This window comes from Orcinus orca, chromosome 1 (assembly GCF_937001465.1).
Source record: "Orcinus orca chromosome 1, mOrcOrc1.1, whole genome shotgun sequence".
In the NCBI taxonomy this organism is placed as follows: domain Eukaryota; kingdom Metazoa; phylum Chordata; class Mammalia; order Artiodactyla; family Delphinidae; genus Orcinus; species Orcinus orca.
The window spans coordinates 97,972,458-98,115,664 of NC_064559.1; the positions used below are offsets into that span (position 1 = coordinate 97,972,458).

The following is a 143,207-nucleotide window of genomic DNA, read 5'->3' on the forward strand; positions in this document are numbered from 1 at the left end:
GTAAGCCACGTGGCAGAGCAGTCCTCCTGGGTCCCCTTACCCTCCTGCTCTCCACCCAAGTGCCCCTTCCCAATAAAGTCTCCTGCTTTGTCAGCACGTGTGTCTCCTCCGATAATTCATTACAAGAGCCCACTCTAGGGACCTGGAAGGGATCCCCCTTCCCGCAACATTACTACTTGTCTTCAGGCTGGGGGTGACTTAAGGGAAGGGCTTGAGACCCTGTCACAGGAAGAGGCCTAATACATGAGACAGGCTCCTGCGGCCTATCTAGTGCCTAGATATGAGAGTGGGTTCCCCCTAAAACCAAGTCCCCATCGAGCTTATGACTAACCTCTCCATCTAAAACTTTATTCCGTTTCTTGTCCCACCCCTGTTCCCCTCAGGATTGGGGAATATCAAAGAAAAGTGGGAATTGAAACTGAGCAAGACCCTGCAGGACGCTCCTGGGTGCAGAAGCATTTCTGTGTCCCTCATTTCTTATGTGTGGAAAAAAGCTTTAGTCTCCTAGGTCTTCCCTGAGTTCCAAAGAGCAGACTCAAGCAGTTACCAATTAGGGAAGTGAGAGGATGCAGAAACAAAGGAAAAGCAGTTAAGAAACAATAGTTCAGTGATAGACAGAGTCCTAGTTCCTCCTCGAGGGGCACACCTAACAATTTGACACACATCTTTGAGTTGTTCTGTGGGAACGAAGATGCCCACCCAGGTGGAGGATGGTGACTACATGCTGACCACAAGTCCATAGACCCCAGACTGGTTGGAACCGGAAGGCTGATGATTAAGATTCCCAAAACACGACTCTGTTATCTCACCACCAACCAAAAAGAAAAAAAAGTCACGTTCCCTGCAACAGTCATCCGAAAATGCTGCCTTTCAAAACCTTACACCTTGGCCAGTCAGTAAGATGAATCCGAGAAACGTCTCCCATCTTCTTGGTCAGTGTCCTCTTAATCCATAAACCTTTCTCTGCCCCAAACTCCAATGTTTCAGTTTGTTTGGGCTCACTGTATGTAGGGCACATGAACTTGGGTTTGACAACAAGTATCGTGTGGTGCCCTGTACAGCTCACAGACTTGTCCCAAAGTACCTGCTGGCCTTGGGCTGGGCTCTGTGGATGCAGAGAGGAATACAATTCACCCCAAGCAGATACAAAGCACAGGAAACACCCCATCTAACACTACTTGGCCTAACAGAATTCACTTGGCCTCCATGTTTGCACTAACTTGCTTCTTCTCCTCTCTCTCTCTCTCTCTCTCTCTCTCTTTAACTCTGTTTGCTTCTGGAGTCCAACTATCATGCCATATTTTACCTATGCCAGTTCAACTTACCTGGCTGTAGCCTTGAGATTCACCTTGCACGGAGGCCTCTTACTCCCATCCAGGTTGGACGCCCCTTGAGCTACCTACAGGCTCTGGTCCAGGACACACTCCACGAACAGCAGCCCCCACTGTGTCCTGCCCCCGCCCCTCTGTAGTAGCTCTGGGTTGTGCCCTACAACATTCTTGGAAATGGGTTGCATTATCTCTAAAGTATTTTTTTTCAGCTCTCTTACATCCCCAGCTCTGACTGTGTTCTGTGTCCCTTGTGTACAAAAAGGCTACTGTGGACCATCTTTAGTTTGCTGGGTTGTTAACTGGATGAGGGAAACAATAAACCCTTGTATTTCTTTAGTGATTTATAGCTTTCTAAAACATTATCTGAAAACAATTTTTTTCCCCCGGTTATCCTCAAACACTCCTGTGAAAAGAGTAAAGTAAAATCTTTGCAAATTCTACTAAACTCTGAGAATTTAGAATTTCTCAGCAGGATGGCCTCTGTGTGTGTGTACCGCTGCACTATCTGAAAACAATTTTTTTTCCCCAGTTATCCTCAAACACCCCTGTGAAAAGAGTAAAGTAAAATCTTTGCAAATTCTACTAAACTCTGAGAATTTAGAATTTCTCAGCAGGATGGCCTCTGTGTGTGTGTACCGCTGCACCATCTGTTTTTTCATTCTGTTTCACTTCAAGTTCAAAGGGTAGGTGACCTGGTAACTTTGCTTTTTACCCAAAGCACTGCATTTTAAATAAGTGAACTCAGTCCCGTTCATCCCCACACTCCCAAATCCTTCGGGATTTGGATCCCCGATTCATTCTCCCCCCCATTTCCTATCCCCGTAATCAGATTTGGCACAGAGCATTTGGATGTTGTGTTCCCAAAGCAGAGCCTCTGGCTGTTTATCCCTGAACTGCCATAATTGGCCTCAGGCTTCTGCAACAGACACAAACTGGTGAATAAAATATGTTTGCCCCACAGCCTGGAGGTGACACAAATATATCGTCTCTGCCATCTCAATCCAAAAATCTATCTTTTCCTCCAACTTAGATCATTTCACCCCGAATCAGGCAAGCTTTTAAGTAAGTAGAGTTGCTCGTGCATTAAACAACACAAAACATGGTACTTTTTAAAACATTTATATTTATATATATAAAAAAATTAAATATATATAATATATAGTGTGCTTGAGACTAAAAATATAGTACATAATATTTAAAAAAAAAGGAAAATGAAAAAAGGCAGAATAGGAAAAAGTGTGAGGGACACACAGATACACATTGCTAAAAATCTACGATGGTTTGTCCTAACAAAAATAATATTTTTTTTTCCTCTTCTCTTAATTATCATCATGGATCCATTTATTATCAGGGTTTGGGTGGAGAAAATTGTACTGGAGCCAGAAGCGGTGGTTGTAATCCCAAGAACAGTGGGGTAGAAAAGGGGACCACATGGAGCCCTGGGCCTCATTCTGGCGTAATTGGAGGCAGCAGCTGGATCTCCTGGGTCACTATTGCTAGCAAGATTGCGTCGAGAATTTGATTGTATTGGCAACTTGGCTGCTCTCTCCCCAGAATTAGGGGTACTCCCAGGGGGAAGCATCTGATGATCCCCAGAAGTGAACAGAAGAACCCATGGCCCACCAACACTTGCAAAGGCCAGTGGTTGGGGACAGCAAAAAGCCAGGATCAGGGGACAGGAGATTGGTAGGAATGAGTGATAGCTCTATGCAAACAGAGTTATTATTATCATTCTTGTTATTATTTTTAAGGGCAGGCTTGTACCAGAACCACCCAGTATGGCCTGTGACTTCTGCGCAGCAATTATTCCTCCAGGGACAGGGCCTGGAGCTCCCTCACAGTGATGCAAGAAAATGGGATTCTGCCCCGCCCCCCCCCCATCTCCCAGATTGAGGAGTCTGCCGAGCCACACATCTTTCCATCCTCTTCCAGCAGCACAGAAGTGGAAGGTCAGGACCCAGTTGATGAGTGAGGCCAGTGACTTACAGAAAGAGGCTGGCCTCCAGGAAAGGAGAGGCATCATGGGGGGATAAGGGGAGGCAGGGAGAAGGGGATGGGTTATTTAAATGCTAATTTTATAGCCTCTTCACAAAAATAAATGCCTTTCCAATTACATCCCTTGGTCTGTGCACTTCAATGTTCTATTAGCACCTCCTTAGGGGTCAGAAGCTTCACTAACGCCTTCCAGGGGATTAACTCGACATGCAGAAGGGCCCGTAGGGGCACAGAGTGGTGACCTGACTCAGGACACACAGCACTAAGTTGGCAGAGAAGCCAGGTTTCCGAGGCTGGGCTGCTTGGGCGTGCAGCAGTGGGGAGACAACCACCCTCACGGCAGAGTGAGGCAGTGACGGAGCCAGTTCAGTGCAACTGGGCTCTTGGATTTAACGTGGTTTTCTCCAAACCCGAATGGCCCAACACTGCTATGTACATGGGTCAAGTACACTGAGAGACCACCTGATTCCATTTGAAGGAGCCCAGGACTTGTGGCTCCCGACAGAACACCACCCGTTTAACGGGAGGGCACCAGGGCGAAACAGACTCCAGGGTTCCATCCTGTAAATCAGAAAAGGCTGCCCTCAAAATGATAAGGGAAGCAGCACCTGCTGAGACAAGGAGAAGGTGCAGCGCCTGGAGACGGGGTGGAAATCAAACTAACCTCTTTCATCCCGTGCGGGACATCTGTGAGAGTATAGCGCTGCTCCCATCCCTGGCTGCTTTCCTTTCTGACTTACGGTGGATTTTGCTTCATGCATACTTTCAGGCTAGACTTGGAGGGATCTGGGATTTAGGATGCAAGCCGGGCCCTCCACAAGGAGACTGTGGGTCATCCAGAATCACAAGAACCTCTTCAAGATCCAGAACTTAAGTCAAAAACTGCCGGACTCCCTCTTCACTCTACCAGCTGCCCTTCCGAACTGCTCCTGCAGAGAGGCCAGCTGTTCTCATGCCTTGCCCTCTGGCTCAAGACACCTTAGCCTGCAGGCTTCCCCTTGCTCAGTTAAGTGAGGCTGGCTGTCCCCAGGCCACAGGAGTGTTCCCGAGGACTGGGGTGGAGGGTGGCTGCTTTCATTTCTCCCTGCGGAGAAGGCTGCCTGAAACCTGGGTGCACAGTGAAGGATACTCACTGTGCCCTGACCTAGCGAGAGACACCTTTGCAAAACTGTCAGGATTCTGAGTGGGGAGCAGCACAATGGCCAAAGGATAACCCCACATCAGTTTCACTGAGGTTTAGGATATGTTTTTTGTTGCTGTTTGGGATCAAGGGGTTTCTAGTGGAAATTCATTCACAACACTTCTGACAAGGTGATGAAGCCCACAGTGAAAGCTTCTTTCAAGATAGGAGAGACTTTCAATTCTCCCGTCCCTCCACTGCTCAGTCACCGTTACCAAATCCTTGCTAGGGATGGCAGGCCCTTCCACCTCAACAAATGAATGCAGCAAGAGCAGGATAATCTGAGGTTCGTGCAACTCTCCCCGCCTCATCTTAAAGACCAGAAAATAGGGGACAATGAACCTAAAGAGGTTAGGCCAAGGTCACTCAGTAAATGGCAGCTTTAGAACTGGGTCCCACGTCTCCTGGCCCCTTGCTCTTCCCACCGAAACTAAAATGGCAAAGGCAGTCAGGATCACCAAAGTGACCACATCAAGTCCTGAGGCACCATGCTGGGGGACTCCAGCCTCAGATGGCAACCCTCCATGCTCAAGGGCACCTGCCACTCCCCAGAAAAGCAATTCTACTGGCTTAACAGGTCGGTCCCGATTCAGATTCTGGTCAGACCAGAGCGCAACTTGCAGAGGGCAGAGATGGCCTTGGTCGCTGACGTCTCCCTGGGCCTCGCGTGGTGCTTGCTTGATACCCAGGTACTGTAACGTGTTAAGGAACAGAGAACAGGGAAGTGGCTCTGTATCTGGCTTCCAAAACCCATGGTTCCTGCAGTGTCAGCTGAGTTACCGAGTGACCTCAGGGCCTCCTCCTCTCCATCAACGGAATGGACCCAGCACTAAAACCAAGAAGGAGTAAACAAGCGAATGTGGCCAAACCCCTAACAAAAGTAAATGTCTTTTGGAATATTCCTGTTTAAAAAGCCACCATCTTTAGATTTTAACTGTTTAGATTACCCATGGCTTCTGTGAAAATCATCAAAACATGCATGAATTTGCACAGGAACCTGCACCCTTAACAGACCTTGTCACTGAGCTCACAGAAAAGGAATCCGCAGGAAGGAGTCAGCTTCCAGGGGTGAGGGTGGAATAGCGCTGGGAGCCTGTGTGATGCCTCTGGAAGGGCCGGTCCTGGGGACTTGCCCCCGGTGAAGTGGAGGAGGATGCAGAGGCAGTTTGAGAGGCTGGAACTGGAACTACTTTCTTCCTGGGTATGAGCGGGTCCTTACCAGCCAAGGGATGGCGAGGAATGTCACCCCACAGAGCCATCGGCAAAGGTGGCGATGGCCCGTGACTGATGGGCATGTAACTCATTAAAGCGAACATGACTAATGAACGGCGACCACGAGAAAGGGCAAAGCGCATTCTGGGGATTGCAACAGAGGACCCGCCCGCTCAGGGCCCAGCAAGGGGAAGAGCAGAGCCTGCTTCTTGGGAAGGGGAGGCCGGGGCAGGGGAGTGAGTTCTCTTTGGAGCGCCGGTTCTCTTTGGTCAGGAGGTGGCGGCTGAGAATGTGGAATGCATGTGCAGGCGTGCGTGCACGTGTGTAGATGGAGGTGAGGGTGGGCGTGGGGGGCCACCTGGGCCGTGGCTGCCTGCAGCGCCCTTCCGCGTGACCTTACCAGGTCCGCCCTTCCTCTTACCAGGCCCCCTCACCCGTCTGTCCCCTAAACTCTGCAACACTTGGCAGTGAGTGTGCGCTCACAATACCGGCTCCCTGCGCAGCCACCCACCCAGGGCCGGTCAACCAAAGCTGGACACTCAAGGCACTGAAACTGGAAGAAGGAATCTGATTGGTCCAAGAAAAAAACAGACGCTTAACAAACCAAAACCCGTCTAAAGAGAACATCTCCCATGGCCCCGGGAAGGTGGCCTCTCTAACCAGCTGGTTGGCCCTAGGGTAGGACAGCAGAGCATGACAGCCAGGCCCCCTCCCTGTCCTATCAGGGCCCATCGGATGACAGGTCTCACCGCCTGAATGTTTAAAAATGGATTCAAAGTGCTTCGAGATTGAAAGAGTAATGGAAGGTGTTGGGAATCTGGTGAAGAACAGATGTCCCCTTTCCTTTCCACTGGGACTTGTATTTGGGCGGGGGACTCCCTACAGCTTTTTTTTGCTTTTTTTCTCCAAATGAGGTGTTTATTGTTTTTTGTTGTCTTTGAAAAAGAGCCTAGAGCACTCCCACCCTCACCTCACCACTCCCCAGGCATGCTAGAGAGTTAAAGCCAGGAAGTGGGGCAGACTGGGGAGGGGAGGGGGCTTGGGGGGGCTCACTCTAGCGTGGGTTCTGGAAACTGCTATATAGCACCCTGCTGTCTGGCTAGTGACTCAGGACATGGTTCCTGACCTTTCCTTCTTCATCACGACCCCCTGGCTTATCTGGCCGGCCCAGCACAGAAGAGAAGCAAAAGGGGGCAGCACTACGGGACATACCTGGATCCCTCTGCAGGCAGACAGACAGGTGTCCCCATGGGCGGCCAGGACGACTGGCACTTTACTGCCAGCTGAAGGAGGGCTGGATCTGAACTCGGTGCCAGGACTAAAATAAATCCAAGGTCCTTTCTGCAGTCCCAAGGTGGGAGAGATGCATCCAAGGTATGAACGCAGACGACAGATGGACTGGCCAGGCTATCCCACTTCCACCTATCTGTACCACAGCCACCCACCCCTACACTTCATGCCCCCTGGGCCAAAGCCTGTTCATCTCCACATGACCCCCTGTCTACTCACGGGAGATCAGAGGGGTGGGATAGAAAGGGAACGCTAAAAAGTGCCCCCTCTGCTCTCCGCAACCTTCACTTTCCCCGTCCCCAGGCTGGGGCCAGGCGAGAGTGCAGGTCAGAAGAGACACATCCTCCCGAAGAAGAGGGAAGGGCAGGCCCAGGAGGCTGGGGCATGCACAGAGCACCATCCTTGGGACGGGGTGTTTCCGGGAGACCTGCTCCCCGCCTGCCACGGTGGGAGAAGGAAGGCTGGTCCAGGACGGGAGCAACAACGAGCAATGCCCCTGAATATCAGGGAACAGCTGTGAGAGCCTTCTCCTCTGCCCCGCAGAGATGCCCCGGCCAGGCTCTAGCCCTACACGTGCGTCTGCATGCGCTGCTGGAATCTCTGGCCGTAGTCCGAGTGCTGGGAGGTGTAGGAGAATCGCGTGGCAGTGGCGTACTTGCCAATGGGGTCATATGCCTCATACGGGGTCCGCTCCAGGCCGGACGGAGGGCCCTGGGGGTAGCCCAGTCGGTAGGTGGGGTACCCTGCTGCCCCGGGGAAGGGATGGGAATTGAACTTCTCATAGTTCTCGTAGGACAGCTGGCTGGTGGTGTCGGTGCCAGCTGGGGCAGCAGGACCTGGGGGTGTGGGCTCAGGGCCGTAGTCAGAGGCCGGGGCCCGGCTGTAGGTGTTGAGCTGGGCATAGCCGCTGGAGTGGGAGAGGCGGGAAGAGGGGCGGCCGTCGAAGCGGGCAGGGCCGGGGGCACGGTAGTCAGCATAGAGCACTGCCCTGGAAGACGGGCGGTCTTCGTGGGCACGCACATTGTAGTAGCCATTGGTGGGATCCTGGGGGGCAATGAGAGAAGAGGATGGAGAAGGGGAGTCTCTCTTGCGGGAAGGGTGTCGTCTCGTCATGGCCCTCTGGGACTCCTTCTCTGGCTCTGCCCTGGGTTCTCAGCCAATAGCTCCCCACCTCCTGTTTCCTCAATAACCTCCTGACCGCTCCTCCCCAAACCTGCCCTCCCCTCCACCCTGCAGGCCCTCAGAGCCCCCATTCCCAGCAGCCCCCGTGCGCTGGCCCCTCCCTGCTTTCCCACCTTCATCTCATACTCCTCCCGGGTGTCGATGGTGTCACAGCGCAGGTCCTGCTTCAGGTCCACGTCATCCTTGAAGGACTGCAGAGCAGCAAGAGTGGGGCATCAGGAGATGGACACCCTGCTCTTGTCCTCCCTTGCCTACCCTATCCCCACACCCAGAGGTCACCTATTAAGGAGAAGGGTCTGGGGTCATGGGCAGCCTTGAACTCTGTGTCCTCTCCCAGCAGAGGCTCTGGGATGTGGTGGGAAGAGGCCAGAGACCTGGTTCCAGCACCAATTTTCATGCAATGCTTGGCTATGTCCCTGCCCCTTTCTGGGGCTCTTTCCTCATCTGAGCAATGAGGCAGTTGGGCCAGAAAACTTCTAGGGGTTTCCAATTCTGACACTCTGTAGGCGGAGACTGGGGTGAAGGAAGCCTGTGCAGGCCCCACCTGCCTGTCCTGTAATGGAGGGAAATTAGCCTGGGGAGCGTGGGCACGTGAATGTGGTCATGAATGTGCATGTGCACATATATGTATGTGTGTGAGCATATGGGGGAGGGAGCAGGGTCAAGGTAGGATGACTGAGGGAGGAGAGAGCGACAGTATTGGTGAGCTGGGCAGGAGCCGGTCCCAAGAGTGTGGGGAGAGCTGGGCCAGGGAGGAGGGACCCTTACGGAGTAGATGGCCTTCATGACACGGGTTGCCGTGGAGACGCTGGCAGCATCGTCCTCCCGGTCCGAATGCATGGTGAGTGGCTCCCGGTTCACTGTCTCCACCTTGATGTCCAGCTTTCTCAGGGTCACGTCTTTGCGACCTGGGACAGGAGGAGCAGCCTGGACGCTTTCTGCCAGCCTCTGCAGAGGCTGTTTCCGGACCCACCTGGCCTGGGGAGTGCCGCTGTCAACCCCCTCACCTCTCCCAGGCCCTGCCTGTTGGGGACCCCCAGGAGGGCCGCGGCCTGAGCAGGGCCCATACTCACTGCCTTTGCGGCGCCGGTAGAGGAAGAACACCAAGGCGATGAAGAAGAAGGTGAGCAGGGTGCCTGCGCCGATGGTGGCCCCGGCGATGATGCCCACAGGTAACACCTCTTCAGAGGAGGGAAGGAAAAGGGGGAGGGTGAGGATGGGGGCACACGGAGGAGCTGAGCCCAGTGCTAGCTGAAGGTGAGGACAGCCAAGCTCCGTGCGCCCCTGGATCGTGCCCAGGTTTTATGTTTCAGCTGAGCTGTGTTCAATTAACGTCAAGGTGGGATTTGAGAGGAAGTCTGCACTGTTTGGGTTTAGACCCGTGTTACAGCTTCATCAGAACTGGGATCAGCTTGACCCTGGCCTTGGTGGTCCATCTGGCCCTCTCTTGCAGCCCACCTGTCTGCGAGGCTGGTCTCTCCTTCCTGGGTTGGGCTCTTGTCTGAGATCAGCTGTCCCCACATTCTCCCATCTGCCATGTGTTCTGACCTCTTTCACTGCCTTCCCCACACACACCATTGTGACCGCTCCACCTGTACCTACCCTCCCAGGGCTCAAACGGTTCTGGTTGGTTCCCCCTGCTCCCCAGAGATGAGAAGGACCCAGGAATCCTGCCTCCAGCTTCTTCTCCCTTCCTGGCTGTCCTGGATGGATCAGATCCATGTAAGTCTCTTCTCCTCCAGAAAGCCTTCCCTGCAGAGTCCCGCCTCACTCTATTACTCTGTTCTTCTCCACCAACCCCTTGCTCTTGCTGGTGTCCTCAGCTAAGAAAGACTCGAGAGGACCCCCAGTTATTTTCCCCCATCTCCCATGTCAAATGGCTAGTTCTCATTAAAAAAAACAAAGAGGAGCGGGGGGGCTCTTTCCTCATCAGAGTTGGGAGCTTCCAAAAACGTCAAAGGTGTGATGCCTCTTTCATCACACTAGAAGTGCCTTAAGGGAGGGAATATGTGTCTCCTACCAGACTAAGGATTCGTGAAGGGGTAGGGGAACCGAAGCTTCCTGGGCACCTATTCTATGCCAGGTACTTCATGAATATCTTCTCATTTCATCCTCACACCAACCCAGGGAGGTAGGGAGTGTGACTCCCTTTCACAGATCATTTCATTTTTCTCCATCTGAAGTCATTTGCTACCACTCTGTAAGTTCTCCACTGCACTGAAAGTTCCCGGAGGGCAAGGACTGTGTTCGTTCACATCTGTCCCCGCAGTTCCTAGAGGGGGTGGCTGGCACATAGCAGATGCTCAATAAATGTTTAAAAATGCGAGTGGGTTTTCCAACTGAGCACCAAGGCCAGGCTCTGGTGGGCAGGCCCAGGAGGGAGCTGTCTCTCTGAGCCGTGCCCCCAGAGAGAAGAGGGAGCAGAGTCCCCAGGCTGCCCTGCGCCCTGGCTACACAGCCAGCACTGCTGTCACCTCGCTCTTCCAGCTGGATGATGGCTGTGCCTGGGCCGAAGCTGTTCCAGGCTGTGCAGTTGTAGTGGGTCTGAAAGTCGGCCTCCATGACGTTGTTGATGGTGAGCGTGGACAGGACCCCGCTGCCTGAGTTGGTCCTCTCCACCGTGTAGCGCTCCAGGGTCCCCACCTCCAGGAAGTTCTCCTTCCATGCCCATGCCTGGGGTGGGGAGGGCAGCACGGGATGAGGAAGAGGGAGGCAAGTGGCAGAAACACCTGACCCACCCTCCAGGCATCCTCACATCCTCACCCCATGTGCTCTTAAGCCCAGCCCCACGCTTGCCCTGAAACAAGCCCAAGTCGCACCTGCTGCCCCAAACCCTGGCATCAAACCTCCAGTCTAGGAGAAGCAGCGGCTCCCAAACATGCCTGCGACATGTGCTGGGACCATTCGAATACGCTCAGAGACACTCGTTAACATGCAGATTCCCGGGGCTTACCTCCTTCATTTGACTCTCCGGGGGAGAGGCCCAGGAATCTCTATTTTGTTGCTGCTGTCTTTGTTGGGGCAAGGGAGAGCAATTTTATTTGGAAAGCCAGCAGGCCAAGAAGATGGTCGACTGCTGTCCCAGAGACCCACCTTCTCCAAGTTAGAATTCAGGCTTCTTTCATTGGGAACCTCTATTTTTGTACCAACCCCAGCGGATCCAATGAAGCAACATGTGGGACCCCGGATGTGGTAAAACAAATCCTGGGTGGAGAGCCAGGAACCCTGGGCTCTAGGCCTGACTCTCCCCTCGAGCCCTGTGGAGCCTCCCCTTCCCTCTCTGGGTCTCAGTTTCCTAGAAAAGGAGAGGACCAGGCTAGAGGCAGACAGTGCTCCAGCTCTCCTCCAGCTGCGATAGTCTGAGCTTCTAACTAAACATAACTTAACCTTCAACCTCACCTTTAACCACTCCACAGCTGGCCCTACACAGCCCACTGGCTCTGGAGACCCATCCACAGACCCTTATAACGAGTGGGAATTGGCACCGGAGAGCTGTCTCTCCCAGGCTCTTCCGTCCCCGACCCCCTAGCCGGGGCATCCCCCCCCCCCTTTGTGTCCCCCTCCCTCAGAGTGGAACCCGAGGGAGGGAGAGCCACTGAGAACTGGCTCGTTTCCAGGCATCAGTCCTCCTAGCTCTGCAAGGAAAGCCCCCCCGGGAGCCAAGCCGCCCGCTGCCCAGGTGGCCATGGTAATGAAGTGTCTCTGGGCAGCCGTGGAGTTAGCCAAATGGTCATTAAATGTGATGAGGGGTTTGACGGTTAATGGTCACGGGAGGAATTAATGGTTCATGGTGTGGGGGAGAGGGAGGGGGGTGGAGAGCGGCATGGGGGCTGGTAGGAGGAGAAAGGCAGGAGAAGGGAGAGGAGGGGATGACAGGGTGGGACAGAACTGAGGGGGCAGGGCGGAGGGGCAGAAGGCAGAGGAGAGGGCAAGGAAGAGATCAGGAGGCTGAGGAAAGGGAGGAGACGAGGGAGAGGAAAAAGCAGGCGTGAAAGCCCAGGGGAACCAGCAGCATATCCAGGGAGGCTCCACCAGGCCTTTCACACGTGTTGTCACATCGCTTCTCATGGCAACCCTGTTTGGTAGGGATCACTGCCCCTATTTTACGGATGAGGAAACTGAGGTTCCCAATAACAAGTAACTGGCTCAGGGTCACACAACAAGTAAGAGAGGAGATGGCATTTGAACAGGAAGAGGGACAGAGGGACAGAGTCAGAGGATGAGAAGCACAGGGCGCAGGAAAGGCCTGGGGAAAGTGGGAGGAGGCTGAGACAAGCAGGGAAGCAAACGGCTGCCGGCCCGAGGCCGGGCCCAGCACTCACAATGCGGTCTGGGGGTGGCGTGCTCCCGATGAAACACTCCACCTTGCCACCATCACCCCTGACGGCGTACTGCACGGCCTCGCTGGAGATAATGGGGGGCCCTGCAAGTAAGAAGACGTGGTCAGGGCCAGCTGGGACCTCCAGTGCCTGCCTCCCCCTCACAGGCCCCCCGCCCCCCTCAGGCCACTCACCATTCACATAAAGCGGCACCTCCCGCTCGGCCACTCCGATCCGAGGCACGATGGCCCGGCAGGTGTAGGTGCCGGCATCGGCCTGGGTCACCGACTTCAGCAGCAGCTGGTTGCTGTTACTCAGGACCTGGGCAGAGAGAGCAGCCTCGGGTGGGGAGCCAGGAGGCCTGGGCCCCTAGATCCGTGCGGGCCCCCGCATTGGAGGCATTGGAAAGAAAGCAGGAAGGGCCACAAGTGAATTCCCAGAAGGGAAACAGGGTCCCGAGTCTATCTGGTCCATCCCCTAACTCTAAACAGGTTGGCATTTAGACACATCATCTCTATATAAGAGCGGGCAGAAGTGGGTGGAGGCTCAGGAGGGCAGGCGAGGCTGCCATCGATCTGTACAGAGGATGCAGCCGCTTCTGGTCATCTGTTCTAATGCTTCTCTAGTGCCAAATGAGGTAGGAAGTTTCACTCTGAAATCCCTCTTTTTGCAACTGTGGCCCAAATTGTCCAAGGCAGGTCGCTGTAGAGCGGCACAATTCAGCCTTCTTTCCTCTAGTGAGTCATCCCAGCTTCTCCACCCTCCTATGCAGCATTCTTTTACCAGGTCTCTTGCCACCGCAGCAGTTCCACTCAGGGCCCCTGCCCCCCTCCCACCCCACAGGTCATCATGTCCCTCCCACTGCCACTGCAGTGGCCAGCTGTCTGCCGAGGAGGGTGGGGTTGACTGCAAGCACCGTCCTTCTCTTCCAAATCCTGAGAACTTGGAAATAGCCCAGGTTCAACTTGAAAAATAATGCTGCACCTCCTTTGCCCCCTCTCTCCCCAGCCTGTGGCCAGGCTCCTTCCTTCCAGCATCCCGGAGAGGCAGCAAACTTCTTACCATGTTTGAGTCCTTTTTGGTCCAGGTGAGGGTGAGGGGGGGATTCCCAACCCAGACACAGGTGAGGGTCACATCAGAGCCAATGTCTGTGGTCGTGGGTTTGGGGTCCACTACAATCCGGGGAGCAACTGAGGTAGAAAGGAACAGCCCGTGAGGGTCTGAGTCTCCCTGGGGGTCATCTCCAATCTCTGTCCTCTTCCTTCTCCTGTCCGGCCTCCTCTCCACGCCCCCTCAGCTTCATGGAGCCCCCCCAACCCCACCCCAGGCCCTTTAAAGCCCCGGCCCTCTGTCCCCACCCCCGCCCCTGCAGCTACTCACAGTGGACATTGACTAAAGTGCTGACATTGGTGCTTCCCACTTTGTTGTAAACCTCACAGGACACAGGCTCCGTGAAGAAGGAATAATCAACATTCGTCTCATAGCGACTCTCGTGGGCGTCTTCGATCAGAAAGCCCCCCTTGGCCCACCTGGGGGAACAGGCAACACAGAGCGGGTTCAGGCCTTGGAGCCCCTCACTCACGTCCAGTGGTCTGTCCTCCTCAGCCCCCCACTCCTGGCCTCAAGGGCCGCCCAGTATCCTTCCCCAGAGTGTGCCCAGCCCCTGCCCCTCCCACCTGTAGCCCAGGATCTCAGGGTTGGCTGTGGCCTGGCACGTAAAGACGACGCGCTCGCCCTCCTGCACCGTCTGTGGCTCAATGGACAGGGTCACCGTAGGAGGGTCTGCAAAGCAGAGGACTGGAAGTCAGGGTCTTTTCTGTCCCTCAAATTTCTTTTTCTCTCTCTAGCACACACACTTAGACCTCACCCGCGTGGTGACCCGGGAATTTGACTTTGCAGTGTACCAGCTCCAATAAACAAGGCTTCTTCCCCTTTATTCCAGGAGCCTCTAGGGGCCGGCTAGGGTGACGACCAAGGATGATACCAGAGGGACAAATGACTCAGAAGGTGTATTGACGGATGTGACCACTAGGCGTCAGTGTGGGCTCATTAGGCTCACTGACCGGGATGGGGGTGGGGCATCTCTCCCATCGCTGCCACTCTCCCACCCTTCCCTGGGGAGTGGGAGTTTATTGAGCACTTACCAAGTAGTATACTCCATGCTAGATGCCCTTACACTATATCTCACTTAATGCTCACAACCCTGAGAAGCAGGTACAGGTCCACAACCCCTTATCTGAACCCCCTGGAACTAGATGTGTTTCAGAATTTGGGATATTTCAAGGGTTAGAAAGGTAACGGTGGGCACAGACCGTTTACTGTGTAAGACCCCCAGCACAGTCTGGGCAATATCCCACAGACACACGCATTAATACATCTGCAGTGAAATGTATAGCTATTCCAATTAAGTGGGTTAAATAAAAGACTACGAAGAGCCTCGGTTCAGGTTTTGCCACCCAAGCGCTTTTGGTTTAGAATTTCCGATAAGGGATTGTAGGCCTGCATTTTATTTTCTGCACGTATACCGAATTAGAAACTGAGGCTCAGAGAGATTATGTCATTGCCCAAAGTCACACGGTTTAAACCCGGGAACTGCCTGGCTCACAGCTGATGCCTCTTCTACCAGCCCTCAGGGTTCAAACCAGGGAATCCAAGACGACGAAGAAATGGAGCATCTGTCCCAGGGCGCCTGGGGGATTCTTCTGTGCTTCTCAAAGGGTGCTGCCCCTCACCCCACCCTTCCCGGGCTCCTTCCCAGGACGCCACTCAAGGTGCACATTCCCCCCACCCCACGATCCCTGCCTCCACCCCGGGACCCTGCTCACGGTGCACGTCGAGCTCGATGGACGTCTCCTTGCCGCTCGGGATGGCCTCGTTCACGCTGCGGCAGGTGAAGACACGCCCGATATCCAGGTCTGTGGGGTTGATGAGCAGCTGGCTGATGGTGGTCTCCCTCTTCCCATCCTTCAGCAGTTCCTGGGGTGGCGGAAACAAGGGTGGGAGACACGGGTAAGCTAAAAGCCCCCTCCTCTGCTCTCAGGGTGACCCGCTCAGAGCTGGCTTGCTGGAGGGGTATTTAACCTGAAGCTCAACCCTCCCCCAGCCCCTACCGCCTCCCCAGGTTTGGCTTGGTTTAGTTTTTAATTAATAGGCTTTATGATTTTTTTAAGAGAAGTTTTACGTTTACAGAAAAGTTGAATAGAAAATACAGAGAGTTCCTGTATACCCTCCTCTCTAGCCCCCCAGTTTCCCCTATTATTCATTAACATGATGCACTCGTGTGATACGTGTGTTACAACTGATGAACCAACAATGGTACCAATACTAATGAAAGCCCATAGTTTACATTAGAGTTCACTCTCTGTGTTGTACAGTTTTCCCCACGGTTTTGAGTCCCATTCCTGGAATCCCCCGAGTCCAGCCCAAGTCCTTCCTCTTCTGGAAAGTCTTCCTTTGCTATCCCAGCCCTCAGGACTCTCTCCCCAGCCTGAACTTGTGCCCCTTGCAGGCAGTCTGTCCTCCACACCGCTCTGGTCACATCCGGCCTTGCCTCTTAGGCACCGTGCATGTGTGTTTCAGTGCTGGGTCTCTCCTGCTAGACCGTAAACTCCTTGAGGGCAGGGAAGGGACTCACAGGCTCAAAATCTCATACCAGCTCAGTGATATCCAACCTGAGGTCCCTGGACATGATCATAGGAACACTTGGGCTGTTTTCCATATTGTACACTGCCTAAGGGAAACCATACTGTTAAGCAAAGTAGGGGCCCACAGTTTGACAGCAGTATATAGGCATCCTTGCTGGGCCCGGTGTGGTACCGGAACAGCACCAGCCCAGTGCAGTAACACCAGCCCCCTCCTGCTGCTTCAAAGCTCCATCGTGTCTTTAATGAGTATAAAAAAGGGGGGTGGATGACAAATGGCCATTAACCAATCAGTTTGTTTGGTTGCCAAAATATTCAAAACATGAAGCCCTAGAGGAAAAAAATAACGGAGTTCTTGGTAGTGAAAAAGTTAAGCACCACTGAAGCCAAATTGTCACTTGTCAAAGGGTGAATCGAAGGCCAGAGACAAGTGACTTGTCCAAGGTCATACAGAGCGTCAAGGGCAGAGCTAATCCGGGTACTTACTCCCTGGGGCCACACATTCCGAGGCACACAGGTGAGCATTCTCTCTCCACTCAATGAGAATTGTCTCCTGAAGCATCTAGCAAAGGGCTGGGTACATATGTGCTTGTCCCCAGCTGACAGGAGGAGCTCCAAACAGGAGATCTGGATTCTAATTCCAGCTCCACCGTCAACTTTGCCGTGTGATCCCGGGCAAGTAACTTGATGTCTTTCTCTGCCACAGGTTCCTCATCTATAACATGTACACGTAATCCCTGCCTCCCCAAGCTCTTAGTTGCGCCGACTGGGAACACATACCAACTAGAGGCTGGGGGAAGAAAGTCGAGGGGCTCAGTAGCGAGAGGTCACGTTCTGACGCAGGCACAAACCCCAGCTCTGCAGCATGTCAGCTTTGTGACCCTGGCAAGTCACTCAGCCTCTCTGACCATCAGTTCACTCTTTGTGAGTTGGAAATATCACCTAATTTATGAAACTCCTGTGAGGTTTAAGAGAGACTGTCCATAAAGATCTTAGCATGCACAGTGCCTGGTACACAGTAGGGGCTTAATCAATGTAGCTATTGTCAGCATTATTCTTAGTCTCTGCTAACTGTTGACTGGCCCTGGGAATTCACTTCTCTTCTCCGGACCTCAACTTTCCCAACTGTTTAATGGGAGGATTGGACCAGATGGTCTCTGAGGCCCCTGTTCACATCTGTCTCCCCGAGTCTGTGGTCAGATCCATGTGGGAAAGGAAAGGTGAACTGGGATGTGGCCCGGGAGGATCTGGGGGAACAGGCAGGGTCTCACCGTGCTGGCTACGGCGCCCTCCTGCTGCGTCCCATCCCGGAACCAGATGATGGTGGCAGCAGGCTTGGCGTTGAAGGCTCGGCACGTGAGGTTGTGGGGGGCGCCTGCCTGCAGCAGAATCACAGGACCGCCATCGATCCTGGTGTCCTCCGGGGGGACTGTGGAGAAGAGCAGAGCAGAGTCAGTCCAGGATGCAGCCAACACTGCCCGTATGACCAAAACCCCTGCCCCTGGAGGCATCTCTCCCCCTGAATGTCCACCCCTTGGCAGGGCAGGGCCATCCTTACCCCCTAACTTATAATCACTGTATCTGTTGCTCCTGTGGCCTGGGGGGCCTGACACAGAAAGGTGGCCACCTCCACGGAGTTTCTTATGTCCATTCCCTCCTGTGTGCGCCTCTGCCCTGGGGCAGCCAGATGAGGGGGTCTATCACGGCAACCTCCGAAATGGACTCCCCGCCTCCAGTCCCTGGTGGCCTTAAGCCATCCGTCATGCTGGCAGGTTATTTTCTCTAGAGAGTAGGTAAGACTGTGCCACTTCCCTGCTCAAACACCTTCCATGTCTACCAGCTGCCATGGGCGTGAGTTGCAAGCCTCTCTGCCTGCCGTTCAGGGTTCCTCAGGCCAAGTCCTGCACTTTTGCATCCCCTCGTCTCGTTTTTGGTGTTCTTTCCCTCAGGGCTTCTCTTGAACTGCTGTCCATCCTGTTCACATCCCAGCTGCTGCACAGGGCCCTCCATGCCACATCCCCCACAATCACCACCTCGGTGGTTCCCAGCCAGTCACGTGGAGCTCCAAGCACTATCTACCTTGTGTTTGCGTTACTTAACATGATTATCCATGCCCCCTCCCCAACCCAACCTGTCATCCCTGAAAAAGCAGGAACTCCATCTCACTAATGTTTATACAGTCTCCAGTGCCTAGAACATGACCAAAGCAGGCTCTGGCTAAATGCTTAAGGAACTGAATCCATCAGATGTCAGATACTAGGAAATAGGGGGGGTCTCTCCCTGTCCTATTCCCATAGGCTTCTAAATGCTCAGGTGAACCAGACTGCAAGTTCCCTGGGAGCAGGGGCTGCCTCTTATTTTCTCTTAAAGCCCCAAGATCTAGTGCAGAGGCTGGTTGATAGCACATCCTGGGGGATATTAGCTGAATTAGTGGCTAAGTGATTGATGAAATAAAGGCAGAAGGGTTTGGATTATAATTTTGATTCCCGGTCCACCTCATGTTCATTGGCCAGCAATGTGAAAGGGTTTTGTTTGCTTTTTGCTGGGAAAAAACCAGAAAGACTCAGAGGGGCCTTTCCAAGGGAACCCTTGAGAGGAGACCCTGGGAGGCCCATGAGTCCAGTTGTGGGCAGGGCGGTCCTGTAGTTTATGAAATGACAGTCTCCATGCTGGGATTTCTAAGAGAAAGGAAGCACTTGTAGCCCATCCCAGTACTCTGCTCAACTCATGCATGTAGAGTGGGAGGGTGTGAAAAGCATGGGTTGTAGAACCAGGCTGCCCCAGTTTCAAATCCTGGCATGTGTCATGTGATCTTGGGTGAAGCCCTCAAGTCACAGTTTCTTCAACAGAGACATACGGTGCTCATTCCCGGGGCCCTCATGAAGGCCAGATGAGGGCTGTACATGCACCATCGTGTGCCGGGCACGCGCGCGTGATGTGTGCAGTGTGTTCACTTTACTGCTCGGACAAGAGGCAGCAGAGCCTCCAACTCCTGACTGGTGAATGATTGCTGAATCCCGGGCTCTTCCTCTTTGCTCACCAGCTGTACCTGGCTCCAATGCCAGATGGGCGCAGATTTGCAAACAGGGTGGAAAGGAGAGAAATGGATAAAAAGCCGCCACTCGGGGTCTCCTGGTCTGCGTGGGCCCCTCCAAGGTCGCACCTTGCTGCCACACCCCAGGAGGACAGTTCTGGATGGGCAGAGGAGGGGAAGCCTTCTCCTTCCATCGGCTCTCCCTTCCCTTGTAAGGTTGACCCTCGCCCTTTGTTCAGGGAAGGCCGCCCACCTGTCACCTCTGCCACTAGCCCACCTTTCTCTTCGTATCTGGGGCAAGAAGGAAATTAAGCCTGTTGAGGTGTCTGCTTATCCATCACTACCATGCTCAGTTAGGCGTGTGTCCCTGTGTATGTTTATGAACACATTTTTAGGACTTGTGACTTAAATCTGTGTATCAATATGTACATGTGTCTGAGGCCTCAGCTTCCTTGTTTGTAAAATTCAAAAAGCACACTGACATCTGTCCCCCAGAGTCGTTACTGTGAAGGTGAAAGGAGACCAAGGATACGAAGCCGACTGTAAACTGTAACGTGATCGACGGCATCTCCACCATTCACTGGACGCCCACCCCATGTCAGCTCAAGCGCCTCACGTATATACGATTTCATTTCATCCTCACCACAAAATGTTTTTCATTAATCCTTTCATGGTAAATACCATTAACCTCCATTTACAGACGAGGTACTGAGGCTCAGGGACAGGAGAGTGAGCTGAATGTCAGGGCTGGGTGTGGACCAGGCCCGCCGAAGCCATGCCCATCACCACTGCACTGGAGCGGTTCTTGCTGTGAGTAATGAGGGAGCCATGGGTCTGCAGATAAATATTATGCCTGCGTCCGCATCTGCGAGGGAGTGGGAGGCAGCTTCTCCGAGCCCTGAGGCAGGAAGAATGAAAGGCCATTCTGTGACCTGGGCTGGGCTGGGGTGGGCCACTGAGGGGCATGGCTACAGGGGAGGCGAGGTGACGAGGCTGGCCGTGTGCAGGGAGGCTGATTCCGAGCAGTGAGCACAGCCCACTCTCGGCCCTGAGCCCCAGGCTGCCATGAACGAAGGCTGTGTGTAAGCAGGGAGGATGCACAGACGTCTTGCCTTCTCAGTGCCTCCACGTGGCCGCAGGAGGCAGGGAGTGTGAGAATTCCAGACAGACAAGGAGGGGGAGGGAGGGGAAAGGAGTAGCCGGGTTCATCTTTCATCTCTTTTACTCTTGGGGCTTCCTCCTGTTCCCCTCATCCACCTAAATCACTCAGACACGCTACGAAGGCCCACACCCTCAACACTGACCGTGCCCTGCGGACAAGCCAGTCAGCTCCTCCCTCGCTGACTCGCAAGCTTTTGTAAACAAGGTACTCCTCCATCTAGGGTTCCCATCGATATTCTCCTCTGCCAGGAAGCCTTCCCTGATTGAACCAAGACACTGGATGCCATTATGAAGTTCCTGGGAAATCTGGGGGCTTGGTTGGCCTCTACTCATCTCTCTCTATTTCTCCGCCTCTGTGCTGGGGTAGGAGAGGGAAGGGAGAGTATCAAGGGCCCCTCATTAGAATGGGAGTTCTCCAGTCTAGAAGTAGCACCTTCCAGGATCCAAGCCAAAGCAGTTAGGGAGGGAAAAAGACAGAAGGTCTCCTAAGAATCTCACGTTCCCTTGGAATGCCTGGTCCGGTGTCGGGGCTCATACACTCTCCAACGAGGCATGGAAGTGGATGTCTTGGCATCCCATGCCTATAGTCCTGGTGGTTAGCTAACTCTTGCTTCCTAACCTCCATCCTGCTTCTTGTTAATTCTTCCCATTTGTCCTCACCGGAGAGGAAAAGCGAGTCATCCACTAGCCCTGAGTCCTAGTCCTTCAGGGTCTTTGCATCCAGAGAAACTGGCTGTCAGGTCCCTCCAGTCCTCACTTCTTCTGACACCTCACATCTGCCCAGACCTTCGGAGTTTACAACTCCCTGCTCAGGGAGAAGCAAAGCGGCAGTTGCTAAGAAAAAGCTGGCAGCCCATGTTACCGATGAGAAACTTGTTGTCCAGAGGTTATGACCTCTTCTGGGTCATGGTGCCAAAATGGACCAGGTCTCCTGACTCCCATTCCAGGCCTCTTCCCACCGCACTCAGATGACTTGTCATGTTCTCACCTTTCTCCCCCAAGTAAGAACATTCCTTGTGTCCACACTCACTCATCTCAGCTCCCCCCTCCTTTCCTTCCATCCCTCCTGGGGGCGTCCCCCACTTCAATGATTTCAGGGTTGGGGAGAGAAAATAGAGGGAGCAGGACAGATCAAGTGGAGGCAGGAAAAAAGAAAGGGACAGAGTGGATGACAAAGAGGAAGAAAGAGGGTCACAGGCAGACAGAGCCAGGCCGGAGACAAGCAGAGCAGAGGCAGAGGCCCAGACAGAGCACCAGAGCTTGAGGGAGACAGAAAGACTGATGGAGCTGGAGGTACCGCCAGGGAGGGGAAGGCACGGAACAGAGGAGGCGAAGGCGTGTCAGAGCTGGCCTCCTTCCGTACTGCGTGCAGGAGAGAATCCCCTCATTATGCAAATGGCCCTGGGTGTTGCCATAGAGGGACATCTGTTCTGTATCCCGTGGGCAGCAGCCGGGGGGTGGGGGGCTCGGCTTCCGAGACAAGCCCTCCTGCAGCAGCTCCTGCAGACTCAGCCAGGACCCCTGCCCGCCCCGTCCCCGCACCCCGCTCTCAGCCCTCAAAGCCCCCTCCTGCTTCCCTGCTCCCTGAGGAGGGCTCTAGGTGAAGCAGGGAAGAAGGGGTGTGTGCTGAGCGGGGGAAAGGAGGGAGCGAAGGGAAGAGGGGCTGAGTTCAAGGAAAAGGAGCCGAGGGGGTAGTTTCTGGGGCTCCGAGGCAGCTGAGAGGGAGAGGAAGGGAGAAGCTTCCAACAAGCCCATCTGCCAGGAGAGGCCCGGTCCCCATGGTCAACATGCCCCCACTCTGGTGGGGAGAGCTTTGTATCCAGAAGGCTGAGCCCCGTCCCTGCGTGGCCTGGGCACAGGCAGGGGCAGGGAGGATGCCAGAGCTCACACAGTCCACGTGTCCAGCAGTGGGTGCCCACATGCCCATTTTTTCCTCTTCTATCTGAACTTGGCTTTGGAAGAAGTTTAAAGGATTTGGGGAGGGAAAGCTAGGGAGACAGTGGGGGCAGACATGAGGCCAGGAATAGAGAGGAGAAGCTGGGAAATAAAAGAGGAAATTGGAGAAGGGGGGACAGCCAGGATGCCAAGAGACAGAGACAGGAGGCTGGGGGCCCTGCAGGATGTCGGGGGTTATTACTGAGCACGGTGAGTTTCGCTCGCCGGGAGCGCAGGGCGGCCTCCGTGGCCTGGCACTCGTAAGAGGCGTCATCAGAGAGCTCGGCATCTGTGATCTCCAGGTTGTACTGCCCGGCGTCTGCAGAGCCCACGACCCGGTACCGTGGCCAGGCTGCAGGAACAGAAAGGGCGAGCCCAGGTGAGCCCAGCCCTAACCTGGGGATCGACCTGGACCACCCTGCCCCACAAGGGTGCCTCCTCTCCCCACGTCAGGGTCCGCATCCCATTCCAGGGCCAGCACTCCTCCCTCCACCCTCTCCTGGGACACCCCCAGGGGCCCTTGACGAGGAAGAGGTCCCCATGCAGACACTGTGACGTCACAACCTCCTACAGTGAGGATGGGAGCCACAAAGCAGGAGGAGTGATGGGGGAGAGCAGAAGGTGGAGATGAGCAGAAGCAGATGAAATCTCCGAAGCTGTTTGCAGACAAATGTCTCTCATAATAATAGGAAAGAGAGAGGAAAAAAAAAAAAAAAAAGGCAGACAGCAGGGAGAAAAGGAGAGAAAGAGGGGAGGGTGTGTGGGCGTTAAGAAATATAGGCCATCGCAGCTCAGACATGAGCTCACCAGGGCCAGAGGGAAGCCCAAGGCAGGCTAAGGTCTCACCATCACTCGCCTAGGGAGGGATGCACGAGGCAGGGTCCTGCCAGCTCCCTGAAGGAGCCCCGAAACCAAGAGTCCCGTCCCCTGCAGAAGCCACGCCTCTGGCCTCTGCAATCCAGTCTCCCTCGCCCTCTGTCCTCCAGGCTCTTGCCCACCCCCTCACACTCTGTCCTCCTCTCTCGTGGTCCCCACCATCAGCTCCCTCCCACCATCTCCCTCTGTCCAGAGGCTATCGATTCTTTTCACTCCGTATCTATTGATCTCTCTCCCTCTCCCTGTTTCTTTCTCTTTCTATCATCAATAGATCCGCCAGCCCCATCTCCTTCCTTCATACAGATGGCTCTATACAGACAAATTTCCCCTACCTGTTCTAATACACGGAACCCACAGCAAATAGTCTCAAGCCCTGGACGACAATAAGAATAAAAATACACCATCCCTCCCTACTTTCACCATTACACCGCTTTACAGTGGGCAATGTGTTTTCACAAAGCATATTCTCTCATTGGGTTCAAAACTCGCAAACGCATTTATAAGGCAGGCAGACCCACGACTATTATGCCTGTTTGACCCAGTAGTAAACTAAGGCCCAGAGAGGGGAAGTGGCTTTCCTAAGGTCACCCAGCTGGGAGGTGGCAGAGGCAGGTCTTGACTCCCCATCCACTCCGCCAGGCGGCCTTTCCAAAAGTATCTTTACTTGTTTTGGAATATAGGAGGGTTTCCCCACCCCAGCACATTATGTTTGTTTCCGCAGTGGCTCCATAGTGCTTCATAAAGGCTTGATGAATGAATAAATACAGTGCTCAGGCTGATAGTAAAATGAATTTGTGACCACTGAGAGGACACTGCCTGGGCATGGGGCAGGAGAGAGGCTGGAGCAAAGCCAGCCTGGCATGGAACATAGGACATAGAAGTTACTGTGTCCTCCCCCTGCAAGAGCAGGGGGGCTCTGGAGTCTCCCAGCACCTCCTGCCTCACCTGGCTGCCTGCAGCTCCCCTTGTGGTGTCTGTCTGTCTGAAGCTCTCTTATGTAAAGGTCTCTTGGTTTCTCTTGATCTCTCAGGCTTCCCGTTGGCCTTTCACGAGCCAGTCCACAGCCAGGAGGAAAGGCAGAGCTGTGGGTTTTGGAAAGCAGTGGAGACAGAGCTCGAGAGGAGAGGCAGGGAGACTGACTCACACAGAAATGGGAGAGGGGAGGCTAGAGCACAGAGAAGAAACGTGGTGAGGAACGAAGGGATGTTGGGTCCAGGAGTCTCTGTTGGTGGGGGAGGGATGAAAAGATGGGGTAGTCTGGACGCTTGGCTGGCTGCATGGCCCACTCACCTTTGAGGCCCTGGCCCATGCCCAGCGCCAGCCCATCCTTGGTCCATTGCACGATCCCCGAGTAGTTGAGCAGCACGCAGGGGAGCACGGCCCGCTGTCCAGCCACCACAGTCTGGTCGGCTGGCTCCTGGCTGAAGCGGGTCTGGGTCCCTGGCAAGGCCAAAGCGGTACTGGGTAAGGAGATGAGTGAGGACAGAGGGCTCCACTAAGAGGCCGAGCCTCCCAGGCTTCCACTCCCACCCTGCACCGGGCCCGAGAGAGAGAGCTGAAGGCTGGGAAGGTGGAGCCTCCAGCCCCCGTCCCACTTCGGCCTCAACCCCTTCCCTCCAAGATGCCGTGTGCTCGCCCTGGATTGCTTCCTCCCTCCGTGGCCCATGGGAATGGGTTTCAGGAACTGAAGTACTCAGCAGGCAGAGAAAGTGGTGCAGTGTTACGGAAAGGCCTTAGAGACCAGGCTAGTCCAACCCTCTCATTTTACAGACGAGGACACTGAGGCCCAGAGAGGACACTCACTTTCCCAAAGACGCCCAGTGAGTTAAGGACAGAGCAGGGATAAATCCTGAGCCTCGCTCCCCTGCCCCCAGCCCCCTGTCAATGGGTGGCACCTTCATAACACATGCTGTGGTGATGCCACGGTCCCCCACGATTCCTGAGACATGAATATACCACCGTACCCCTACTTGGACTTGTGTACGTGGCCAACGTGAGGTCGCGCATGTGTGTACAACTATGCCAGGTACAGTTCCCCCTTGAACACACCAGGGACATAAAGGCAGGTTCTACGGGACAGGCACGCCCACATGTACGCATATAAGCTTCCTGGATGACGGTGAATCCTAAACAAAGTAGCTCTGAACCCACCTCTTGCACACTTCCCCATTCCGTGTGTTCACCCCTTGCTCCCAAGCTCCGAGGGCATGAGTGCATACACACGGATACACCTGCTCGCGTCCAGCCTCCCGCCCCGTGGGAGCTGACAGGCCACGTGACTCTGTTCCGCTCTCCCTCTGGCTGCGGGAGCTACACATGGCTGCCCACTGGCAGCTCGGCCGGGAGCATTTGATTAGAGAACTGCAGAGTAATTGCCTTTAATTGTGGAGCCTAAATGGAGCAGGGAATTGGATCGCGGGTTTCTTCTCCCCCCACTGCTCCCACCCACCCACTCCAGCCAACGCTGGTCAGCCCGGTGGTGGGGCAGTCCTGGCACCATGCTGTGACCATCAGCTTCCCGCGCTGGGCCCCAGGAAATGGAGGGGCTGCGGGACAGCACAGGGACAGGTCTGGGGCTTCCCATGCACGTCCCCAATCTGTCACACACTGTAACCCAAATCAGTTTTGCCCGGAACTCTGGGGACTCCTCCCCCTTCTTTCCCTCCCCAGCTCCCAAGTCTTTGCAGAGACCACAGTCCCCAGATCCAACTCTTCCCAAACCCAGCTTTGCAAAATCTGTCTGATCCTCCATCACTCCCGTGTGTAAGCAAACAGAACTGTCCCCCCGCCATTCCAAGACCTCCCTCTAAGACACCAAAATCAGGACCCTCGTCTTCTCATCGCCTCCCTTCTTCTTTTTCCTCCTCCAGCTCCATCTCTCCCCTTCTTTCCAAACCTGCCTCACATTCCCTTCACCCAGGAAGTCCTCCTAGGTTGATCTTTACCTCCAGCTTGTCCCATCTTTCAGCCCTGCTGTCACAGTTCTATCCATGGCATTTCCTGTCTCACGCTATCAGTCTATGCCCACGCTTTTGTCTGCCATGGGGTAGAGGGCAGCTGGTGGGTGACGGTGTTTGCCCTATCTGTTTCACTAGAATGGGAAGCTCTCCTCAAGGCCAAGGGCCATGCTGGCTTTTCACTCTGAACCTCCCTGGACATTCGACAACGGGATTGGTAGTTGCACATAAAGAGGACTGAGAGAGGGGGCGCAGATAGGAGTGGACTGATGCTAGCATATGGTTTAATACAAAGGGGCAGCCTCTTTTGGTTAAGTGTGCAAATCCAGCTCTCTGGGTTTGCAGGGGGTCAAGAAGTTAGAAACAGCAGCTCCCCAACTCTGCTGACCTGACGGCCCATCCATGTCTTCTAAAGGAAAGGAAAAGGCTCACCCTTATTTCCTGGGATTAGGGTGGCAGGAGCTGAGATCCTGGGGGAGGGGTGGGTCAGGTGAGTAAGCCGGCATTACTAATTCAGGCATTGCCCTCATTATTATTCAAATTTATTCATACCATTGCGCATTTCTCTAGTGCAGCTACAGGCTGCAAACTCTCCACACTCACGTTTCTCCTTCCCACAGCCCCCGGAGCCCAAGTCAAGGGCTTGCGAGTAGAGTGGCCTGTGAGCCCTGGCTCAGAGATGGAATTTATATTCACAGCTTTTCTGCGTGGGGTCTGGACACCCTGGTGTCCTGTTGAAGTCTCCCGAGGACAGTGAGAAGCTGGTTCCATCCACTGGGAGCGAGGAGGCAGCTCATCCAGCAGCAGGATGGAGTCAGAGTCAGCGATGGGCATCTTGCCGGAGGGAGGGGTGGTGTGACCTTGGGCTGTCACTGTCCCATCCCAGCCTCCTCCGTGTGCTCGCTCGCCTGTACCTGTGACAAGTCTAGACTAAGTATTGCAAACTCCCTTTTAAGAGCAGAGGTTTAGGAAACAGACTCAGGTTTGCATAGTGCCTCTGCCACTTCCTACCAGTATGACCATGGCCGAGTTACTCTCTAAGCCTCTTTCTCCTTACTGGTAAACTGGGGGATGATGACGCTTACCTGGACTGCTGAAGAGTTAAATGGGATGAGCTGGATGACATGCCTGGTACATTCCCTTGCCTGTGCCCACGGAATGGTAGCTATGACCCTATTTATCCTGGGCAGTTAGATAATCAGAGGGACCGGTGGAAACATGAGCAATGACGTGACAAAGAAGGTATCTGTCGTCCTGCGGATTTTGAAATAGGTGCCTCTTGGCATAGGCCTGGTTGAAGCAACTTGGAGACGGGGGAATGGAAGCAATAACCCAGAAGAGAGTCCAGAGAGGAGGGGAAACAAGGGGTCTCAGGAATTTAACTTGATGGAAAGGCCGTGTAGATCCTGAGCCTGCAAAAGAGGTAAGCAATGTTGGTTGGCCCCAAAACAGCCCCTGCAGCCAAGACAGTATCCGAGAGAGAGGCCAGATGCCACGGGTTGTCCTGACCTGGATCAAGATTAAGAGGAAGCCCCAAGCCTGCCATGGCCAAGTCCCACTCTCCCTATTTTGCCCACTCCAGGCTTTTCTCCTTGTCTCCAGGTCCCTACACAGGCCTTTCCTGGACAGAACACTGCTCCCTCCCTTTCCCTTGGGATTCAAATAGTCACCTCCTCTGTGAAGTCCTCCTTGCTTGCCTGCATGCCCTCAGAGCTCTCTGTACTCACTTCCCACCTCTGCTATAGTAGGTCCACGCTGCATTGCCCACCCCTGCCCAGCCCAGGGGAAACTCCTTGCGTCTGGACTGTGTCACTCAGAGCACCAGTCCCATCACCCAGCACAGGGCCTGGCTGCCAGGCCCACAGCAGGTGTTGCGAATATGTCTGTGGATTGATGGAGTGAGAGTGAGCAAATGCTTGAGTGAACAGTCCTGCCTGCGCAACCCCATCGAGGGAAGGAGGCAAAACACCCCATTCCCCGGGTCAGGCTCACAGACCGCGGTAAAGGCAGACAGGGCAGGAGAGTGGAGGGGCGGGAGAGGGCTCTCCCTGCTGGCAGGGGAGGAACGGTGCTGGGGGCACTCCTGGGAGGCTCCCTGAAGGAGGGAGTGTGGAGCAGAGCTGGGACAGGTAGGGGGGAAACAGAACTCTGGAAGTTTCTGGTGCAGTGATGGGTATGGGTGAAGAGGGGATACGGGGATTGCTGAGAAAGAGAGCCTAGAAAGTGAGCCATGAGTGCAGGCATCTGACAGGCACAACAGGAAGGGCAGAGGTGGCGTTACCAATGCAAAGGGTACATGTCAAGAAGGCACCAGGAACCATCATCAGTGATCTCACAAGAACACACACAAATCAGAGAACACACACATGCCTCAGAGGTCCCGGTGGCCTGGGCCTTCCACCGGCCATGACGTCTGCGACACCTGTGACACGGAGCAGAGTCTGCATTGGAACTGGGGGGTAGGGGTGGTGGTGAAATGTCAGCCCCATCCCTGTGCCCACACGCCACTTCCAGGAAATAAAACCAGGGCAAACCAAAATGCAGGGGACTGGCTGGATGTGGGATGGGACGCGGGAAGAGCCTGAACACAAACAGAATGGTGACAAAAGACCAGCCTCCAAAGCAGCAGCGGCAGCACTGAATCAGCAGCCTTGCCTCCCTGGCAGCTCCAGTCTGGGGCGAGTGCAAATCCGCGTGTGTGTTTTTAAGTGAATTCCCGCCTGCTTTCATCCTGCTGCCTCCCTGTCTTCAGACACCATCACAGATGTTAGTGAGCTCTCAAGCAGCCATTGTGAAGGCAGACAGAGGAGAAGTGTGCTGTACACAGCCGCACGGAGACTCACACACTTACAGACTGATGGGGAGGCTGGCAGAGGTGCCAATGACACCGGGAAGCGGAGACAAAGACAGACCAGGCAGAGGGAGAGTGAAAGAGAGAAAGGAGACTGGAGGAGAAGCAGGAAGGGAAGAGGAGATCTCAGAAAGAGGCCAGGAAAGAAAAAGACACAGGCCCAGGGCAGAGAAACAGAGAGAAAAGCACTGGGAAAGGCCCGGTGATACAAAGACGCCCAGGCGCCACAGAGACCCAGGCCAAGGCAGGAAGGTGATGGTGAATGTGGCCACAGGGGGCCAGGACCTCATCTCCAGCTCGGTTCCGTCCTTCAGACGTGTTGCCAGAAGGCTGGGGGGTCTCAGACTCCAGATGGGTGCCATGGGGTGGGGCCTCTGGGCTCCTCCCCTATTTCCCACCAGCTTCCCCCCAGCCCTCCTTCCTTCTAGGTTAACCCTGGCCCTCACCATCCCACCCCATAACACAAAGCTCCTCTGGCCTCCACCTTGGAATGGTTCCCTCCCCTCTTCTTATTCCGCATTGTTTGGGCTTCTGGTTATAGCCCTTATCACAGCCTGCCTTGGATTAAAAGTTACTCATGTGTGTGTGTTTCTGTCTTTCCCGGTCTCCTGGGAGCCCCTGGAGAACAGAGTTGCTTGGATTTACCTTTCTTGTCCCTTCAGTCCCAGCAATGTTCCTTAATAATGCTAACTCCCAATTAGAAGATGCTGACTATGTACTGGGCACCAGTGCAGATGTCTTAGAGACACCGTTTCCATCATTAGAATCCAGGGCACAGTGGTGGTTATGGTCTCCATGTTACAGTAAAGGGAAATAAGACTCAGACAGGAAGTGGCAGAGATAGTGCTCTAGGCACTGTGCTGTGCTGTAGGAATATCCAAGAAGTATTTCCTGAATACACTGGACTCATGGCCTCCACCCCAGAGAACTTCTGGTGCCCCCAAGCTCTGCGCCCATCTGCTACTTCTGATCTCCACTCTATACTCAGACTTGCATCTTCACTGTGTTTACCTCCTGGGAGGGCGCTGCTCCCTCCTGAGATCTGGGGCCGGCCTGTACCCTATAGCCACGCAGGACTTGCCCCACACGCTGCAACCAACCATCGGAGAAGGCTTGATGTAAATATTCCTACATGAAGGGAGAGTGGTTCCAAAGGCTGGCAGGACCATCAGTGGCACCTAAAGAGGTTTTCAGTCAATCGCAAATGTCATCCTTTGAGCCGCCAACGCCCACCAGTAGAAGTGGTAGCAATAATATAGCCTCTGCTTGTGAAGCGCCGGACATTGTGCCAAGTACCTCACGAAGACTAGTTCACTTAATGTACACAACAACATGATGAGGTAGGTACCATTAGTATCCCTAATAAGGACCTAAGGTTCAGAGAGATAAGCAGCTTCCTCCCAGGCACACAGCTGGTACGTGTCGGGGCCTGTAAGCAAGGCGACGGGCCGGAACACCTGGCTCCCCTGGAATGCCATCTCGCCAGCGTGGCTACTGCTGCCTTCCACCTCTCACCACCCCCTGGGCCTCTTAGCTCAGACTCTGGCCATTGTGCAAACTGAGGCCTCTCTGTCTCCCCTCGACGCTGTCCCCTCACTAGGACACCCTCTCCTCGTCTCTCAGCATCACCCCCCTCTCCTTCCCAACGCTGATCTTCCTGGGGTGACACTGCCTTCCAGCTCTGCTTGCTCTCCAACTCCCTGCTCCATCCTCAGCACAGCACAGGAGAGGCCACCTATCCCCATCTCTGTGTGTGAACACATCTCCTGTTCCTGCTGGGCCTATCCCCGGGGTTGGGGACTAGGTTCCCACAAAGGCCTGGTGAGGACAGAGAGGTTGAATCCCATTTTTGACTGAGAACTAGGAATTGACCTCTACATCTATCGTAGAGAGGCTGGGAATGCTTACAGATTCTCAGACACAGCTGTGGAGTTCTTGTGGACACATATGTACCACAGCACATAATCACACGTTCACTGATGCGCACGTATGCGCGCGCGCGCGCGCGCACACACACACACACACACACACAGAGTCTTTTGCATCTTTGCATTCAAGTACAAGTTTCTGCACCCATGTCTTGGCACATGTACCTTGATGGTCGTGTTCCCGGAGCCTTGCCTGCTATGCCAGCTGGGAACAAGAGAGGGAGACGTCAAGACGTCAACACGTCAAGGAAGCCAGGCTGCAGGAGACAGGGGTGGTGGAGGCCGAGCCCTGTCTCCCTGGATTTATCAAATGAGAAGTAATGAACCCCCTGGGCCGGAGCAGTCCCCATGCTCTCCACTCCAGATCGCTGCTGGTTCAAAGGGAAGACTTTGATTCGCACCGACAGCTTTCAGATGGAACTAAATCTCTCCACACTCTACTGTTCCTTCTTCCACTCTCCCTCCCTCTCTCTGCCCTCACATCTTCGCTCTCCCACCCTCCCCCAAGAGCTTCTCCCCCACTACCCCAGCCATCCCCTTCCTGCTCTATGAAAAATACAACAGCCAGAGAGGGCCCCCCCGTCCATTGGATTCTCTCACGGAGAAAAGAGGATTGCAATTCTCTGGGCTGGTCCAGCAAAGGGGAAGGGAGAGGAGGAAGAGAGATTTGCACTTTTGATAGAAGAGGCAGGGGAGAAGGGAGGAAGGGAGATTGGGGCGGGGGGTGGGGGTGGGGAGGAACAAACTGGCTGGGGCGGGCAGAATGAGGACGAGGACAGGAGAGAAAGACAGAGACCCCGGCTGCCCACAGCAGAGACATAGAGGCAGAGAGAGAAGCAGGTTCAGAACCCTTAGACCAGAAGCTGCCAGAAGGGAAGTACCACGCCTGCCCAGCCGACTGGTCATGAGGGGTGTGGGTCTGCTGACTCTGCCTTATACAGAGCCCAGCCCAGAATCCAAAAGTGTCCAAATGTGATGTGACCTAGAGACTATAAGCCCCTCCTCTGAGAGGTCAGGGGTCAGGGGTCAGAGAGCTGCACCGACTTGCTCCCAGCAGATAAGCTCAGGCTTGGCTGTGAGTAGAGGTCTGTGATATGGACATCAGACGAACACCCCAGAGACAAGTTCCTCAACATTCAAGGACTATTACGGCCCCCACTCTGCTGCCCACCAGCATTTACCACACCAAAGTATCTCACAGTGTGAAGTGAAAAAGACACAGTGGGCAGCAGGGGCCTCAGAAGCGGACACCTCGGCTCCACTGGCCCACCTACCTTCACCCCCTTCCCACTTTTGGTCCTTTCTCATCCCAGGAGGCCAAAGCCATAGGCAGGAGAAGCAGTCTCTCCTCCCTCCCCACAAACTGCTTGGCCAAGCCACCCCGATGTCTATCTCCAAGGCTGGGGTATGGCAGGGACAGCTGAAGGGGAATCTTTCCAGGGACCAGATGGGCTTTTACAAGTGGCCACAATCTGGCCTGGTTTCCTCGCATTGAACAGACCAGAGAGGCTGGCTGCAGAGGCCGGCCGTGGGGCTCCGGTATTCATAGTGACGGGGCACAGGAGTTCATTGGTCTGCGCCAGTGTGTTACTCACCGAAAGAGGCAAGAACAGAACCCTGAAAGAGGCCAGGGGAACTGGCCCAGCACCACCTGGCAGCAGAGACAAGAGCACTCTGGGCTGGAAGTCAGGAGGCGTGGGCTTATCTGGTCCCGGCTCTGCCCCACCCAGCTGCGTGACTGTGGGGGGCATCACTTCACTTCTCCGGGTCTCAGCTTCCTTAAACCGTAATGAGAGGGGGCTGAAGTACTAGGCACGGAAGGACCTTTCTGGCTCTGATGTTCTCACATTCTACCGCATCTCCTGCTTTCCTGGGGCCTCAGCCAGACCTTGCTGACACTCCCAAGAACTCAGCCCCGTACCGCAGACAGTGCGAGAGCTGGTGTACCTGGGGCCATCCTGGCATTTCCTTCCAGCAGGAGTGTAGAGGGAGGGCTGCAGGTTTATGACACTAAGACAGCAGCTGAGAGAACCCACAGGATGCATCCAGCAGCAGAAAGAAAGGCCATTCTTTGATTTCCTCTGTAAGGAACTCCCCATCAGAGTTCCTTGCGTCCCCTTCCACTAGGTTCATGGTGGAACAAAAGAGGATAGAGGGCAGGCAATCCTGAGTCTGCAAAGTGACCTGCCAGCCCAGACCCACTCACAAGGACGCTGAGCTCCTGGACTAAAAGAGACAGGCAGGTGCAGCTGGAAACGCTCCCTCCACCCTGCCCCATTTGGGCCTCCAGCCCCCTCTGCGCTGCCAGCCGGAGGCACCGGGGCCAGACCTGATCTGACAACTTTATGCAAATGTGCCCTGGCAGGGGACCCTGAGAGTGTTTTATGGGAAGGACGATGGCATTGTGAGACCAAGTGGGGTTGGCTGGAGCAGGTATGACAGGCAGGAGGAGAAAGGGGGGTGGCAGGGATGGTGGACAGTTCTGCTGAAAAACTGAATTTCCATCTGGCTTCAGTGGACAAGGGAAGGGCAGTGCGGGGAGAGGAGGCAGGTGGCCGGCAAGGACTTAGTTCAGATAAGAGACAGAGGATAAGAGGAAAGACAGCAAAAGATGAAGAGAGAGAGGGAAGGAGAAGAGAGAGCAGGACAGTCACAAAGACAGAGAAGGCTGAAGGAGACGGAGCAAGGCCCCAGAGGGCTAGGGTCGGGAGGCAGGAAAGGAAGGAGACCAAATGGAGGAGGGGCCCAAATGCCTGGCTCTCCAGCAGTCCTCAAGTCCTAAAAGGCAGGACGCTGAAAGAGATGGCCCAACGTGCAAAGACAAAATGAGAATAGAGAAAAGGGTGGGGAGAGGGAGTCAGACAGAAAAAAAGAGAGCGAAGCAGACGATGAGAAAGCTGGTGGCAGGAAGAGTGACAAAGAGGCTGTCAAAGAGTGGTTTGTTTTTTTTTTTTGCAATACGCGGGCCTCTCACTGTTGTGGCCTCTCCCGTTGCAGAGCACAGGCTCTGGACGCGCAGGCTCAGTGGTCATGGCTCACGGGCCTAGCCGTTCCGCGGCATGTAGGATCTTCCCGGACCGGGGCACGAACCCGTGTCCCCTTGCATCGGCAGGCGGACCCTCAACCCCTGCGCCAGCAGGGAAGCCCACTGTAAAAGATTGCTTTAAGGGAAGGAGGGAAGGAAGGAAGGAAGGAAGGAAGGAAGGAAGGAAGGAAGGAAGTTAGGAAGGAAGGAAGGAAGGAAGGAAGGAAGGGCTGAAGTGACACTGGTATAAAAGGGACAGAGGGGGGATGGGGGTCGGGAGGAAGGAACAGCAAGAAAGAAGCTATGGAGAAGGCAGGGACGATGGATACAAATGGGGAGTGAGAGTCAGGAAAAGAAGTACTGGGACCATCTGGGAGCGGAAAGCGAGGATGAAGATAAGGACACAGGGGGAGGAGGAAAGAAATCGGAGAAGGGCAGGGGGCAGCACAGCTTTGGGGGCTGTGCAGGCGGGTGGGCGGGGAGATCTGGGGTGGATCATCTCCCTAGGGCCTCATGGGAAGGTCTTGAGCATTTAGGTCAAAGGAAAGGAGTGAAATCCTTGAGAAATGGAAGGGATTTTTGAAAGGATTAGCCAAGGCTGGGGAGGAGGAGAGGATGAGGTGGGCTGTATCTGAGGTAATTCCTAAGGCAGCTGAGGGCAAGGCCCTGGTGTCTCCCCACAAATGAAGTGGGGCCCAGGTAGCTGCTGCCCCTCGTCTCCTTCCCACAGGCGCCCCCGGGCGGCTAGTGCATCCTCGGCCCAGGCAGCAGTGTGCCCACCAGGAAGGTGACCAATGTGCCACTCCTCAGCCCCCCGCCACCCTGCCTTTCCCCAGGCAAACAAAAAGTTCATCCTGGGGTCTGACCACATTCCCCCTTCCTACAGTGCACCCCTCCCCTCTGGCTCCTCCTCAGGCAGATGGGCGCAGGCACCCTTCAAGTTCTGCTCTGAAAGCTCCCTCAGCTGGCTTTAACATTCTTAGTTACCATGCTATGAATATGGCTTCAGAGGACAATCTGAGAGTAGCGAGAACTGTACCCCTGAGAGCCCCCAGCAGGCCCAAAGCCCAGGAAGAAATGCAGGCTGGTCTCCAGACCCTGTCCATAGAGGTGTCCTGGCACTTTTAGGAACAGTCTCCAGAATAAAGAGCCTTAACTCTGAGAAATCCAGAAAGGTGCGGGCTGGGGCAGCAGAAAGGAGGGCATTCTCTCCTTTTCGCTGAAACCAAAAGAGCCGGCAGGAAATCCGGGTCTTCTGAGGCCTGACAGGAGCTCTGAGGAACACTCCTCCGTTTCAACGTTTAATCAGCTTTGTTATATGTCTGCACCACCTCAGACCCCTGTTCACCTCAAAATTAAAGGGGAAAGAAAGGAAGGAAGGAAGCGAGGGAGGGAGGGAGGGAGGGAGGAAGGAAGGAAAGAAAGAAAGAGAAAGGAAAGAAAAGAAAAGAAAAGAAAAGAAAGGAAGGAAGGAAGGAAGGAAGGAAGGAAGGAAGAAAGAAAGAAAGAAAGAAAGAGAAATAGCAGCAGATCAGATCCAGGTGTTAGATCTTAATCTCCTTCCAGAGTCAGGAACCCTTCATCACAGATGACTTTGCAGATTTCTCTAGGACTTCCAGATGGACCATCTGACTCTATGAGCCAGGTGAGCCACTAATTTGGGAAGGCATGGGGCTCTGATGAGTGCTCTCAACGTTGGCCCTGGCTCTGCACTAGTGCCTCTGAGAAAGTCTGCCTTGGCAGACATGCTCCACGACCCCAGGCCCCATCACCGAGCCCTCCTTACAAACCCCCAGAACAGACATTAATGGCTGTGACCCCTAGGGGAGCAGATTTTTTAATTCATATAAGAACTATCTAATAGCACCTGGCAGTGAGCTCCTGTCACGAAAAGTGTTCAAGATAAGGGTGGATGACCACCAGACGGCAATGTTCCAGAAGGCCCTGGGCGACACTGAAGATCCCTTTCAATTCTGGTGCTTTGTGATTCTATTCATACACCTCATATATGTTCTTCTTACTTTGGACATACACCTAACAAATAATCAATTTATAACAGTTTGATCAAGGCGGACTGAAATGGTTTGCAGAACTGACGTTTAAAGGAAGGAATTCTGAACAGAGCCATCTACAGGGAAAAGAACAGTTCAAAAAACTGTCTAGGCTGGCAGTCAAGGAAATAAATAAGACTTTGGTCCCGTGGCAATTAATCAGGAAACTTCAACGTTTCATGTGGTTTGAGACCTGGAGTTTCATCTGTGGCTATACTGTATTTTATTCTGGCTTGTAAACTCCTTGAGGCAACAGATGTGATCTTAGCTGTGTGTCTCCCAAAGTGACTAGTACAGAAGTGCTTTGCACACAACAGGTGCTCAATAAATGTTTGTCATTTGATTCTCTGAATTAATGGATAAGGCACCTGCTCCCAGAGAAAGTCAAGTGAATTCAACATTCATTCATTCATGTAACAAATAGTTTTTGAGTGTCTACTACAAACCAGGCACTGTCCTGGGCTCTGGGATGTAAAGTGAACAAGACAGACCTGGTCCTGCCACCACCCAGCTTACAGTCCAGTGGACACACTCGCATATCCGGGCAGTATGGCGTGATGAGAGTCCTGATGGAGCGATGTGGAGGAAAGGGCATTACATCAATGGATAGACTGCATTTTTTTCACATGTCTGACTTCCACCCTGGTCTTCCCTTGGGCCGAGACCCCTATCTTGTTGGACTTTGTTAGCTCTCGGTCCTTTCTACATCATACAAGTTAAACACTGGACACCTTGCTTGGCACACAGTAGGTATCCGATAAATACACATTTACTGATTAGAACTGCCTTGAGCCTTGAAGACGAGAAGGATTTCAACAGCCAGAGAGCTGGGGGACAGGGCATTGGAGACAAAGGGAACTGCATGAACCAAGCCATGGAGACATAAAAGACCAGCAAGCAGTTGGAAGTGGCTGGAATTCAGGCACATAAAGAAGTTAGAACCAAGGTCATACCTCTTTAAAAATTAAACACTTTCTCCTTCTGGGCATTCCTCAGTCTCTGCCCTCCAGAAACTTCTAGGCTGCTGACAAAGACTGGATATAGACATAGAAAGAGGTCCAGATTCAGAAAGACAAAAGTGGAAGTTGGGGCTGATCCAAGCTCCACAGAGCCACCACGTGTCCACCTGGTAAGGTTCGGGGATGGGTTTAGAAGAATCAGAAGGACTAAGGCGGCGGTTCGGTGGTGTGAGGGTGTGTGTGTCCTTGTGTGCATTCCTGTGTCTAGTGACCTTGTGCGTGTGACTGCACACCTACATACAAGTGTTGGGACGTAGCCACCAAAAGCGAGAAGGGGGCACTTTCTGCCTGTAACTAGGACATTCGAGGCTTTTCCAATTAATCTCCATTAAAAAGATTTCCCGCAAAGGCGCTTCTAGAGGCCCCAAGTTGGGGTCATCTGGATCAATCCTGCATAAAGTAAAGGCAGCTCCAACCGGTAGCTCCGTCGATCCGTCTAACTCGGTTCATTCTACACGTGCAAGGGGCACGGAATGTTAATTTGCTGCACGGGGCTGAGGGAGCCTGGCAGTGGAGGCTCTGTAATTAACAGCTGGAGGGGCGAGGTCTCAGTATGGCAGCATTCAATCGGCAGCGGCCGGCATAGGGCAGGAAGCACCCAGAGGTAGGTCTTCAGGGCTAATGAACGCTGGTTTCACAGTTTGCTCCTCATCTTTCCTGTTCCACCTGACTCAGTTTGCTTGTCAGCTGAAACACAAATGCCCCAAGAACAGGGGAAGCACAGGGACACCAAAACCATTCATCTAACCACTGTTGGAAGTTTACAGGATATTGATGGCAGACATGGTGCTGATGACCAATTGGGAGTCCAGGGCAAGGGTCCATGGAGAGACCTTCTCTTCAAGGCCATGCAAACTGATGTCTGTTCCTAGGACCCCAAAGCATGTGAAAGCCAGGGCAGCTCTGTGGTCTTATTTCCATGAATGAGGCAGGAATTTAGCAGAAAGGGGAGAGCACCCTACATGTATACATGCCAACCACCCAATCATCTCCTAGCAGGTCTACACCTACAGCCATCCAGTGTCTGCTACACACTTACACCCATCCAGTGTCTGCTACGCAGCCTTCAAATCCCTCTCCTCCAGGCAGTCTTCCCAGAGGGGTTGTAAAGAAGGTATTGATTTTCTTCTCCCGTCTCTTCCAAACCAGCCACTCTGGCCTGTGCCCACATCAGCTTCTCCCACGTGCCCTTTTCAACTTTTCTACTACAAAATTTCTACAAAAATTTCACTGACCTGGGGACACCCAACCCTGCTCACTTGTCTCTTTGTCCTGTGTTCTGTGTCAGCCTCAGGACGGCCCAGACACCAGAGGAGATGCCAGGAGCACATCACTGATAGAGGTACGGACATTCAGGTATAGGAGAAACCTTGGAGAAAGCAGCCTGCCTCTCTGTATCTCTGATTCTTCCCTTCCCTTTCTGATCTCCCTGTGTTGCCCCCCAGGGAAATGGGGAGGTGAAAAGGGGAGTCCTCTCCTTCCCCCACTTCTGTTGTCCCTGGTCTCTGCAATAACCTAATGATTTCTCATTTAGCTGCCCAGCCGTGGATGGGGAGAAGCTCCCTCTGATTGCTTGTGACACCAATCTCACAACAAATTTATCACCTCGTTTCCTGGACGAGCCAATATTCCTCCTCGATTATCTCCCTGTGAGGGGGACAGGGCGCCGTGCATTCCAACAAGCGGCTTATGCCTTCCCCGGGTATCAGAGTCAATCAAGCTCACAGCCCTGGGAAGGAAGGATGGAAGTGTGGGGTGGGAGAAGGTTCTCATGGGAGCACAGGAGGGCTCCAAGAGCAAGAAAAAGACAGGGAGGACAGTGGGGAACAGATAGAAGCCTCTGGAAACCCGGCCCTCATCAGGTTTATGTGCAGATTCTCTGAAATGGAAGCTGGTGATGGGAGCGGTGTGACCTTCGCTCAGATAATTCTGGAACTTCCTTCTCAAGCCACTCCTGAGATCCTGGCATTTCATCCAGCCACCCCCTAAATCTTGGCATGGGGCTAACGGAGAGAGGAGAGTGATGGCCCTGGAGTCCAGCTATTTCACCCTGGAATGAAACAAGGGAGGAAGAGCCACTTGCCTACCCCATGCCCCGACTCCAGCATTCCTCAGCCCCTTGCATCCCACGGAAATGACTTTTCCTAACAAAAATCACTTGCTCCTGGCTGGGCTGCCAGAAGGAGCAGGTGTCCTGTGAGGGAACGGCCCCACATGACTGATGAGGGGAGATGAAAAGAAATTTCTCCAGCCCAAGAGGCAGTGAGTTGGAGGGATGGGGCGGGAGGTTCTCTGAAGGGAATCAACAGAGAAGGAAGGGCAGAGTGAAATCAGAGCCACAGGGGACTGCTGACAGGACCCTGGAAAACGGATCAAAGGAGAAGGAGGGAGGGAGTCACGAGGAAATGTTGCTTAAGGGCAAGAGAGGAAACGAGAGGAGGCCAGAGAATCATGAGAACTCCACTGGAGACAGAGGGTCCCACATGTGTGAGCACAGAAGTGGGAGAGCCTGGGCCAGGTGGGCAGTGTACGGGGGAAGGAGGGTGGGGTGGGTGCCTATGTCAGGGAGATGGTGGAGGGGCGAGGGACAGAGACTCCCAGGACATGAGCCATGAGAGAGGACAGGAATATCAGGCCCCCCCCACCCCCCAGGAAGGCAGGATGCAGGACCCCTGCCAAGACAGGCAGAAGGAGGAACAGAAGAGGAAAGGGGGGGGGGGCTTCCCTGGTGGCGCAGTGGTTGGTGGTCCGCCTGCCGATGCAGGGGAGATGGGTTCGTGCCCCAGTCCGGGAAGATCCCACGTGCCGCGGAGCGGCTGGGCCCGTGAGCCATGGCCGCTGAGCCTGCACGTCCAGAGCCTGTGCTCCGCAACGGGAGAGGCCACAACAGTGAGAGGTCCGCGTACCGCAAAAAAAAAAGAGGAAAGGGGAAGGGGCTGATCACCAGGAGGGGTAGCAGATGGTTGCTGTCATTAAACGGATTCCAGTAAGTCCGGGATGTCTTAGACAGCAGGGACAGGCTTGGGTAAGCAGTGGGAGGGGGGAATTTAGGAGCAGAACCTTGGAGGAAGGAACTGACACAGGAGCCACACATCAATCTGTATGATCACACAGCATGTAACCCTCAGTTCTCCTTCAACACTAACGCCAAGAAGGAACCCCGAACCCAGCCACCACCCAACACTAATTCCAACCAAGACCTGTCCTAACAGCCATTCTAACCCCAAATCTCAACTAGAGCATGAGCTTTTTGAAGGCAACACATCTCCAATTCCCTGAGGGCTTGGTCAGCAGAAATGATCCACAGATGTTTATTGAATACGTGAACACAGAAACCAAACCTTAACCCTTGCCCTTAACAGTCACCCCTGTTTCCAGCCTGACCCCTACTGAGCACTGGTCAATCCCAAGTCCCAGCTCTCACTATATCCCTATCCCAATCCTAAAGGCCACCATTCTTAACTACAATTTCACTTCATTAACTCTAATCTCCGTTTTTTCTGCCTCCACACCTCTGGATAGATGGTTCAAATTCATCTGGGCAAACAAAGGTAGAGACAGACAAAAGACATCAACTCAACCTGGAGGCCAAAACAAGGTGGGAACATCGCCCCTGAATTCTCAGGCTAATTCTGGATGCTTTCGGCTCTGGCCCAGCTGCCCAGAGCTTTCTGCCCCAGGGTCCGAGAAAGTGGGACGGAGCATGCCTATAAGGTTCGGGGCAAAAGGAACCTAATGCTTGAGACCCCAAGAAGAGTGATTGATTCAGATCTGAAGAGGCAAGAGTGAGCAGAGAGAAATGCGACAGAGAATAAGTGAATGGACTCCAGCTCAGGAGCCAGAGACACAACATCTATGTTCCCGCTCACAGCTCCGACCTTGGGAATCCCTTGTCCAGACACAGGGTGCAGGAACCCTTCGTAGGGTGCCTGTGGGAAGCCCTGCAGCAGGGAGGGTGCTGTGAAGGTGCAGAGCTGCTTCGGAGACTCTGCCTATCTGCCACCTGACTCTGGAACAGGGACAGCTCTCTCTGGGCTCTCCTTCCTCCACCGGGCAAGACTCTCCCCATCTCTCAGGACCTGTCGCTGTGGTGCCTGGGAGAGGAGCTGAGTGTTCTGCTCTGTTCTCGGTGCAGCCAAATCTGATTATGGGGACAGTGTGATGGGTGAGCTGGGTTCGAACCCACAGCTCAGGGAGTGAGATGATGGAGTTAGCCTGTCCCTCTTTCCCCAGAGGATGAAGCATCGGGTCCCCAATGTCATCTGGAATGTGCACACCTCTGAGATATCTCTCTAACCAAGATCCTCGGGAGATTCCTCTCCAACCATTTCTTGATATAAAGACTTCCGAGCACTGCAGCGCCTGCACAGGCTCCTCAGGTTCTGCCGAAAGCAGGATCGGAACCCCGGTGTGAGAATCCCCAGCCCTGGGTGAGACCTAGTGCCTCTGGCCAGCTGCTGCATCTGTGGGGGCCACTTTGAGGGAGGGAGTGGAAAAGCCTGCCTCTGCCTGGCTGGGGCCTCCAGGCATTTCTCAGTGACAGCCGTGGGCCTTGGAAGCCTGGGGCAGGGCAGGGAGGGAGGAGGGAGAGCGACACTACAGAATAATAATGAAGGATTTTTAATAACTCATCAGCTATGGTGTCAGCTCGACAGCAGCGGCAGCGCAACCTGTTGGGAAAACTTTGTGAGGAATTGTCTTCCTGGTAAGTGAGAGGAGTCAGAAGGGCTGAGGGCAAGGGGAAGCGTCCTCCTCATCCCCGGCCGCTCAAAGCTTTGAGTTAGCATCCAGCCAGTGGTGCAGGATGAAGTACAAACAAGGTCACAGAGCCCCAGGCCTGGCTCTCTGGGAGATTCCACTCTGGATCAGACCCACGGGTCACAGACAGGACTGAGAACAGGAGCAATCTATGAAGTCACTGCAGACAGAGCACAGGCAAGCCACCCTCCAGGAAAACACAGCCCCCCAACTTGCTCTCTGAAGTCAATTAGCTGCAAGGCAATTACACACTTCCCGAAGGGCTCCTTCTCTTGACCTAATAATTCACCAAGGAATTGTTTGAAGTAGGGGTGTCATCAAAGACACTGTTAGAGAAAGCCCTTCCCAATGGCCTCATTTTCCTTATGAGGACACTGAGGTCCAAAGATGTTACAAAGACAGTTGATGACAGAGCAGGACTCCTAGAAACGAGAAATCCAGGTCTCCAAAAAATAAATATGATTTTATAAAAACAAGTTCCATATACTTTTCAAGGGCCAACTGCTACAGAGAGGGCAGTACCCTGGGACTCCAGTGTGTCAAGGGCAGCTATCTTTTAGGTGAGAGCCATGAGGGAACTTGGGGTAACAATCATAACCATTATATGCCTTCTCTTTTCCTCAGATCACTCTAGGAAAGCTTCCTGGAAGCAGTGGCTATGGATGTGGCCTGGGAAATGGAGAGATTTCCCAAACCCTTGGAGTGATAAGTGCAAAAGGGTTCAGTGACATGGATAGAGGGGAATATTCTAGGTCTATGAAATGCCTTGTAAAGGAATGAAAAGATAAGGCTATTTATCAAACACATATGTGAAAGGCATGGGGGCTGATGTGTGTGGGCTCAGAAACGTTCCAGTTCTTGGGAGGTCAAGGACCCTAAAAGCTTAGTGGCTCTGAGCAGGCCATCAAAGACAAAGCAGGGTCTCCCCTCCAAGTCCATAGCAGTGAGTTAGCTACTGGAGGCCTGGCAGCCTGCAGAGAGCATCCCACACCCCCCCCCGCCCCCGCATATCCCCAAAATAGAGCAGAGGGGAGGGTGGGTGTCAATCCCTCAGTTGCTTTCACTTTAGGCTGCAGTGCTGGGGGGGGTGGGGACTTACACCTCTATCCCATCCAATCCCAAGAGCCCCCATAGACAGTAACATCTCTGCATCCCCAGCCCTGGCACAAAACGGTCCCTTAACCAGCATTTGATGAATGAAAAAAGAAATGTTGGGGGCTTTCTAGGAGGCGATAAATGAAGGAGAAATGCAGGTCTGGAAGCAGGGGGTGGGGTGTGACAAGGGGAGGCACCTCCATGCCTGGCAGAAGGCCAAGACTGTCTCAGAAAGAGAAACGAAGGCACCAGGGAGTAGGCATGTGCTCCAGAGGAGAAGTACTGAAATGAAACTCGGCAGCCAGCCTCACGCCCGGGCTGCCAGCCGCCCCCCTACTCAGCCAGCCATTCTGCAAGATGTAAAGTGCTATCTACACGTGACGCATTATTAACACTTCAGAAATCATATTTCACAGTCTCCTGGCTGAAGCTGGGAAATGAATTCTTCCTCCTGCTCTCCAGCAGGGGAATGATTGTTGGAACCAAATGTGACAGCAGTGACATGTGACTGGGGGCCAAAAGAGGGCATTGAGGGTGGAGGTCCCGGGTGCTCCTCCTGTGCCTGGGGCCTTGAATCAAACACTCTGGCTCCGCCCAGGCAAGGCAGCCACGCTGACCCCTGCCTTTCCCACCTGATCAACCTTCACGAGTCCCTGGCAGAAGGCAGACAGAGACCGTGACCCAGCCCCTCAGCCTGGGACACTGCTGAGCACCTCCTCAGGTGCAGGAGGAGTTACAGAGGGTGGAGGATACTGCAGTCTGATGAGAGAGGCAAGTTCTCAGGATGGACACACAGGGGCAGATCTAGAAGGACGACGGGCCCTAAGTCACTACTGCAGGGGCTACACGGAAGAGGATGGCAATGGAGCACGTTGAGGAAGGAGAGCAATGAGGACCTGGGAAGAGTGTTCTGGGTCGGATGAGAGGCCTCCAGGCAGGTCCAGATATGGAAAAGAGAACCATGTTGACAAACAGGGAGGTGTTTTGCCCGACTGGGCTGGAAGGAAAGGAGCGGGCAGGATGGGGGCAGTGGGAGGAGTATGTCCTCGGCAGAAGGGAGGAAGCAGGCGGTGAGCTGCATCCTGTCCTCACTGGGAATCACCAGCCATGAAACAGGGAGGGAAGAGGGAGGTGAGGGAGAGTCCTGCCTGCAAAGACCAGTGTCTACTCATCAGTAAGAAATCAGAGGGCCTCACGTGGCAGACGTGGAAGAGAAGCGGCCAAAGTCACTGCCATCCCCATCCCAGGACCCAGCCTGGTCTTCCTGGAGGGTGCTGGGCTTGTGTCCGTGTGCTCCGTTAGCAGTGCAGGTTGCTTGTAATTAGGCATGGGGAACAGACGAACCGATTTTCAATTAAAACCTTATCTACAGGGTGCAAAGATATAAAGGCGGGTGGGTTTGATTCTTTTCTAAGCCAGCCTTCAATATTTGCAGTAACTGGAAGGAGATGAAAGGAAGGCACCCAGGCAGCCCTGGCGACATATAAATTCTGCTCATAATTACATGACTTTCAACACCACGCGATGCCAATAACGTATTTGCAAGGCACACAAATTAATGGCGTGTTGGCATTCCCTAGGTGGTGCTTGGATGGCCAGGGCACCGGGAGGGGCTGCCGCTCTGGCCAAGAGGTTGGAGGAGCCCAGGTTGCTGATGCAGACTCCTCCTCGGTTCTTCCTCAAAGCTGTCTACTCTTCAGGTCCCCCAGACCAGCCAGTTTCTCTCTCTTGGAACCCCCAACTCTGTTAGGGTCACAGACGTAAAGGAAAAGAAACACAACTTAAAGTTGTGTTTCTTCCAGAAGGAAGTGGACGGGGGCCTAAGGGTAGCAAGGCACACGGAGCTGCAGAGCTGTGAACAGCTGCTGGGGACGACAGCAAATGTCAGGCTCTTGGACCTCAGGAAAGGCTCCCTCCCCTCCCTGAGTGTGGTCCCTTCCCTAGCTCCCACCTTTTTCAGGTGGGCCAGCAATAGGCTAGGCAGCCCCAAGCTCCCTCCTTCTTTTTCATCTAGAGGGGAAGGCAGATGGCGCCATGGCAAGTTCTTGGGGCTTCAGTTCCATCGAGTGGCAGCTCTGCCTCCCGGAGCCCATTTCATCAGTGGTCAAACAGGGATACTGGATGGGCCGGGAAAGGGGGCAGCAAGACAGCCCAAAGAAATGAGTCTGACGATGCAACATGAAGTCCTCTGGGAAAGGAAGGTCCCCTTGTGTGCCCCCCATCGCACCCCACCCCCACCCACAGTTTAGGCAGTAAACTTGTCAGGATGAGGAACTTCATCTTCCCCATCTCTCTCTCTCTTGTTTCAATATTCCCCAGCACAGGCTGTTCTGCAGGAGTGGATACTCCATAAAATAAATATTTATTGAATTGAACAGAATGGAAGAAGATAAGACGACGAGGGACTCTCACAGCAATTTGGTGGGGGCAGGTTTTAGTAGAGGGAGTAGCAAAAAGTGCATCAGCTGGAAATCAGAAGAATTGGCTTGAACTCCAGCTCTGCCATTTACAACCAGGGAGATGGTGGTGGGGCCAGCACTCCTCTCCAGGCCCCTGATCCCTCATAGAAAGAGCACGGGCTGGACAGAAGATCTGTAAGAAGCCTTCCAACCCCCGAGATGATAGGAGGATGGGGAATGAGTTCCAAGAACCACCGTGAGAAAGTGTCATGAGGAGCTCCTGGCACGGGCTTAGGTTGGCCATTGGCACGTTGCTCAGCACTCAGCGTGTTGTTTGGGAGCGTCAAAAATGACATAATGGCAATAATCATGCTTCCATAAGCAGCCACAGGCGACTTGTTGGCGAGAAATCCTATTGCTAACTTCTGGGGAAGAGTTTCTGTCAAGTTGAAGCAGTCTGCCCCTGGTCCCACCTTCACTCACCCTCAGCTCCAACCCATTCCTGCCACTTTGATCCCCTTCTGCCTGTGATTCCAGCCAAAACTGGAAGCATCCTGAAACCTAAGCAGTGGATCCAGTTCAATTCTATTCTATTCTAATCAGCAACAAGTATTGGGGACCTACGATGTGCCGGAGTTTTACCATAGAGCTAAGAGGACTAACAAGGCATCGCCTTGCTCTTGAGGCACTTATAATAAACGGCTTTTAGTTAAATCTAAGGCCCAGGCCAATCAGCAGCTTTGGTGTTTAGGAGAGAAGTGATTCATTCCAATGGCAGGAAAAGAGGAGGGAGTGCAAAGGGTAAAATGAAGTCCCGAACCAGCAGGTATGGAAGGAAAGAGATTCTGCGCACAAAGCACACTGAGGACAATGGCAGGGAAGAGTATGGTGTGTCTGGGGAATATTCTGGCGTGGCTGGAGCTCTGGGTACTTGTGGAAGGGCAGAGCTGTGAGGATTAAAAGTGATAATCCCCTTAAATGCACTCGCAAGCTACATGTGCATGGCAGTTATAAGGGGCCACATTTTTACTGTTTATGGAACATAAGAAAGAATAGGTAGACTGCCATCAGATTGTGGCAGGTCTTGAATGTCATTTGTTCACTGATCCACTCACCATTTAATGCTCATTTATCCTATTAGGTGTCAGGCATGGTGCAGGGGGCTGGAGACAGCAAGTAGAACCCCACGTGCCTCCAGCTCTCAGGGAATTTGCAGGGGAGTCAGACTTCAACATATGAATGCAGCATGGGGTTATAGGTGCAATGATGAAAGAATGGAAGGGATATAACGGATGCACAGAGAAAGAGTCAATTTGGCCTGGGCAAGGGGGGTGGGGAGTGGCGATCAGGAAGGCTTTACAGGGGTGATATGACTTAGACTAAGATTTGAAAAGTGGGCCCTAGTGAGGGTCAAGGAATTCTTCCAGGCAGAATGCAAATGTGAGCAAGGGCTCAGAGGCAAGGATTTTTGGTGGACTGTGGTATCTGCAAGTGCTTCGTTGTTTTTTTTTTGGTCGTGACCGGGGATTGAACCCGTGCCCCCCCTGCAATGGAAGCACGGAGTCCTAACCACTGGACCGCCAGGGAGTTCCCTCTGCAACTGGTTCTGATGAGGGAGGGAGGGAGAGAGAGAGAAACAGAAATGGGGCAAGGGAGGTAGGCTGGGGCCAGATCATATAGAGTTCTACACACGGGATCGAGAGTTTGGATTTTAACACGGTGGCTGAGAGGAGTAAATGAAGAATTACAAAAAATTCTCTGCCAGTTGTTGGGGAGGGTGGACCCAGCAGGGAACTGCATCACTGCTCCCGGAGAGAAATTATAAGGATGTAAAACGAAGATAGTGGATAAACTGAAATGGAATAGATATGAAATAGGTAGAAACAGCAGGATTTAATGGTTGGGAGAATGCGGAAGCTGAGGGGAAGGGAAACCATGTTGGGTTTGGGGAACCAGAGAGTGGGTGAAGGCAATTATGGGAATCCTGGAGAAGGAGGGTGGGGAGGTGTGGATGGTCGGGCAGCCATGCAAGGTCATTCTAAGAAGAATGGACTTTATCCTCTTGATGATGGGGAGCCACTGAAGGGTGGCGTTTAGAAAAAAATGACTCTTGCACCCATCCCAGGGAAAGAGTAAGCAAGAGAGGAGAATGAGTTAGGAGGAGGGAGGGAGAAGACAGTGGGCCTCCACTGAGCGTGCCCCTCCAAAGAAGAGATAACCGGAAGTCAAGTGTAGTGACAGTTACCTTAGTGTTGGCATTACTGTGGCTATGAGTTGGTTATTGGTAGTGTCAACAGTTGTGAGGATTAAATGAGGTATACACAGAGTAAATACTTTAAAAATATTAGCGATTGTTATTATTTCATTAACATCAACTGTGTCATCTATAGGTATTTGTTGTGTGGCCATGAACCAATAATAATAGAAGCTTGTCACCTGTGACTGTAGATGACTGGAGCTGGGAGTCAAGGTTCTCATGTCTCCCCTTGCTTCAGGAAAGGCCATGGGAAGGAGCGGGAAGAGCATGAACACAGGCACAGAGGCGGGAGGACCGTGAAGGTACTGAGTGTGAGTGTGAGCAAACTTTACAGCTGCCGTGTGCTCCTTGCTCTCTGCTCGCCAGGGCCCTCCCCATGTCCACCCTCAGAATAGATAAGGACACTCTTTAGCCAACAATGAAGGCTGAGAGGAGGGAGCCTTTGTTCTGCGAAACGGTGAGCAGATGTTCATCCTCCCCAACAAGTGTTATGCTGAAGCAGGAGAAACAGAGGGTAGACATGAAGAAGGACTTCCTGCTCTCAAGTTTTCAAGAATCAAGAAAACATAAGATTTTGAAAAAGTGTAGAGAGTGCGACCAGGAAAGGATCAAATGGGCGGCAGTCATCTGACTGCATTCTTTACGATCACGGAATTTTAGAGCTGGAAGAAACCCATATGAGATGATCTAATCCAATCCTCTTATTTCACAGATGAAAAACCTGAGACCCAAAGAGGCGAAGTGAATTCTCCAAAGTCAACAGCAAAGCCAGGAGCATAACTCTGGTCTCTCTGGACTCCTAAGAATCAGGTGCCTTCTCCATCCCCCTCCCCATCCCAGCTCCCTGTCACCATAAAGATTTCTTGAGAACTGAACCCTCTGTACTGCAGTGCTGAGTAGCCTCTCAAATTTAAGTGATTCCTTGCTTTAATAAGCAATATTCTCCTATATTACTGTGAGCCTCCAAGCGCTCTATCTGATATCCCTGACCTCTCGCAGAACCCTGGGATGGAGGGAATTGGGATTGATCCTGTTCTCACCAGGAGGCTGCCGGTGCCATGAGTGTGTGCGGGGCAGTGCTGCTGCCTGAGGTGTAAAAAAACATCAGAGGTGCAGGGGTCCTTGAAACTCAGGAATTCCTGGCCAAATGTTCTAGATACTCTCTCCAACCAGGCGCACACACACAATCTTCTCCCCGCCCACCAACACCCACCTCCAGACGCTGATTTTTGGCTTTAAACCTGAAATACTGCCAAGCCCTTGGTCTTCATCCAAGGATTTCTAGGAATTGTTCACCAGCACTGGAGACCAGCTCAGTCCACAAAAGCTGTGGACTCCGACTCTGGTTGACAAGCGGGCGGTGGCTGCTGTGGTCTCGGCATCTTCAGCCCCAGCTCTTTAGGCCTTCTGCTCCCCGACCCTGCGATCTTCCCACCCTCATCTAAACCAGGCACGCATCCCAGATGTTTTCTTCTCTCTTACCTCGTACCAGGTGCCACTCAACACCCCTCCTACACAGGTCTCAATCCTCTCCCTCCCTCTCCCACGCCGACTCCCTTGGTTGAAGTCTTCGCCTTTGATCCCCTGGACTATTGCAATAACCTCCGAATGGGTTCCCCTCCCCCAGCTCGCTCCCCTTAAATCCATTCTACACACAGTTGCTAGAATGAGCTTTCCGAAAGGCAAATCTGATATCATCGCCCTGTGTAAAACCCTTCAGTGGCTCCCCAGTGACTTCAGACGAAGTTCTAAAATTAGGTTAGGTCCTGTCCGACCTGGCTATTTACCTCTGTAGCCTCATCTGCTCTCCAATGTGCTCTTTACTTTCTAGAAATCCCAGATGTCAGAGGTTTCCGAGCTGCATCCCACCTCAGCCCTCCACCTTTGCGCGCTCCCCTCCCCCGCCATTTGCCTCACTCTTCTCCAGCCTTCAAGACACAGTTCAGGCGTGGTGCCCCAGGAGCCTCCCCTAAACCCACAGCCTGGGCCAAGACCCCACCCCGAGCTCCCATGGTGCTTGTGCACCCAACGACTCTGAAGCACTGAACTATATAAGCTCCTTGAGGATAGATGCTACGTTTTTAATTCATCCTTTGCTCAACTAACAGCTGTTGAATTGAACTGAACTCAGAAAGGTAACTTTCTCCTCCATTTCCACCTCCCACACCACCTTGTCCTACAAATATTTTATTGGGACTTCCCTGGTGGCACAGTGGTTAAGAATCCGCCTGCCAATGCAGGGGACACAGGTTCGAGCCCTGGTTCGAGCCCTGGTCCCACATGCCGGGGAGCAACTAAGTCCGTGCACCACAACTAATGAGCCTGTGCACCTAGAGCCTGTGCTCCGCAATAAGAGAAGCCACCGCAATGAGAGGCCCGCGCACCGCAACGAAGAGTAGCCCCCGCTCGCGGCAGCTGGAGAAAGCCTGCGCGCAGCAACAAAGACCCAACGCAGCCAAAAATAAATTAATTATAAAAAATAAAAAATATATATATTTTATTCATTCTACCTCCTCACTTGCTAATCCAAGTGTTTCTTCTTCTCAAGTGCAACACAAAGGTCCCCTCTTCCAGGAAGCCTTTCCTGAGGAGTCCTACCTGTCTGCTTCTCTTGATATCACCGAGCTCAGTTTGGGCTGCATCACTTAGCATCGGTACCTTACCTTTCACTTCTCTTTTAAAAGTAAGCTCTACTCCTACCAAACTGGACTGCTCCTTCTTTCTCAAAGCTTTCATAAGCGCTTTACACTCTCGGTCAATGTCATACTATTTCCTATCCTTGCAATTCCCCTCCAGCTGAGGGTGGCAAGGACTTTGCCTGCCGCCTGTGGCAGCACCCAGCACCCAGATTCCCTACCACAGGTGCTTGGCTGCGATTGTTAAGGGCCTGCGTTGAACTGCCGACTTGTATGCTTAATGTTATTTTTGTATGTGGGCAAAGGTGTGTGTTCCCTTTTCCATCGTAGGTGTTTTGCTTCACCCGCCCCCCACCCCATGTCCCAATTTGGACATCTCTGAGATCCTTCCCTCTTTGGTGTTCTGTGGTGCTGCAGCTGTGAGTTCACGGAAGGCAGGAACTAGATCTATTTCTTCCCCCGTAGCTTCAGCACCACGAAGCCTCAAAAAAATCATGCTGAATGAAAGCCTTCCCGAGTCTTTGTTTCTCTCCTCCTTTTTCCTCTTAAGCGAGGCAGTAGAGCACAGCAGCTTAACATGTCGACCGAGTAACCAGCTCTGCTACTCAACCTGGGGCAGTGGGCTTTACTTCTCTACAAAAGGTTCCCCATTTGTAAAAAGGAGATGATATTAGTATTTCCTCACAGGTAGTAAGCCCGAGGTAAGTTGTTGTTATTACTATTGCCCTATCTTTCCTTCCATCCTTCTTATTTACAGTTTTTGGATATCTCAGCCTCTTTGTTTGGACTCAATAGGTCTCATCAACATCAGAGGAACCCAAGGACTGCTGGTCTAGGAAGTCGAAAGAATCCCATTTTAAGCCACTCTTGGTTTCCAGAGATCTCCTGGAAGTAAGGGAATGATAAAGTAAGATCGAGAAAAGGGGAAGGGTCAGGGCCAGAGGGGAGAAGCAGGAGAGAAAGTCCTGGGCCGAGGACAGGAAACTGTCTGGTATAATCAGAGCACATTATTTTTGTGGGAAGCAGACTGGGGAAAGCTCCAAGGAATCAGGGGAGGGGGCTCGTGTTATGAAACATTTCACAAGAGACCCAAACCCTGGCCCCAAAGTACTTCTGTGCATGGGTCAAAGCAGGTTGTAATCAGCGTGGCTGAGCACTTGGCAGCCCTGGGAAGGGTGTGCACATTGGACTCATGAACTTGGTTCTGGCCCCAGCTCCATCTTTGTGATAATTATGTGACCTGAGGCAAGGCTCACTGCTCTGAGCCTCAGTTCGCCCAACGATAAAACAGGGATGGATGACAGAACGATGTTGGCAGAGCCGTTGTGAGGGTTGAATGTGCTCTGTAAATGATGAAGCACCACCCACCTACCAGCCATCATTTTGATTAGGGCTGTATCTCTATGGCCTAGTCATCCAGAAAATGGACCTGATGACGGAGGCTCAAGTACCTTTTTAAGCCTCATTTATTTAGGCCAATAGGTTCTCAGTTATCAGAAGGTGGAAGATCCTCTGCGAACATTTATGACTCTCCCGCCCGGCCTGACCTTTCCCTGAACCCCCATTCCCCACCCTGTGCCCATCCCCAGTCAGACACAGTGGCCCTTGTCAGCACTTTCCACGTGTATTACAACTGTCTGCCCGTGTCATTCTCATCCGCTAGCCAGAAGACACCGAGTCTCCCCATGACTCTCTCCCTGGTGCCCAGGCCAGTGCCTGTCACAAAGCAGGCGTTCCACATTGATTTCTTGAATAAGTAAATAAATGGGGCACAGAATCCTTATCTAGGCTACGCCACAATCCTCTTCTTTGCAGCTTCTAACCCTCCCAGCTCTTCTCTCTGGAGTCACATTAAATGAATCTAATTCTCTTCCATATGACAGTCCTTTAAGCACGTGAGGAGTTATGACATGCCCCCAGAGTCTCCTCTTCTTATGACCAAACATAGTTTCTTAAACTGCTGTTTCCTCTCCACGGGCAACCGCATACAAACTTCTCTGGTCAAGGTCACCAGCAGCCTCCAAGTTGCAAAGTCCAACATTAATCTTCCTTAGTCCTTATGTGGCTTGATGGACCAGAAGCAATTGTTACAGTTGACCAATGCCTCCCTGGGCTTGTAGGACCCTGTGCTCTCCTGGTTCCCTTCCAGCTCCCCTGCCCCATCCACAGTCTCCTCTGCTGGTTCCTCCTCATCTTCCAATGGGAGTGATCCAAGGTCCCAGGGGCTCTCTTCTCTCTCCCCATTCACTCCCTCAGTGAATTCATCCAGTTATATAGTTTAAAATGTTTGCTTGCGTCAAACGTTTTACCTCTACACTAATGTTCCAGCAGTTCTGCCCAGCTCTGATCTCTCCCTCACACTCCAGCCACACCTGTCAAACTGCTTATTTAACATCTCCAACTGGATGTCTCATTGGCATCTCAGACTTAACATATCCAAGACTGAGCTCCTGAAATCTTCCACTCCCAAACCTGGTCCTCTCGGTAAATGACAACTTCATTCTTCCAGGTCCTCAAGACAAACTTCAAAGTCACCCTCCACTCCGCTCTTTCTCTCTTACCCTGCATCCAGTCCAGCAGTGAATCCTGCTAATTCCAGAGATGGACCACTCCACATGGCCTCCCTTGGTACCATTGTTGCCCAAGCCATCATCTTGTGTCTGGATTACCGAAGGAGCCTGTGAAACTGTTTAGTCTCCCTGCCTCCACCTTTTCCTCACAGTCTATTCTTACCATAGCAGCCAGAGTGACTCTGTTAAAAAAGACATTATGGGCTTCGCTGGTGGTTAAGAGTCCGCCTGCCGATGCAGGGGACACGGGTTCTCGCCCCGGTCCGGGAAGATCCCACATGCCGCGGAGCGGCTGGGCCCGTGAGCCACAGCCGCTGAGCCTGCGCGTCCGGAGCCTGTGCTCCGCAACGGGAGAGGCCACAACAGTGAGAGGCCCACGTACCGCAAAAAAAAAAAAAAAAGACATTATGTCTTGTCACTTCTGCCCAAAGCCTGTCACTGACTTTCCATCTCATTCGAAGTAAAAACTCAAGTCCTTGGGATTCCTTCAAGGTCCTTGTCCTGTAATAATCTCTCAGGTCGTTGTCTTGGGTTCCTAGGATAGGATTCTAAACCCTTGGAATTTCCCAAATGATAAGAGAGTCTTTGTTATTCATGGTGGGCATTTGGACCCCACCTGGCTTTAAGCTGATAAAGTGACTCTGTATGGGGCTGGTCTTGCTGGAAAGACCAAGCTATTAGAGGGTTGGGGCTTTGGGACACTGATATCAGCCAGACATGACCTGCTCACTTCCAGGGAGAGGGTAGGGCTGGAGGCTGAGTTCAATCACACGCCCAGTGACTCAATAGTAAAAAAAAAAACCAAAAACTCTGGGTACTGGGGAGCTTCCTGGTTGGGGAATATCTGGATGATGGCTTTGTTCCACAGGTAGAAGACACAGACGTTCTGCACCTGGGACCCTCTCAGACCCTGCCCTATGTGCCTGTTCATTTGGTTGGTCCTGATTTGTATCCTTTAAAAGTAAAACTGTAACTAAGTATGGCACTGTCCTGAATTCTGTGAGTTCCATCAAATTACTGAAATTGAAGGGGCTGTGGGAACCCTGGAATTTGTAGCCAGTTGGTCAAAAGTATGGGTGGCCTGGAATGCCTTCTCCCCTTAATATGTCTGCTCCCTTGCCTCCTTTAGATCCTTTCTCAATGATCACCTTCTGAGTAAGTTTTTCCCTAAACACACTACTTAAGATGCGCCACTGCCCCAGCACATTCTGGATTCCCTTTCTGTTACTTTATTATCCCCATAGCACACATCAATATCTAACTTACCATATATTTTACGTACTAACTTATTTATTGTCTCTCTCCCTGACATGAGCCTTATGAAGTCTATGAGGGTAGGAATTTTTCCCACTGCTTTGCTCATGGCTGTATCCTCACCATTTAGAAAAAAGTGCCTGGTACTTTAAAAATACTGAATGGATAAATGAATCTGTGTGACTTCTAGAAGCTTTACCACTGTCCCTTAGGGAAGCCCAGTTTGTCCACTTCCCATTAAAGTTGGTGTCCAGAAAGGATGGAAGCTCTCCTGGCATGGACCTTCCAGTGCAGCTCAGAGGACCGTCCCCTCCTCCAGGGAGAAGGTTACAGTAAGCTCTGAAGCAGTAGTTTTGGGTGTTACCTCCCTGCCTTTGGAGGCAGATAGAAGTGGGTTCACCTCCTGCTCTGCCACTTTTTTTTTAGAGCTGCCTTTTACATCATGCTTCCTATACATAGCACTGATCACACCTTGCAGACATTTCTCATTCTCAAAAAGGCAGGGTCCATGGCCACTTTGCTCACTTTTGTAAGTCGAGCATGTAGCACAGTCCTTGGCATCAAACTGGCACTCAGTTCACATCTGCTAAATGAATGAATGAATATTCAAAACATCAAGCTTGTCATTTTGCATGGATTATGTCACTGAATCCTCAACAGCTACCTTTGTGATACATATTATTAACCCCATTTTACTGACAGAAATGTGGAGTCTAAGAGAAATTAAGGAATTTGCCTAATGTCACAAAGCTAGGAATTTGCAGTTCTAGGGTGAAAAAATAGGATTAAACACTGGCTTTTTTTGGCATCAAAGAGAAAGAGCCTAACCTCCGTGCTGCACTGCCTAATTGGTAATGTACTGGTGGACAAGTGAAGTTACCCCTCTGAGCCTCAGTTTCTTTCATCTGCAAAATACGACTGCAAAGATTAAAGGAACTAAAGTATGTAAAGTGTTTAGCCATACAAATCCTAGGTAAATGGTAGCTATTAGTAACAATTAAGACTGTAAAATGACAAGTTGCCTTAGCCCTACCGTCACCCACACCATGGCTCTCCATGCACCTTAGGCTAGTCATGGGCGCCTTCCCTTCCCTGGGAGGAAGTACTTGTACTCACAGGAGGGGGCCCTCACAGGAAGCCCCTGGCCAACAAGCCTGGGCTGCCAGAAGCCCCAGCCTCTAGGCACCTGCAGCGCTGGTCTGGGAGGGGCCAGGGGAGGGGTGTGAGGGAAGAGGCCTCATCTCCATACCTTCCAGCTCCCAGGCCCCGCCTCCTCAGTGCTCTACAGAAGGCACATTTTCTGCTCTGTTTCCTCCTCTCCCCCTAAGCAGGGACCCAGGGAAGCCTCCTCCACAGCCCCTGGAACCTAACCTGACTGTCATGGGGTACCCAGGCCAGGGGAAGGGGATGAGGAGAAGTGGCAGTGGGTGGAGAGAGACAGCGTTTATTTGGGGAACCCCGTCTGACTTCCCAAAGCTGCCCCTTGGGCTCCTCTGAACTATCAGTGTTCCCAGACACAGAGGCCCTGAAAGGGAGCAGCCAGGCAGAAAGACAAAGGCCATATCTGATCCCGGCTGGGGTGGAGGCCACAGGTCGGGGGGGAAGGGAGGAGTGCAGAATGGGCCAAGCAAAAGGTGGAGGAAAACAGGAGCAGGGAGCGGGGACGGGTGGCCGGACACAGGAGTCTTTCTTTTTTTTTTTTTAAATTAATTAATTTATTTATTTTTGGCCACGTTGAGTCTTCATCGCTGCGCACGGGCTTTCTCTAGTTGTGGAGAGCGGGAGCTACTCTTCGTTGAGCTGCGTGGGCTTCTCATTGCGGTGGCTTCTCTTGCTGCAGAGCACAGGCTCTAGGCACGCGGGCTTCAGTAGTTGTGGCTCGCGGGCTCAGTAGTTGTGGCTCGCGGGCTCTAGAGTGCAGGCTCAGTAGTTGTGGCACACGGGCTTAGTTGCTCCACGGCATGTGGGATCTTCCCGGACCAGGGCTCGAAGCCGTGTCCCCTGCATTGGCAGGCGGATTCCTAACCACTGCGCCACCAGAGAAGTCCTGGAGACAGGAGTCTTATTCCTCCCACCATAAGAGGGGAGATGAGATGCCAGCTGGTCACCGGGATACCTTGCACTTGTGTTGCCATTTTTATTTTTGAGGACTTTTCCATCCACTCTCTTTTCCCAATGTGGACCTCAAGGCTCACTCTGCATAGAGCTTCTCCCCGTCTCCCCACCATCAACCTCCTTACAGTAGGTGTTGGAGGGCCCCACCATAAGTAACAATTCTTTACATGACATACAATAATATTCCACACAGAGACAGGGCAGCTGATGGTTAAGAGCACAGGCCAGAGCCAGACGGCCCGGCCCGCTGCACAACCTGTCTGCATCTGTGTTCTCACCTACACAACTGGGGAGGACACCTGCTCCCACCTCAGGTTCATGTGGCAGTGGGCACACAGAACAGCGCCTGGCACTTAAGTAAGCACTCCGCAAACACTAGCTGTGGTTAAAGCAATACAGAGCCTTGCAGATTATCAAGTGCTTTCATGTCCAGAGTCTCACCTCATCTCAACAGCCCTGTGAGGGAGGGACGAGCATCCCACATTACACATGTGGAAACTGAGCCTCAGGTAACAGGCAACGGCATAACCGAGGATGCAAATGCTTCTGGGCCCATGTTAAAGAATCCTTTGGAATAGGCTAGCTGCCTCTCAATGAACCAGGAAGTGGTTGGAGGACACAAGGGTCAGCCACCCCACCCCCTGCCCTGAACATCCATGCTGGGGCCCCTCTTACCTGCATGCTCACTGGAAGCTTTGCTCAGTTACCAATTCTCTCAAGTTCACACACACACACACACACACACACACACACACATACACACACACACACGTCCCCTGGGGAAGGGCCATACCATCACATAGCTGACAGCTCTGGGAATGCTGGGCAGTGCAGCAAATCCTCTGAGCTTCTGTGAAGGCCCTTGAACCTTGTTCTCACCTCCTTCCCCAGAAAGAAGCTCTGAAACTGACCAGCTGTCTTAACAGTCCCATCTCCAGCTCTCCAAACTCATTTCCTCTGCCCATCCAACCAACCTGCCGCCCACAATGATGACGGCCAAAATCCCATACCAGCCGAGGGTTTCACAACGTACAGAAGCACTTTCCCCTATTATCCCACAGCACAAACAGGAGGTGGATTTGTTCACTGTCCTGCACGCATTAGGTAATGGGGCTGAAGCTGGAATCTGGTTCTTCTGGGAGGGGATTAACTCAAGGAATCTGAAGAGGCAGGAGAAGGAGGTGAGGAGAAATCATCCCCTCCTTGGGGTTAGGGTCTAAAACGATGAGAAGAGACATGTCAGCCAGCAGACGGAAGAGCCCAAACCACAGTCCCTGCTCAAGGCGAGTCTCCCCCAGCAGAGATGCTGAGACGTCTAGCCACTCCCACCAGGGGCTCTACCACCATTCCTGTCCTGTATATCAGAGCCTCAGTACCTTCCTGAGGGGACTGTTCCGTAGAGGGGCACGACCTCCTCCCCTTCCTCAATCCTTACCTCAAAGCAGTTGTCGATTCCAACTCCAGATTACTTTTTGGAGTTAAATGCCTCCTCTCCTGAGTTGTTGCTCCCTTGGTTCTAACTCATATTCTCGTTCTCGTGGATAAGTTCAATATCAGGACAACCGGGTGTAGTTGTCTGTGTGCATGACGCCTCTGGGCGCTGTGTCACGTGTGCACATCCATGCGGATGAATGAGGGGCCTTGTCCGCAGCCTTTTTGATTAGCTGTCTCTCCACTCAGGCCTCCACAGGACCTGTGCTGCTCTCTAGCAAAACCCTTACCACAACTTAGTGTGTTCCTCATTTATCTGTCACCCTCAGGAACCTCTTTACGTTTGTATCCCAACGCTCAGTAGAGTGCCTGGCACACAACAGCTGCTCAATAAACATTTGTTGAATGACTGTCTATATTCTCTCCCAGGCCCACACTCACCCTGCTATCTCTCTCCTACTCCGCTCCTACTTCCATGCTGCCCCCCGAAATTATTACCCTAGAACACAAAGTCGATTCATACTACTTACTGCTTAAATACCTCCATTACACCCCTGCTGTTTGCAATAAAATTCAAAATCTTTAGCTGAACACCCAGGGCCCTCCATCACCAGATGCCTGTCCTCCTCCCCATCTTTTTTTTTTTTTTTTTTTTTTTTTTTGTGGTACACGGGCCTCTCACTGTAGAGGCCTCTCCCATTGAGGAGCACAGGCTCCGGACGTGCAGGCTCAGCAGCCATGGCTCACAGGCCCAGCTGCTCCGCGGCATGTGGGATCTTCCCGGACCGGGACACGAACCCACGTCCCCTGCATCGGCAGGCGGACTCCCAACCACTGCGCCACCAGGGAAGCCCCCTCCTCCCCATCTTATCTCCTGCCACGACCCCACAGCACACACTCTAGCCCTCCTTCTCTGAAGAGGCCAGGCCTTTTCCTTACTAGTGTTGAGTTAAGGAAATGGCTCTTCCCACTTCCTGAAATGTTCTTTTCCCCTCCATCTCCACCTGGACCACTGCTGTCTGTGCTATAAGATCAAGCTCAACAACCACCTCCACTGGGAAGCACTCCTAACTTCCCCAGGCAAAGTGAGTCACTCCTTTTATATTCTCCCAGGCGTGGAAAAGAGGGGTCCGTATTTACAGGGCCCTGACAATGTACTATCCAGCTTAATTCTCCTTTACAGCAACCTTAGAAGATAGACACTGTCAGTGCACTGAACGTGGGCTCAAGAAGGTCACAAAACCAGTAAAAGCTGGAGTCAAGATTTGAGCCCCAGTCTCTGGTCTTCTCCACCTCACCACCTCTTACTTCTGTTATGGGGCCTCCTTCCTATGCTTCACGGCATATATCGGTCTACATTTCCGTTTCCTCTTTTAGACGTATGGCTAGAGGTTGGTTCTTATATTTACATTCCCAGAAGCCAAGCCCAGGAGTAGTTTCATAGAAGACCCTCAATAAACGTGGTTAATGGAACAAATAAATACATGAATGAATGAACTGAGGATTGCATCACTTCCCCAGGCGTGAGCAGCAATGGAGGAATGGCCCGGAGGAAAATAAACACAAGGGACACCCAGTCTCACGCTCTGAGCAGAAGAACCCCTTGAGCATCAACTATCTCCTCTCTTCGGAACTCTGCTCTACGAGCAAATCATCAGCCCTCAAGGAGATAGCATGGTTCCCGAGAAACAAAACACCAAACACGTCAAAACAAACCAGAAAACATAACAACAACACCCAAAGGTGACAAGCGCAACTCCCTATAAAGAACAAGACAGACACATCCCTGGCCTTTTGGGACCTCCCTCTGAGACCGACACACCAACACAGGTGGCAACATCTAGGCCATTTGGAAAGAAGGCCTAGAAGTAGAAAATCAATACGTGGCCAGACTGTATTTACATCACCGGCCCATTCAGAGACGTGAAGGAGTGGGGAGGCCAGGGGAACACTGTGCTCAGGCACAACCGTGCAAGGTAGGGGGCTCGGGAACAATCGGAGTGGTTGGAGGAGAAGCAGCTTGATGACTTGGTGTGGGCATGGGATGGGAGGTTGTGGGCATATGGCGATGTGAGCGCCCGCTTGTCCTGGCCCTCATCACCCCAGCCTGCCCGGCTTCCGCAGCCCGCTCGCTCAGCACTGCCTGCTCTCCTGTCCTCCAGACCACGTCTCAGGCCAGTGCTGCTAATTGTTTTCTCCACTGGCCAACTGGTGGGAATGAGGGGCCATAAAGGAAGCAAACAGCACATGCCGTGTGTCCAGCAATTTTACTCTTGGCAATTTGATGCAGAGTTACAGGGTCAGGGAAGGGAAGTCTATTTCCAAGTGATTTTTCCCTTGTAATGCAGAGCAGTCAGGGCTCCTCTTCACGGGCAATACTGTTGCAAGCAAGACACAGGCATTGTCAGCAAAGTCCGAACATTCATGATGCGACACCGGGCAGGCTGGGCCTGGGAAGAGGTGGTGACAGAATGGCAGAGCCTCACTGTAGGAAGGGACGATGGAGGTCACCTTGCCCAACCTTGCCTCCCAATCAGAAGTCCGCAGTCTGGTGTGCCCAGCATGTGATCATCCTGGCTCCTTTTGAACCCTCCTGGGCTGTGGGGTTCACTGCCTCCTGAAGCAGCCCTTTTGTTTGCTGGACAGCTCTGGCTATTAAGAAGCATTTTTTTTTTTTTTTGAATAGTCTATGAAGCTCTTTCTCTGTGTAATGTCCACTTCCATTCATCTCAGCTCAGCCCACTGGAGCCAGCCAATCTTCACTGAGGACCTACTATGCCCCACTATTCTAGATTCCGAAGTTAAGGTGATGAACGAAACAAAGTCCCTTGGAGTGTTTAAATCTACCGGGCCAGTCCACTGTTTCCTCCACATGACACAGGATTTTCCCTTTCTCCCCAGACTCTTTGGAGTCCTATTCGTGTTCAGTTTTCAGTTTGTGAGGTCTCTGAGGGCTAAGTGAAGTTTCTCCTTGGAATTCTCTGGTGGTCCAGTGGTTAGGACTCCACGCGTCCACTGCAGGGGGCGCAGGTTCCATCCCTGGTCAGGGAAGATCCTGCAAGCCGCGCGGCACAGCCAAAAAAAAACCAAACAAAAAAGAGAACATTTTCTCCTATTATACACCAAGAAGCACGACTTGAAAGAGGAAAGTTTGAAAAGGATTGGAAGATGTCAGCCTTTTTCATGTCACCCTGTTTATTTTCACCATAATAACATTTATTCTTCGTTGATATATATATATATATATATATTTTTTGTGGTACGTGGGCCTCTCACTGTTGTGGCCTCTCCGTTGCGGAGCGCAGGCTCAGCGGCCATGGCTCACGGGCCCAGCCGCTCCGCGGCATGTGGGATCTTCCCGGACCGGGGCACGAACCTGTGTCCCCTGCATCGGCAGGCGGACTCTCAACCACTGTGCCACCAGGGAAGTCCCGTTGATATATTCTTGTTGATTTACTTATTGGACCGCCATGAACCAGCTCGTTCCCGCTACACCAGGGCAGAGTCTCGTTTGCCTCATCTCTGCTGATCACCAGGGCCTAGGACAGTGCCTGGCGCACAGCAGAGACTCATGCACAAACCTCTATCCCTCAGGCAGCATCACCTTCCTGAGTAAGAAACAGCTGGCCTCCCACCCCGCCAGCCAGGCAGAGGGGTGGCCGCCCCAGGAGAGCCTCCCAGGAAGGCCTGCAGGCACAGAGCCAGCCCCCAGCTCAAGCAGAGCTGCTGAGCAGCTGACTTGCTGGTCCGGCCTGGTGTCTGGCTAACACAGAGCCTGGGAGACTGTTTCCTGATAAGGAAATGGGAGTGAGTCACAGGGGGTCAATCAGTCAGGCACCCCCGGGCTCAGCCCTATGTGCCACAGGCAGGGATCTGCTCTGGGCCCCGAGGAGAGACGTGGGGAGAAGAGGAGCTGGGCCATTGCTCAGGAGACCATGTTTCTAGGACACTCAGGACAAGAAGTCAACAGCTACCCGGGAACCCAAAGTGAGGCCACAGGAGCCCAGGTTCAGCATGCAAGAGCGGAGTCCTGTAAGCTTAGCCAGAGAGTGCTTCCTGGAGGAGGAGAATTGAAAATAAGGTTTGGAAGGAGAGAAGTGGCTTGACAGCTAGCAATTTAAAATAATGTTCGTTTCTGGGAATTCCCTGGCGGTCCAGCAGTTAAGACTCTGCGCTTCCACTGCAGGGAGTGTGAGTTCGATCCCTGGTTGGGGAACTAAGGTCCCGCATGCTGTGTGGTGCGGCCCCAAAAAATAAAACAGTGTTCATTTTAACACTTAAGTATGCCGGGCACTCTGCTAACCACTTTATAGACACCGATTCATTTAATGCTCACAACCTCCAGAGAAGAAGATATTTACTGCTTTCACAAGTGGAGAATCAGAGCTTAGAAAAATGAGGTAACTTGGCTAAGGGCCAACTGAAATTTGAACCCATGTGTCAAGGACTTCAAACGTGACTTATTGCTGCATGTCATCAGAGGGCCTCATGTCATCAGTGCACATCATGGCATAAGTGGGTCCCATGGCATCCTCTGGGATTTCTCTATCATAGGAAAGCCAACACTCAAGGGCAAAACTGAGACTGTACCTAACCTAGACCCCATCGAAGTACAAAGGTCACAGAGGTTCACTGCAGACCTGCCAAGGCTCCTCAGACCTGTGGCGGATCAAAGCCACACGGTCTAGCCCGCTAACCTTCACCACCCTCATCCCCAGCCTCCTTGCTTGTGTTTGACTGCCCTTGAGGGTCTGCTCTCCTGGTCTTTCCTGTCCAGCCAGCCTGCTTTCCACCTCAAATCGCCTTCTCTCCTCCCCTGTCAGCCTTAGACCAAGGCATATGAAAGCCATCAGGAGGCCTCGGCAACATACAGCCCAAAGCCCTCACTTTACAGTGGAGGACATCCGCCCCAGCGGGCTGACTAAGGTCGCGCCAGGCTCCACGGTCAGTGGGATGTCTGTCCCCTCCATCAGGCTGCCTCCTTCACACGGGCTGTGCTTCATGTGGGAGAACTTACCATCTTCTGCTCCAGGCACCCTCTTACTCTCCTTCTTATAGGTTCCCATTCTCCGTGTCCCTGTTATGGGCTGAATTGTATCCCCCTCCAAATTTCTTCTGTTGAAGCCCTAACCCCCAGGACCTCAGAATATGACTGTTGTTGAAGATAGGGCCTTTAAAGAGGTAATTAAGTTAAAATGAGGCCATGAAGGTGGGTCCTAATCCAATCTGACCAGCGTCCCTATGAGAAGAGGAAATTTGGACACGCAAAAGATATGCCAGGGATGCGCCCACAGAGGAAGGACCACGTGAGGACACAGTGAGGAGGCAGCCTTCAGCAAGCGAAGCAGAGAAAACCCACCCTGCTGACACCTTGATCTTGGACTCCCAGTCTCCACAGCTGTGAGAAAATGAATTTCTGATGTTTAAGCCACCCGGTCTGTGGTATTTTGTTACAGCAACCCTAGCACACTATTATACCCCTTCACCGTTTGTAAGTACAGGTAACCCAACAGATGGTCTTGTTACCTGAGCATGAAGCATGTTTCATTGTGCCCAGGTCCGCGAGGGAGCTGTGCATTTTTCACCCTAACACAGCTTCCTAAACCACCTAAAGTATCTGCCACGGCCCCCGAACACCTCCAGCTGATATGTACACTCAGCACTACAAGTTCAGCGCAGTATCCATCTCAATGAGTCAAACCAGAAAATAAGTCTGGAACAAGGACTCAGAAATGAATGAATAAATACACATTTTGAAATTCCACACTCTGATTCTGTGCTCCAGGGGGCGCCCTGTGCATTGCAGTCTGTGTTATTGATGCCCCTTGTCTTGCAGTGTCAAGGCCCCCAAGGTTCCTTCTCTATCAAAAAACAACTTGGAAAACGATCTGAAAATGAATATATATCTGAATCACTTTGATGCATACCCGAAACCAATACATTGTAAATCGACTCTACTTTAATAAAAACAAACAATCCACAACACTTTGGGATTATCCCAGCATCCCTTGGTTTTCATGGAAGTATCTCCTGACACTTTGGGTCTTCGAAATTTTTGAGGATTGCAGGCTGACAGTACACACTGTCAAAGCATAAACCTGCCCCCGGAAACACCAGATCCCCTTGGCTTTGTATGGTTCTGTAGGACTCTGTAGATTTCTGGGACTCTGGGGTAGTAAAATGCCTTTTTAAGGGGTAAAGGAATGTTCTTCCCAAGTTATTGGCACTACTGCTACAGGATATAGATTATGGTTCTGTCACCCAAACGTCCAGTTACGGTTATCAGCCACTTAGTCTCCATCTAGCAGGGACAGGGCCTGTCTCCTTTATCAGAGTGGTTTTCTGAGTCCCTGAAAGATGGTGGACTGGCCAAAAGAGCTAGGAATCTGGGGTCAGATAGGTCTTGGCTTAAATCCCAGCTCCACTGTCACCTAACTGAGCCTTAACACCTCACCCAGAAAATAAGGTTACTTAATAGGGTTCCGTGAGAATTAAATGTAATGGGTCAACAATAAGTAGAATATTTAGCAGAGTGTCTAGTGCAGAGTAGGTACTCATTGTGCATTAATTCTCTCCTCCTGATTTCCCTCCTTCCTCTGTATCTACCCTCCTAGTGTGAAGGTCAGGGTCTTCTCGTCTCCCTCCTGATACCCTTGCCCCCTCCACTGGTGGATGGGGGATGCCAGAGACGGGGGCAGAACTCTCTGCAGTCCGTGCTGTCGGCATGTGTGCATGCCATCACAATGGTACATCAGCAACACAGACTTCCCTTCTCTGTGACACTCACTGCCCGGGGCTCCAGTCCCAAGGGGGCTGTTCTAAACAGGTTTCCTCCCAAAAGAAAAAAAGAAACTGAGGGATGGTAAGTAATTGATCCCTTACAAGAGGTAGGGAGGGTGCCTGAATAGCTACCTAGCCAGGAGGCAGGGGGTATGGCTCCTACCAGTTCCTGCTTCAATTTGCAGATTCCAAGATGTGATGCATACCAAAAGAGGTGGAAGAAAAGGATGTAAGAAAAGCAAAACAAGGGCAAAAATAAACACAAACATACACACGGCTCAACTTCAATGTTTGTTAGGTAGAAAATACAGAGAGAATCTAACGTTGGCTTTCCCTAGAAATTTCATACATTTCTTCAATGCAAAACTATACTCATCTATATCTGGTGGGATGAAAAACAAATGGGTGATCTGCAGTAATAACTATACAGCCCCACATTATCTAAAATATGTCTACTCTAACTCTCCAACTTGTGGATTATCCATAAAAGCCTCCAGTCCCTTGACCCCTATGGACTGGATAAGGGACAACAGGACTAACATAAAATTAGCAAGAAATAAAAACGCCTTCCTTTTGATGAACAGCTTTGTAATTCACAAATCATTTTCATTTTACTTTTGAATCACAAAAACTCAGCCCTGGGAAGCTGAAGCTCAGAGAAGTGACCTTACAGCCCACTTACCGCCCCAAGTTCTTACAGCTAGTAAAAGGAGACTATGAACTGGAACCCACACCTCCTGACTCCTAACACATGCACTCAGGTCCCTAGGGAGAAACATAACATCACATACCTGTGGCTTACACGCATGTGCACGCACTCCACAAAGTAAAACATCCAGGGTACTAGAAAACAAAGATTTGACAACGACCCCCTTCTATTTTAGGCATTGCTCAGGATCCTATTAGAGCTTGGGGTTCATGGACACGAAGAATGCCAAGCACTTGGCTACGAAATAGAATGGAAATTGGGAGAAGCCAATCTATGGGAATCTGAGGCTCCTAGAAGCAGAGAGAAGGATGAAGAAAAACTTCATATTCTGTCTCTGCAGTGTTAGCTCTACAGCCCTAGTGACCATTTGTTCAGGGCCAAACAAGAGAAAACAGACTCATTCTGTGACAGTAGGCTTTGAGACAACGATCAAACAACTTCCTGATTGGGGTTATGGTGGGGACCAGCAATAAAACGAGCTGCAAAGCAAGGGAGAGAAGGTACCATGGAGTAATGAGATCAAAAAGCTCACCATCTGGCCTGGAACCGGGAGGAGGTCTGTGAGAGGGAAGGTGGCCACTCAGGGAAAGTCATGAAGTTTCCTATTAAGGGCAGTGATAGGGATAGTGATGGGGTCCTCTCAGAAGGGAGCAGGGACCCCCCCACCCCCCATCCTTGGCTGGGATGATCTGTAAAGAGATTGGGGACGACTAGTGAAAGGGTGCTTGGTGCGGGGCGAGGGGCCCTTGTGCTTAGTAGAGCAGGCGGATCTGGAGTTAAAGAAAGGGATATCCAGAGCTCACCCCTCCCCAGACATGCTGGGAAGACTCAGAATGGACTTCCTTTTCCACACTCTACCCTCTGCATCCTATTCCTAAGGAAAATAATTTTACAAATCTGTCTTCAATACCCTTTTGACTCCTACTGACCCCAGAGACAGTGAATGAGGTCCCAATTCCCTGACAGCTCACCACATCACATCCAACTTTATACATTCATTCTAGCACCTAGGATGCTCCAGGCACTGAGGTGCTAAGATAAAGTCAGTGGTGCCCTCAGGGAGCCCCCCCAACACACAATCTGCCCCCTAGCTACACCAACCTCATCTCCCTGCTCCGGGTCCACACTTCCTGCTCCAGCCACACGGACCCAGCCTCCACCCCATCCTCTTCAGGCCTCTGTTAAAGGGCTTCCTTCCCATGGCAAGAAAAACGTCCCCCCTCCCCCCAACTTCTCCTTCCTGCTCTAGTCTCCACAGAGGACCCCCGTCCCCCAGCTCCCATCACAGGCCAAGTATTTAATACCTAGTTTTACCCCATCTTGTTCACATTTGCATGTTTTTAAGACCTTTCAGCCTTCTCTAATCTCTCCTCCAATCAAATGGGAGGCCCTCAAAATGGGACTCTTTTCCCTCTGGTTCTTTCCTCTCTGCCCACAGGGGGCGACCAGTAACCAGGAATTCACTGCCAGGCCACAAAGTGTTTCCAGATGTTGAGTCCTTTAGACTCAGTAGATTATCTATTGAGTACCTACTGCATACCGATGGGACTCAAGTATTATATACTATATCTTCTGATGAGAAAACTAATGTCTCTAAAAGATTCACTGACTCATCCACATTGAAACATGATGAGTGAAAGAAAGGATTGGAATTGGGGTCAGGTAGAGTCTCTTTCTATCCCCACCCTGGCCCCAAGCTTAAGGACCAGGCTACATGGGAAGTACCAAGGTCCACTAGGCAGTCCAGGACTCTGTGTGTGTGTGTGTGTGTGTGTGTGTGTGTGTGTGTGTGTGTGTGTGTGTGTGTGTGTGTGTGTGTGTGTGTGTGTATGCACATGCAGCAGAGGAGAAAGAAAGGAATAAAGAGAAAGGAAAATGAAGACAAAGGAGGCAGGAAGACAAAGGTATCTTCCTTCAAAAACGTGGTGCTGGAACCAAAGGGAACCTTCCTACTTATTATTGTATATTAGGGAAGACATCCTACCGTTTGTTTCCCATTACTGCCTTCAATTCCCTTCTCGTTCAGGGGACCTGAAGCACAGAGCTGGCTTGTTGATTGGTTTGAGTTTAATTCATTTGTGTAATATCCCTGTTCAGAACAATGTCTAATTAACACTTTTGTTGGGGGGAATAAAACCTCCCATAATCATTAATGAATGGGAGTTGGGGGGGGGGGTGGAGGGGAAGCTTTCCCAGGCAGGAGGCTCGAGTCTACCTGCTGTTTGCTGGCTCCATTCTTCAGGATGTCTTAATGAGACATGTCTTAATAACGGGGTTATCACTCACTGTGGACCAGGACAATCAGATGGCGCTGAGATTGATGACGGGATGCTCAAGGCTACATGAGTAAGCACTCATACCTAGTACTGAGGACCTCGATTCTAGTGTCAACTCTAGAGAGGGCAGCATGGCTGGACAGCCTCCACCGAGCAGGACGGGTACTCTCCCTGCCAGTGGATAAACTTCCAAGTACGAGTTTACTTTCTGTTTGCTGCACTCCCTCCGGGCTTTGCAGGGAGAAATAATACCTTAGATTTGTTTATAATTTCACAGTTTGCAAGATGACTATACGTGTTAGTAGCCAACTCTTTGGGAGCAGAGAATATCAATCCCATTTAACAGATGAGGAAAGTGAAGCTCAGAGAAATTAAGGGACTCGTCTAAGGTCACAAAGGTAAGACGTGAATGGTAGGAGTAGAACCTAGATCTTCCGACTCCAGAGCCCTGGACTTCTTGGGGAGCAGTCTCTGTTTGCAGGTCACTGGGCAATGTGCCATTGCTCTCCAGAGAAGTCCCATAAAGCTAAAACCCTGTTGAGGATATAAAGAAGGTGCTGGGATGGGTAGGGCTTCTACACAAACCATATAAAATTATATGTCAGAACGTGAATAGCATTGGGGTGGGGGGAGGGATCAACGGCTTTCATAAGATTCTTGAAAGAGTCTATGACCTCAAAATCACAAGGTTCAGCACCTTGGGGCCCATCTCTGACCACGCCTTCTAGTGTGAAATGTGGAGTACAACAAGCTGGGTTACTAATAGGAGGACCTGGGTTTTAATCCCACCATTTTCAAACTGTTTAACCTCTCTGGGCTTCAGTTTTCATTCCTAAAAAACAGGGATAATAAACTCTGCCCTGCCTGCTACACAGAGATTTTGAGGATCAAAATACACAAGGAGAAGAGAAATGGTGGCTAGAAGACAACAATGGGAAAGAGATTTTCAGTTTACCCTTTTGCGTTAAAAAAATTTTGTACCATGTGCATTACCTACAGAAAATATGTTAAAAAATTTAACAAAAATACATTTGATCATCAGGTTATAGAGTGCTTTATACACACAATCTCACTTAATTCTCTCCACAGCCCTGCAAGGCAGAGATAATTTTCCCAGTTGCACACGAGGCAACTGAGGCTCAGCCAGATCAGATAACGTGCCCGATGCCATGAATGTGACTAAATGTTCGCAGGTCTAGGATTAAAATTCCTATTTTTCTGATTTCAGAGTTGCTCTCCCTCTCTCTCTCTCTCCCCCCGGCCCCATATTACAGGTGCTCAGTCCATCTCATAAAAGCTCAGTGTTAAGAGATAAATTTGATGTATATGGGAGGAGAGTAAAATTGTACTATATTGCTACAAGAGGGCTAAAAGTTTCCCCATCATCATCTAAATATAGGACTCCCATAACTACCTGCCTTACAATCAACCCAATTGTTCACTGGCAGTCTGAAGAATTATACATGTGCATGCACGCACTCACACACACACACACACGCGCGCTTTTGTTATAGCAAGAGGAGAAAGAATTAGGATGGATATTGAAAAGGCACCCCTGTGGTCTGGCACTGTGGAGAACTGCCCAGGAAGCTTGGCATGAGTTGTTCATCCTGTCCCACCCCTAAAACGTACTCATCCTTGCCTTGCACAGACAGTCTTTAAATACTTTGCTGCCGATTCACGTTAGGTTACTGTTTTCATTCTGCTACCTACATGCCCTGTACAGGTTTATCCATGTCAGTGCCTTGGCTTAGACTACAGCCCCCAGAGGGCAGGGCTTGGGCCATACGGCTCTCTTTATACTGCATCTACTCTGAGCCAGACACAATTATGCGGTTAATAAAGGTTTGAGCAGATGACCACACAGATAAAGGTTGTTTATTCCAACTTAAAGAGAAATGAAGCCTCCAGGTAGGGTAATTTTCATTAGACAGTGCTGTGCAGTGGAACATGCACTAGTACCTGGAGAAAGAGCACAACCTTCCTCCTGGCTCTACCTGGTTCTACCCGGCTCCAGAACAAGGGAATTATCCTCTCTTGGTAATAGTTCGTCCACCTATAAAATGGAGATAATAGCTACTTCATGGGTCTGTAATGAAAATTAAAAGAAGGGATTGTGAAATGCTTAGTAAACTGGAAAGTGCTATATATCTGCTACTTAGGAAGAAAGAGAGAAAAAAGTAACGAAAAAAAATGACATCTGAGGGACTTCCCTGGTGGTGCAGTGGTTAAGAATCCGCCTGCCAATGCAGGGAAACGGGTTCGATCCCTGGTCCAGGAAGATCCCACATGCCGCAGAGCAACTAAGCCCGTGTGCCACAACTACTGAGCCCGTGCGCCACAACTACTGAAGCCCGTGTGCCTAGAGCCCGTGCTCTACAACAAAGAGAAGCCACCGCAATGAGAAGCCCGCGCACCACAACGAAGAGTAGCCCCGCTCGCTGCAACTAGAGAAAGCCCGCGCACTGCAATGAAGACCCAACGTAGCCAAAAAGAAATTAAATAAATTAAATAAATTTTTAAAAAAAGGACCTCTGAGCAAATCCCAAGGTTTATCAGGGGAAAATGCCTCCTGTGCTTTCCACCCCCCAGCGACGGAAACTGTCTTGTTGACAGCTCCCCTGTGCCTGGCTTAAGGCCTGGCACACCACTGGCACATGGAATGAATATTCCAGAGATCTTTGCAATTGCTGGTTGCTACAATGAAAACTTGGATTTTCAACCACCTTTGGAAACAGCTAACGAGAGAAGCAGTAGCCAATTCTCCCTAAATTTCATTTAAGTTGTATTAACCCATCTCTAGCTATTCTGGATGGGATACACACACAGCTACACATTCCTCAAAGTTAGGGAGGGATTGTTCAAGCAATAAAGCAACTGGTGCAGATGACCACGCAGTTCACTCTGATGGCCCAGGGTCGGGGAGGAGACCCTGAGCAGCAGAAAAGGCAGATCAAGTCACAGTCCCCACTGGAGTGCTGAGGCTGGTTTTGCAGGAGGTGAAGATCAAGGGTAGGCAGCGGAGTGACAGAGGGCGTTCCAGGTAGTAACAACAGTGGCTTGTTCCAAGCCTGGAGGCAAGAGTGAGCTGGCCTTCTGTTAGGGACTTGGCAGTAGTTGCGGGGGTGGGCTGGTGCGGGAGGGGCCGTGTAGGGGAGAAGGAGAAACGGAATTAGAAAAACCAGCGTGTGGGTGGAGTGGGGAGGCGGGAGTGTTGGTCCTTTCTTAAGTGGTCTCTGGATTATCATTCCCTCCCTGGGGGCGCCCTTGCCCTATCCCTAAGACTGAGCTCCTATTAATTCTCCTTGACGGTCAAGCCTTCCCAGGACACCCTAATAAAGAAGTGAGTTGTCTATCATATTATATTGCTTATATGTGGAATCAAAAAAAAGGGTACAAGTGAAATTATTTACAAAACAAAAGCAGAGTCACAGATGTAGAAAACACACTTATGGTTACCAGTGGGTAAGGTGGGGAGGGATAAATTGGGAGAATGGGATTGACATAGACACACTACTATATATAAAATAGATAACCAGTTAGGACCTACTCTATAGCACAGGGAACTCTACACAATACTCTGTAATGGCCTGTATGGGAAAAGAACCTAAAAAAAGAGTGGATATATGTGTATGTATAACTGATTGACTTTGCTGTACACCTGAAACTAACACAACATTGTAAATCAACTATACTCCAATAAAAATTAAAAAAAAAAAAAAGACGTGAGTTGTCCTTGCTCTGAGCTTCCTGGCTATGCCACTCACAGGGCAATTTAGCATCTACTGCCTTGGTCCGAGAGGACACAAAGGTATTGAGGACCTAGTGGGTGCTTAATGCTTTCAACTGAGCTACTCCTCCCCACAGCCCTGCACTCAGTTACATTATCCCCATTTCAGAGAAAGGCCTTAGAGCATGGTAGTTAGCAGCAGGACCTCCAGGCCAGACCAACTGAAATCTCAGCTACTCTGTCATGTCTTAGCTGTGAGACTTTGGACAAGTCACTTAACTTCTCTGTGCCTCAGATTCCTCTTCCGTCCAATAGGGATGACAAAATACGTATCTCACAGGACCACAGAAGACCATTAATGCATAATGCATAAATCCACTAATATCACTCAGAAAGGTGCCTGGCACATGGTAAATACACAAGGAAACTGATGCTTGGAAATTTGTCCAAGACCTTATAAGCTATACAGCTGGGATTATAACCAAGTGTGTTTGACTTCAAAATCCATGCTCTTTCCACTTTTCCCTACAGTCTCCCTCCCTTGGATTTCTCTAAGTATACTGTCCCCCATCTCTCACAAGTCCCCGTTACATTGTAAACCACTCATAGGACACTGGTGGTCTCCCACTCGCCCCTCTGTCCTCCACGGCGCCTAGAGGGTGTATGATCCCTGTGAGAAGCAGATAAGTGAGTCCAGGTGTTAGTATATGAAACTCAGCTCCTATGATACCCAGCAGAACAGGAGTAGGGGGGAAGCTGGAGTGGCCTGAGGCTAGAATTTCACCTGCCCCTGGTTTACTTTCGGTGCCTTTGAGGTTAGAAGTGAAGCATCAGTACCAGGCAGTAATACTGGGCAGGGGAAAACGCCCCATGGAGGTACTGGGGAGAAGAAAGCCCTAGCTGCAGCTCCTTCCTTTCCTTCCCCCTTCTCATGAGGTCTTTGGCTTTCTTAGGATGTCCCCAAGAGGACAACGGTGCCACAGGGCCAATGGAGATAGGTGTGCCTCCTCCCACCACCCATCCTGGGCTGGCAGCGTGCCCACCACCAGTCCACGGGAGGCCCGATTAATCAGGGGCAGGGGCCCCATCTGCCATCCTGCTGGCTCAGCACTCTTTCCTGCCCCTAGCCCCAGCCCTGCCTTCTCCCACCCCTTACTCCCCCTGCCATTCAGCTGGGCGAGGGCATTCCTTCAGTCCTCCTGACTGGGAGGATGGAGGCATAATTAGCACGCTTCTGGGGAGTGGGAGAGGCAGAGTGGCTCATTAAACCGGCCATGCATGCCTCTTCTGTGGCTCCCTCCCTTTCTGCCTGTTTTCGCCTGCCCTCTCCTATCTCCTTTTCTCCCATCCCCTCTTCTCCCATCCCCTCATCCTTCTGGCCTCCCCTCCTTATTACCTTGTTCGCTCCTTTTTCTCTTCTGTACCACTCTTGGCTGGATATCTCCCTCCTCATCCCACTGTTTCTCCCCTTCTTTCTCTGGCTATTTTGCCCCCTGGCCTTTCCTTCCTCCCACTTCCCAAGATCATCTTTTCTTGATTCCTGCCCCCCGACCCCACCCAGATTTCCCGGCCCTCCAGTTTCAGGTCTTAGCCGCTTTCTCTGGGCCACTTGCTCTCCCTGCTGCATCCTCAGAATCCTTATTTCCTTGCCTCTCTTGTTCTTTTGCTCCATTTCTCTCTTCTGCTTTCTTTATTTTCTCGCTCCCCTTCCTTGGTCCATTTCTCCTGTTTCTCTCTTTCCCCTTTTCTTACTGTGTTCCCTTCTTTCTGGCTCTTACTCTCTCCCCCTCTCCCACTCGGTACCTCCACCACACTGAAAGAAATGTGTAGTTTGAGGAATTTGTATACGTTCTGTTCCTTTCCTGGTGGGAGGAGAGAATGCGGGGAAACTTGGGGGAGGACACTTGTGACTTGTCTCATCCTAAGTGCCTCGCTGCATTCACAATCCACTAGTTAATTCCCAACATGAAACCCAGTGACAGAGAATAGCTTGTGGAGGAGCAGGGCCAAGGAGAAGAAATTAGACAACGGCTTCTCTACACAGAGGAGTAAGTTACAAAAGGGACACACTTTCTGGAGGAGTTACCATGGGCCACCTTGGTGACAGGGTGCCTGCCAGCCACACCTGGGCGGCCCACAGATGCTGGGAGGACCTCTTTTTGGTCTGATTTCCTCAGCTGAGGGTAAGCAGTTCCAACCTTTGAGGAATTACTGAGTTGGTTTTGCCACACCGCCTCTCTCCTTCTAAAAATGCAGCTGGTGGTGAGCTGCCTTTAATTCTGGGGTCAGGGTGGATCCTGAAGAGCCATGAGGGGACGCTCACCTTAGGGAAAATATCGGATTCCCTCTGCCAGGTCTGTTTCAAGTTCCTCTCTATAAACCGTCATGATCTTCTAAGCACTGGATCCAAAGGCCATTCCACACTCACCCTCCAGACCTGCCAATTCCTATACTACTTGTTCACAATATCTTCAAAACCCTTTGTCTCCGCTCTCTGCCTCTCTCCACCCTTTCCCACCTCTATTTTTCCCAGATGATACTACACAGCAAGGATGCCTTTCCCAGCACAGTAATTTAATTCCCTCCCCCCCCATTTTTCAAACACTGAAGTTGTACTTCTTCCAGGAAGCCTTCCTGGATTGATTCCATCTTAAAGATGGAAGTGATCTAAGAAATTATTTAATTGCCCCTCAATTTAGAAGTAGGATACTGAATGCCTGAGCAATTAAGTGATTTGCCTGGTGCATATAGAGTATTTAATGGCAGTGCTGGGAGAAGACACCCAAGTTTCCTAACTCCTCCTCTTGTGCTCTTTCCATTGTCCTGAAGCTGCCATCTCCTCAGAGAAGGGAGAATAGTTGGCCTGGTCTGCTGGTTGGGGATTTCCATAACTGTTCCTCGTTCTCTATCCCAAAATACCTTTCCCTGTAGTCTCTTTGCTATGTCTGAGATAGGTGTTGTCGGTCTTAAATAAAAGTTTACTCAACTGTGTGCTCCTGGAAGGCAAGCAACCATATTGTATTCATCTCTGTTTCCTCAATACCGAACAGTGCCTGGTACTCAATAATTGCTTGACAAATTGAAACTAACGGAAATGAAAACATACCGTGGACCCTCTGAAACTGCAGAGCCCTCACCCTCAATAAGATAATGGAGGTTTTTGTTGACAAGGATGATATCGCATAGCCCTGTCCATCTGGGGCCAGCTCTCTCCTCTCACTCTGTACCACTTACAAAGGACAACGAGGATGTACAACCATCACTTAGGGGCACAACTTGCACCTTTTGGCCTTTCCAAAGCCAAAAGGGAAAGGCACAGGCTTCTAGGCCAGGAACTTTGCAATTCATTGGCCCACTTCATGGCTGCAGGCCAAACGTGTAGAGAGGAGATTGGAGGGGCTACACAGGGCTCCAAAAAGAACTCCAGAAAACACCTGTGGACCCTAACATCTTCTAGGGGGGTCACTCCTGGCTCCTCCTCACTCCTCCTGGACCAAATCCTAGGTCTCTCCTCACTTGCACCCGCACTGGGTAGACGCAGGTCAGAGTCCACGGGAGGAAGAAGCAGGCTGGAAACAGGGCCTGTGGAGCTTTAGCAGAAGGCCTGCAGATGTTCTCACGCTGTTCAAAGGAATACAGATGTGGAGGGGCGAGAGAGGAGCCCAGCAGAGCAGTACTTGCCTGAACACTTGGCTCCCTTCCCTCCCTCCCTTCCGATTAAGCTATTGGGCAATCTGTGCTGGAAGCTGTGTGGGGAGTTTACATCTCAGGGCCTGGGATTCTGGCAGCTGGCAAAAGATCTGGGGAAAGTCCTGACTTTTGACTGTTGGGCACAGCCCATCGCTTGCAGAGCTCCTGGGATGTGTTAAGGTCACTCTATATCCAGTGGAGCTCCTCAGGCACTACCTGCAAATTTAACAGGGAAACTGAGGTCAAGGAATATGGGTGGTACTTAGCTGTCGTAGAAAAGACCACTGGAATGAGAATCAGGAGTCGAGGTTTACAGCCCTGGTTCCACCAGAATCAGCTGTGTGGAACTGGACTGGTCCCATCCCTTATCTGATCTTTAGTTTCCTAATTCATGGAATAGGTCACCTCCAGAACTGACAGCCCAGAACACAGGAGGTGTTTAGCGTAAGTTAAATGACTGAATAGATATAATTCTGAGACTCCCTTCCTCCAGATATTTACAATGTTTTCCATACCACTCACATCCCACTGATCTCATTTGGATGATAATGGCCCCTTCAGCATCCTCCCTGCTTCTTGCTTTCCCCACTTCCAATTGCCCAGAAATCTGAATGCAGCCTCTCAAACTGCATTATGTTGACCCACTTCTCAAGAAGCCACAACAGCTGTCTACTGAGAGTCCAGGTGCACAAGGCCTTAATAGCTGTCCACCAAAGCCCCACCCACAACCGCACCGGCCCACACACCTGGACTGGATTTCTTTCTTCCCTTGCAATCCATGCCATGTCGCCTCCTTCTGAGCCCTGTTCCAGACTTACCTCTTTAAGGAAGTCTGGCAAAACTAGCACCATCTATAACCACACCCGGTATTATTTCCTGTCCCTTCAGTATTTAACGCCTCGGGTTGCGTTATATTTATCCGTAGTTTCTTTTATATATATCCTGGTAAGTAAAGGCATAATTTACCCCTGAAACCTGACAAGTGAACAGAAGGCACTAAGGAAAACCCCTTTCATAAAACCCACCACAGCCTGCATGCTCGACATCCACGGCCCTCTCTCTCAGTCTTCCTCCAGGTAAGGGAAGAAGGTTAAGAACATAATAACTTCATATATAAACACAAAAGCTACTGCTGAAAAGAGCCTCTGCTTTTTTTTTTTTTGTAGTACGCGGGCCTCTCACTGCTGTGGCCTCTCTCGTTGTGGAGCACAGGCTCCGGACGCGCAGGCTCAGCGGCCATGGCTCACGGGCCCAGCCGCTCCGCGGCATGTGGGATCTTCCCGGACCGGGGCACGAACCTGTGTCCCCTGCATCGGCAGGTGGACTCTCAACCACTGTGCCACCAGGGAATCCCGAGCCTCTGCTTTTACCTATCCCAACTTCCTCATGTTAGGGGAGACTGAGACCCAGAGAGGTTAAGCAACTTGTTCAAAGTCACACAGCTCATTTAGGAGTCAGGAAGGAAACCAAGATGGGGTAATGCCTCATGCCCCATGATCCTTTCATCAGCTGACTGAATTAGCCAAACCAAGGAGTCATTTTGACATCAGACAGCCAGCTGAATTGTTTTTTTGGTGGGGAATCCACATTCAAGTGCAGTGAAAAACCTGCACTTGCCACCCAGTAACAATATCTGACAACAAAAGGGGACACAAAGGTCTGAAGGAGAACCAAAAAGGTTTTATAATCCTATCCCAAGAAAGAATTTCACAGGCCTAGAATGAAATCCAGGATATGGCATTTTTGACTGTGAATTTTTGAGGTTTTGGTGGAGCGACTTCCTTGACGCCAGCCCACAGTGGCCATTTTTAGGCTGCTGCTGAGGGCGGGACCACCAGCGCTAAGAGCTCTGGACAGATCCCAGGATGCACAACCACTGAGAAGAAAGAATTACAGAGGCCGAGGGCCACTGCCCCTTCCTCCTCCAACCCAGTGAAACCAACTGCCCTCTACAGTGGTCCCATCATCAACGATGATGCAAACATTCACATCTCAGTTCTTTGTACCGCTGAGGAAGACTGGTGGTGTAGATAATGCAAAAGTCATTTCTTCTTGGCTTTGGAAAGCATGATAATGGATTTTTAGTGGCACCTAGTTATGTTCTACTGAAGATAATATTAAAAAAGTGTTTGTATTCTCTGAGCACATATTAAGTGATAGGGAGGAACAAAAGTGGTTAGCTGGAAGAGGAACCAGACTTTGAATTAAAATTTCATTATGGGGACCTGCCAATGACCAGAATATTCAGTCAACGAGCATGTGTGTGTGTGTGGACTTACTGTGTGGCAGGCACTCTGCTGTGTGCTGGGGAGAAGAGGAAAGAGAGGGAAATTACAAATAGGAACAAGACACACTCTTATCCTCCAGGAGCGTTACAGTCTGGTGAGAGAGGCAGAGGTAAACAACTCGCTATGATTAAGACAGCATATAAGTGCCATATCGAAATTCAAGCCATTTGCCTTGGAAGCTCAAAGGAAAGAATAGTTTTTTGGAGGGAGTAGAGGAGACTACCTTGAGAGGCACTAAAAGTGCAACTTGGAGGCAAATCCTGATTTCAGAGGGCATGGGATGGGAAGAGGGGTCACCGGTCTGAATGAGCACGGAGGTTGAGAAGATGTTTGGGCCGTTCAAGGAACAGTGTGAGGAACAGCATCGGCTCTCCCTTCCACACCCAATGCTGCAGGAGGAGACCTGATTGGCCTCCCCCTTTGAGCAAAAGGAAATTCTGTAAACCCCCAAGACGCCTTTTAATGGACTCGCTGCTCCACCATCCTTTATTTCAACAAGATAGTTCTTGCTTAGGTCCTACTGAAGCAAGTTCCCTTCCACCAGTTATTCCTCAGAGCTTTAAAAAAAAAAAAAAAAAAATCACCCTGGGAAAAATTCCTGTCCCGGTCCACAGCAGTCTATTTTCAACCTCAAACTTACTTAATCCAGGGCCAGTTTCTCTGGGATTCCCAGACCTGGAACTTTTCTTACATGAGACTGTTATGTTTGGGGCCTCTCTCTTAGCCATCAGCCCCGCTAAACCCTTCTAATTTGCTGCTGCTTTAAAACTGTGAAGGAAAAAAGATGGAGAGGAGGCAACCCTCTCCGCCTCTCGGCCTCTTTCCCTTGCTCTGCGGTTACGCTCAGCAGTGATCCTACAAGCCTGGAATTTGAGGAATTTCCTGCCCTGTGCTCCCTGGAAGAGCTGAGAGAGACCTAGCAATTAGGCCTGGAGTTTCCACTCCTGCCTCCCTCCACCCAGATGAAGTGCCCCGAGTGAACAGCTTGCTCTAAGGGGGGCCACTTGGAGCTCAGCCTGGGACGCCTGTGGCCTTAACATTCTACACGAATGTCACCCCCGCTGCCACCCACTCCCTCACTCCTCCCCCACCACCCAAAAAGCCTCTGCCAAAAAGCTCCACAGCCTCTCCTTTGCCCACCTTAGATCGTAGCCGTGATAATACAGGACATTCACAGAGTTAATTCCTTCCTGAATCCATCTCGTTCGTCTGCAACTGCCCCAGGATAATGCCGTACTTTTTTTTCTTTCCTTTTTTTGCTTTCCACCATCAGAGGAGCCACACTTTGCCTCAGCTCTTTATTCCCGCCCCCTCCAGTCTGCCCCTCCCTCTCTTGCTGTCTTCTGCCCCTTCTCCCTTTGCTTGTATTGCATTATGCACTGATCTATTTGACTTGTGCCCTTGTTCAGTGTCCTTCTACAGGCTGAAGGTCTTAGATCTGCTCCCAGGCAGTGTGTCTGTCTCTGGGACTTCCGGAAGGCAGGTGCGGAGGCTCTGGGCCTCTACTACTTTGTTCAAGTCAGAGACCTGGGGACGGGAATGGGGAAGATGGTCCCAAGTCATTTGAATGAACCTTATGTAACTGCTTTGCTGCAGCAGCCAGAGCTGCAGAAGCAAATTTCTCTTCCTAATTATGTTTTGTTCAGGCTAATATTAAAAACTGGTTCATAGTCCCTCGTCACACATCAATTGATGGCTGGATACCAGGTGCTAGGGCAAAAGCAGCCTGGGGTTTAAACACTTGCCACAAACAGTTCTCACTCAAGCTGGCCCATGTACCGCCCCCAGCATGGCCTCCAGGGAAGGTCGGCATTTAGATGCGCTCAATGAATGATTGGTTCCTGTCTTCTCTTTGCACGTCCCTCTGGTCCAGGTGTCCAGCTTTGTGTTTCCTTCCTCATTCTAGTCTTTTCATTCTTGACACTCCTTCAGTAATGCCCCATGTTACCCTGCTTGCACTGCTCCTCGATTCAAAGGACATTTCTGAATCTTTTCTGCCCAAAGTCCTAGAGAAGTTATGACCAGGTGGAACTTTGTTTCCCCGCCTTCCTTCTCTGTCCACATCACACACACCCTCTTAGATTCCGTTCCTAGGTGGGCAGCTATCTCTCTCCATCCTGCTTCCATGACAACACTGCCACGTGGCTGCCCACCTGCCCACAGGTCGCTCCTAAGGTTTCGCAGTGTATCAGTCCCCCTGGGCCTCTCACCATGCCTCCACTCTGCTTACTCTCTTCTTGTTCCCGCTCTCAGAAAGTACTAAGGCTGGGCAGCCCACTGGGGTCTGAGGTTTCGAGGCCTAGGCTTTCTTTTCAATCATCCCGACTCTGACTCTTGACAATTCTGACCCAGGGTGAAATTAAAACAGTAGTTTCCTGCTTCCCTTTCCTTCCCACGCCCCAATCCTTCTCTGCATATCCTACGAGCCTCAAAAGGAGAAGACTCTGGTTAAAAAGGAAATCAAAGCTATTCCAATACTTCAATGGGAATGCTCACTATCTCTAGCTTCCCTTCAAATCTCAAGATATTTTTTGCCTTTTGAGGTTGAGAGTTGCTAGTTGCCAATTCCCCCCTCCTCCCCCTTCACATGCCCTTCAAACAAAGCTTTTCTGTCAGGTTTTTGACCCTGATGAAGATTTTTTAACTGGAATCCTTTTTTTTTTTTTTTTTTCCTTTTCCCCCTTCCTCTGTAATTCTGAAGGATCTTTTGTCTTCTGAGCAAAAGAACTGAGAGATTGGGAGAGCTGCTGAGGTTTTTTTTTTCTTTCCCTTGTAAGTAATTGGGAAAGAGTTTAAAAAAAAAAACCCTGAAGGAGAGAAGATAGAAGAAAACCCAATATAAAACTATTTGCTCTCTTAAAAAGTTATTTTAATAGAAAAAAAGAGAAAGGTCTTGAAAATATGAAAAGAAAAGAAGGACTTTGAAGAGGAGAGGACCTTGGAGAGGTAACAGAGAAAATGAGGGAGCGCTGGAGAGAAAGACCTTGAGGAAACAAGAGAGAAGAGCTTATGGAAGACGGACCTTGAGAAATGCATGAGCAGAAGGGGAAAGAAGGGATATGATGGAGATGCCCGTTCCCCAGGCTGTGTATCCACTGGACAGTTTCTCCAACTTAGAGGTAACAGAAAGAACTAGAAGTCCTCCCTGAGGTGGTAAAGAGAGCTCTCTTCTCCTCGCACACCCACGGCACTTAACAGTGCCCAGTATAGAGTAAATGCTCAATAAATGCAGGGTGGAACAAAACAAGGCGGTTATGGGTGATTGCGTTTTTTGTTTCTGTTTTTTCTTCTTCCTCCAGGACCCAATGAAAGGTTGGTTGGAAAATAGATAAGGCAGAAACAAAGAACTCAGGCCAACCTCACCTGATGGAGATCAGGTTGTCCCAGGCTCACAGAGGTCACACTCTGTCAACCTCTTCCTGTCTCACCCTACCAACTTCCCTGGGCTTAGTTCTCACCCTCGTCTGGCTGGGCATCACTCATCCAACAAAACGCTATCCGCGCTCAATTACTCGCACGTAGGTTTCTCACTTTGGAGATTATCCATGGAAAAATCTTAATCCCAAGCAGGTTGATTCCCTTTGCCACCCAGAACGTCTCGGTTGTCAGTCTTGGTGTGAGCAGGGAATTAGAAACTCATTTAAATAGCAGTCCAAGTCAACTCTAATAAGCAAGGCAAATCTGATTATTATCATCATTATTGCCACCATGATGCATTCCGAAGTTAAAAAAACAAAAGATTAAAAAAAAAATCAGTGGCTTTCCCCCTCTACTGGGTCAGTTGGGAGTTAACTGTATTTACAGACGGCCTTTAATCTGGGGGACTCAGCTCTCCACAGCCTCTGGTCCATCTTTACAGTACCCCTAAAAGGAAGATTACAGACAATTTATATTATCTGTTACTTAAAATAAGAGCCGACATTTTAGTAGCTGCTGGCCTACTATGTGCCAGGCACTATGCTATATGTTTTATATATTTCAACTCATTTAATTTATTACAAGAAAGACTTGAGGCAGCATACACAGAGTCAATGATATAAACAATAAATTAAGAGATAACCCGAGACATTGTGTGGGGATGGTGGTGATTAGGCCAGCAGGGAAAGAGAATAAGCCCAGGAGAAATAAACTGAGGGTGGGATAAAGTCCTAATACTAAATATATACCACACGATCCTGGGTGCCTCATCAGAGACGAATGGCAAGGTTAGCCTTGAGCTCCCAAGCAGCAGGTGGAAAGAGGAAAAATTCAGAATTAGTGATGCAATTTACAGTACCCATAAAATAAAACCTAACCGGCACCTTAGGAAAAGTACCCCTACAGAACTTTCTTCTGTGGCTCCTCATACAGTCACTGTGATGTGTTGAGCCCTGTCCTGGGCAGCACCCCTAACCATAAATACAATAAGGAGATTCACAGTGCTGCCCCTTAGAACATTCCTCGGTGCAGGCTGATGGCACAGTGCCAAAGGCTCAGCTCAGTAAAAGCAATTCTTCGAGGGGCCAAAACCGTTCAGTCTCAGTTTGCCACTCTCTGATGGTCTGGCTTCGTCTAAGGATAAAATTTAGAGTATCTGGAGGAATGGACTGGAGGTGGGTGATAAGAGTGGAGAGAGAGGGGTTGGGAAGCTGCAGATGTAAAACGACTTAGCTATTCTGGCCTTCGGTTCAGAACTGCATCCTGAGATGAGAGGAAGAAAGAACATCACAGCCTTCTTTGATATCCAGGATTTCTTGGGAGGCATCTGAAGGCAGGGGAAGGCGGAACTCAAAAGATTATTTCCCTGAGGACACCGGGCAAGGGGCCAGCCAGCTGTTGTGATGTCTGGGGTGGGAGAGAGGTGACTCATTTAAAATATGAAAAAGAACTTTGGCGTTTTCTTTCTTTTTTATTTCTGCAGAGTATACCTAACCCCCAAACTATCAGCTTAGCTTCTGGCCATCGTGAAGCTTGGGAAGATTAAGCCTGCTGGAAAAAAATCCTAAGGAGAATTCAAAGAGGAATCAGAGGTAGAATTAAACACGGTGAAGCAGCCCCAGCAAAGCTCCCAGACTAGACTGTACCTCCCCAGTGAAGGAAGAGCCCAGGTGCCCCAGCACTTCAGAGACCCAGAGGGCGACAGTCAACACAGAGGTCAGCCTGCCTGTGACATCTGCAGCTCTTACCCTCGAGATGGTCCAAAGGAAGAAAGTCCACAACTTAATTGTCCATCTAGTAATTTAGCATCCACAAGTTCTTCTGTCTATCTGACCAAAGCCTTTTTTGTTGTTTTTCTCTACCAAGACTGTATTTTTCCTAATAGTGCAGGAGAGAAAGCTTGTCCAGCCTTGGTCTGCGGAGCTGGCACTGGAGTGAGGGGGCCAGTCCCCAGTTAAAGGGAAGAAGATTGGAGGGAGGGTTGGGGCTCCCTGGCTGCTTCTTTGAAATCCTCTTGGTGAGTGAGGACAAGGATAAAGGCGGGGGAGAAGGAGAGGTAGAGCAGGCTGGCATCTCAGGCCAAGTCCCCTGACAATGGGCAGGAGTCTGGAACCTGCAGCCTGTTACTTAATTATCTCTGAATGGTTTTTGTTCCTGGCTTTAAACATTTACCCCTATTGGGTTTTCACGGCTTCACAAGCTCTCTATCTCCTTTTCTTTGCCGTTGCCATGGCAACGACTCCAGGCATACAACTGCTCTCCGATTTTAAATAAAAGTTGAGGTTTCTCTCTCTCTCTTCCCTCCCAGCTCCTCCCTCCTTTTCTCTCCTAGGACGGATGAGTTTTCTCTCATTCTCTCCCTTCCTTTCACCTTCCTCTCTGTCCCGCTCTCCCCCCCCAACCCAGCTCCGTTTCCTTATCATCACCTCATTCTCTCATTTCCTCCTTCCACCTGCCTCCGCTCTAAGCCCTCTCCCCTACCGTTAGGCTTCCTAGCTGGCCCTAATCCCCTGGTTGCCATGACAGCAAGAGTAGGCCCTTTAGGAGGGATGGGGGCAGAGGTTGAAGGATAAGGGCATGTCTGGGGAAGGTGGGGGGATCTGCCTGCAGTCCCAGGAGCACTGTTACTCAAGCTTCTCTGGGGACCACCACCTTCCTCTCTGGGCCTCAGTTCCTCTAGCAATTAATGGAAAATAGATTCCTTATCTCACCATTTCCCCTCCACCCCCAACCAAGGAAGGACTTTTCGATCTGTGCAGTCAGGAATGGGGAGGAGAGGCAGGGAGGTTTGTGGAGGTGAAGCAGTGGTTTTCCAAACTGCTGAAGGTGGAACTTCTAGCGTCTGCTCTGGGGCACTGAGTCACTTACACTCTTGAGTCTTGGTTTTCATTGGTATCTATCTTTTCAGGGGTTGGATTAAATCTGTGATTTTTCTGTACTCTGAGGTGCCCTAGGCCGTCAGAGCCGTCTCAGCAGCTATAGCTGGGGGGAAGGGGGGTGAGGGGAGGGGAGGGAGGTGTAGCAGGTGCCTGAGACCCAAAACAGTTAGTCCCGGTGTCTGGGGGACTTTTATCTGCTTAAGGCAGCGAGTGGGTAGATCTCCCAGCAATCCTCATCCCAAACTTCGTTTCTAAAGGAACTCAGGGCCTCCATTCACTCCCCACTGGTGGATTGTCCAGGTGGCTGTCTTTGCCACCTGTCTGCTCCTTCCCTGGTCCCCCTGTCAGTAAGTTATGGTTTAGGTGGAAGCCTAATCATTTCTAAAATGGGCTAGAGATTGAAATACTCTACTCACTCCTCCATGACATAAACATCTCTCTCTTAATTTTATGATATGGGTCAAGGTTAAATACTTGGGTAAAGGGAGAAATAAACAACAATCTGACATTTTAGAGAAAGCTATGGATTGGGAGTCAGAAGACTCGATTTCTAGGTCTAGCTCTTCCTCTCGTTGGTTCTGTGGTTCTCAATCAGTGTGATTTTATCCCAGGGGACACTTGGAAATGTCCGGAGACATTTTTTATTGTCACACCGGTGGGTGGGGTGTGCTACTGGTTTCTAGTGAGCAGAGGCCAGGGAAGCCACCAAATATCCTACAGCCCACAGCAGCCCCCCGCGCCCCAGCCCCGCACGCAACAAACGTTAGCTGTGTCCATCTTGAGCAATTCATTTTCCCATTCAGAGCCTCAATTTCCTTGTTCATCGATTAGTACCTTATACTCAATCATTCATGTAACACACACTTCCTGAGTGCCTAGGCCAGGCACCGTTCTAGGCATGAACGGTGGGGTAGATGCAAGACCAAGAGAGAAGATCCCCTTGTCCCCAAAGACTTTTCATTAACATATTCACAACTTGAAACGAAATTGTACAAGGTCACACAGAAAGTCAGGAAGGAAGCTGGAACCTGAATCCCTGGACCACAAATCCAGGGCTCTTCTCATTACTTCATACCATAAAATGTTAGGGTTCAGCTTAGCAATAAGAGCTAACATGTACCGCATACTTAAAGCATCTCAGATACGTTTGCCAAGCATTCTACACAGATTATTTAATGCAATCTTTATCACCACCCTACGAAGCAGATGCCACTGTTCTTCTATACCAAGGTGAAGGGACTTGCACAACAGGGTCATGAACCCAAGCAGTCTGAACTCCAGATCCTGCTCTTTTACCCAGAAGGCAAAGAGTACTTCCGGGACCTCAGGCATCACCTAGTGAGCTCCTTGTTTTCTGGCTGAATAAACCGAGGCCCCGAAAGAGCACGTGACTTGCCCAAGAAGAAACAGCCCAGGAAGAGTCAAGGCGAAAATCCAGGTCACCGGACTCCCAGTCTAATATCAGATCTAATATAGCCTCGAGCTCTCAATGTTTGTAATCTTACTGGGGGAAGGAAGTGGGAAATGCATTATAAGAAACAAAGTCTGAACATCCCAGCATCGAAGTTTGAGGGCAAGAGGGTTTGGGAAACTGGGAGAAACAGCTAGTGGTCAGTAGAATGGAAAAAGCTGCCTCCAGATGGAGAAGGAGAAAGAGTCGGGGAGCGGGAGGCTGAGGGAGGAAGCTCAGAAAGAAGAAAGAGGGGTTTCCCTGGTGGCGCAGTGGTTGAGAGTCCGCCTGCCAATGCAGGGGACACGGGTTTGAGCCCTGGTCTGGGAAGATCCCACATGCCGCGGAGCAACTGGGCCCCTGAGCCACAACTACTGAGCCTGCGCGTCTGGAGCCTGTGCTCCGCAACAAGAGAGGCGCGATAGTGAGAGGCCCGCGCACCGCGATGAAGAGTGGCTCTTGCTTGCCGAAACTAGAGAAAGCCCTCGCACAGAAACGAAGACCCAACACAGCCAAAAATAAATAAATAAATCCTTAAAAAAAAAAAAGAAAGAAAGAAAGAAGAAAGATGCTGAGCACACAGGGAGGGGCCAGACTAGAAAAGGAGGAGGCTTCTGAGCATGGCAGGTGACGGGGTCTTCCCTGCCCTCCTCCTGCTTCTTTCCAGGCTAACCTCAGGCTCTGCTTCACTCTGTGCCTCACCACCCATCCCCTGGCCAGGCTGATGAGATTTCCTGATTCACTCCCTCACCTAAAACCCACTCTTGCCCCCCTGGCCAGGGAAAGAGCCTGGAATCCCCCCACCCACCAGTGTCCAGGGGCTTCGCCTGCTGCTTTTCCGGACAACGAGCCCCGACCCTGAGGGAGGGGGCAAGAAGACAGGACAGCCCTTGAGAGAATCCTAAAGCAGCCAACACAGAACACTGCACAGAGGAGGCACCCGGGACCCGCCAGGCTCCCTCCCAGCTTCCCAGTTCCTTCAGGAGTTTCTTCCAGGCTCAGCTCATCTCTTCAAATCCATGTTACAAAGGAGGAAAACAGGCCCAGAAGTTTCTCTGGGGGCCCTGACCCTCACCGAGGAGGCCCAGGCATGACTTATGAAAGAGGCCGAGGTTTGTTGTTTGTTATTTTTGTTTTGTTTTTAACAAAGCATAATCCAGGGCCTTGGGGAACTTGCAATCTGGTCGAAAACTGAAAGGTCAGTGCTTGAAAACTGAGTATAAACCGAGCCTGTGAAATGAGATAAAGGGAGGGTTAGTCAGGAAAGGCCCTTGGAGGAGGTAACCCTTCTGAGCATCAGAGGCAGGAGGTGGAGGGCGCAGACCGAAATTCCTGGGCTCTGGCTCCTAGGAGAGGGCCCTGGTTTTCATTTTTTCCCTTCCCCCACGGCTCAGCTCTGGTCGGCCTCTGAGATGATTAAAACCAAAAGAATTTTAAATGCCTGGAATTCACTTTTCACCACTGATGCCATTTGCTTATTTTCCCTCTCTCTCTCTCCTCCCTTCTTATAATTTCTCCTCTTGGGAGAGCTATCTGTTTGCCTCACTCCTTTCTTCTGGCCCGGTTTGCTCTCGATGATTCCCAGTACCCACCAATTCACTTTGTTTTCATCGCGGGGAGGAGGAGAGAGGGGGTTGGGTGTCTCAGGCAAAGGGGAGGGAGGATGGGAGGGTGGAGGGGCCTTGGTCTTGCTGGCTAAAGTTCCCAGAAAAAGAAAGGAGAAGAAATAGCTTTCAGGGAAAGAAATCTACCAAATGTTTATGTTCCCACAAGACTCTGCGAAACCTTTTCACAGACCAAAGCTAAAGTTCAGGGTGAAGCCAGAGCACGTTGCTTAAGGAACAAACTCTTATCAACATGGAGACACAAGAACCCACATGCTTGATCCAGGGTCTCCCACCTTCCCAGAGCGGACAGCAGACTCTGTGTGTGTGTGTGTGTGTGTGTGTGTGTGTGTGTGTGTGTGTGTGTGTGTGTGGAGAAGGGCACTCCAGTTGTCCTCACCTAGAGTCCAGACCAGATCTGAAAAATGTAGAAAACGTTTGCTTCCACCCTGGTTCCTGAGCAAATAATCCTCCTCCTGGAGCACCCCAGCTCTGGCCCTCTGAAATCAGTACCTCCGGCCTTGGCTGAAAAACCAAATCAGAGAGATCCAGGGCCTCATTCAGGAAGAACAAGTCCTTTTTTTGAACTCCCACCGGATGGCAAAGAGTCGGAAAATGGCACAGCCAGAAAGAATCTTGGAGATTAACCTTCTCGTTTTATGATAAGAAAACAGGCCCAGGTCAGTGCATGAGGCCACTCCCTGACAGGCACAAACGGGGCTAAAATCCACAGCGCTCCTTCCATATTACCTCCTGAATATAGACTTTCCTACTGTAGTGCCTGGGAAACCAGAAGTTGCACGTTTCAAGCCACGCGAGACTGGACACATTTAACCCTTTGGCACAGGGGCTCTGCTGCAGGCGGCAGGAGCAGTGTGCAGTCTGAGGCCTGGAGGTCAGCAAAGGGACGACCAACCCTGCCTGGAGCTGGAAGCCAATAAGCTCTGAGCTGGAAGCAGCCCCAGCCAGAACAGACAACTTATTTGTGGAGAGAAAAATTGCACTGGGACAGAGTGACCTGGGTTGTCAAGGCTCAATAGCACATCCCAGAAAGAACACAGGGTAGAAATTTTGTGCCCTCCCTTACTGAGGAAGTTGAACAAAAGGACCCTCTTTTCGTCACCAGCTTTTAAAACAATTAACTTGTTTTATGTGGTTTCTAAGGGCATGGGCTAGGTGCTTTCATGCGTACTGGTAATGACAATAGGAGTAGTAACAGCTACCATTTGTTAAGCACCTGTCATACGCCAGGTTTACGCATACCATCTGCGGTCTTTTCAAGATTCCCATTTACCAATGAAGAAACAGACTCAAGCTATAGGACGATTCCAAGGTCTCACAGCTAGTTAACAGCAAAAGTTAGTAGGATCCAATTTCTTTCTTTCTCGAGATCAAGCACATTGTTCTAGGGTCATGAAAGAAAATTCAATATAGAGAGGGGAAAAAATGGATGTTCCCTCATTCTCCACCACTTCCTGTGGACCAGAAGCCCAGGCCACAGAGACATGATGAAGAACAGTGGTGGGGACGTGAGTACATTCTAGAGTTTTGGGTCCGAGTCCAGCTCTGTGTCTAACTCTCGGTAAACTCTCCTGTTTCTCGAGCCTCTCAAATCCATCATCTGGACATCTTCCTCTCTGTTTATTTTGGAGTTGGAAGCCCAAGGAAAGCCCCGAGGTCTGTGGTGATGTCAGGGCTGATGGCCCAGTGGGAACGGTGCTTTCTCTCTGCCTCACCTCTTCTTCCTGAGCCACAGTTTTCCTCATCTCTGAAATGGGTATGATGAGCATATCGTCAGACCCCTGGCACAGCACCTACAAGGCGCAGGTGTGAGGAAGTGCTAGGCTTTCCCCTCTTCATCCAATCACATTATTGAGTGGCCATTCCCTAGTCATGGCCATGGGATTCAGCCCCAGGGTGTGTGCCCTGCTCTCCTCAAAGAAGAAAAGTTCCCAGACCAAGACCTGGGTCCTAACTGGATGGTGGTCCTGTCCTTCCTTTCCCTGTCACCATTCTCACCCCAGCTTGCCTCACTTCCCAGCACATGGTTGAAGGAACTTCACTTGGGACCATCTCTTGCTCCTCATTCAGCTTTCTGGCCACCAACCTATGCACATCTCCTGATGTACCCCACCCCACCCCCTGGGAGGCCAAGGGAGCCAGCAAGTACAGCTCAGGCTGCGCCAGCACTGGTGGACCAGGTGGGGCCTTCCCCAGGGAGCAGGGCCATACTCCCTGCCCACTGGCAGAGCCTCCTTGGGCCTGCTGGGTTGACCAGGGGTTCTGGTCCCCGTGCCCACGCTCAGCACTCCTTGTTCCCGCACTGCCCCCCCCACCCCCGCCCCGTGCTGCTGCCCAAAGTCCTTTTCTTCTCCTCCCTTGTTCTCAGGTACCCGCTACCTGCTGCCCGCACCTCCCTCCAGCATCTCTCTTCCCACTCTCCCCTTCTCTCCCGCTTCCTCCTCCCCTCCCCCACTCTGCTGCTGGCTTGGAGCAGGAGGTTATGAAAATGAGCTTCGTGCCCAGGAGACTGTAATTATCTGCTAAGTGTGAAAGCCAGAGTGATTAATTAAGAGATAATAAAAAGAAAAGGAGGGCGAGAGGGGGGCCTCACGGCTTTGCTTTGATGATAGAACCTGAGGTGAGCCAAGCAATTAGGGGAATCTTTATCGAGAGTTAGCTATAATCCACAAATTATCAAGCACCAAATGCTCCAAGAGCAGGGCACATTTCACTCCTGCCGAGTGACAGACCGACAGACAGGGGAGGACAGCAGGAGGAAGAGGCCTGGGGATCATCGGCTGGGGGGCAGGGAGAAGCCCAGCGCAGCGGAGCGTGTGTCTGTGCTGGTGGACAGATTGTCCCGTGCCAGGCCACCGGGCAGCACTTCCAGGACCCCGGGCCATGGCTACCCTTGAAAAAGGGTAGCAACCTCCCCCCGACAAAGACACTCTGCCCCACAGGCAGGCTCCACGCTGCAGCCAACTTGGAACACCCCCGCCGTCTCCTCTAGGCGGACCAGAGGGCCAAGCTCCTGTCTCCCCACCACGCACATCAGCTCCTCCTGTTTGAGGACTTACATTCCGCCCCGTCCTCCAGGAAGGAGGAGCTGCTCTACCACCACTCCTCTCCCGGCCTGTGCATGTGGGAGTGCGTCACACGGCCAGCGTGAACATTGCAGGGGCCACGACTTGACAAGGCGACACCACAGCTCTCAGCTCCCGGAGGCTGCAGCCCACACTGCTCTAGCTGGGTAGCCCTACCCCCGGCCCCCACTATTCTCCCACCCAGCCCTCCAGTAAGAGCCGTCTCTTCTACCTTCTTTTACACCGGGTCCTGCCCTACCAGTCCTTCCCACTGGGTTCCATTTTCCCCTCTTGCCCCTTCCTGGAAACCTTCCATAACTGATCCCGCAGCTCCAGTTCCTCCTTTTTCATCTTCTCCTGTGCTGATGTACAACAGGGTTCAAAATCCTCCCCTTATTTATTTTTTATTTTTATTATTATTTTTTTTTGCGGTACGCGGGCCTCTCACTGTTGTGGCCTCTTCCGTTGCGGAGCACAGGCTCCGGACGCGCAGGCTCAGTGGCCATGGCTCACGGGGCCCAGCCGCTCCGCGGCGTGTGGGATCTTCCCAGACCGGGGCACGAACCTGTGTCCCCTGCATCGGCAGGCGGACTCTCAACCACTGCGCCACCAGGGAAGCCCCTCCCCTTATTTAGATGATCTTTCTGTGTGTGTAGACCCTGAGGAAGATGGGGAACCTATCTCCTCTATTATAATTAGCTATCCGATAGCAGAAATCAAGTCTCCACCCTCAAGTTCAAGCTTAGAGCTAAAAGTCTGCACTGATCTAATACAGTCCAGGATCCTCATCCGTACTCCGACAGATCAGTAGATCTCCAAAGGCAGACACCCTATCCTCTCCTTTCTCTGCCCACACTGATGGCACTTGGGATCCACCCTGTCCACCCAGGCATGGTTGAGGACATCCCTGTGTGATTCCAAAAGGAAAATATTCCTGCTCTGAAGCTAGAACGGGGCCTGACTGTGGCATAGGCCTACCTCTGCCATCTCCCCTGCAGGCCCCGCTTTCCTACAGGTACCAGGTGTAGCAGCAGATGCCACGGCCTCTCTCAGCCTGGCCCCCATGGAGGGAGGAGGAGAGGCCCTCAGGCCATCAGCCAGAGACAGCGGCCCAGAGCCCTCCAGCCTCCAGCTGCTCCGAGCCGCTGAGAAGGGGAAACTGAACAAGTAAGTGCATGGTGACTCAGCCAGGTTCCTGGGAACACTATCCTTCTAGCCCTGACTGGGGACACTGGGAAGATAGCCTTGGCAGTTTGTTGGAAAGCAGATCTGACCCCTAAAGAGACAACCGGCTCTGCCTCAACTGGGGCCTCAGAGACAGTCTCACTTATGACCTCTCTGGGCTTGCTTCTCTATCACTGGGAGCTTTGCCTTGCAGTGAGAGAAAAATGAACCTATTGGGGAAAATGTTATTCTTCCAGACAAAAAGAATACCGGACACTTATTCAGTTACAGTCTCAAGACAGTTTTTTTTTTTTTCATTCAGGAGCAAGAAGGGTTCAGGTTAGACACAAAGAAGAACTTCCTGCTTGCCAGGGATTATTAGATATGAAAGTGAGTAGGCAGAGAGAGCGAATGAAATTCCTTTCTCTTCAGAAGAAGGGCAAACACTGACGTGTCCAGGTTGATTCAAGTTAGTCTTACCTGACTAAAGAGAGAGATCTTGAGAGTCCAAAGATGTTAGGATTCTTCCAGAATCATCTCTCCATCTTCACTCCTGACCCCAGGCTCTATGTTCTAGGAAGCCCAATCTGATTGATCCCACCTCCTTCTTTATTAGCTCTGAAACCCCTCAGGATGGATGTGTGCAGTTTGCATATGTCCCCACTTGCACTTGGAGATGGCTGAATGTGCAGTCAGTTTTCTGGGGGAGGGGGGGATAAGGGGAAGTAATGAGAGTTCCTGTTTCCCCTAGTGGACAGGATTCCCTGGATTTAAGAACCAAGCTTCCCCCATTGAATCAGAACTCTGAAGGCAGAAGCTCTCTCTTCCCAGGCCTGGGGATCTTCCGCTACAGCCTGAGGCTCTGCACACAGACAGAGAAGGTAGGGAGAGAATGAGTTAGCTCATCGTGTTGCCTGAACAACCAGTAGGTCTATGTGAGTGTGAGAAAATGACCTGCCCAGGGATGGTCCTCCATTGCTCCCCCCAAATCATGCCCTCGGTTAGGCCTATGACCCACCTTCCTTCCCAAACCTCAATTTGCTCCTGACCAAATTTTCAAGCCAAAGCCAACAAGGTCTAGGCCCTGGCTAGCAGCTCTGCCAAAATATTTTCCCCCAAAACTCCACCAAATGACGGCTGGACTGTGAGGACTCTTTTCATTAAAAAAAAAAAAAAATGAGTGGAAGTGACTGACTGGGTCGTGCATGGAGGCGTTTCCACCAACATACTAGCTAGTTGCTTTTCAACTTTGTAGCCGGCAGCTGTTGGCCTGAGTGAAGACTTGGTGGGGTGGAGTAGGCACGACTGGGAGCTTGGGAGGTGGCAAGAAGGAGGCTGGTCAGGTCCGGCTTGGGCCCGAAGATGGACACGCTGGCACCCACTGCCCCCTCTTCCGTCCCACTGCCTGCTTCCCTAAAACAAACATATCGACACTCCTGAATCAACGATTCATCCGGGCTCTGTTACACAACTAAGCTGGCTGAAAAGCGAATTCAGGTAAACAAATTCTACTTTCTCTTGCTTCCCATTAGAATGTTGAAGATCTATTTCCCTAGAAGAACACATCCTCTAACACTTCAGAGTGCGGTCCAAGAAGCAGCAGCACTGGCGTCCCCTGGGAGCTTGGTGCCAAGGCATAAACTCCACCTGAGGACTTCCCTGGTGGTACAGTGATTAATAATCTGCCTGCCAATGCAGGGGACATGGGTTCGAGCCCTGGTCGGGGAAGATCCCACATACCACGGAGCAACTAAGCCCGTGCACCACAACTACTGAGCCTGCGCCCTAGAGCCCGTGAGCCACAACTACTGAGCCCGCGTGCCGCAACTACTGAAGCCCACGCACGCCTAGAGCCCGTGCTCTGCAACAAGAGAAGCCACCGCAATGAGAAGCCCGCGCACTGCAACAAAGAGCAGCCCCCGCTCCCCGAATCTAGAGAAAGCCAGTGCGCAGCAACAGAGACCCAACGCAGCCCAAAATAAGATACATAAACAAATACATTTAAAAAAATAAATAAAATTGCAAACAAATTTTAAAAAATACATTTAAAAAAATAAATAAATAAAATTGCAAACAAATTAAAAAAAACTCCACCTGACCCCAGATCTTCCGCATCAGAATCTGCACTTTTTAACTAGATCCCCAGGTGCTCCATAAGCTTGTTAAAGTTTGAGAATCATTGTTCTAACACACTGAGTTGAAATCTTGTGGCGCGACAAACCTTCTGGTCATGCTTACTGTGCATTGCCAGATGCTTTCCCAGGGCTTCAAGTAAGAGGTAAGTGGCTGTGGCTGCTATCACTCCATTTAACGCTGAGGAGACTAAGGCTCACGAAGACGAAGAGACCACTGAATCTTCAGAGCCAGGACTCAGACTTAACTCTAAAGCAGGGAGCTTTCCATTAGGTTTTGCTGCCATCTCAAAAGTCCCCCCGCACTGCATTCCAGAAACCATAAATTCAGGGATTACCACCATCACTGGCACAGTTCACAGAGACTCACCTGTCTTTGCACCATTATTTGTTCTTCACTCATCCTACCGTCTGCTCTCCTCAGATCTGCCTTGGACTATGAGTTATAAAAAGCTGGCACTGTGCAATATGATTTACTGAATACCAGCTGTGTTCCAAATCCCATTTCTTAACATAGATTCCTTCATTCAGTCCTCATAGCAACCCTCTGAGGTAGGTATTACTGTCTCCATTTTATAGATGAGAAAACTGAGGCTCTAGTGAAATGACTTGGTCTTGATCACACGGGCAGCGGCCCCTCTGGGCAAGTCTGGCTTTCCCATAGGCCCTCTGGTAAGGAGGTCCCAGTGCACTTGAGGGGTTATCCCACTCCAAAGGTGTGTTAAAAGAGACTAGTCTTATGACATGACCCTGGTATGAAACCAAAGGCAACGTGCACACACCAAACCCCTTACATACAGGCTTTACAGGCTCCCCTCTCAATTTTCGGCACAAATGGAGAGCAGCAGCAGTGCCGATAATACAGAAGTCGTTTTAACTTAGCTTTGCAATGCATTCGATTTTTTTTTTTTTTTTTGCCAAGTCAGATTTTCCTTTCTAATTATATTTGGCTCAAACAGACATTAAAATGATTTTGTATTCTCACTTCACCCACGGCCTAGTAAGGGAAGAATTCCCAGATGTGTGCAGGGTGATAGGCACATTAGTCTAGGATCAAACATCACCCAGGCAGTAGCTGACTTGGGGGTGGAGGCTGGAGAGTTGATAGCACTGGTAGCAGTATGTGTGTGGGAGAGGTGGGCAAAGAGGGAGCGGGCTGCAGGGGCCTCTGGGAGTCCCCCCATCCCATCTCACAGTGAGGTCAAGCTAGTAGATTTCCGGGGAGGTAGGGACTGAGGCATAGAGCAAGCTGCATGTCAATTGCTCAGGGTTTGGGATTAAAATCCAGGAGTCACTGGATGACTAGGGAATCAAGATGAAGAAAACCCCAACTCCTCTCTGGGGCTTCACCCTGTCAGCCTGCCTTCTCCCTCTCCCTTGTGTGTGTCTCTCTCTCTGCCCCCATCTGCCCATCTCAGCTTCCTTCCTTTTAATAACCTCCCAGTTAAGAGAGTCAATGGTAAGAGCAGTTAAAAGCACCTCATGGCTTGACAATGCTGGGTAATGGAGCGAGCAGGGCCCCAGGCTGTTCCTGGGAGAATTCAGGAAGGAGGGAAAAAAGAAAAGAAAAGAAAAGAAAAAGAACTCAGCTAAGCAGATTACAAGGACAAAGTTAATTTAGAAATCAGCTCCATTGGGTGGGAGCTGGGGTGGGGAAGAGGGAACTGGACACAGGAGGTTGGAGATTTGGGGAAAGGGCGCTTTATATAAACTGCCTTTGTTCCTGGAAATCATAATCCTTGGGAGGGACCTTGCTCACTCCTTCGGATTCCTCAGCTCCTTCCATCCGGAGCAGGGGGCACAATCAGGGATTGTCCAGAGCCGGGATATCTTGAGTGGCGCTGCATTCCAGAGGCTCCAGCGCAGCCCCAGAGCCTCACATCTGTGGCTGTGCCCTCCCCCTGCCAGGCTGCCTCCTCCACTCCCCCCTCTCCGACAGCTAGACTTCAGCATTTTTCACATACCTCTCTCCCAACGTTTATCTTATAGTATTGTCAATATGTGTTTATACATCCTTCTCCCACACCCGCCCCAGAGTGTCTTAAGGACAGGGACCAAATCTCACTTACCTTTGTACCTCCAGTGCCTAGTTGAGTGCCTGGCCCAGCCCAGCCATTAAAAGCACACTGGCTTAGCTGGACACAGGCACTCACCACCCTAGCAGGAATCTTCTTCAAAGGTTTCCATTTGAAAAACCAGACCTGGCTTCCTTGCAGAGGTTTCAAGAATCTCTAGGCTCAACCCCCAAGTGCACACACATCACTGGCCACTGACCAGAGGAAATGGCCCAGGACTGACCCTGCAGGGACTAAATCCAGATTAGCCCTCTGATGGAACCAGGTGGTTCCCCTAGACTCTGGGCAGTGCAGACCCAGCCTAAGCTCCCAGGGAACGTGTGACAAAGAGCCTAGGTATCCACCAAGCTGCAGGGCTCTCCACTGAACTCTGTCTCCGGGCATCTTTATCATATACCTGAGGATTCACAGAGAAAAAGAGATCTTCTCAACATTCCAAAGCCTCCCCAACTCAGGTCACAGATCTGAAACTTCCCAAGGCAGAACTGATTTTCTCTAAGGTTTTCTGCTCACTTCTGCCTGGTCAAACTCTGATCATCTGCCCATTTCACCTTTTTTTTTTCCAATTGAATGGGCTGCGGATATCTATAGCAGCAGAAGGGGAGTTTAAGAGGAGAGGAGGGTTTGGTGAGGAATGAGGTAGGGATCACACGGGTTTTTAACACTTCCTGTGCTTCAGAAACAGAAATCCCTGGCTCCCCACTTCTTACAGGACAGTCTCTGGCCTGGCTTTTCAAGGCCTTCTTGGGTCAGGCCACAGTCTACTGTTCTGGATCACCTCCATTATTTTGCCCTGACCCAAATCCTGAGCTGCCACCAGCCTCAATGGACCCTGCACATTCCGGTAGCCACACCTTGACTCGGGAAGTTCAGTCGGTCTGGTAATGCTCTCCCTCTTCCTGCCACAGCCACATCCTGTCCATCCTTAGACCCACTTCCTCCATGGAGCCTTTCCTGGCCTCTTCAGCCCACAGCAAACTCCCCAGCTCTGATTGCGCACACTGCTATCCTGACACCAACTACACCCAGCCTGGCACTACCTGGAATCTCTGCATACGTATGCGCATCTTAGCTTCTTGGAGGGAAGGGACCATACAATTTTGTGGGGTTTTTTTTATTCCTCATAATGCCTACCAGTATGTTTTATATATAGAAATATCCATTTGCTGATTTGAAAAAAAAAAAATTAATTCTCCCCATTTTATGGAAGAGTAAACTGAGACCTACCGAAGCTAAGTAATGTTTGCACCTAAATCACAAAGTGAGACCCTTAAAGGCAAGGACAGTATTTTATTCTTTTTGCAGCACTGTTGCCTGGCACATAGTATAGGTACACAACACATTTCTGTGGGATGAAGGGACTGAGTCCTTACTCTCTTCCCACACATCTTCCAGTGAGGATGGACTCCTCATATTGCTTCAGAAGGAAATAAGAGGCAGAGAAGAAAAGCATCAAAGGGCCAGTCTGGAAGAGGAATGTATGATTCCTAATCTGGCCTGGAGTGGGGCAGCCTCCAGGGACTACCTTCCAGGCACAGAGCACTCAGGTCCCTGCTGTCCCTTCCCTACCTCAAAACCCAGTCCCCGTGGCCTTCTGGGAGATTCTCCCATCACCTTCCCAGAGCCAGACCTCCAGAGGAATGAAGCAGCAGCAGCATCTCCTGGGAAACTAATGGAATTTGCTAGGGAGTACTAGAGAGTTCCACCCTGGATTTAAGACCCTTAATCCTGAGGAGGCTGGCTGGCTACAAGGCACATTTATTTCAATATGATCCCAATTTTGTTAAATGGACTCAAGGAGGGCAGAGAGGAATGAGGCTTCAGCTCCCAGAGGCTACGGAGGTTAATAAAAGTTGCCGGAGAAATTAAATGTGGAGGGGGAGAAACTGGGAGTTTGGAGAGAGCTGATGGGGGGTGTGGGAGAGTGGGATGGAAAAAGAAAGAAAAATGTGATCTTTGGCAATGTCTGGGAGCTAGAACAGCTTTCATCCTGGGAGCTCAAAGAACTCTATCAGGTTGCATTGTCTGTGAATCAGTAGTGGGAAAGTGTAAGAGCTGGGGTTGCAGGATGGAGAGAGACCAGAGTCACAGAATGAGGAACCCAAGCGTTCTAACTTTCTTAACCTTGTAGTGTGTATATCTTCAGAGCACGTGAGACAAGACAAAAATTAGTGCCTTCAAAGACTCTTCAAAGGATGGCTGCCATAGCTGGAAGGGGAATGGTACACAGAAACATGGCAGTGTTGTTCTGGTGAATGGAAGGACCAGGGGAAAGCCAGAGATATCTGTCCATAGGTATATGGGGATGAGAAATGGCTGCCTGTGCGAGTGCACAGGAGGCCACGTGGGAACCTATGCGCGTGCATGTGGGCATACACACTGTGCAGTGAGACTTGCATGCAGCAGCAATGTGGAAGAGGTGGATATGACCATCTTCAGGGGCTTCCTTCTGGGAATCATGCCAGCCCCCCCCACTCCAACTTCCCTGCTTGGGATCTAGTCCTGGCTCTGTCACTTGTAAGATGTATCACGTTGGCCGATCTGCTTAACATCTTTGAGTCTCTCTTTGTCCACCACAAAATGGGGATAATGACTCCTGCATTTAACAGATTATTGTTAGTATTAAATGAGTTACTAATGCACATAAAACACAAAGCACGTCCTCCACAAAAGTGAACAGCCTTCTCTCTCACTTGGAATGAACTCATTCTGTTTCCTGACTCCTGAGACAGCCTCCCCTTGATGCTGCATTTCAGCATCGAGGACCAAGGACGTGGCAGCCTCTTTCTCCCCCACTGCTGACCACTGCCTCCTCCAACCCCTACACCAGCCCTTTCCAGGTCAAAGCATCCTCCAGGACATGGCCAAGTAAAGTGGTCTGGAGGCCTTGAAAAGAAACCAGGCAGGAGGTGGTAGGTCGGGAAGGGGCACAGCTTTCTCAGCCCTGGGCACATGAGAGGAATTTCCCTATCCTTAGCTGGAAACAGTCCCCCAAAATTGGGGTAACGGAGGAATTTGCCCCCTATCCCTTCCCTCCAGCCCAACCTCCCCCTTAGCAAGTCATTTCAACTCTCTCGGACTCTGTTTTCTCATCTGTTAAATGGAGCAGTAATAACTGCCCTGTCTGTATCACAGGACAATCACAGTATCTCTATTAAATGAGATTGTACGTGTGAAAAAGTTGCTAAAATTGGAAAGTACTATACAAGTACAAAGTTAAAAAGACTCTACAGGTGGGAAGAAAGGGGGCTTTACTAACCTCCTTCTCCTGACAGACAAGGAGTTCCCATCCCCACGGAATAAAACAGATGACCCTCAGGGCAAAGCAGCAAGATGGATATGCGCTAGGTGTGATGGGCTGAGCCCTGGGGGAGAAGGCTGAGCAAGGTACCAGGAGAAGCCTGGCCATCACCGTGGGGAAGAGGAGAAGGAAGAAGGCCCCTTCTCCCCTCCACAGCCGCCTCAGCTGAAAGGAGTCACTTGCACAGGTGGCTCAGACGTGGAGGCAGCCTGGCTTTGTAGTAAGACAAAGAGTTGAAATTGGGGATCTAATACCCCAGGGATGGCCTTAAGCAAGTTAATTAAACTCAGCTTTTGTCTCCTCATCTATAAAATAGGGGTAATGTTATCTTCACAAGGTCGTTGTTAAAAGGAATAAAGAATGATGAATGTGAAGAGCACACAGTAGGGATTCAAGAGGAAGTAATTTTGACGCTTTGGTAGGGAGCCCACCTCCTACAGTCACTCTGCCCCACTCTAGGGCAGGCAGGGCTTCCCAAAGCAGATGCAAACACCAGATCCCAGCCTCTGTGTCTGCCAGGGACTGCGCTGAATTGGAAGCTGACTGTCCTGGTTTTCTCCCCAGGCCCCCACTCAGCACTCCACCTCTTGCCTCGCCACGATTCTCCAGGAGTCAGCCTTGCATGGTACAGGGGTAGTGCCCAAGTTTGTAGCTCATGGACCTGTAACGCTGTGTCTAATCTTAGAAACAAACACAGGTTGCAAACCTTTAGACTTGCCAAGTAAAGGGCTTTTAAAAAAAGTCATTTATGGGCACTGTCATATCATCAAAGAAAAACCATTCAACACCCAAAAATGTAGAAGGACAGAATCTCAGAATAAAGGAGGATTTTTAAAATTTGAGTGAGTTTCCATTTATGAGCACTCATTCTCTTTTCCTCTTAGTTCTCCTTTGGCTCTGGATCAGGAAAGACCCTGTCCTAGCCCAGCATCTGTCCCTGCTGGCATGGGATCCCAGGCAAAGGGGAGGGGCGCAGGATTTGAGGTGGGTTGGTTCCCCCAGCTACCATCGAGATACCTAACCTGTCTAAACCTCGATTTCTCATCCATGAAATGGGGATAATTACAGAGCCAATCTCAGGGGGCTGTGGTACAGATTAAATTAGATAATGCATATCAAGTAGTTAGCACAAGGGCTCAATAAATGATCTGTATTATTTCCAGACTCTGAAATGCTGCCACCTCGGGGCTAGTGTTCCTCATCTCTCCCAAGAGCTCTAGCTCCTTCTCACTAGAATGCCGACCTCTTCCACTTGGTCCTCTCCTTCTCCAGAGCTTTCTTGAGGTCTCCAACCAGGGGAAGGCTGGTCAGCTTCCCCTTCTGGATCCTCTACAACCCAGTTCTCTCCGTGAGAGATACAAAGCAGAGGTACTGAAGCCCAGGACAAAACATCTGGGCAGCTGGAGCAAGAAAACAAAAAGAGAATCATAAGGAGAGCTGGAAAGGAAGCAAACAACTCGGCTTCCTATGTCCAGCCACAAAGTCATAACAGAAGCACTTACTGAGCACATCTCTCTGTGCCAGACACTGTTCCATGCACCTTACACGGATTAACATATTTGACTGCCATCGACACCCTATGAAATGTTATTCCTAACCTTACTTTCCAGATGAGCAAACTGAGGCACAGAGAAGGCACATACCTTGTTCAAAAGCCAACACAACTACCCAGTGGCCAAGGGGGAGGGGGGTTAGCCAGGGAGCTGGACAGGAGTCTGTGATTTAAGCACCCTTTAATACTGCCTTCTTCCAACATCGTAGCACTCTCATCAAATCAATCAATTGATCCGATATTTAAGGGCACTTACCAAGCGAGTGTGTAGCACTGTGTCAGAAACTGAAAGGATAAAAGAGAAATTAAGATTTGGTCCCCGAGGATATAAAGAGGGTCTACAAGAGCTTTCATCAGCACTTGGTTCTCAAGTCAAGGGGGTAAGAGCCGGGGACAAGGCTGGGCTTCCTCATCCTCACCCCATCAGACAACCAAAGGCAGAGCAAGACAACCAACCATGCAGCAGCAGAAGGTGGGAGGACCTAGATGCCTCCGCCTCCTGATCCAGGGTCTTCTGGGGTCCAGAGCTTAGCCAGAGGTAATTCCAGGCACTAAATACTGGGTTCACACCCTCCCTTTGGGCCTGAGCCGAAGTCCCATCAGGAAAGTCAAGAAGGGCTTCCCTGGTGGCGCAGTGGTTAAGAACCTGCCTGCCAACCCAGGGGACACAGGTTCGAGCCCTGGTACAAGATCCCACATGCCGCGGAGCAACTAAGCCCGTGCACAACAACTACTGAGCCTGTGCTCTGGAGCCCGCGAGCCACAACTGCTGAAGCCCGCACACCTAGAGCCCGTGCTCCGCAACAAGAGAAGCCACTGCAATGAGAAGCCCGCGCACCGCAATGAAGAGTAGCCCCCGCTCGCCGCAACTGGAGAAAGCCCGCGCACAACAACGAAGACCCAACGCAGCCAAAGATAAATAAATAAAATAAATAAATTTATATATTAAAAAAAAGAAGGTCAAGGAGAGGGACCTGGTATCCTGATTTCTGCCATGTCGCTCCCTGCCTCTTCCCCAACCTCAAGATCCTGCTTTGGGCTAGAAGGGTGGGACATCTGTGGGGGGTGGGGGTGGCACAGGGAGGAGAGAGTCCATTCCCAGCTACTCTTTTTTTCCAGACTCTTGTTCTCTGGCAGGATGTAGCTGTACTCGGCAGCTGAATACTGAGAATTTAGGAGGCCCTCTTCCCTTCACTCCTCACCGCCCTGCCAAGCGGTGGCAGGGATGCCCAGGGGACTCTGGGGGCTGGGGGGACAGATTTTCCCCCTACCTTCACCTCCACCCTCCCTTGGGCAGCTCCCACCCTGGGCCAGCCTGTCATCCCACATTGCTCTGATTAGCTATAATCTTTCTTTTTCAATTTCTCCTCCCTGAGACTGGGGAGTGAGAAAATCTCCCAGAAAATGAATAAATATTTCAATTTTCGGTGCAATCAGTCTGAGGAGCCAGCGCATGCTGGAAACAGGGGGAAGGATAATGGTTTTCATTTAGATAAGATACAGAAAATTATTTAGTGAAAAATGAAGATTGATGAAGCCCATTGAAATTCTTTAAAACGTGATTTTTATTTCTCTGCCTAGGCTGAACGTCCCCTTCCCCTCTCCTCTCCACTCCCCTCAATTCAACTGCCTTCTCCTCCCACCTTCTCTCCACCCTCCCTCAAGCCCCTGGCAATCCCCCCCTTGGTTTCCCCTACCACTGGCCCAGTCCCTGCCTACAACTCTTTCTTTCTAAGGATGGGGGCTGAGGAGAGAGGTCCTGCCGCCTTCCCCCACCCTGAAGAGCCCCAGATCCCCACTCCTTCCCGCCCTGCCTCCTCCCCAGTCCTTGCTCAGCTTCCCAGGAACACTCAGGAGTGACTTCCTCTCCCCTCCGTTCTATCCTCTCCCTTTTATTTCCCTTTGGTAACCCCTCCCCCCATCCCAAATACTTTTGCACACTTTCATCAGGTCTTGCTTTCACCCACGCTGGAGGATGGGAGATGGGAGCTCAGCTAACCCCTAACCCCTCCCCCCCTTTCCAAAGGGAGAAAGGCACACAACACACTTCTCTCGGACCGTTTCTGTCCCAATTCAATCCACATGCCTCTCCTGTTTGCTAACTGCAGCTTTTGTTCCTTGAAGCTCGTTTGTATCCACGTTGCTGACACATGAGGGCTGTGGGGAAAGGGGCAGACAGAAGCTTGCGCCAAACGCATATCAGTACAGACCCAGCTGACCCCTCCCCCACCACCGTGGGCCCTCCCCCATCTCCCCCTTCTCTAGCAGCCCGGCTGAACAAAGTCAGAACTTAAGTCATCTTCCCAACTTTCTGCCAAGTGGCTGGCTTGGCCTGCCAACCCCAGGGCCAGGCCTCCTTTCCCCCAGCACCACTTCTCACACCACGGATGTGCGCCCTTCCCAAATCCTAAGTGTGTGTGTGTGGGGGGGGGGGGCATGGATGCCCTATGGGGAATGATGGATCGACAGACCCGCCCCCAGCAACTCAGCCAGGCTTTGGCTTCGGAGCCAGGGAGGCGCCTGGCCAGGATTGGAGGGGAGGGGTCCAGCATAACACCCCACCCCTAAACACGCACCCACCGGGCCTGGAAGGGAACTGAGAGCAGGGCAATGCCTGAGGGTGCTCAGTCCAAGCTAACTTCCCCCTTCCCAGATCCCACCCCCCACCAAAAAAAGGAGACCACCTCCTCCATTTTGTTGTCTGTACATCTCCGTAAGTGTCTGCCTATATGAATATCTGTTCAAGTTTCTTTGTTTGCTGGAGGGTTGGTATCCCTGGAAGGGTTTCAGTGTGTGTGTGTGTGTGTGTGTGTGTGCGCGCGTGTTGTGTCCTTGTAAATGCCCGCCTCATACATGTACTGTGTCTGTGAGTTTTGTTATGTTTGGGTGCATGAACGTGCACGCATGTGCCGATCCGGGGGAGGAATCTGTCTTCCTCAGATGTGTCAGTGTCTTTGTGTATATGTGTCTGTCTCCGTGTGGGGGATGCTCGCGGGTATGTCTGTCTCAGTAGGTGAATAGTCTGTCTCCGTGTCTATGGCTGGTTTTTGGTGTTTGTATGTCAACATCTGTGTGTCAGCTCCATTTTGGGGGGGTGGGGGGAGCTTGCTCAGCAGGATTAAATCTTCCTTAGAGTCCGACCCAGGAGACAAGAATCCACGCCCACAGACCCCAGTCGGGGCTGAAGTTCAGGCCCTTGGTTTCTTCAGTTCCCCCGCTGCCCCCCAGCCCAGCCTCAGGATACACTAACATCCTCATCTCTCTCTCAGCCTCTCCCTCATCTCCCAGCCTCTCCCCTGCCAGTCCCAAATAGGCCCCGACATCAACACTTTCCTGACCCCGCGTGGGTGTGAGCCCCGCCCGCAAGTGGCCCCTTCCATATCTAGCGGGCCCGGAGCTGCCTTTGGAACTCCACTCCCGACCCGGAGCCTCCGCGGGCAGGGGTTCGAATCCCCACCAGAGGCCCCGAGGCACCGCTCCCTGCCTTTGAAGGGGGCAGCCCCAGGCAGTCTGGAGCCGCCGCTCAGACTCAGCCCTCCCAGGGGCTGGGCTGGAAGGAGGACGAGGATTCCCTTAGCTGCATCTTCCGGAGCCTGGGCCCCCAGCTCTCCGCGCACCTCCCACCCCCGAATCTGAAATCCCACTCTCTTCCCAGCCTTCCCCCGGCCAGGACCCGGGCGTCCTGACTCCCGGCCTCGGAGGGTGGAGGTAGGTAGGGCTGCCAGAGGCTCCGGAAAAGACTTTGAGCGTTCGGATCCCTTTTTCACTCCGACCCCCGGCCCTCGCGGCCCCGATTCACCGGTCTCCCGCGCAGCCGGAGGAAACAACTTGGGCAAATCAACGGCAAACTCCTCCTCGCCAGCCCCCGTTACTCCGCGCCCCCTCCCCCAGGGCTCCGCGCCGGGACCCAGCCCCCGCCTCGTGGCGTCCAGACCCCGGGGGACCGGCCGCGGGCCGCCGAGCCCCCTAGTGTTCCCCGGGCTGCCGGGGGTCGGGGCGGGTGGGGGGGGCCTTACCTTGGGAGAAAGTATCGGAGAGAGTGAGGATCCAAACGAGGAGGCTCAGCATGCTGTCCGCCCGCCGTCCGCCCGCCCGCGGCTGGGGCCCGGAGTTGGCGAGCGAGCGAGACGAGCGGGCTGGGGAGGAGGGGAGCCCGGGAGCCCGCCCCCCGCCCGCCCGCGCCCGCCCCTGCACACTCACACGCACACGCACACTCACTCACGCGCGCAAACTCACTTCCCTTCCCTCCGCTCCTCTTTATTTCTCTTTCCTCCCGGTCCCGTCGCTCGCTCGCTCTCTCTCTCACTCTCCCTTTCCCTCTTCTCCACCCCTCCTTCCTCCCCCCTCCCCCCTCCCCCCGCCTTTTACTATTTCTCGCCTCAAGCTTTATCTCTCTGGGTCTCTTTCGATCTCTGCTCTCCCTTTCTCCCCCCTTCTCTTCCTTCCCTCTCTCTCCCTCCTCAGTCCCTCCTCCTGACGTCTACTCTCCCTCCGACGGCGCCTCCCTCCACAGCCCTCCTCCTGCCCCCCCACTGCGCGCGCACACGCACGCGCACACACACACACACACACACACACACGCACTCACACCCCTCGCTGGAACTGAGATGGACGGACCGCCAAGAGAGAAAGCGGTGGAGGGCAAAGGGGGTGACTAACGTGACAGAAGCGGTCGCTGGAGCTGGGACGGCTGGACCCCTGCCCCCCGCACCTCCCTCTCATTTATATATACAGCCCTGGTCCCGGGCTACGGAACTAGGCAGTAGATTGGGGAGGCGGGGCATGGGCTGAGGACAAGCCTCTAGCCCAGGGGATGACTGGTGGGGAAGGGTGTGTGAGTGTTTGGGTGTGTTTGGGTGTGTGTAAGCGTGTGTGGGAGAGGAGGGGGTGGGCAGGTGGCTGTTCATGGAATCAAAAAGGATAAAATCCTTTTTTTTTTTCTTGTAAATTCCACACCCAGAATCTAACCCCTACATCCCCCAAATTGGGAATTCTCAATTGACTGATGAATGCTGGAGGTGAGGACGGATACACTTCTCTTCCCACCTACAAAACCCAAAGCTGAAGAATTCCAGCTGCTTCCTGGACCGGACTGAGGCCCCTGCCAGGGGGGCCTCACCCAGCACACAATGACACCAGGCTGTGTTGGAGTCCTCAGCTGGTGGGGGAGAGGCGCAGTTGACTCCTTCCTTTGTTCGTCTTGGGCATCTATCTACCCATCCAGAAAGTAGTCAACTAGAGGACTTCCAAAGGCCCAGGAGAGGGCAGCCACAGGAGGATCTCCAAGCACAGAGTTTCAGATCCTTTGAGGTTGAGGGATCTGGGTACTGGGAGGGGAAGGAATTCCTGGAGATTGACGAGGTTCTTCTCTTTCTTAAAGAGCCCAGCTTGACAACCAGCCTCTCTCCCAGCCCCTAACCGGATGCTTCTGCTCACAGGATTGGGGGAGCCTCGACCTCTGGGTTCTAGGGAATGAGTTGAGGAGAAATATCAGAAACTGCACAGAAATTGCACAACTTTACAGCATTGCATTGGTCCAGAGAGGTCTCCACTTCTTTCCTCCCGGATCCTAAGTCTCCTGGGTCCCTAACTACCCGCCAAGATTTCTGGATTTCGGGCCCTGAGCAAAGGCACGTGGCTCTTTGGTGCCCTCTGCTGGTGAGAGGCAGTTACAACGCCTCTTCCTTCCACAGATCCTGACACCAGGCTGAAGGGTCCAGACACATCCACCTACAGAAGACACAGAAACACAGGCAGAAACACACACAAACTCACATTCAGAAGCACACCATGCATAGACCCAGAGAGTCCTCCATATGTTCAAAAACACATGCGCACGGGCAAACGCACAGTTTAAAAATAAGGAGCATACCTAACCCAGAGAAATAGGAATATAATCACAAATACATACAAACAGCCACACACCAACGTGCAGACACACAAGGGCTTTTCATTTACTCATCCACTAATCTTGCATTCCACAGATATTTATTCAGTGTCTGCTTATGTTCCAGTCAAAATTCTAGGCCTTAGAGATATAACAATGAAAAAAAATTTTTTTTTAACAAAGCCCCTCCTTCAGAGTGTTCCATTCTGCAGAGCAGGAAGAGGCAGTAGAAAAATCATAGAATACACCAGGTTGTGGTAAATGCTACGAGAGACAAGTAAAGCAGGATACAATGAATAGGGAGTGGGAGGGAAGGAGGAATTGCTACTCTTACTGGGAAAGCTGCTCTGCTAAAGTAACATTTAAGCAGAAACCTGAAGGAACTGAGAGATTCAGATGTTCGGGCATCTGAGAGGAGAATATATCAGGTAGGTGGAAACAGCAAGTACAAGGGTCCTGAGGTAGGGATGTTCTTGCACTATCAGTGAGACAGTCTTTTCCCCTTTTCATTCTGCATGGACAGGAGGCCCATGGTGATATGATGCAGGAAAATGTTTAGAAGAAAAAGCCCAGAGAGAGGGAAGAGAATATTCTTAGCTTAGTGAGTGCTTCTTGCCCACCTTCCAGCTTCTGCTATTCAGGTTTGATGGTGATTCTCAGTGTGAGTAGGGACTGGCTTATCGAAGGTTTTCCTTCCCCTTGGCCTCTTATCTCACCTAGAAACCCTAGCAACAGAGAAGCCAAATTTCTCCAGATCCTTAACATCCAAAGCAGTCACCTCCCTTCCCTCTCGTGGTCCCTTAACTTCCCTTTCCCCCTCCCTGCCTTTAATCTCCAGTTCCTACCAGCTCTGTTCATAGCAAACACAATTCTCCAGAATCCCCTCCACAAAAGCCAATATCCCAGATGCCAGAGCTTGAGACCCTAACTCCAGCTAGGGGTCCCCAACACCAGCTGTGTATTAGGATCTCCTGAGGGGCTTTTAAAAATCACCAGTGCCTTGGCCTCACTCCCAAAGATGAATTGTTCTTGGGTGAAGCCCCAAGCATCGGGATTTTAAAACACCTCCCCAGGTAATTCTGATGGGCAGCCAGGGTTGAGAATCACCGAGCTAAGCAAACGCCTGCTTTCCAGGCATCACCCTCAGCAAAGGCGCACACCATGAGGTGCCTGCCATGCCCTCTTCCCTCTACCAGCAGTTCCATTTATTGCCAATCCTGCTTTGCCCTCCCCTCCTTCTGGGGAGAACCCCAATGAAGCTCTCTTAACTTTCCTCCATTCTCATCTCTCTCAAACGAATGTTCACAATTCTAATTGGATTAACTGAGTCTACTCGAGTTTAATCACATAGCTCTCATCAAACTGGGGGCATCCTGGGGCTGAGTCCCCAGTATCCGATGGAAACAAAGTATCCCAGAAACAAAGTCTGTCAGACTGGACATATCTCCCCAGGACAGGATATCTGCCTCCCCATCTAACTTGGGGCTCCTTTGGGGCAAGAGCTATGCATGTTCTCTCAGTCTGGAGCTCCCCGAGGGCAAGGAAGAAGCTGGGCACCCTCTCCCCATCAGAGAAGCAGTAGACTAGTGGAAAGCAAGGTACATGAGCATGGAAACCAGCCCGAGGGGGTCCTAAACCAGGTTCTGCCCCTTACTTTCTGTGTGACCTTGGGCAGCCTATTTACCTCCCCTCTCTCATCCTTGATTTCTTCATCTGAAAATGCAGATAATAATAGTACTTGCTTTATGGGGTGGTTGTGAGGATTAAATGGGTCAGTATCCATACAGCTCTTAGAACAGTGCTGAGCACCCAATAAGCTCGCCGGGTCTGGCTGCTGGATCAGTCTCCATCCCCATGCGCAGGGCCCTGCCCAGGGAGAAGTGTGCGGGGCGTGGAGGTAGAGGAAGTAATCCCTAAGGATGCTACGTCACCCTGAGGGAAGGAGAGAAGAAGCCAAAGGTTGTATATGGAGTTAAGAGAAATATGAATAATTTTTTGAGCACAAAAGCAAAGAGATCAGGAGGTCAGGGGATCAGCAGTGAGGCAATTTATGACCACCAGCAGGAGAAGCCACCCTGAGAGACGGAAATGAATTCTTTGTCTCAATGAGGGCTGAGAACAGCAGAACAATTCGATAAATTGTCCTTTTTCCCCCTAGAGGGGGCGGAGGATTGTGTTCCTGCTGCTTACCAGAGACACAAAAGGGAAAGGCCAAATCCTGATCTTCAGCCTGGAAAATAATCCTGACCATAAAGGAAACCCTGAGTGCCCGAGAGCGAGGGGCTGCCAGAGGTCACCCTGTCCCTCCCCCTGCTGCAGAGACTGCAGTCCAGAGCCGTGAGAGAGGCACCCTTTCTTCTAAAGTCCTCCCAGCAAAGGGGCTTGTCCTCATTCCTCCTCCACGTTTGTGTCTTCCAGCCCAGGTGGCTGTGTAAGTCCTTCCACATATCAGGCCTTGGGCTTTCCCGCTGCTACACCAGTCTGTTTTCTCTTGTTCTCCTCTTCCTTAAGATGCCCAGCTTTTGACATGTATGAGGATCAGAGTAGAGACAGAGTCTTTTAATGGCTATGGGGAGAGTTTCAAATCTGTACTGCGAGGGGTGGGAGTGGGGGCAGAAAGAAGAGCAGCAGGACCCTTGGGGGATGGTGGACCAAGGAATCAGCCTCCTTGGATGGGGCTTGGGTGTCAGAGGATGTCTGAGGGAGCTGACAGGCTTTGCTATTGAAGCAAAGGACTAAAGGCCAGACCTCAGAAGGGACTATCTACTGAGGATGAGTGTCCAAAATATCTGGGGAGAGGTTGGGATAGGCTGAAGCTGCTCCGAGGCAGGGGAGTAGAAGGAATGACCTTGGCAAAGGCAGACTCCCAGGGTGTGTTTACCACGCACCAGCCTTGCCTTCGAGCAGCTGTGGTCCATTCTTTCCCACCCATTTCATCCCCCTCTTTCTCAGTGCTTCACATCCCAGCATGGGGAGACAATGTGTGCTAAATGGACCAGTTACCTCTTATTAGGTTTAATGAGGATTTCATTGCCTCAGCTCACAGGGATTGGAAGATTCCTGCTTCAAATGAGCAGCCCAGTTGAGGAGATCAGCTCAGAGAAAGAGAGGAGAGAGTCAGCACTCAGGGGCCCTGGACAGGGGCAGGGAGGTGGGGAGTGGGTATGGAGGAGGAGAGAGTTGGGAATAGACTTAATCAGGAAAAATTGGAAAGTAATGTCAACTAATGACTCAAACATCAAGCTCCAGAGCTAGGGGGAGCCTCAGACAACATGAGGTCCATTCCCCCTTGAGATGGTGAAATGATCTGTCGCAAAGTAAGTCACAGTCAGAGTAAGACTGGCACCAGAACCCAGGGAGGCCTCTTGTGTCTTAGGCCAGGATCCTTGCTAACTCCTACTTTCCCACCCCTGCACCCCAGGCCCATTCCAAGTGCTTTTATCAGCAAAGGCACCCCTTATGTCCAAACAGCTCTGATCATTATGTAGCTCTGGTCTCCTGTAGGTATCTGAGAATCAGAGACTATAGTGAGCAGAAGGTGGGGATGCGACGGAGAAAGAGAGAGTCTCTCATCTTCCTTTGGCCCTTGGTTTTGGTTCCCTTGGATCCTACTCCCAAGTCCACAGTCTCCTGATCTTTAGCATTCCCTAGAGCTTCTTCGAAGACCTAAAACCACCCATCGTTAGATCTATTTAGTATCAGGTCTGGCTGTGAGAATTGTGGTTTATGTTTGCATTCAAGCTGGCAGCTAAGATTATGGGCTGAAGTTGTATTAAGGTTATTGAACATCATAGTAGGTTTAAGGGTGAAGTTGCATAAGGTTCACATGAATGGAAATATAGAGCTAGGCTTACTTAACCCTTATTATAAGGGGGGCCATTACCTTAAAGCACAACCCTTAGCAATGTCACTCCAGAAGGGAAGGATTGGGAGTTTGGGATTAGCAGAAACAAACTATTATATATAGAATGGATAAGCAACTTTCCCACCCCTGCACCCCAGGCCCATTCCTACTATATAGCACAGGAAACTATATTCAATAACCTGTAATAAACCATAATGGAAAAGAATATGAAAAAGAGTATATCTATCTATCTATCTATCTATCTATATATATATATATGTATAACTTTATCACTTTGCTGTACACCAGAAACTAAGAAACTAACACAACATCGTAAATCAACTATATTTCAATTAAAAACAAAATTACAGGATATAGCCAAAGCTGTGCTTAAAGGGAAAATTAATAGTGTTAAATGATTTAAACTTAAAAACTAATAAAATTTTTAAAACACTCAAAAAAAAAAAAGTCACTCCTGTCCTAATAACCCCAACAGAGGCTTGCCCAGGGTTTGGGTTAAGATTAATTAATTAGCTTGTTCACCCATTCATCCATTTCATCATCTCACAAACATGTATTGAAAGCTTACTCTATGCCCAGGCACTAGGCTAAGCACTTAGGACACAAAGATGAATAAAACACACCCCTTGTTCTCGTGGAGCCGCAGTCTAGTGGGAAAGATTGACAGATAGCTACAACGGAGTTGGGAAGTACAGAGATAGAAACATACCCATTTCTTTAAGAGTGCAGAACACTAGTTACGGAACTTAGCTTGGAGACATCAAGGAAAGTTTCCTAGAACTGGGTATTGAGAATTAGGATCTTCAAAGTCTGAAATATGGCCTTAAATAAGACAGCTCCCCTCTCTGGGCCTCAGTTTCCTCTAGCTCTAACAGCCCCATGGGATTGTCATCATATGTTTGTTTCTGCTAAGGAGGCAGAGGCCGTTCCCTAGAGATGCCTGCTGAGGGGTTCCATCAGGACATATATAGGGGTGTTCTATAAATGCTCCCTGTTTAAGAACTGCTTCTATTCCTCCGGAGAGCCAGGGTCAGGGACCAATTTCCTTACTCCCTGCACATGACATGGTGGGTCTTCCTACATGAGACAGCCATGCTCCAGGCCACAGTATTCCTCCCTGCACCCACTGGCTTCCCGGCTTCTGGGCCAGGGAACAGGCCTAGCACTGGCTGACAGGCAGGGTCTGGCTGCTGGTTTTGGTGGCATTTCCTAACTGGACAGATGGAGAATGTTGATTTAATGTCCCTCCAGGGCCTCTATTCCAGCCTCTGAGACACAGCCAGCAGTAAGGCACTGGCACCTACTCCTCTTCTGGCAGGCATGGCAGTTCCGCTCCTCCACCAGCCTTCATGCCTGAGCCTCCAGCTTCCTCCAGCCCCATCCCCAAGTCCTCCCCATGTAAAGCCTGAGTCTAGGCTCTGGGACTAGGTCTAGGGGAAAGTAAATCCCGAGGAAAAATTTGCCCCCGATGAAAAAGAACACAACAGCAGAAACATGGCTCCTCCTCTGGGGGTCCTTCAAGAGGCTCTACCTGAGAGCAGGATGGTGTTTGCCAGGGGACGGGGAGGGGGGAAAGGGGAGGTATTAGTCAAACGGTACAAAGTTTCAGTTATACAAGAGGAGTCAATCCAAGAGAGCTACTGTGCAGATTAGTGCCTGTAGTCAACAATGCTCTACTGTACTCAAATATTTGCTGTGAGAGTAAATCTTATGTCGAAATAAAATAATAATATATAAAAAGAGGCAGAAGGAAACTTTTGGAGGTGATGGATATGTTTATGGCACAGATATTGGCAATGGTTTCATGGGTGAATACTTACCTCCAAACTCATCAGGTTCTATACATGAAATAGGTGCAGCATTTTGTACATCAATCATCCCTCAGGCATGCGATTTAAAAAAATAAAATAAAAGACTGGCACCAGCCTCCATCCTGTTGTTTAAACCAAAGACCTGCTGTACTTGACTGCTCTTTCTTCCTCCGCATTCAGCGCTAACCAGTCTCCAGTTCCTGTTGGTGGTTATTAGTTATGTCCATTTCCTTCCGTCTCCACTGCCAACACCTTGGTCCGTATGCTATGGCCTCTCCTGCCTGGACCACCAGCAACAGCCTGTCGGTGTCCGTTCAGCTCTGTTCTCTGCAGTTCTGTGTGTCTGTAGCCCCAGTGGTCTTTCTCAAGCTCAAATGTGACCACCTAATTCCCCTACTTAAAACTCACTGGCGACTCCGTTGCCCTATGGGTCACACTCAGAATCTTCCCATTAGCTACAAGAGCCTGCCTGGGATGGCTCTGTCTTGCCTTCCAGCCTCCTGCTTCCCACACTCCCTCTTGCCCTGTATACTCCAGCTCTGACAGGCTTCTCCGAGTTTTTGGAACTGGCCACATTATCTGTCTTCACTGGGGCCTCCACATGCCCTGTTCCCTTGCCTGCAATGTTCTTTTCCACCCTGGCCCTTAACCGCCCCCCTCATCCCCTACTCATCCCTTAGACCTCACACTGAATGTCACTTCTCCATGGAAGCCTCTCTAATTCCTCCAAACAGGTGAGATCACCTCGTTATTGCCCTCAAGCACCCTCTATTTTCACCGGCAGCATTAATCACACTTGTAATTAGGTATTCAGTGTCTGTTTTCCCTGCTGGATGGTAAGCCCTGTATAGGTAGAGACTGCCACTACTGTTCACTGCTGTCACCATACTGCCTGACACACAGGAGGCTCTTAGGACTCAGAAAAAGAGAGAGATGTTCCCCATTCTGAATTCTACAAAGGATTTCTTGGAGTAGAGAAGGGGGGGCTAGGTTCCTTGTAACAAAGTACAGATCCAGAGGGGGATCTGGTTCCTTGTAACAAAGTACAGATCCAGAGGGGGATCTGGTTCCTTGTAACAAAGTACAGATCCAGTTAGACGCAGGAGGAACTTCTCCACTCAGTAGTGGGGAAGTTCCAGGAAATCATCCTTCAAGCACCAGAATAAGAGTAGAAATGGCATGTAAGTGCAAAAAAAAAAAAAAAAAAAAAAAAAAAATCCCAAGGAACAGTGAACAAAGCTGTAAATACAGCCAAGCATCGGGTGACATCACCTGAGCACAGTGCAGCGATTTATGGCCAGGTCACACGGCCCTAAAGTGTATTTATAACGGTGTAACTCACTAGTACTTCTCCCTGCCTGCTTGCCCTCCCTCCTTCTCCTGTTTGATGGTGGCCACGGTCCTGCTCTTCTCACGAAAACAGGATGGCTGGGCCGGGCCCCTGCTTTGGGAGTACCAGGATGCTCTGAGGAGTGGGGCTGTCTCTCCAAAACTCTGCATTCAAAAACCTGCCCCTGTTCCCCGTTTCCTAGTGAGTTGTGGACATTTAAGGCATGCAAAGCCCCCGTGGCCTTCGCTTACCTTTGGGCTCCATGGACAGCTTTATCAGCTTCCAGCTTTATTCACATACGCTACGAGGTTCCTAGAATCCGGTGAGTTTCCCCAAAGAGTCCCTAGGGGTTCACCCCTTCATCCTTTGCTCATGCTTTCCCCTCCATGTGGTGTATTTTTCTACCATAAATCTCCAGTCAAAACTGCTCCTTCAAGCCCCAACTCAGATGCAGCATTTTCACTGAGCTGCCTGGTGGGATGATGTACTTTTTGGTTCTCTCCTCACAACGCCACTGACTCTGCACTCTCTGCAACTTGGGGTCACTTGTTTACTATGATAAACTTGCACACAGACATGTCTTGTTTCCACCTCGAACTGTGAGTCCCTTCCCCATACATCTTAGTTCTTCCCTCAGGGTCTTCTCAGGACCTGCCACATGGCAGAAGCTCAGAGAATGTTTGTTCAATCAAATATCTCTTCCTTCTGTGACCCTAGTCCCCCCTGAGCATCTACAACATGTCCAGCATGGTGTTAGAAGCTGTACTGGCATGATTTTCAATCCTCACAATGACTAGAAGGGTGTCAACATCTCCACTTCTGTGTAGGGGGATGGAGGCAGAGAGAGGTTAAGTAGCTTGCCCAAAGGTACAGAGCAAGTATCAATAAATGTGACCATAGGACTCTCAACAAGTATGTCAAAGTCTACCATGTTTCTTCTATTCCCGGAGACCTTGCGCTAAGTGCTGTATAGCCTGGTTTCTATCTAATATCCCAGGATTTGCATTCTCTTCTCAAAGACACTGCACACAGCCAGCTGACAGCCTGCCTCTTCACAACTGGTTCCAGGGTGGCTTGCTCAGGTGCTGGGGTTATCAAAGTGGAGTTTTCTGAGGAGGCTTGTGAGAGAATCACTGCTTTGAAAGAAGAAGCCCCAGGCCCTTTCTGTGTTCTGGGGACCTACCCCTCTCCTACCTCATTTACATAGGGGAAAGAAAGCTCAGAGCCAGTGAGAGAGACAGAGATAAACAGTCACCTGGCAGTCACCCACTGCTCAGGACACTGGCTTTCCTCTCCATCTCTCCTCCTCTGCTTCTGGATCTCCTTGGGTGACTTTACCGCCACCTCTATTTAGAGTCTTAAATGGAAAGAGAAGCAACGATGAACTGAGATTCTCTTTCCCACCAACAAACCATCAGATGCTTACCTCTGGGAAAGTGGGAACTAGAAATTACCCAAGGTGAGTGGGGAGTAGGGTGTTGGTGGTGTAATTCAGTTAGGCTGGGACCTGAGTCATGGTCTCGGGCAAGCAGAGTTTGGGAAGCAGAGATTGGGAAGTGGGGGCAGAGTGACCATGCAGGAAGCAAGCCAGAGCAAATCAGAACAATTATGTGTCTTCCCAACTCACCCTCAGCTAGGCCACCAGCATGTGGCTTAAGGCACTGAATAAAATCCAAAATATTTAACAAGCCACGTGATGTCGTTAAAGAATTGCTATTAATATTATAAGGGATTCTTATCTCTTCTATTATTGCTCAGAGTTGAAAAGTGACTAAAAATGATGCTGAGTTCCTATAGGTGTTCCCCACAACTCCACCTTCTCACATAGGCCGCTTGCAACCCCCAATTAGGCTGCAGAATCCAGCGCGTTCATTCCCCGTGCAAAGTGTGAATTGAAAGAAGTTTGCCTTTGGTGATACAGTCTCTTTCTTAAAGTGTTATTCCACAATCTTGAGAGCTCTCTTACTGCTCTAAACTTTCACTGTCAAATGAGTTTATACTAAAATGTGAAAGACTCCATATCCTCCCCCACCACATATATAATATATATATATATTATATATATATATATATATATTTGGCTGTGTCACATGGCTTGTGGGATCTTAGTTCCCTGACCAGGGACTGAACCTGGGCCTCTGGCAGTGAAAGTCCTAACCACTGGAGCACCAGGGAATTCCCAGATACATTTTAAAAGAGAGTAGCCCTGGGGCAATATTTTAACCAAAGAAATATATGTCTGACAGTGTAGTTATAGACATCTTTATACTTGATAAGGAGGCATTTTGGGGGTACTATAGAGAAACCTTCTAGAGCCCATAAAATTATACCTGGCCCAAGAGTCTACAAGCAGAGGCAAACTTATCGTGAAGTTAATGAAGCTCACTTGCTCCTTCTAAGGTCCTGGGTTGTACCCTGCCAGTGTGTTCATGTGGTTCTGACTAAAAATTGCAGGAGTGAGTTTCCCTGGTGGCGCAGTGGTTGGGAGTCTACCTGCTGATGCAGGGGACGCGAGTTCGTGCCTCGGTCCAGGAAGATCCCACATGCTGAGGAGCGGCTGGGCCCGTGAGCCATGGTCGCTGAGACTGCGCGTCCGGAGCCTGTGCTCCGCAACCGGAGAGGCCGCAACAGTGAGAGGTCCGCGTACCGCAAAAAAAAAAAAAAAAAAAAAAATTGCAAGAGTAAGATATTGTAATCACAACTGATTGTGTCTGTAGTTTCTTTTCTTTTTTTTTTTTTTAACATCTTTATTGGAGTATAATTGCTTTACAATGGTATGTTAGTTTCAGCTTCACAACAAAATGAATCAGTTATATATATACATATATTCCCATATCTCTTCCCGCTTGCGTCTCCCTCCCTCCCACCCTCCCTATCCCACCCCTCCAGGCGGTCACAAAGCACCGAGCTGATCTCCCTGTGCTATGCGGCTGCTTCCCACTAGCTAACTACCTTACGTTTGGTAGTGTATATAATTGAACTATTTGTAATGAGGTGGATAGACCTAGAGTCTGTCATACAGAGTGAAGTAAGTCAGAAAGAGAGAGACAAATACCGTATGCTAACACATATATATGGAATTTAAAAAAAAAATGTCATGAAAAACCTAGGGGTGAAACAGGAATAAAGACACAGACTTACTAGAGAATGGACTTGAGGATATGGGGAGGGGGAAGGGTAAACGGTGACAAAGCGATAAAGAGGTCTGTAGTTTCTTTTCATTATAACTTCCCCTCCACCTCCACCTCGCCTCTTGTCAAGTGGTAGAGAAGCCACGGGCATTCTGGGAGTCTGGCTAAGGGGAAATTTAGTTGGGAGTACATTTAGGTTGGATTAAAGGGTTATGTGGTATAGCTCACAATCACTTGCATGTATGGTTATGCTAACTCTCTGGTGTTGGGATGGCTTCCGGGAATGCTCCTACGGTCACCAAGCTGACTCATGCAGCATCGGGACACGTAGATGCAGAGCCAGAGGGTCGTGGTGCCAAGAACGTGTCCTCTAGCACCCGGACCTGGAGGCACGGAAAGCGGAAGCTAGTCCGTGGAAGATTCTTCTAATCACCTGATGTGTAATATGGCAAGTGTTGGGTTTGGTTCTCACTGATGCTTTGTCAAAATGGAAGTTCTTTCCTGTCAGGAATATGCCTAATGAGGTAGCATATAAATTATAAATATACCACACAAAAATGATTCCTGTGTATTTTTATATGAGATGATTAGGTAGAAATTATTCCGACATTAGGACGGGAATTGTAACACAAAACTCAGATTACCCCCAAGGAGACACTGCATTAAGAGGAAGAGATAGTGGGAATTCCCTGGCGGTCCAGTGGTTAGGACTCCGTGCTTCCACTTTAGAGGACATGGGTTCCATCCCTGGTTGGAAACTATGATCTCGGATGCCATGCAGCACGGCCAAAAAAAATAAAAGGGAAGAGCTAGTTTTCTAACAGGCTCTGGGATTCTTTAATAATCCAATTAATGAAGAGGGTATCACATACAATTACAGTGGGAAAAGTTTTAAATTTCTTAGTGATTTGATAAAGATAACATAAAACTCATAATAGACCACTACAATGAGGACAAACTGGTTAATAATAACTGGTGTCCTTTATAACAAGTATTTATGATTAGTTACAACATAAGAAAACTCGAACTGTCCTGATATCTTACAGCTCAATTATTTTTTTAAAAAGTGTGTAGGTTTGGGCTTCCCCGTTGGCACAGTGGTTAAGAATCCACCTACCAATGCAGGGGACACGGGTTCGAGCCCTGGTCTGGGAAGACCCCACAGGCTGCGGAGCAACTAATCCCATGCGCCACAACTACGGAGCCTGCGCTCTAGAGCTCACGAGCCACAACTACTGAGCCCGTGTGCCGTAACTACTGAAGCCCTCGCACCTAGAGCCCGTGCTCCGCAACAAGAGAAGCCATGGCAATGAGAAGCCCGCGCACCACAAGGAAGAGTAGCCCCCGCTCGCCACAGCTAGAGAAAAGCCCGCGCGCAGCCATGAAGACCCAACACAGACAAAAATAAATAATTTTAAAAAGTGTAGAGGTTTTTCTTTTTCCAAAAATGACAAAAATCCTAAAATTATAGATGGTATTACCAATAGCAATTTTAAAGTTGAAAGACACTTTTAAAGACTATCAGTAATAAAAAGATAAATTTTGATCAACCATTCCAGAGGAAAGCTGAATTATGCTTCTGCTCTCTCTATGAAAAACATTATAGAATCATCATGAGGAATCAGTCAAAGGGGACACAGCCGAAAATGCAGAGAAAACTATTATATGGGTGCGTCAGGCAGTTAATTAATAAAAATGATTATTTCACTTTTCTGGATTTTTAATGATTTTTGATTTGTCAACTTTTTAAAACCTGTAGCTTGTTATGAATCCTTTTTTCATTTTTAAAATAAATGGTCACTTCTTACCTACTTTTGCGTTTATAATTTTGCATGTTCCTTTCCTTTATTAAGGACCCTCCCCACCACCTCCCCAACAAAAAACCAAAATGGTATAAGCTTCAGGGCCCGTAAAGTAGGGTTGGTCTCTGCCCGCAGCATTGGTATTTTATTAAGGTAATGCTGAATAATAATAATTATAACGGCCGCACTTTTTATTATGAGCCCACGTTATTATAAATGCTTAACTGTGAATTATCTCAGTTACCCCCTCAATAACTACTTGTTTGCCCCATTGGCAACTACTTGTTTCCTCCATTTGACAGATGAAGGAACTAAAATCCCCGAGATGTTAGGTCACCTGCTCCAGGTTGCTCAGCTGGGAGGCTGCAAAGCCTGGATAAACACAGAAGCTTGTTTCCTCTCTGTTTCTGGCAACCTAGGCCCTGTTTCCCTCACCTCCCTTGACTCCAAAGAGAAGAGCTAAGTTCCCAGACTCCACCGCTCGTCTTACACTCAGAGAGGCTGAGTGACTTGCTGGAAGACACACAGCCGGCAAACGGCAGAAGGAGAGTTAGGCCTCGGCTGCAGGGTTTTCCTTTCCTCCCTCACACCACCCTAGGACGCCTGCTTTGGCCTTGGTCCCGGGCTGGTGGGGTGAGGCCCCAGGCGGCAGACGCTCTGGCAGGTGGGACCCGCAGGCCGCCTGGGGCAGGGGCGGGCGAGGAAGGGGCCGAGGGCGCAGGCTGCAGCCTCCGGGAGGAGATGCCTTCAGAACTTCAGCGTTTCCAGGGGCAGTAGCCAGGACGCAGCCTCCCCGCACTTCATTAACTGGAAAATAAACTGGAGCTACAAAAGCCTGGGGGAAGGCGAGGGCGCGGACCCAGCTGCCGCAGGGCCGAGGGGCGGAGGTGGCAGGAGGAGACCCCGCCAGCTGAGGCCGCAGTCATTCCCCGGCTGCCCATCCCCCACCTGCAGCCCCCTCCCCAGCATGGGAGCCGGCCCCCTCTGCTCCCGATTGCACCGGGGAGCCCTGGGAGCCAGAGATTTTCCTGGAGCCGAGGGAATGTGCCCCTCAGAATCACCCCTCCAAGCTCTGAGGGCACAATGGGCCGTCAGATGGTGGGGAGGGGCGGCACGGCTCTACATAGGCCCCTCCTAAGAGCCAGACCTTCTGCTGCCGAAGCAGAACAGAGGGACATTGAGAGTGTAGCCCTGGGGAAGGGCTGGCTCTGGGGAAAATGGGATTTTAAGAGAGAGAAATGAGAGACTTGCTGCCTTCTGCTCACTGCCCTCCACCACCACCCCACCCCCGCCACACACACGGTCCTCCTTCCTCTCTTCGATGCTCTCCCTCTCTTCCTTTTCTCCCAGGATCCCCCAAAGCTGTGACTCCCTCAGTATCACCGCCACCCCCATCTCACCCCTGCTTCTCTCCTGGGCTCACCCCTTTCTTAGCAAAGCTGTTCTCCTTGCCCTCCAGTCCCCTTCTGTGGCTGCCATGACAAAGTACCACAGACTGGGTGGTGTCAATATTTTCTCATAGTTCTGAAGGCTAGAAGTCCCAGATCAATGTGTCAGCAAGAGCGGTTTCTTCTGAGGCCTCTCTCCTTGGCTTGCAAATGGCCGCCTTCTCCCAGTGCTTTCCTGTGGTTTCCCTTAGTGCATGTGTGTGTCCTAATCTCCTCTTCATATAAGGACACCAGTCATGTTGGAGTAAGGCCAACCCTAATGACCTTATTTTGACTTAATTACCTCTTTAAAGACAGAATTTCCATATACAGTCATATTCTGAGGTCCTGGCGTTATGACCTCAACAAATGAATTTGAGGGAACACAATCCAGTGCTTAACACCTTCCTTGTCCAGACCAGTCTACCACCAAATCTTGCAGCTAACACGGTCATCTAGGGTTGCCCTAGTCTGGACACTGTGACATCCCCACACACAGCCCCACAAACACAACCTAACACCTCCCTCATTTTACCCTCACACATTCAGGACCTCTCAGAAGTACCGGGTCACACAGACCCAAGTCACCTGGTAAATGTAACCTAGCACACAGGGATATCACCTTCTTGGTTGCAAAATCAACTCTGGCCTCTGTCTTCTTTCTCTGAGATTTGGGGGCTTGCCTAATGCAGGATCATAGCTCTTCAGTTCGTTTGGTCATTTAAGAATCTCTTCCCCTCAAAATGTTTCAGTACCTTTATTTATTTATTTTACAGTTTTATTGAGATGTAACTGACATATAGCACTGTATAAGTTTAAGGTGTACAGCATAATGATTTGATTTATGTACATCATGAAATGATTACCACAAAAAGTTTAGTGAACAGCCATCATCTCGTATAGATGCAACATTAAAGAAGTAGAAAAAATTTTTTTCCTTGCTCAGTACGTTTAAATAATTTGAGTAGGTTCAAAGGTTTAAAAAATGATATAAAAAGGAATGTATTAGATTGGTTCAAGATGACAGAGTAGAAGGACGTGCGCTCCATTCCCTCTTGAGTGACCACCGGAATCACACCTAACTGCTGAACAATCATCAACAGGAATACACTGGAACTTGCCAAAAAAGATACCCCACATCCAAAGACAAAGGAGAAGTCACAATGAGATGGTAGGAGGGGTGCAATCACAATAAAACCAAATCCCATAACGGCTGGGTGGGTGACTCACAAACTGGAGAACACTTATACCACTGAAGTCCACCCACTGGCGTGAAGGTTCTGAGCCCCACGTCAGGCTTCCCAACCTGGGGGTCTGGCAACGGGAGGAGGAATTCCTAGAGAATCAGACTTTGAAGGCTAGTAGGATTTGATTGCAGGACTTCGACAGGACTGGGGGAAACAGACTCTACTCTTGGAGGGCACACACAAAGTAGTGTGCGCATCAGGACCCAGGTGAAGGAGCAGTGACCCCATAGGAGACTGAAACAGACGGACCTGCTACTGTTGGAGGGTCTACTGCAGAGGCAGGGGGTGGCTATGGCTCACCTTGGGGACAAGGACTCTGGCAGCAGAAGTTTGGGGAAGTACTCCTTGGCATGAGCCCTCACAGAGTCTGCCATTAGCCCAAACCAAAGAGCCGGGTAGGCTCCAGTGTTGGGTCGCCTCACGCCAAACAACCAACAGGGAGGGAACCCAGCCCCACCCACCAGCAGACAAGCAGATTAAAGTTTTACTGAGCTCTGCCCACCAGAGCAACAGCCAGCTCTACCCACCACCAGTCCCTCCCATGAGGAAACTTACACAAGCCTCTTAGATAACCTCACCCACCAGAGGGCAGATAGATGAAGCAAGAAGTACTACAGTTCTGCAGCCTGTGGAAGGAAAAGCACATTCACAGAAACATAGACAAAATTTAAAGGCAGAGGACTTTGTACCAGATGAAGGAACAAGAGAAACCCCAGAAAAACAACTAAGTGAAGTGGAGATATGCAACATTCCAGAAAAAGAATTCAGAACAATGATAGTGAAAATGATCCAGGACCTCGGAAAAAGAATGGAGGCAAAGAGCAAGAAGATGCAAGAAATGTTTAACAAAGACCTAGAAGGATTAAAGAACAAACAAACAGAGATGAACAATACAATAACTGAAATGAAAAATACACTAGAAGGTATCAATAGCAGAATAACTGAGGCAGAAGAACAGATAAGTGACCTGGAAGACAGAATGGTAGAATTCATTGCTGCGGAACAGAATAAAGGAAAAAGAATGAAAAGAAATAAAGACAGCCTAAGAGACCTCTGGGACAACATTAAATGAAACAACATTCGCATTATAGGGGTCCCAGAAGGAGGAGAGAGAGGAAGGACCAGAGAAAATATTTGAAGAGATTATAGTCGAAAATTTCCCTAACATGGCAAAGGAAATAGCCACTCAAGTCCAGGAAGCGCTGAGAGTCCTAGGCAGGACAAACCCAAAAAGAAACATGCCAAGACACATAGTAATCAAATTGACAAAAATTAATGACAAAGAAAAATTATTGAAAACAGCAAGGGAAAAATGACAAATAACTTACAAGGGAATTCCCAAAAGGTTAACAGCTGATTTCTCAGCAGAAACTTTACAAGCCAGAAGGGAGTGGCATGATACATTTAAAGTGATGAAAGGGAAGAACCTACAACCAAGATTACTCTACCCCGCAAGGATTTCATTCAGGTTCCATGGAGAAATCAAAAGCTTTACAGACAAGCAAAAGCTAAGAGAATTCATCACCACCAACCCAGCTCTACAGCAAATGCTAAAGGAACTTCTCTAAGTGGGAAACACAAAAGAAGAAAAGGACCTACAAAAACAAACCCATAACAATTAAGAAAATGGTAATAGGAACATACATATCGTTAATTACCTTAAACATGAATGGATTAAATGCTCCAACCAAAAGATAGAGGCTCGTTGAATGGATACGAAAACAAGACCCATATATATACTGTCTACAAGAGACCCACTTCAGACCTAGGCACACATACAGACTGAAAGTGAGGGGATGGAAAAAGATATTCCATGCAAATTGAAATCAAAAGAAAGCTGGAGTAGAAATACTCATATCAGATAAAATAGACTTTAAAATAAACAATGTTACAAGAGACAAGGAAGGACACTACATAATGATCAAGGGATCAATCCAAGAAGAAGATATAACAATTATAAATATATATGCACCCAACATAGGAGCACCTCAATACATAAGGCAAGTGCTAACAGCTATAAAAGAGTAAATCGACAGTAACACAATAATAGTGGGGAAATTTAACACCACACTTACACCAACGGACAGATCATCCAAACAGAAAATTAATAAGGAAACACAAGCTTTAACTGACACAATACACCGGATAGATTTAATTGATATTTATAGGACATTCCATCCAAAAACAGCAGATTACACTTTCTTCTCAAATGCACATGGAACATTCTACAGCATAGATCACATCTTGGGTCACAAATCAAGCCTCAGTAAATTTAAGAAAACTGAAATCCTATGAAGCATCTTTTCTGACCACAACACTATGAGATTAGAAATCAATTACAGGGGAAAAAAACGTAAAAAAAACACAAACACATGAGGCTAAACAATACATTATTAAAGAACCAAGAGATCATTGAAGAAATCAAAGTGGAAATTTAAAAATATCTAGAGACAAATAAAAATGAATACACAGCGATCCAAAACCTCTGAGATGCAGCAAAAGCAGTTCTAAGAGGGAAGTTTATAGCTATACAAGCTTACCTCAAGAAACAAGAAACGTCTCAAATAAACAATCTAACCTTACACCTAACGTAACTAGAGAAAGAAGAACAAACAAAACCCAATGTTAGCAGAAGGAAAGAAATCATAAAGATCAAAGCAGAAATAAATGAAATAGAAACAAAGAAAACAATAGCAAAGATCAATAAAACTAAAAGCTTTTTCTTTGAGAAGATAAACAAAATTGATAAACCATTAGCCAGACTCATGAAGAAAAAGAGGGAGAGGACTCAAATCAGTAAAATTAGAAATGAAAAAGGTGAAGTTACAACAGACACCGCAGAAATACAAAGCGTCCTAAGAGACTACTACAAGCAACTCTATGCCAATAAAACGGACAACCTGGAAAAAATGGACAAATTCTTAGAAAGGGATAACCTTCCAATACTGAACCAGGAAAAAATAGAAAATATGAACAGACCAATCACAAGTAATGAAATTGAAACTGTGATTAAAAATTTTCCAACAGGGCTTCCCTGGTGGCGCAGTGGTTGAGAGTCCGCCTGCCGATGCAGGGGACGCGGGTTCGTGCCCCGGTCCGGGAAGATCCCACATACCGTGGAGCGGCGGGGCCCGTGAGCCATGGCCGCTGAGCCTGCGCGTCCGGAGCCTGTGCTCCGCAACAGGAGAGGCCACAACGGTGAGAGGCCCACGTACCGCAAAAAAAAAAAAAAAAAAAAAAAAAATTTTCCAACAAACAAAAGTCCAGGACCAGATGGCTTCACAGGTGAATTCTATCAAAGATTTAGAGAAGAGCTAACACCCATCCTTCTCAAACTCTTCCAAAAAACTGCAGAGGAAGGGACACTCCCAAACTCATTCTATGAGGCCACCATCACCCTGATACCGAAACAAGACAAAGATACTACAAAAAAAGAAAATTACAGACCAATATCACTGATGAATATAGATGCAAAAATCCTCAACAAAATACTAGCAAACAGAACACAACACATTAAAAGGCTCATACACCATGATCAAGTGGGGTTTATCCCAGGGATGCAAGGATTCTTCAATATACGCAAATCAAACAATGTGATACACCATATTAACAAATTGAAGAATAAAAACCATATGATCATCTCAATAGATGCAGAATAAACTTTTGACAAAATTCAACACCCATTTATGATAAAAAGTCGCCAGAAAGTGGGCATAGAGGAAACCTACCTCAACATAATAAAGGCCATGTATGACAAACACACAGCAAACATTCTCAGTGGTGAAAAACTGAAAGCATTGCCTCTAAGATCAGGAACAAGACAAAGTTGTCCACTCTCACCACTATTATTCAACATAGTTTTGAAAGTCCTAGCCATGGCAATCAGAGAAGAAAAAGAAATAAAAGGAATACAAATTGGAAAAGAAGAAGTAAAACTGTCACTGTTTGCAGATGAAATGTACTATGCATAGAGAATCCTAAAGATGCCACCATAAAACTACTAGAGCTAATCAATGAATTTGGTAAAGTTGCAGGGTACAAAATCAATGCACAGAAATCTCTTGCATTCCTATACACTAATGATGAAAAATATGAAAGAGAAATTAAGGAAGCACTCCCACTTACCATTACAACAAAAAGAATGAAATACCTAGGAATAAACCTACATAGGGAGACAAAAGACCTGTATGCAGATAACTATAAGACACTGATAAAAGAAATTAAAGATGGTACCAACAGATGGAGAGATATACCATGTTCTTGGATTGGAGGAATCAATATTGTGAAAATGACTATACTACCCAAAGCAATCTACCAATTCAATGAAATCTCTATCAAATTACTAATGGCATTTTTCACAGAATTAGAACAAAAAATCTTAAAATTTGTATGGAGACAAAAAAGACCCCAAATAGCCAAAGCAGTCTTGAGGGAAAAAAACCAAATGCTGGAAAGGGTGTGGAGAAAAAGGAACCCTCTTGCACTGTTGGTGGGAATGTAAATTGATACAGCCACTATGGAGAACAGTATGGAGTTTCCTTAAAAAACTAAAAATAGAACTCCCATATGACCCAGCAATCCCACTACTGGGCATGTACCCAGAGAAAACCATAATTCAAAAAGACACGTGCACCACAATGTTCATTGCAGCACTATTTACAATAGCCAGGTCATGGAAGCAACCTAAATGCCCTACGACAGATGAATGGATAAAGAAGATGTGGCACATATATACAATGGAATATTACTCAGCTGTAAAAAAGAATGAAATTGGATCATTTGTAGAGACATGGATGGATGTAGAGACTATCATACAGAGTGAAGTTAAGTCAGAAAGAGAAGAACAAATACCATATATTAACACATATATGTGGGACCTAGAAAAATGGTACAGATGAACTGGTTTGCAGGGCAGAAAGTGAGACACAGATGTGGAGAACAAACGCATGGACACCAAGCGGGGAAAGTGGTGGGGGGTGGTGGTGGTGGGATGAATTGGGAGATTGGGATTGACCTATATACACTAATATGTATAAAATGGATAACTAATAAGAACCTGCTGTATAAAAAAATTAAATTAAGTTAAAAAAAAACCCACAAAAGCAACCTTAGGGCAAAGGCATTGTTTGGGAGCCTCAGAAATTTGTATTGCTGAGGGCTTCCTAACTCTCTGTAATTAGTGTCCGCCCCTTGTCCAGAGTCCCTGCCTTCTTCCAAGTTACTGGTCCCCAAATGCACTCAATCTCTTCATTATTCCACCAGGTATAATGCTCATTAACATCAGTAGAATTTATTTAAATGTGAGACTTGCTAGACTGGAGAAGGAAGTAGGAGGTACACCAAATTAATAAGGTCATCCAGATCAACTTTTTTCCAGATAAATTAATATCATGAAGTGAAAAGGCAGTGTAACTCTTTACAACTGGTCTTTGCTCAGTGGACCCCTCTGATCTTTAGGCTTCTTCCTCCAGTTTAGCTACTTTGAAGTTATTCACTTATAAATCCCTACACTTTCCTCCATGTGATCTCATCCTTGTTTAACTTTCAACTTCTTTTTTTGCCTTTATTTATATCACTTACTTACTTTATAAGGATTTTTATTATTATAAAATTAATAGAATTTATTGACTATATTTTATGGTCTTGTCATTGAACTAGGGTCTAGGCATATGCAAATATGAATAAAACCTAATCTCCACTCTAAGGGAATTTGTACACTAATGGATAAGATACCAAAAGTGTTCAGAATGAGCTCCCCCAAATGGGCCACACTTGGACATTGATTATTTTGAGGTAAAGGCAATTGAGATCCTGCAATCTCAAGATAAACTTCTGCCCCTCCCTTAACTACCTAAAAGGATTTAAATTGGGGGTCCTTCCCAGAATGAGAATTATTACCAGAGAAAAATTTTATCTGAGTGAGCCAGTTGCATGGTGGAACAAACTAACTACCCAATATTTGGTTTCCCTCTTACTGTCCATGTGAATTATCCTCTTGTGCTTGGAAGCCACTAAGCCATCCCTTAGCTCAGGATGGCATATATACCTCATTTTACCTTCCTGTTTTTGAACTTCTTACGTATGTGGTGTTTCTGTAGGTATGAAATTAAATTCGATTTTGTCCTGTTCAAAAAAAAAAAAGGAATGTATTGAGGACTCTCGTTTTTACCATCTTCATTCACCCTGCTCCAACCCCATTCCACCTCTTATGGGGAACTGGATTAATTTGCTTTTGCTTTATCTTCCCAGCGCCTCCACGAGCCCATACAAATGAATGTGTTTATAGTCCTCCTTTCTTAGACAAAAGGTGGTATGTTCATTGTTCTACCCCTTGCTTTCTTCACTTAACAGTATATCCAGGAGATTTTCCCCATAGCTCTACAGATGGCTTGTCTTTTTACTTTAACAGCTTCATAGTATTTCATTATATGGACGTAACATGATTTATTTAACAATGCCCCTAAAGAGGGACCCTTGGGTCGTTTCCAATGCCTGTTCTCTTGAGAGGAGAGCCTTGAAAACCTTAACCAATTAAGGTTTCCTAATACCTGAGAAATGTAAGGGCCTGGAGGGAAGGCAGGAGGGTGGGCAGAAAGGATCCACATGTAGCAGGAAATGTGGTCTCTGGCCTTGGGGATGTTTCGAACTAGTGGGGGAGCTGTAGCTGTTCTTCTCTGTGGAGTCTTCTTCATGAAAAAGACCCTACAGAAGCTCACCCTGGATGTATTTCTTTGATACTTTGCTGACTCAAGATCTCTTAGATTAGTGATGTCCTTGAGAAAGGGGCTAAGATTAGAAGTAAACCTTATAGGTCAAATTTTTTTTCCTCCCTGTATTAGTTATCTACTGCTGTGTAACCAAATACCATAAATTTAGCAGTTTTAAACAACACACATTTATTTGCTCACAGTTCTGTAGGTCAGAAGTCTGGGCAGAAAGAAAGGCATGAAGCAGGAATAGGGTAATGGGGTGAGGGGTGGAATTACTAGCCCAGTGGGTCTAAAGCCCAGGATATAGGGAGAGCATCCTGGAAGTCTGTAGAGCTGTGGTATGGAGACTGTGAAAGGGTTCTCTGCTCTGTTCCTTGTAGTTGTGGGACTGAGGCCCTCAGCTCCTAGAAGCCCACCCTCTCTATAGGTGCTCACACTATGAATGTTTACTTTTCTAAGGCCGGCAGAAGACTGTTTCTGTTGCTTTGAGTCTCTTCCTTCAGTGAGGGCCCAGCTCCTCTATTAAGGGTTTTCATCTGATTAAGCAGGCTCACTCAGGATAATCTCCCTTTTAATTAACTCAGAATCAACTGATTTGGGGCCTTAATTACATCTGCAATATCCCTGCACCAAGTTTGTGTCTGACCTGCCCTCATCACTGCCAATAGACTCCTACCTGGTACCAGCCAAGTTTCTTCTCCAGACACCCTTCTGGCACACAGGGCAGGCACCCAGGTCCCATCTCTTCCCTCCTTGGAATAAATGTCTCAGAATACCATCACCTTGTCAGACCTACATTTTTTTCTTTTTTTTTTTTGGTTGTGTTGGGTCTTCGTTGCTTCGTGAGGGCTTTCTGTAGTTGCAATAAGCGGGGTCTACTCTTCATTGAGGTGCACGTGCTTCTCACTGCAGTGGCTTCTCTTGTTGCAGTGCGCTCGGGCTCTAGGGCATGCAGGCTTAAGTAAGTTGTGGCTCATGGGCTCTAGAGCACAGGCTCAGTAGTTGTGGTGCATGGGCTTAGCTGCTCTGTGGCATGTGGGATCTTCCCGGACCAGGGATCAAACCTGTGTCCCCTGCATTGGCAGGTGGATTCTTAACCACTGTGCCACCAGGGAAGTCCCCAGACACACATTATACTATTTCCTATGGGATCAGGTCCAGCATTTACAGCCTCCGTGACTGGCACTACCAAGCCTCCCAGTCCTATTTCCTAGTTATCCCTTACAGCAGAGGCTCTGGACCCACTAGCCTGCTTATTACTCTTCCACCCCACCACCATCAACTTATTCCAACTTCCATGCCTTTATTTGTCCTGACTACACTGCCTGGAATGCCTTTTTCATTTCTCTCCACTGATTCTGCTCTCTTCCATTGCTTATATCTTCATTTAGCAATTATTTTTTGAGAGACCGCTGGGTGTTCTGAGGATGCAGAGGTGCAAGGCACTTTTCAGGTCCTCAAGAACTTTGCAGACTGGAGGAACAGATGAACAAGCGATAACAAAGTGCTGTGTTAAGTGCTGAGCTAGAGATAGACGTTGGCGAAGGGCACAGTGGGTTAACAGAGGGGAGTACAAAACCCAATGTGGGGGTCAGGGAAGGCTTCCTGGAGGAGGTGGTTCTTGAGCCATGTCTTGAAGATTGACTACATGTGAGATGGGTGAATAGAGGAGTTGGCTGGACTTTATCTGGAGAAAAGAGCATGTTCACACCTAGGTCTATGAGCAAGAGGAATCTTGAGAAAGGCAGAATGCAAGGTGTGAGGACGGCCTTGGCAGGACCTGAGATTGGAGAAGATTTCCCAGCACCACAGAAGTCATTAGAGGTGTTTGGATTTTATCTTGAAGGCAAAGGGGAGTTTAAAGGCTAGAATCAGGGGAGTGATCTGTGTTGTAGTAAGGATATTAAACAGCGGACTTGCGGCTAGAGAGCTCACTGGCTGCAGTGGGCAGAGATCAGGCTGTAGATAGGAATGCTTAGGATGAGATAGCAACAGCCCAGGCTCCAAGTTCTACCTCCCCCAGGAAGCCTTCCTGGGGAACTCACACTGGCCTCTCCCTTCCCAGAATAATGATTGTGTCTAGTAGCAGCAGCAGTTGTACTAGAAGCAATAACAATTTAAATAACGACACGTTCATTCTTGTAAATGATAGCCCTGTGAAGTAGGCAGGAGAGTTATTATTTCTATTTTACAGATGAGGAAAACAAGGAAACTTACCCATAGCATAGAAGCAGCAGTGATGGACCATGAACTCAGATTGTCAGAATCCCAATGATATGTTATTGCCACTATAGCAAACTGCCTCTTGGTTTGCTTTGCATTTAAAGCCTTTTCTTAGTATTCAGTCTGTTTAATAAGTATATACATTGTGTCTGCTGACTTGTACACAGTGCCTGGCTCAGGGGCTGCACTCAGTCAAATGTGAGTTAATGAAGAATATGGTGGTTCTTGCGGGATCCAATGATACAGTTTCTCCAATTCTGATGAATGAAGGGATGGTACACTCATTCTGTCTTCATACCCTCTCCCAGTACCTAGTTCAGCTGCAGGGTGAAAAACAGGCATTAGTAAATTTGTGTGGAATTTAAATGGCTGATGAGGAACATCAACCATTTAAAAGAGAAGTCAGGACTGTCTGTAGCAATTCTGGAAGGGAGGAGGGGTCGGGAGCCAGGCTGGGCCTATGGGGATTGGCTAGTGGGACAGAGAGCCACCCACCGAAGGTCCCCCAGCCTGAGCAGCCTTGGCAGCTAAGTTGAGTCTAAGTAGCACTTTTCTGTTAAGTGCCCTGTGGGGAGGTGTATGGTGTCTCTATTTAAAATTAATTTTTCAGAACTGGAAGCCCTATTCTGAAAGGCAGTGCTCCCTGGGTAGCTTCTGGCAGGATTGGAAAGCCATAACTTTGTAGAGAAACACAATAAACCAGAAATTTCCTCCCAGGTGAGCAAGAAACTGCCTCTTTCTTTTTGAAGAGAGCATTTTCCAGAACTTTACTCACCAAGTAGCTGGTTTTCAAGGCATTTCTTCTATTTGTAAGTGAACTACATTCCAGTCGACTGTCTGATAGAGGGAATAGAGGCGTAGGCAATCCGCACAAACAGGAGAACAAACAAGTAATTTCTCTTTGGCTTGGGGCTATGTTTCTGTATTTACATGTGAATGGAGTGACATCTGATGCTTTAAAAATGTGCAGTGCTTGCTGCCAATAGAGAAACACCACTGTCACTGTACAGTGGATTTTGGAGGACTTGTTCAGTTCCACAAATGCTCATCTAGATGCTAAGGTTACAAAGGTTCATTCATTCATCCAATATTTATTGAGTGCCTACTATGTGCTAAGTATTGCACTAGGCATTGGAGAAACGGCAGTAATTAAAGCAAAGCAACCAACCAAATAAAAACTTCTACCTTTATGGAGGGGAAATAGACAATATTATAAGTAAGTTTATAATTATAATCTTATAAGTTTATGTAAGACAATATTATAAATAAGATAGATAGATAATTAGATATAACTAAGGAGATAAATAAAGCAAAAAGAGGGAATAGAAAATGTTAGGAGAGGGTTGCCAGGGAAAGGTTCATGGAAAAGGTGACATATAATGAAGAACCGTAGTAGGTGAGGGAGTTAGACATGCAGAAATCTGGGGAAAGCATTCCAGAGAGGGCACAGCAAATGCAAAGGCCATAAGCGGGGAGCACATCTAATGTGTCTGAGAAACAGCAAAGAGAGGAGAGTGTAACTTGAGCACAGAGGGTGAGGAGAACAATAAAGGGACAGAAAGGGAGAGGTCAGAAAGGCCTTAGAGATCATTGCAAAGACGCTGACTTCTAATATCGGTATGATGTGCTGTGCTGCCAGTGGAAGGTTTAGAGCAGAGGAATGATAATGATACAGCCTGACATGTTTTCACAGGAACGTTTTGGCAGCCATGGGAAACAGGCAGAAGCAGAAGGGCTGGGTTGGGGGTGAGGGGGTGGGGAGGCGTGGCTCAACCATCACGTAAGAGTGACTTGGACCAGGGTGAGAGCTGTGAGAGGGGTGAGAAGGGGATGGAGTCTGGTTTTGCTTTGAAGGTGGAATGGACATGATTCATTGACATTAGATGTGAGGTGTGAGAGAAATGGCAGAGTCAAGAATGACTCTCAGGGTCTGAGTGCAAGGAGGAGCCACGGTCATTTCCTGAGACAGGGAAGAACGCAGAAGGTGCAGGTCTTGATGGGAGAGGCTGGAGGGCACAAGGGAAGGTCAGGAGCTTGGTGTTAAATATGCTAAGATTGAGGTGTGTATCAGACATGCAAGTGGAGCTAGCCAGTAAATAGTTAGGTAATGGAATCTAGAATTCAGAAGAGGATATTCTGAGCAGGTAATATAAATTGGGGAGTTGTTAGCATATAGATGGTATTTAAAGCCACGAGACAGGATGAGATCACCTAAGATGTGAGTGTAGATAAGAAAAGAGAAAAGGTCCAAGGATGGAACTTGGGGACACTCCAATGTGTACAGATCAGGGAGATGAGAGGGAACCAGCAAAGGAGACTTGGAAGGAAAGTGAAAAGAAACACAAGGAAGTGCGTGTGGTGTCCTGGAAGCAAGGGAAGAGGGAATTTCTAGCCGGAACGAGCGGTCAGCTGTGTCAAAGGCTGCTGGTAGGTCAAGATAACAATGAAAATAAGGAAGTCCTGGGTGACCTTGATGTAAACCTTCTTGGTGGAGTGATGAGGGCTGAGGCCTGGCTGAAGGGGGTTCCAGAAAGAATGTGAGGAGAGACGTTAGAAACAGTGAGTACAGACAACTGTTTGAGAAGTTATGTTGTAAAGAGAAGGGAAAATACGGTGGTATCTGGAGGGGGAAGTAGGGTCGAGCTTTTTCCTTCAGTTTGGAGAAATAAAAGTGAATATGGTAGAGTCTGTCCTCAAGCTCCTTTCATTCTAAAAGGAGAGACAGACACATCAGCAGAAGTCATCACATAGAGATACTCACCTGGTTCCAAAGCAACACACTCTAGAAAAATCCAAAAACTCTAACCTAATTTAGGGGAAAAAAGATACTTTGAAAAGAAGTCCTACACCAGGACCTAAAAGATAAGTGATCTTTATCCAGGGGAAGAAAGAAGGAAATGATATTTTAGATAAAAGGAAGAATATAAGTCAAATCATGGAAGCCTGAAGCAGCTGGTTGGGTGTGGGGATCGCAAAGAGATCAGCATTTCTGTTCTAGAAGTCGACTTCCTGGGTGTGACTCCCAGACTCTGCAAGATAATGTGACCTTGGGCAAATTACTAACCCACGCTGTGAATCTGTTTCCTTACCCATAAAGTGGGGATACAGTAGTATCTGCCTCATAGGGTTGTCATGAGGAAGAAACAAACAATACATGTGAAATGCTTATAACAGTGTCTGGTACATAGTAGATGCTCCGTAAATACTAGTTCTTCCAATTACCGGGTGCAGACAATGATACAGGGATTGATAGGATGTAAGATTGAAGACATCGCTAGCCAGACATAGAGGGACTTGTATGTCATACTAAGGGTTTTGACTTCATTCTGGGGATGGGAGCCGTTGAAGGGTTTTAGGCTGAGGAACAACACAATTTGATGAGTGTTTTAAGAGGTTCACTGTGGCCGCCTATAGGATGGTTGTAAGGGGGATCGCAAAATCCTGGAAGCAGGATTCCAAAGACCTGATTGTGTGTCCTGGCTCATCACATTCATCAATGTATGAGCCAGTTCTTTCCTTGAGCCTCGTTTTGTTGGGAAGCAGGGTATACAAAATGCAAGCAAAGGGCTGCTGTGAGGAGTAAATTAAATCATAGAATGAAAGTGTCTAACCCAGTTCATGAAACATAGTAGATATGCAACAAATATTTGTTTTTTAATTAACTAATTAATTTTTTATTGCATTGGGTCTTTGCTGCTGCGTGTGGGCTTTTCCCTAAGTTGCAGCGAGCAGAGGCTACTCTTCGTTGAGGTGCACAGGCTTCTCATTGCGGTGGCTTCTCTTGTTGCGGAGCACAGGCTCTAGGCCGCGGGCTTCAGTAGCTGTGGCGCTCGGGCTTAGTTGCTCCACGACATGTGGGCTCTTCCCGAACTAGGGCTCGAACCCGTGTCCCCTGCATGGCAGGCGGATTCTTAACCACTGCGCCACCAGGGAAGTCCTAAACATTTGTTTTGATTTTATTATGAGAAGGATTACATGTGAGGAGCAAAAATTTGTAAGTTTCCCCGTCTTTTTTTTTTCTTTTCTGGCTGCACCATGCAGCATGCGGGATCTTAATTCCCTGACCAGGGATCGAACCCTCCTCCCCTCCACTGGAAGCGTGGAGTCTTACCTTAACCACCGGACCGCCAGGGAAGTCCCAGTTTCCCCATCTTTATGCCCCATCCCACCAGGCCCAGATCTCCCTTGCTTCTGGAAACAAGAGAGGGGCCCCCGACCTACGCAGCATCATTCTCGCTTTCTCCTGTCCCACTTTTCTCACCTCTGTAGCTGTCTGGTTCCCTCCGCTCGGTGGTCAGACCCTGATAGCCCTAATGTGCCTGCCTTCTCCAAGGCCAGGACCATGTCCACAGGACTGGAAAGTGGGTAAGGAGAGCTTCTGAGGTCACAGCCTTTCCTTTACCAGCTGCTTGTTATCAGAGGGCTCTTGTTCTTCCACTGACCCTTTACACCTGTAACACCTCTTGCTTTAAGTCATTTCCCAACACACATGTGTCATTCTCCCCAGTAGCCGGCACATGTCCAGGAGGCCGAGACGGCACCATAGAGATGCCTGAGGGCTCACCTCTCCCAACACAGCACCTCGCTCAGGGTAGGGACCTGGTGTGGAATGAACTGAATAAAGGGTTGACTGATGCTCCTGCAACACCGATAGCCTGCCAGGCTGTGAGTAAGTGTGAGTTGGTCGGATTGTGAAAGATGGGAAAGCACGTCTTCAGTTTTAGAGTGGAAATAAAACCTCGCAGCCGCCCCAGGCCTACTTAGGCAGAGTGGGCAGGGCTATGACCTGTGGGCCCAGAATGGTACCTTTGATAAGCTAAGCAACAGGCCTTGTTAAGCCTTGTGGTCCCCATGAAAGTTGAAGAAGGCACGGAGCCTTGATGGTCAACGACAGTTCAGGGCCCTCCTCCCAGCAATGGGTTTGGGTCTCTACCAGTCAGCTTGAAACACTCAGAGCTAAACAAGCTGATTTACAAGATCTTTTCCTCCTGTCCCCTTGGCACACGGTTTAGGCTGCCGTGAGAGCCACAGGAACAGATACCTCTCTGGCCTCTGGGAAGGCAGAGGAAGCCCATGCCACATCTGATGTTTCTCCTCTTCTTCCCAGGCCACTGGGAACTTAGGCCTGAGTCATGCAGGACCAGTGCAGGGAGGTGGGCCAGAGAGCGGCAAGGCTTGAGGGTGATGACAGTTGGAAGGGAGAATCAAAGGCCTGGGAATGGAAGGGGAATTCAAGAGGTCATCTGGTCCAGCTCTCAGGTCTTTAGGTGATATTGTTGCTCTGGATTTGCAGTGAAGTAGGTACCTGAGGCCTGGCGTGGGTGAGTGACCTGTACGAGGCAAATGCTTAGCGTGTGTGCAAAGAAGATGGAAGATGGTGGCGCAGCTGCTCAGGCCTGCTGCCCTGCCGTCACTGCCATCTGCTTCTGATTGAAGATGGTGCTGGTGGTGATGGAGAGCAGATGCTGGGAGGATGGTTCACCCAAGAATAAGTTCACCAGTGAAAGTCAGTGTGCATATACGTGTTTGTGCATGTGTGTTTGTGGGTGTGACCCATTCACTCTTCAATATTCAGCTTCTGCTAGGATACTACTACGATGACGATGACGACTACTACTCCTACTGATAATGAGAACTGTAATAACAATAGCCAACCAAGCGACTGAGCATTTACCGTGTACCAGGCACAGTGCTAAGTGTATAACATGGGTGATCTCACTTAATGCTCTAAAAAATAGTACCTATTATTATTACCCCTATTTCACAGCTGAAGAAATGAAAAGATAAAGAAGTTCAGGAGTTTGCTGACAGCTGTATAGTTAACACATTCCTAGAGTCAGAATTTGCACTTGGGGTAAGCCTTCGGGCTGTTCACAAATATTTCTCCCTCTCAATCTGTCTCTGTCCCTGTCCCTGTCTCTTTCTGTCTTTCTTTCTCCAGGTTGTCTCCGTTGAACTGGAGCACAGCTATATGACTCCTCTGGCCAGTGAAATGGGAGTAGAAGTGACCCTTCCGGACAGCAGCTCTAGGATCTGGGGTGTGCTTTGCCACATTCTCTTTTTCCTCGGCTGCAACGACTGGCAGTGTCCCAGGTGGTGCTGTACCATCAGCCTGGGTCCTGGTGGGAGGATGGTGGGGGGCTGGAGTAGAGCCCTCAGCTGAGCTGCAGTAAGTCTTTGTGGTTGTACGACACTGAGATTGTAGGGCTGTTTGTATCACAGTGACACAGTGCAGCCCATCTCGATTGAGTTGGAACCAGGCCTCTCTAGACAGTGAGCACTCTTAAATCCCACACGCAGGTGTCTTCCCCAATTTCTCCAGGTGAGTTCGCTATTTCCCCAATGGGCTCGAGTAGCACTCTAGCGTGGCTTTGATCACATTGTATGTCCATTCTTGTCTCCATCATTAGACTGAACTTGCAGGGCACACTTCTGTGTTTTTGTTCACTGGCACAGAGCCTGGAACACGGGAGGTGTTAAGAGCATGCTCACTGGGTGAATGTCTGTAGGAAAAGAACCCTGGGCACTGCAGTTACCCTGCATATGATGAACCTCCAGGTGGCCAAGAAGGCCAGTCTACCTCTGACCTCACATTCTTGTGAGGTGACACGGGAAGATGTCCTCATCCCTGGGGACTCTGCCAGGTGGCCTAGCACCTGGAAATCTACCCAGCTGGCTAGCAGAATTTGTCCCGTCTTGTCCAGACTGCAGCGGTAAATCAGCAGGTATGCGGAATTTACCCCAGAGAGTGATTCAGCAATGGCACGAATGAGTAATTTACAAAGCCCATTAAGGCAGCACAGAACTACTTATTTATGAGAACTTTTTGACAGATCTGTGGCTTAATCATTTATCCCTCTGAACATTTAGCCAGGGTCACTAGTAAATAATTCACTTATTACACACTCTGGAGTGGTTTATGGTACCGTGACTTATGATCTCACACAAGTACACAGCCAGGGGAACTGGAATGGGAAGGCCAGGGAAGGGAAGGGGAGCTGAGAGTCCTCCCCCCAGATCTATGCTGAGCCTTCTGGATCCAGGAGGAAGACGTGCAGGCCCCAGTGATTTGCTCTAAGTCAAATTGATGTTACGGGGAGAAGGATGTGAGTCCCTAGTCTAATCTTTGGGGAGACAGTGAAGGGAGGAAATAAATGTGTAGAGACTGGTCTAAAAATGTTAGGTCTTACCTCTAGGTGGAGGGGAGACACACCCCAGCTTCAGGAGCTCTCCAGGGCCTCATGTGGAAATCTAAATGCCCACCTGACATTCAAGACCCTCCAAGAACTGTCCCCAGTTTGTTCCCAGTCTTATCGTTCCTCCTCTTCTTATCCCTGCGCTAGCCATTGGAGCCCCCAAACAAGGTGTGTCTCGTCCTTTCTCTAAGCATTGGCTTGCAGCATCCCTCCTGCTTGCATTGCCCTTCTATTCTCTTGTCTAACTGCTACTTTTTTGTTCAGTCTTCAGCTCAAAGCCACCTCTTGCATGAAGTCTTCCCAGGCTACCTGAACTAGGCTTACTGCTCAAAGCCACCTCCTGCATGAAGTCTTCCCAGGCTACCTGAACTAGGCTTACTGCCTCCGTGAAGTTCTTGAAAACCTACGAAGTGCCAGGCATACATTAAATACATTATCCATGCCATTCATTGGCCTGTCTCCCTGGCTATACTAGGTGTCTCCTTAAACTAGGTGACTCAGCATTAACTGAACATGCCCCCTGCTCTAGCTAGCCCAGAGCCTGCCCCGCCCAGGGAGTTAAAAAATGTGGGCTGTTGTTGATGATGATACTAATGAGGATGATAATAAAAACAATTGTGATGTTGACCTCCTCATCCTCCCACCTCTGCTTCCCTTCTCTCTCTCATATCTTCCCCAGTCCCCAAAGGCAGTGGAAGCACATGGCCAATCTTTAAGGTTCTTTGAGTTTCTAACTGGCACCATAAATGGAGAGAGGAGCCCCTGTTGGGCTGGAGAAGCGTGTTTGGGTGGAGTCACTGGAAAGGAAGCAAGTGGACGCAGATCCACGTGCAAGTGTCGTGCTCTACACTTTTATCGAAGATCCTTTCCAAGCCTATCCCACCCATAACCTTCCAGCAAGAGCCTACAGATTCCAAATGTGCTTCCCAGTGTCCTGACCTTGAGGGGGTTAGCTGTTTCCCCGAGGTTGAGGCCACCTGAATGAGGTCTCTTTCCTTTGTATCAATACCATCTTGCCTGGATAGACGACAAAGACTTCAGTTTTCCCTATTTATGGATCTCCAGTGGGAAGAGAAAGGAGATAATTTACCCTCTCTCACCTTCTGCCTAATGCCTCTTGCCCACCAGCAAGTCCTTTCTAAAGTCTAGTCTTAGGCAGTCTTGCTATGACGTTCAAGAAGGAAGTGTAGGATATTAAACAGCTCATCTTTCAGGGAGGGAAAGCCTGGACTTGCCTGAGATGAGGTAGGAGAAAAGAAAGGACACCATCATTCTCCTTCCTTCCTTAGGGAATTTTAAACAGGTCTCTAGTCACTGCCTAGAGTGGACAGAATGATACAGTTTGTTATGTATTTATTTTGATGGATTCCCATAACATCCATGTCAAATAGGTATTCTTGTTAGCTTCTGTTACGGACCGAACTGTGTTCTTCCCAGATCTGTATGTTGGAACCCTAACTGCCCAACGTGACTGTGTTTAGAGATAGGGCCTATAACGAAGTAAGTAACATTAAATGAATTTGCAAGGATGAGGTCCTAATCTGATAAGACTGGTGTCCTTGTAAGTGCAAGAGACATGAGAGAGATTTCCTCTCCTTCTCCAGCCAGTCCCCCCACCCCCCATCCCAGAGGACACGTGAGGACAAAGCAAAACGCCAGGAAAAGAGGTCTCATCAGAAACTAACTCTGAGGGCACCTCCGTCGTGGATTATCCAGCCTTTGGGACTGTGAGAGAATAAATGTCTGCTGTTTCAGCCGCCCAGTTTGCAGTATATTGTTATGGCTGCCTGAGTGGACTATGACAGCTTCCTTTTACAGGTTGAGAGAAGTGAAATGGCTTTGCCTAAAGTCACCCAAAGGGTCGATGACAGAGTGATGTCTTAAAATTAGGACGGGGTCCCATTGGATGTACCAGATCCTGCTGACTCCATCCTGGGAGTGAAACTCCGGAGCTGAGGCTCAGCATCTAGCAGTCTCCTTACTGACCCTCCCGCTGTGGGTTCTGGTCACAGCTTCTGCGTCTTCTCTCTGCTCCCTACTCCAAACCCATCCCACGCTTCCTGTTGTTCCTCCCAGTCTTCTTGTTCGGGACACTTTGGTGTCCCTTTAGCAGGGTCACATCAGATTCTGTGGTGCAGTGCTGCCATCTGCTGGCCTGAGCCACCAGCCAATCCAGCTGCCAGGGCAGTCGTTTTTCTTTTATTTTTCTTGTGGCAAGAACACTTGACACGAGGTCTACCATCTTTAAAAAATTTCAAGTGCACAATACAATGTTGTACAGCAGAGCTCTAGAACTTATCTTGTGTAACTGACACTTTCTTTACCACTCTCTATTTCTCTTACCCCAAGATCCCACCCACCTCTCCCTCGTAATTCCAATCCCTCTAATCTTCTCCTGCAGGTAGGTAACTAACATGATAGGTCCCTGTTCAAAAAAACAGGAAAAGAAAAGAAGGCAGACACAGAAAACCGTCCTCTTGGGTCTGAGGGGAACACTGACTGCAAAAGGGAAAACGCAGTTAATTCCCAAGGGTGAGGTCCCCACACTGTCAACCAAGCCCCTCCAAGTCCAGGCCAAGGAGCTGGCGGAGGCCTGAGGCTGTGGCTGTGGTGCCCCTTGACAGGAGCACTGAAGGCCTCCCTGTGTATCCTGAGGAGGTGAAGGGGGCAGGTGCTTCTGGAAAGGCTGTAGGAAGAGGCTGTCAGGAATCCAACACCCTCCCTTTCTTCCAGGAAAGGAGTTGTGTCCTGTTGGCTGGTTTCTCTTCGGCACTTTTCCATAGTGATCCGTATGGTGAGTAATCTCATACTCATTTAACTGATGAGGAAACTGAGGCTCAGAGAGTTTATAACCCAGAGATTAGTGCAGATGAATGATATCAAACTGTATATCATAGTGTGAGTGTTGGGCCTGGATTGTAGTTCAGGGTCTCTGAGAGCTCTGACCCATCTGTCCATGCATGAGAAATATTGACATCAGTGTTTATGGGGATCCCACAGTCTCTGCTCCACAAAAACCCCAGCCTGAGCATCTCTCTGTGAGGTCACCCGGTGTCTATACGGATAAGTGGGGCATGCTACAGCTGGTTGCTGCCCTCCTGTGTCCCCGAGGCTCAAGAGGGGCAAGTGTGAGCCTGGAGAAGGGTGCAGAGAGGAGGAATGGCCAAGGAGAGCCACAGAAGAGAGGGGAGGGAGGCAGGAGGGGGCACAGAAGGAAAACAACACTGAGGCAAGATAAAAAGATAGACTTTGAGTCTGCAGTTACCAAGCTGGTCTTCAGGGCAATGTTTTCATCTATGAAGTAGAGATAATACAATTGTACCTATTTCACAGTACTGTTCTGAAAGTTAAGTGAAATAACAGGGTGAAACCAGTAGCCCCTGGGTTCAGCTCATAGTCAGCCCCCAGTAAGTGTTTGTCGAATGTGAAACCATGAAGAGTAGAGGACTGATTCAGTGCTGCTTATGTCCTGTGACTGTTAACTTACATTAACATTGAGCCACTCATTCACCAAAAGCACATCTGATGACTAGAGGCTTTGCGCCTGCCCCAGCCCATTCTGGGAGCCAGGAGGTGGTCTTGCGCCCTCCAACGTTGCTCTAGTGATCTCTGAAGATGCAGGCTTTGCCTCATTCCCCTAAATTCATCAGCATTTGCAGAAGCTGTGTCTTATACACTAGACTGAAGCAGGTCCTAATTAGGAGTCCCAGGGAATCACATGTTTTCCACTGGGAGGAGGTAATTTTGGTCATTTTGATTCTTGGGAAGGACAGCACGACTCTGTGGATTTGCAACATGACTAAAGAGCTCTCAGTGCACTCAGGAATCTGGATTATGGTCCAGGCTTGGCCATGTCCTGTGTTATCCTGGACATACCTCTTTCTTCCTTGGCGCTTAGCATTTTCTTCTATGAACTGAGGGGGTATGTCTACTAGGATGATCAGCCATTCTTGTTTACCTGACATCGAAGGAGTTCCAGGGTGTGGAATTTTCAGTGCCCAAACCAGGAAAGTCCTGGGCAAACCAGGGCAAGTTGGTCACCCTAACTCTAAGCCCCGTCTTCTCTAATATTCATGTTTCAATCGCTGGTTTACTTGATTTTACCTGTTGGAAATGCTTTTGTTCATGAGAAATAAAATACTCAGCTAACATTGGCTTCTGATATGAGAGAATTTATGGTTTACAAACAAGCACTCTGGGCATAGGCAGTCTCTGTGCTGATGTGTCAGCTCCGTAGCATCATTGAGGACCTCACCATGTTTAGCATCTTGGCTTTGCATTCTCATGACTGTCACCCTGAGGTCATAGGATAGCTACTGCAACTCTAGGTATCACACAGCTACTCAAGGCAGGAAGGAAAGCCAGTGCCACCAACTGCTCCTGTCACTTTTATGAGGAAGCAAAAGATTTTCCAGGGGCTTCCCTGGTGGCGCAGTGGTTGAGAGTCCACCTGCCGATGCAGGGGACACAGGTTCGTGCCCCGTCTGGGAAGATCCCACATGCCACGGAACGGCTAGGCCCGTGAGCCATGGCTGCCGGGCCTGCGCGTCCGGAGCCTGTACTCCGCAGCGGGAGAGGCCACAACAGTGAGAGGCCCGCGTAACACACACACACACACACACACACACACACACACACACACACACACAAAAGATTTTCCAGAAAACTCCTAGTGGATGTCTCCTTAGATTTCACCTGCCACCTCTAGCTGTAGGAGAAGCTTTCTAACCTCCATAAGTGGGAGGTGGAAAGGAAGGAGCCACAGAGTATGCCGCCCTGATGAACATACGCTCCCTAGTGTTGCTTTTCTGAGAGCAGGGATGAGGTACCAGTGAATAAACTGATACAGAGGGAGAAAGAGCTCTGAAAAGCCATAGGCCTTCCCCTTGGAGTTAGACAGGGGTGACTGTAATATGAACATTGTGAAGTTCAGGGCTCTGGGGCCAAGGGTGCAGAACAGAGGTGTGGGAAGGCCTTGAAAACAGCAGTATGTTTTTCCTGGATTTGCTATCCTCAAAGCTTAGAGGTATATCTAGGGGAGATTCCCCAGCTGTCCATATCTGGAGCATCAGCGGCTTTTAATGTGTGTCTATCTCTGTGGAGCTCAAGGAAACCTGGCAAGGGTATCCTCTTCTTTCCTCATCCTCCCCAGAGGCTCTGGAACCTCCAGGCGCCCAAACCTATGTAGCACATAGATGTTGCTGAGTCCTGATACGTGACACCTCTGTGCCTTCTTTCAGGAGCTCAACTACTTCCTGAGTCCATCAAAATAGCCACGTGGGTTCTGCCCATTCCGGACCAACTGTGCCTGTGGGATCCCAATAAAGTAGGCTGTTTCTTCATCATCAGCACAGATATCATTTATTGAGGGTCCACTCATGCCTGAGACTGCACTGAGCTCTCTACATAGGCTATCTCAATTTTATCCTGAGAAGGGAATTTGGCACTATCCCTGACTTAAAGACCAGGAAACAGAGGTTTGGAGATGGGTTGCCCAGGGCCACATAATTCCGCAGTTCAGTCTGACTCCAGCGGCCCTCCGTTTCTTGTTGTAATAATGTGACTTCTGAGTGGGTTCCCCAGATCTTGTGAAATATCAGGCACTCTGTAGGCACTCAGTACATCTATGTGTGGAATTGCTAATTTCCTCGACCAACTCATCTCTCTTTTCCGATTTCTGAAGACCTCAGCTTTTTGTTAGAGAAGAGTGTATCCTCAATGTCTTTCAGAACGATGCCTGATGCGTAGTGATATGTTTTTGTGGAACGACTGTTACATAAAGTAGACACTCATTTCCCCAGGCTTCCCGGTATTTGCACTGTTAGAGAAATGGGTGTGTCAACAAGGGTCTGTCATTCTTAGAGATTATTTGATTCAATTCTCTACTTTTATAAGTGACACAGAGACTAGGAGAGATGAAATGACTTGCCCAAAGCTCACATAGCAACGTTAGAAAGCTCCTGGACTCTACTCTATCCCCAAGAAGCAGCTGTGCCCCGATCCACTCCTGTCCTGGGGGAGACCAGGAGGTGGCAGTTATATCTGGACATTTTCAGGTCAGAGTTCCACATCTGCTACTGGATCCTGGTTTACTGTGGGGGACACTGCTTCACTCTGACATGAGGCTTAATGCACCTGTGCAGAAATCCAGCTCTGCTTTGGAATAAGACGTTGGTTTGAATCTCAGTTTTACCAGTAACGAACTTGAGGGTCTTGGACAAGTTGTTTAACCTAAGTCTCAGTTTCCTGTCCTGTAAGGTGGAAATGATAACAGCTCTTATCTTGTATGATTGCTGTGAGGGGTATACAGCGTTTTAGCACATAGTAAACATATAACACAGAGTGAGCTTTCAATAAATTGTCGTTGTTCTAAGTGCTCATCAACAGATGAATGGATAAAGATGTGGTGTATATATATATATATACACACACACAATGGAATATTACTCAGCCATAAAAAGAATGAAGTAATGCCATTGACAGCAACGTGGCTGGACCTTGAGATTATCATACTAGGACCTTGAAGTTATCATACTAGGTGAGATTATCATACTAGAAGCAGACTCACAGTCATAGAAACAAATTTGTGGTTACCAAAGGGGATAAGGTGGGGAGAGGGATAAATTAGGAGTATGGGATTAACAGATACACACTACTACCTATAAAATAGATAACCAATAAGGACCTACTATATAGCACAGGGAATTATATTCAATATCTTGCAATACCCTATAATGGAAAAGAATCTGTAAAAGACTATATATATATATATATATATAAAATATAAATTGTTATGATCACATTACTACCATTATTAGACAGCGGCAGGTTGAAGTAGAATATTCAGCTTTGTGACTTTCCAACATTCTTCTCACCCTTGCTCCGGAGGAGCTCTATGGCTGCAAAGGGTCACTTATGACTGAGATTTTGCACCGCTCCTCTG

At 50.0% G+C, this 143,207-nt stretch overlaps 1 protein-coding gene across 5 annotated transcripts; it reads right to left on the reverse strand.

Annotated features, from left to right (window-relative positions):
* Positions 1-2,434: 2,434 nt before the first annotated feature.
* Positions 2,435-103,966, reverse strand: KIRREL1 (kirre like nephrin family adhesion molecule 1). 5 transcript variants are annotated; one of them, XM_004284472.3, is made up of 15 exons: positions 103,652-103,964; positions 24,447-24,596; positions 22,483-22,632; positions 17,422-17,579; positions 15,335-15,485; positions 14,186-14,291; positions 13,890-14,038; positions 13,572-13,699; positions 12,704-12,830; positions 12,513-12,613; positions 10,665-10,863; positions 9,264-9,371; positions 8,959-9,098; positions 8,304-8,381; positions 2,435-8,052 (listed from the first exon to the last, which is right to left on the reverse strand). In XM_004284472.3, the coding sequence occupies exons 1-15, from the start codon at positions 103,701-103,703 to the stop codon at positions 7,576-7,578; spliced, it is 2,274 nt and encodes a 757-aa protein (XP_004284520.1). In that variant the 5' UTR covers positions 103,704-103,964; the 3' UTR covers positions 2,435-7,575. The 5 variants fall into 5 exon arrangements, with proteins under 5 accessions (XP_004284520.1, XP_033270221.1, XP_033270222.1 ...); XM_033414330.2 differs by having other exon boundaries at positions 12,704-12,878; XM_033414331.2 differs by lacking the exon at positions 22,483-22,632 and having other exon boundaries at positions 12,704-12,878; positions 103,652-103,965.
* Between the last annotated feature and the right edge of the window lie 39,241 nt (positions 103,967-143,207).

What these genes read in the sequence shown, in the direction of transcription:
- KIRREL1 (XM_033414330.2), bottom strand. Translation starts at nt 103,703, where the DNA reads ATGCTGAGCCTCCTCGTTTGGATCCTCACTCTCTCCGATACTTTCTCC. An exon ending in CGCCACCCCCAGACCGCATT is followed by an intron (nt 10,864 to 12,512) that starts GTGAGTGCTGGG and finishes TCCCCACCCCAG; the next exon opens with GCATGGGCATGGAAGGAGAA. An exon ending in GGGAGGAGTATGAGATGAAG is followed by an intron (nt 8,053 to 8,303) that starts GTGGGAAAGCAG and finishes ATTGCCCCCCAG; the next exon opens with GATCCCACCAATGGCTACTA.